This window comes from Anser cygnoides, chromosome Z, assembly GCF_040182565.1.
Source record: "Anser cygnoides isolate HZ-2024a breed goose chromosome Z, Taihu_goose_T2T_genome, whole genome shotgun sequence".
Classification (NCBI taxonomy): Eukaryota; Metazoa; Chordata; class Aves; order Anseriformes; family Anatidae; genus Anser; species Anser cygnoides.
In genome coordinates, this window is record NC_089912.1 from 41,020,534 (window position 1) to 41,164,712 (window position 144,179).

Below are 144,179 nucleotides of genomic sequence, written 5' to 3' on the forward strand. Positions count from 1 at the left end.
GGAAGTACATTTTCTTCTAACCAGCATGCTGATCTAATGCTTTCATTTAGAGTGGGTTTTACTTAAAGGCTTGTTCTTGCAGCCCTCACACAGCCACATTCCCACAGAAGTTTGCTTGAGGAAGGCCTTGAGATTCAGCTTTGTATGTTTTGTCTTGGTGCCAGGAAATATTATCCTCTTAATTAGCAGGTCCATTTCTTTGATAAGTGTTCAAGTGGCTTCGCTGCAATTTCATCTCTTCAGTTGTCATCCAGCACCTGGGAGGTAAGGAAAAAGGAAGTAAGCACTGAATTTTTCCATCGTTTCTAAAAAGTGATATTTCTGGGACACTGTTCTTGGGTGGGTGGGCGGATGGATGGATGGATAGACAGACGGAAAAGGGAGTTTCCTTTATGGGATTCCAATAATTGGTATGTGGTTTACATTCCATTCATCTGAAGGTCTCTGATTTTAATCAGAAACAGGCTTGGGCTACTAAACTACCTCTAGTGTTCAAAACATGCCCTGCTTTCAGCTAGTGACTTTTCTCACATGCATCTTTTCTTTGACACCCACAGGCCCCAAAGAGTAATGTGGTCATTTACCACCAAGAACTCAGTGTCAGGTCGCATAATAGGAGCCAGTTCAGAGCCCTCTTCCAGGCAGAGGTTTTCTGATTGCTAGCTTCACAAGTAGAAGCACTTTATAGTGTGGTATTTGAAATTGGCATTGATTTCATTAAGAGTTGGGTTTTTTTCTTTGCTTTTCCTAGGCTCATCCAACTCTGGGAAAGCCTTGTCTGGACAGTGTCATGGAGGTCTGGCAGCAGAGCTTGGTCTTAGTAGCCAGACACTAATGCAGACAACTGCCGAGAAAAGTCCCATATTCGGCAGCTGGACTTGCTGTGCATTAAGCACAAATGAATGAGGGGCTAACACCTTGTCCAGAACTAGTCAGACTAAATAAACAACAACAGAAGATGAATTTCAGCTTTGGGGCTGGTGAAAATGTGGAGAACTTCAACATAACTGCTGTTATCCAAGGCCAGGGAAAACACGTAATGACTTTTATACCACACTGGTGTACTATTATTCAGAACTCTCTTTGGAGCATTTGTGATTGGCCTGCAGAAAAACCTAAAACTTTCTTCCAATCCCACCTTTCCCCATCAGCTAAGTTGTCAATTTCTCCAGACTCACTTACCCTTAAATTTTAATTAGATATGCCCCAACATGTCTTTTCTGTGCCTACATTGACTAACCTCTCTAGATTGTAACTGCACGCACTGTAAAGATTTCCATACCATCCTTGACTGTACAAAGTGCTTCATGTCTCCTGTGCTCGCTGTTTGGGCAGTCAGCCAGTGCAGTGGAAGATCTGCCACAGGGTGCTAAACAGTCTAAGAAAAGAAGAAAAAGAAGAAAAGTTCAGGCCTGTGGCAACCTGGCTCCATCACAGGCTTTTTGTGTGTGCTGTTTACACACCTTTTGCCTCAGTTTCCCCTTGGGGTGGAGACAACTAGGGACAGATGCAAATCAGACATCAAATGGAAGGCTAAGCCCACCCTCTCCATCCCACATTGCAAGATATGATGAGGGAGGTCAGCAGCACTGGGCTACGGCCACAGATAAGAACTGCACAGCATTGCCAGTGTTTTTCTGGCTCCCTGTATCCTGTGAAGACAACATGCAACATGGCTTTGGCAATTCACCAGTTTTTGGCATGCAAGTAAGAACTGCTAATGTACTGAAGGAAGCAAAAGCATCAAGAACCTTTTTCTTCAGCACTGTGCTTCAACAACCTCTTAACATTCATTTGTCCACTGTTTATTCAGAAAGTGAGCCCCCTGGGACAGTCTTGTTCAATGAATAATACAGTGAGACTCTGACATAGGTTACTAGCAGCCACTTAGCAAACCCTATCAGGCCAAGGTTTAACATTGGCAGGTAAAAAGTATTCAAAGTTGCCCTTTGGGTTGCAAAGGTCTCAGTAAAATCCTCCAATTATAACCCAACTATTTCCCCTCTCATGCCACGCTGAAACAGAACCTCCCTCCCTGGGCAAAGGCCTTTAGCCCCGCACTCTGCTTTGAGAGGTGTGGGTCTGTCCTGTGCTAATAAGGGCAAGATCATGCTACACACCTGTCAGAGGATGCCTTGATCAAATTACATTACCATGCTTTACCCTGCATGGTGTTTCACGGATCCTGATCTCTCAGGCTCCAAGATCACTTTGAAAGAGATTCTTCCAACTTGACTTAGCTCAGACAGATAATGAAGTCAATCCTGTAAATACATGGGTCAGACAGTTGGGGCATTATCTACACTGTTAATTTAGAGTAAATTTATCAAGATCAGTGTTAGTTACTGGCCTGAAAACAATCTGCAGTACGCAGCCCTGTTCTGGTTAAATAATTTCCATTTAGAGGAATAACAATGTTTTGTAAGGCTCCCTGGTGTTGTCTTGTCATTTAGGTTTTTCCCACCCATGATTGCTCATTTGCTTCATTAGCATCCTGATTGCATTCTGGGTTTATTTTTTTTTTCTGCCATTAAATAAACCAAAAGTTATTTTGGATGCTGAGATTTAGCACTGAAGTAATATTTGCTGCAATAACTCTTTGCTGCTGGACATCCATTGTTTTCCTGGTAGCATCGTTTACTTTTGTAGGACACCAAAACAGCTTGATACAAGGTGTCTTTGGATTCATCTTTTCAAGCATGACTGTATTGGGTGCACACCACATTTGATTAAGGGAAGGTGAAATCCTGAATAAATCATGGCCAGCACACCCCATGGGTCTCCTAGCAGTACAGCCGGTTCATTTAATCTTCCCCCTGTGCTCTCCCTGGACTGATCAGACAGCACCTTTACACATCAAGAACTATAATCCAGCCTTTAATGTTAATTAAGGTGTGACTGCTTAAACTTCTGCATTTTTTCCCCTTCTCTTCCCTTGGCTGGCCACAACTGTTCAAGTGTTGCTGAAGGTTATTATGTTTAAGTATTAAAAAATGCTTAGCTAAATAAGTTAGCTTATTTGCTTTTGCTGATAGTAGCAGTCCACCCACAGAGCCCTTTCAAATCTCTTCAGTGTTTTGGAAAGTGGATAAGGGACTTATTCAGTGACGTGCAAGTTTTGCCTGAGCCAGGAATGAAGCGTGCATTTCATGAAATGAGAAATAACCTCAGACCACACACACAGTGTAATTTCTGAACTCCAACTCATGCTCTCTTCCCCTCGTCCCCACACACACATACACACACACTGCTGCTAAAAAACAAGATGATGACTGACATCCCTAAATCCTTTAAGCATTCTTCTACAGCTAACGGCAGAGGGAGGTTTTCAGAGCTTAGGTGGCTCATTATTAGCAACAAGCTGATGAAAAAATGGATTACTACAGTATGTGCATACCATGCCAAAAAGAAATAGTGAAAAGCCTATGCCATCTAAACACAGCTTTCAAGAGGAGAAACTGCTGATGCAAACATCTTAAAGCTATTTTTACTGCACAGGGAGATGACAAGGAGCCCTCCCCACAATTTTGTTAAAGAATAATGTTGGTTCTGTCACTCCTTGTTTAGTTAAGCTAAAATCAGTGAGTGTTTCAAATATTATTTTCCATTATAATCCAGTGAAGTAAAACAGATAAAGTTTATTGCATATAAGAAAACCTCACATCCTTTCCTCTCCCGAGCACAGGAATTATGTTGTATGGTGAGAACAAACTACATGCAGAATAGGCAAAGGGCAAACTTTTCCACAGCTGTTACTCTACTGCTAAAATATTATCTCCAGAGTTTAATTCCCCAGGGTCCTGAAGCAAGAGAGTGCGCTTAACCGCTGACACATTGGCCAAACCCTGCTCAGGTCTCCTTAAATATGTCCTATACGCTGATCCAAAAGTAGCAGCTTCATTGTGTTCGGCAGGTGAGGAGTTCTCATGCATGACAATTGCAGCATGTCTGCTAAGCTGCCCCCGTAGAGCTCAAAGAAGGTAAAAGTGTTTACAGACTGACTGCTGCTTCTCATTGCTTTATACCTGATCAGTAATACCAGGAACCGTCTCACCCACTGATACCTGCTCTATCATGGTGACACTGCATAGCGGCTTATGCATACAAATGTATATCTGTACATGTATTTTAAGCACGGCTGTTACTCCCACCAACAGCTAAACTTGCTTAACACTTTCCATTATAGGACCTTGCTTTCAGTTGTTTATAACTTCGCCAAACTCTCAGTGCTCCAGCTGAAATTTTCCATGCTGGGTGTCTGCATCAGGCTGATTTTTTTTTCTGTTAAGTTTCAAGTAAAATAGTACAGCTGTTCTGAATATGGGGTTAAAAGAGAGCAATCTCCTTTTTTTCCTCATTCCCTCCCTACCCCTGAAAGCTATTGAGAAGCTATTTTGTCTGTATGTTTTTTAGAGATATGGAGGGTGGGAAAATGGGTTTCTCTTCAGTAAGGCATCAAATTGTCAGGGTCACGCCTGGTACTAGCCTTCTGAAAATGTCCCAAACTTTGGCCAAGTTATAAAGTTCTAAAAATTGTGCTTTGCCCATGCTCCATATAGGTTTCATAGAGAGCAGCACCATTATTTTCTGTATATTCCTCTTCGACAGAAGGAGAACTTGACCTCATGCATCTCCTCCATGTCCATCCTCAGACCATGTGTGCATCCTTCCCACAGGCCAACTAAGCATCCTCCCAGGTAGAAAAGGATATACAGGGCAGTTTGGGACTTTTTATGCAGTTTCTAGTTCTGGCCCCCAGGAGTTGCTGTGGCACCAGAACTGAAAGCATAGAAATTCTGTTTATTACACCATCAATATCCATTGATGGTACTCATGCAGTACACTTAAAGAAGCTGCTTACCTTGAAAACAAGCAAGAAATAAATGAAAAAGCAGAGGAGACACAGAAGGATAGATGCAGTGAGAAAGTAGAATAGCCAATGCCAATACTGTAGAATAGAAACAGTAATTCACAAATCCCAGCACTCCTTTGTTTTCAGTTAGTATCTGTGACATCTACTAGCATCTATATCCTTTCTTCCTCTAAGTGTTTGGTCCGTAGAAGAGACTGCAACCTACTAGTTACTGCTATGAGCCATTCCAACTGGACAAATGTCAGAAATTGTGATTCTAAATGTTAATGATGATCCATGTGGGAATCACTCATGTTTGAATTGCTTTTCTTTTTGCTTTTTTTTCCTGAAAGTTTTCCAAAATCACAGCGTCAAAACCATGCTAGAAATATTAAGGCTATAAAAACAGCCAAAAGTGAGAAAACGCCAATGTTAAAACTGTTCATGCAAACTTCTGTATATGTACTACAGTACAATCTTTAACAGTATTCTCATTGATACTTTTTTTTTTCCCCAGGCCATCGCCCTTTTTCTTTGCGCAGAACAACATGATCCTAGAAATATGCCTTTATTTCTTTCCCTTTCAGATTTGCAGTTCTTCTGTATAAACAGTCCCAGAAGAAAGCCAAGAATGAAGAAATTCCAGTTTGCACCTCCAGTTCAGCTGCAGCCTCTCTGCGGCTGTGAAGAGGCCACAGCTGCACAGCGGCTTCCATCTCAACTCATCCAAATTAAGCTACTGGTGACTGTAATCTTTTCTAGCCCTCAGTTAATTCCTGGTTCCTACATGAACAAAACCAAAAGGTGAAGCCAGACACATATCACAGACTTCATGTCTGTCATCCTGTGATCCTGCAAGGCTAAAAATGTTCAAGTCTAAAAAGTTCTCCGCACTGGGTGGAAGAGGTTCATTCCAGCTTCCCAGCAATTCTGAACACTCACTTCTTGCCTCTGAAAGACTGAAGCATCAGAAGGCAAACTGGTGACGTGCTTAAAACATAGTAACTAAACTAAAGAGGACTTTGTGTGTTTAGAACCCAGATATCCTGAGTTTAAGAAGAATAATGGTGCTACTCTCTAGGAAATGTACATGGAACATGGACAAAACAGATTTTAGAGCTTGGCCAGAATTAGGCAGGCTTTCAGAAGGCTGGTTCCAGGCACGGCCCTGACAGTCTGATCTCTTATAGTAGGGAGACCCCTTTCCCAACCCTCAATATCCCTCTCAAAGCATGCAGACAAAATATTCCTCAATATTCCCTCCAGGTATAAAAGCGTTAAATCACGAGTAGTGTATTGTAATCCAGTAATTTGTAAAGTGCAACTACAAAACTGTGGGGGGCAGGCAGAGGCAAGAGGAGCCTGAACAGTTCTGTGCTCATACAATTTCTGCATGTAGAAGGACCAAGGCAAGTTCAAATCTGCATCTACTGTGGGGGCGATGAGACCACAGCACAAAAGAGATGTTCTAAGAAAGAAGCTTTCTCAGAGGTACGTAAATTATAGTCCCAATTAGACCACAGTATGGATTTATTTTCTTTGTCATCGAATTATGAACCAGGACAACTCGGAACTGCGCTGTAACTTCCACCAGAGCCTTAATCACAGAGAGGCCAGCACTGCCTACAGTTGTGAGCATTTACTTCAAACAACATAAATATACATCTGGTATTTGTTTTTAAAGCAATTGGCATAGAATGATTTTCAGGGTGATACAGGAGATCATGTTTACATGAGCGTCCACTTGATGGAAACAACTTAGTATCAAACCATAGAGGAAGAAAATCCCTTTAGTATAAACAGTTCTAGTGAAGTAAAACACAGATTCATTCTGAGTTGAGCTGGTATTCATTTAACATCTGAACTATCCATGCTGCTTTGCCATTGTCTTTAATGAGAGCAAAGTTAGGGATTGCTAATGTTAATATCAAACATATTACCGATACTTAGCCATCGGTACATGTTACTTTAGACGGATGCAAATTCTAACGCAATTTTGCTCTGTGTATACGCTTTCAGAAAACAGTGCTTTTGTGCAGCAGGCCTGCTCATGTTCCAGTTTGTATAGATTACTATGTATGCAATCTCAGTTGAACACAAGGTCAGAATCTGACCACTTGATTCCATCCTCTCAGCTCAAGCAAATACAAATAACTCTAAAGTATCATGCATATAGGGAATACCTACATCAAATTACTTCTTTCATTTTGGAATACAGTCTTCACTTGGTCTTTGGAAAAAAGGCAATTTAGTCTTTTAGGTGCCAATTCAACAAAGGTTAGGATGTCAGCTGAACAACTGTGAAGCCCACCAATCAGTTTGTTCAGACCCATTTTCCTCTTTTAGAATTAGTGTCTTCTGTGCAGAATCATACACAAGATACAGGTCCAATTACTATCACAAGGATGATCCTGTGGTCCACACATTTTCTGTAGCAAAAAGGGCATAACATCTTAAATGTTCTGAATCTCTGTGTACCTCTCACTTGCACAATCTAGGAGTACAATTTATATCTCAGAAATTGAATTGTCTGAGTTACGTTGAGCCAGTTACCTATTTTTTAGGCGCATTATTCAGCAAGGTAGATGCTGGCATGAAGTCTACTGAGATGGTCATTACTTTTTTCCATGGGATGCACTGAATCAAGATGTATGGAATCATGGAATGTACAAATGCAAGGAGAGAAAGTTTTCATAAGAATATTACCTCATTTGTTGCATAAGCTTGAAGGTATGCAGTGAATAAAATATGCAGGGCACTGCTGGAACAGGAAAAGACCTAATAGCAAAGGCAGTTAAATGCTTCCTTGGAAGAACAGAATCTTCTCCTTCTGCTGCAAAGATTCTTAAGCAAGTAACTTAAATCATCTTTTTCATACACGGTAACTGTATTCTCATCTTTGAAGTATCTAGTGATAATTTTTAAATTGTGATTATACTGTTAGCCATTTCCCTTCCCTAAGAATGAATTATTATTAATTAATTATTTCCCTTTCCTATTAATGCTGCTTTCACTCACTGTGCTCAGGCTATGGTGCTGGCGTTGGTCTGCCTTTCAGTGCTCGAAGTCATGACCCGCTAAAGCTGAGCAAATACATCCTTTCAAACTGCCTTTTTGTGTTCATGAAATGTTTGTATGCACACCCGGACTTTTTTAAACACATTCATTATTGGAAATTATTCATCCTCCCTCCCCCAGACTGAAAAATGAAATGTGTGGACCACATGGCTATTCCCAAATCCAGTTATAAGCATAGCTCTAATTTGTAAAACATGCTTAAGATCCGAACTGCACTTACAAAACAGACCCAGGACACACACACTGTTTTTAAGTGGGTCTGGTGACAGTTTTGTAAACAGGTTGCTGACAGAGCTGCATTTGTTACTGCAGGCAGGGTCAGATTTCTTACCATTTCACTGGCATCCTATTCCCCCCACCCCCCGTCAAAGAATTCCCACCGAAGCCAAGGGGAACTATTGGAACCTTCTGTCGGGTCAGGGACCCAGAACCAGAACCATCAGAACCCCATCAGCTACAAGAGCAAGGAAACTGCAATAAGGAACAGGAAAAAACAAACAAACAAACAAACAAACAAACAACCAAACTTGCAAGCCGTTTCCAGCTGGAAGCAAGGACAAAAAAAAAAAAAAAAAAGAGATCCTTCTCCTCTGGGCTGATTTAATCAGGTGATTTAATCAGGTTAATTGAGATCAGGTGATAACTGCCACGAAGCCATTTCCTTACGATTGGAAGCTGTTACAATTTCCCAGTAGTCTGTGCCTCACTGCAATCAAGCAGGAACCTGTGAGTGGAAGCTGTATGAATCTCACTCCACTGAAATCCTAAACACAGAATTCCCCAAAGCCTCCTTCATTTTCAAATCCAAACAAAATGATAGTCACAGATTTCCATTAAGAAAAAAGCTGTTTATTTTTAACATTTGAAGGATATGCCTTCAAAATGTCATCCTTTTTGAATTAGTTCATCTTTTTAAAATCATACACACATCTTATTCATGACAAAAATATTTTATACACACATCCCTAGGGCACTAAATTGCAGTATTTATGGGTTAAGTGATACTCCCTAGTAAAATAAGTTAAATTTGCACAGGAAGATACAGAGTAACATAAATCTTACTTCAAGACATCACCCTGTGGCTCAGCTTAATTACAGATTAAAATAAAAATGCATTTCCACAAATAAATTAGCAGTACTTGGCATAGATGTGAATAAAACATGCATTTCTGTGGAGGTTTTGACATACACATTTTGTCATCTTACAGATGAGAAGCAATTTCCTCATTACTTCAGAAATATGATGACTTCTTTCTTGGGAATTAGTTCTGCATTTCAGCCTTGTACCTGTACATTTCTACTGCATGAAAACTTCTAAAAGAAAGGAAAGAAGGAAGTGTTGACGTAACTCAATCTGATCTCATCTTCCCCATTATCTATTGATTTAGGCCATGTCTGACAATCTAGTGGTGCTTGAGTGAAATCTCTCCCTAGCACTTTGGTATAAACTAAAATAGACATTATTTAGCCCCTTCTGGCCCTCAGATTATTTGAGAAGCTACCAGCCCTTCCCTCTGCCCTAAAATATGGACAGTTATATCCATATAATTTCTAACAGATATTAGTCTCTCGCATTCTTAACGACCTCCAACATTGGCACTCCTCCCTAAGCAACATATTATACAATATTTACTCTTAGAGACTTGTCCTGTTATCTAACCTGTTATCTTTGGTGTGGCTTAAGCCACTCACCTCTTGTCTTTTCACAGTGGAAGCGAAGGAACTATGCCCTTTCTCTTTGCAGCATTTTTATGCATTTGAAGGCCATATTCTTTGTTCCACCAAATCTTCTCCTCTGTAGGATAAGCAGCAGCAGTTTGCCTCACTAAGCAGAAGAATGCTGATCTGTAAATAAAAATCAGTATTAATGCCATCAATCAAAGGCCTTAATTTATGTCCTACTTAGTAATATCAACAAGAAGGGTCCAGATATTCCCTATCTTACATTGACTTCTTTTAACTGTACATAATTCAAAAGCACCAATAACTAACAGTTTTATGGTTCCTTTATTTTCTTAGTTGAGACTAAAAAAAAAAAAAAGAAAAACAAAACAAAATAAAAACAATAAGCAGCTGCTCCAATTGACTGTACTGAATTTCATTTTGCATCTTAAATGTCATTGTATAATAAAATGCTAACAGCATAGATTCAGGGTTAAAGAAAGAGAAACAACTAGGGAACACATTTATTTTACACACATTAGTTGTCTATAAGCCTCTTACTACTTCATCATGTACATTCAGAACTGATCTCCTTTGTTCCAGGTAACTAAGTCAGATTTCCCAGTTCAGTTTTTAGATGGCTCCCACTTACAACAAGCGCATAACAGTTAACAGACAGAGCAAAGCCTACAACAGCTTCCCATGACCTAAAGTAGAAGCTGCTCCAGATCAAATTTAAGCTTATTTTCCAATGGGCAGTCATCCAGACCACAAAAACCACCACCATTCACAGACTGCTGCTGTGCAGCTTCAGTGTCCAAGGTTTTAAAATTTCATAACATTTACCCTTCACATAAAACAATTTATACAGTATACTCAATGTAAAACCCTATGCTAATACAGCATTAAATTTAAGATGTCAAAGCTTACAGAAATCAAAGATTATGGTTAAGGTTTCCAGAGCAACATGAAGTTGAAGTCTTGGCCTCTTTTGGTTGTGTGTTATGATAAGGTACTCCTTCATACGATATCGTAGTATTGAGAAACGTGACAGACTATGAGGCATACGAGACATGACATTGCTTATCTTATAACCACTTCTCTTTATCTGTGAAAAACTTTTCATTTGGAGATTTTATTACAGCCAGTGTTTCAGGAGTAAGATGACAAGTTGTGCGTATGTAGAAGTCTTCTTACTCCACATATACTGTATTGCATGTTCTCAAAAACTGACAACATAACCTCTGACTTTCTGAATTATGTGTATTATATCACCTACAGAAACAAAAGAAAGATCCAATAGGTGTTTTCCTTTAAAGTACACCTCCAAGAGTATTACTTTTACACAGATGTATGGAATTATTTTTAGCATTTTGGATGCAGAATATAAAGAACTCTTAGGGTCGTGTTCCTTAGCATCCTGGTAGAATAAATTAGTGTTCTATTGCAGAATTAGTTGGGTAGTGTACAGCCCATGTACCTCACCTTGCAATCATGACTAGATTAAAAACAAACAAACAAAAAAAACATTATTATGCATCCTTCTATTGGATAATGCATGTGTTTAATGCATGCATCAGAGAAAGGACTTATGGCTGAACCTTCAATCCTCATTTTTAAGTGCCTGAATCTGCAACCCTACATACCACTAGTGAACTGTTGTTCAAAAAGGAGGTTTAAAAAGTTCAACATAAAAATTATCTTCCCTGAAAGCTGTGAGTGAAAAGTAATAGTATATAAATTTGATGTTCTGAGAAGTGCTAATGTTAGATACTATGATCATATACAGGCACATTTCAATTCCTGTGTAGGAGGGTGAAGTCAAATGCAGAAAACGCACGTAAATATTTGCCTTGGCTGAAAAAGAGCAACCAGATCAAAACGAGCACACAGCAGCTGTCATGCCAAAACTAGAGGAACACAAAACACTCTACATTTAAGGACAGAAATCTGCAGAGAAATCTACATAGCAGAGGTTGAAATGCATTTGGTGCAAAGCTGGGAATGGCGTAAGTGCTTTCCTCAAGCATTCACAGCCGTACCAGCCTCTCCTTCAGCAGCCCTTGCAGTAGAGCCAACAGACACTGATGTGTCCACATCGAGGCCCATCACATGCCACAATGCCTACTTAGGAAACATACCCACAGCTGCCCCCCTCCTGCCCTCTTGAAAATAGGCTCAAAGGTTAAATAATGGGATATGACCACGTTACGCACAAATTCTCCTATGCTTTCAGTGGTGACAGGATTCACGGTGTGCACACACCTACTGTACTCAGTCATTTATTCCTTGGAATTGCTGACCGTCCACATAGATGAGATAATGGACCATCTTGAGAGAAAGGTCTGACTTGAAAGTGGGTGACTGAACCTTCACAATGGAGTGTGACCGATTGTTTCAGGAGCTCTCCAGGTGGCAGTTTTGGAGAGTTCTTCAAATTCCCTAAGGGAGCTCCTGCTGTCTAGTTTAATTTGTGTACTTAAAATGTATTAAGTAACATTCTTGGTGGAGCGTCCCCAGGTTCCTGCTGCAGAAACAGCTGAAGTATCGTAGTAGAGTAAACTGATGTAGTGCAGCAAGAATTACAATTACGTAATTGTATTCACTGTATTAAGCATAACACGACTGACAAAACTTCCAACTATCAGCAGAAGCTGAATTTAGGCTGCAGTGCACTTTACAGTAATATTTAGTGTCAACAGCAAAACTAACTCAACAGATTACAGTTAATTTCCTCAAAGTTATTTCATTGTTTTTTTTTAAGACTACGCAAGCCTGAGTTTAGAAAAAAAACCTGACAGTCCACATACACAGTAGCATGGTATTTTTTTAAGTGCACATAAAATACCATATCACAGTTTTAAAAAATAAAATAAAAAATTAATAAAACATTTTTATTAAAATTTTTAAATAAAATCAGGATACAGTACTTATAAAAGGAAACTTGTTTCATTTGTTAAGCTGAGCAAGAAATGACAGTTTTCAAGTATAGGCTATATTTGTTTTGCATTATTGTACTACCCGTATCTTTTCATACCAAATACATGTATGAAATGAAGAGACAACGAGTCTCAATTACTGAATGGCAATACATTCTTCTTGAAATTTGCTAGAAATCAGAATATATTTTATTCCACTTGAAAATAGAAACCTTTTTCCTTACAGTTACCAACATCAAAGTATTGTTCAGACTACATAATCTGACAAAGGCATCAGAGAAGTCTATAAAAATAAAAAAAGGGAGAAGTGTAGTGACAGATGAAATTTGAAACCTCACATCATTTAACATGCAGTAGATCTCACACTGAAGATGACAGTGAACAAACTAAAATTGGTGCTCCTTCACATCAACTAAGCTGAGGAACTCACTGCCACAGGATACTGAAGTTAATTAGAAGCTCCACAGCTTTGAAGAGAGACTGAGCAAAATCAAAGAAAAAAATCCATTGCAGTCTAGAAATCACCCATCTCTGGAAGCCCCTGAGTCCTCAGTAGCTCAGAAAATATGAAGAGTTGCTTTGTCAAATCCTGTTACCATACTCAGATGCTGCCAAGATGTCTGAGGGTAGCAAATGTGCACACAGGGAAAACTGCTTAGCACTGCTACCGACTCTAGGAATATAATCAGGATTCAAGAAAGCAAAGTGCACTCAAAACATTCAAAAAGAATTTAATCTAAAATTGTTATGTCAGCTTACGATAATATACAATTTAGTCAATGTAAAATGTACATTGGTATCATCATAAATATGATTTCATCACTTTACATTTCATTTCATGGAGGTATCATGTTTTGCTGAAGTTCTACACATTTTAATGTTAATTTAACTAAAACAATTATAGTCCAACTCATGTAGAAAATCTTCATTTTGCTACATCACAAGATGTAGCAGTGGATGGTTCATCTGGATCATCTATATTGTGTTTTTTCCATAGAAAGTTCTCATTTTTTTTCCAAAGAGAACTTTCACATACACCTCTCTTTTCTGTCACTGGTGGATGAGGTGCTCTTTCACACAGCTCCTCTATGACCGCCAGGTCCGTGAGCTTTCTGAGGCTCTCCTCATTCTGCTCATTCAGCATGTCCCAGAAGTCTTTCGGTCTCTCCTTTGATTTTTCTACTTGCCCTGAAGGGATTCTCCTTGGTGATTCCGTAGGCTCATTTCCACCATTTCCGAAGAGGTCATCAAGAATAGAGGTATCTCCAAGCAAGTCCACAAAAGGCTTCTTATAAGTCTTAGCTTTTCTCTCCTTGTTTTCTGACTGAGACAGGGATCTTTTTCTTGGCAGCTCTGTTACTTCTGAATCCTGCTGTTCTTCACAACTTTTTACAGACAGCACCTCAATTATTTCTGATTTACTGCTTAATGAACCAGATGCCATAAAATCCTTGAATGCCTGACTGTTTCTCCTTTCAATATATTGAGTAGCATCAGTGAGTGATTGTTTGTATTTTGTATTTTTAACACACACATTATCTTGCAAACAGGAGTCATTGTGAAGCTGCTCTACTTCTTCACAGCTTTGCTGTTTCTGCATTCCTGTAGTTCCACTCAGAAGTTCTTTAGCTGATGAAAGTCTAGACTTGCGTCTTCCAAAATTAACAACAGATTTTCTTTTTCTGGAGTTTCTTGCATCCGCTTCTTTTTCCACATAGTCGTGAGAAACTTGTGCTGGTATTTCAACTGGAAATAAAGATGCCATCTCTGGATGCTTTGAAATGTAAAATTCTTTCAACATCTTCTGCCGTGTTTCTGATGTAACTTTTGTAATATGTTCTGCAAGTTCTTCCACTGATCCCATATTGAAGTGGGATACCATTTCCTCAAATTGTCTCCTGTAATTATCAAGAAGAAAAAATGTTTTATAACCGACAACTTTAATTAGGAACAAAAGAAGTAATTTTCAAAATTGCTTATATACCAACTACCATAGTGATTTCCTTGTCACAAGGCCAAATTAAAAATATATACCAAATCCCAATTCCAGGTTTGCCCACTTAGCAATAGCTTTCCACTTTCTTTTCCACATACCACCTGGCTATCTATGCACCAATGGAATTTAATTATCAACATTAACAGCAACAATTTGGGGAAAAAGCAAAAATGAGACAGAAAAACTCTTATCTTTCCAAAGATGAAGGGGAAAAAAATTAAAAGAAATATTAAAAAAATACTGAGTTTCATGATAAAAAGTATATATAACGTCCAATGTTTTTACAGTCTATGAAAGTGATGAAATCTAGACAAAACCAGTAGGCAGTCAGAAGCTCACATTGTAACATTTCTTGTTTCTAAACAGCTAAAACATTAGCTTGCAATACTGCATGGTGCACATACCATGAACACTGTGGTGATGACATCTGCACAGTGTCATATAACGTATGACAGACTGAACCAACACATTAAACTGATTTGTGGGTTCCATTTGTTTTATTAATCAATTATGCTACTCCGTAAAGTTTGAGTGGAAGTGTCCCATTAGTTCTGCTCTTGCCACAGAAAATCATCAGTATTCCCTGAGTAGGGTTGAAACGAAGACAACAGTAACATTAAGTTTAGAATTTTACTTTGTTCTCACCAAAACAGACTCACCTGCGGATTTCTTTGGGTGTCTTTCCAACCAAGAAGGTGGTTGAACCCACTCTGTGTACTTTTTTGTTTTTCTGGATCACAGGATGCACAACATAGAGGTGTTGCTTACTGTTCAACATCATTTCTTTCCCTCTTTTCATAATGTTCGTCCCCACCATCTCTTCTTCAAGGGTTTCTTCATCTTTCTACCAAAACAAGACATGGAAATTGTCAAAACAGCTGTGTCTCTGAAACAACGTTGTTGTGACTGCTTCTGAAGCTCAAGAATTTGTGTGCTAGGACTGGGATTCAGAGCTGCATTGTAAACTCTCCAGTATGCCACAAGCTTCCTGGTACAGCGAAGGGAAGTCTTAGTTCTCTAAGAGTAAACTGGGATACTGTACCAAACATGTTAGTTAGGATAACTGAAAGATCACAAAGTTCTCTAATGCATTAACAGGTGTTATACAAATACTTAATCTCAGGCCACGGAACCCAAACCTCACTTAGAACCTCCAAATATAATTGGGAAAAAAAAAAAAGATTTATTTGTATGTTATAGTCTTAATAGATATATATCTTACTTGATTTATTTAGTACAATATTATTTAGATTCTCTGCTTCCTAATAATTCCTGATAATATGTATTATTATATATAGTGATACAAATAGAGATACCAAAATTAAGGTAAGAACATTTTTGTCAATATCAAAATATCTAACACACAAACAATTTATAAAACATGTAAGGTTACTTTTGAAAGTATCACTATGCTTGCCTGAAAATGTGGAGAAAACAACTATACATTCTACTTACATTATAATACATTTAAGAGCAAAACACACTGTAGACATGATGACTCTTACATGGAGATTGCGAATTTTAATTTTAATGGACATCAATTGAATTCAAGAAGACTGGTACAGGTCAACTCATCATGCATTGACAGTCAACTTCTTGCACAAAAATATTATACCTTTTTTTTTTTTTCCCCTCCCAGAAATTCACCTAAGTTCTTGTGCACTTTTCTCCTCTCCCAAAAGGCAAGCCAACAGGAATATGAAAAGTAAAGAATGCATTTGAACAGGGCGGGGGGGAACAACAAAAACAGAAAAGCTACACCATCTTTTCCCCAAAACGAGGTCAGGGAAAAAAAAAAATGCTTAATGATGTCCTCAGTCCCCCTACTGATACTATCTGAAAGATGAAAGCACAAACTGTGTTCACACCTTGTCATCTGCAGTTCAAAATTTGGTTTTGGATCTACAGTGTTTCTTCCCAATGTGTTTCTATTTGATCCATGTCCACTTCCTTTATTTCCATGGGCTGTTCACAATGTTCTTGAGCTTTAGGATTGCACATCTGTTCCCAATCCATTACTTTGGCAAGTAACCTCAAACTAGCATACAAAGAGAGTTTATACAGGTATAGATTTTCACTCTTTAAGCTACATGCACAATTCCAAACATCAGAATTTCAATACATTATTACAGTAAACAAAACTGAAACCAAGGCTCCAATTAAAATTAAGATTAAAAAACCTGTCTATATCTCAATATTACGATAACAACAAAATTAACATTGAATTAGCAGATGTCATCTGCAGCATAAATATTCTATTGTTATCTTGCTAATTCTGTATATATTTAAAATATTTACAGGTTTATTTCCTTTTTTTTTTAAAAAAAAGATTTGCACGGATGATAGAGAACTTACTTGGGAAAACATATTGGAAAAAAATAAACCAATGCCAGTTTTAAAGTATATCTGTTTTGATGTAATTTTGGCATGACTAAATAGTTATAGCATTCAGACTTTACTGTGACAATACATAGAGTATTTGTCACTCTGTCAGGAAATTGGGATTGCGTAATCTAATAATAATTGTAGAATACAAGCCCGACCATGTTAATGCCTGTCTTAAAAGCATTTAAAGCCTCCAGAAAAGTACATTCAACTACCACTTAATAAACTAGACCAAAGTATAAAAGGCAGCAACACTTTGCTTACATATCTGTTCACGCTCAGATTAAAAACTCTTTGGAGGACAAAAAGGCAAATTTTGTAGACATACTGGAAGTCGTATAATTCTGCAAAGACAGGCAATTTCTGTGAAAAACTGCTAACTGTAAATAACTTCAGAGATGGCATATTTACTTCTGGAAGTACAAAACTTAACTACACTGACTAGCAGCGCCAACCAGAAAGAAACAGCAAGGTATCACTGTATACACACAGATGGTTCCTCCTTTTCTACCCAAATTAGCAGCTCAAAGATTTTTCCTGACTCTACAAAGAGTTTGTGGAAACAAGTTACCCCAAAAGTTGTGAGAGCTAATGGCCACTGTGAGTTACTCTTGAAAATCTTATCACAGCTCTCTGGAGCAAGGCCAGTTAGTTACATGGCACCCAGTTAGGCTGAAATAAAACTGGCTCTCTTGAACTTCAGAATGTTTCTGAGAGTTTGCCAACTTAAATCCAGCCCCAAATTCATATTCATATATACACACATATATATGCATAATAAGCCTAAGCATTTTGTGCCTAAGCGTTTTATCAGTAAAACTAAAACACTTGTTTCAGTAGTTTTTCTCAAGATGGGTCAGGGCTGTCTAACGGTCCAATCTGAAGTTTGTTACTCTGAATGACACATGGCTGCTGATGTTCAAGCTACTGATAACATTTCCACATGTATAGATGAAAATATTCCCTGTATTTTTCTACTTGCATTACCATTAAAAAAGCGAAAACTTCAACCAACACTCCAGCACTGTATTTCTTAGCTTTCTTTTGAATCTGATGTCATCTGTTAATCATTAATTCTACTGTTTCCTCCCTCTCAAAAATGTTTTTTTTTGATTCCCTTTAAATGCTTGCCTTCTAACTTAACTATTCAAATCTATTTTATGATGCAAAATTCGTTTTGACAGCTATTTTCTTTTCCTCAAGTGCTTTCTCTACCATCACACCGTCATGTGTCCCTCCCGTTATCTGTTCCTACATCCAATTCCACTTTGACTTTAGAAACCTGGTCTCGTGAATCTGAATTAGCACATGTCATATGCCTCAGGCAATCCCGCAGAGTAAGACAAATCGATTGAATCTCATTCAGCTAGGAACCTCTGACTGTTGTTCTTACATTACTGACACTAGCACATTCAACAACGTATTCATACAAAGGGTCTCCCATCCAAAAATTTATGATCTGAAGAAGGGAATAATACAGGAAAAAAAATCCTTCACCCCAAGGACTCTGTGCATTGGAAGTGCACTTTACCTTTGCTTAACTTATAGTATTGTATATTAATTAATTTACTTAGATAACCACAAGCGTTGTTGAACTTCTCAAAAGAACATGCTGATGAAAAAGAATTCTTGCCAAACATTATGCCATCACACACATTACTGTGTTAATTTTTTTGTGCACTGCAGTGCACATCTTCTAATTAGCCTTCTGAAATATATGATGTAAAGCTAAAGCAATAATTAGTGTATCCCAAATGTATTTTAGAAGATTTTTTTTAAAAAGGATTGAAAGCAATTACAAAAGGAATCTTTATTAAATACTTAACTATGTTAAAGTACACACAGAAATTTCCACTGCTCGAAGTGGAAGTTTCCCTTTAAACTTCACCACATACTCACTGGTCATCTGATAAATTAAGTGCACATATACTGAATTACCTGTAACACACCTTTATATGTTACTGCATTCTTCACATTTTCTCCTTTCTCAAACCATTGTACATTGGCATGGGAAACAAGTAACACCTAAATTCCTTTTATCAAAGACAAAAAGTACTAATGTATTATTGAATTACTGAATGTGATATTTTTACCAGTGTCTTCAAACTTATGCCATTCCTCTTTGCCAAGAAAATCTCAGCACAAAGTTTAGGATAAATAGAAAATTTATCTTCAAACACAGGCATGTATATAACACACCCAAAGAGCTATAGATACAAGTTGATCAGTAGAAGCAACATTTTTTGGATTCAAAAAAGTTACACGAGAAAAGGTTACACTGCAGAAAACATCCCAGGAAATGGGGGGGTGGGGGTGTGTGTGGAATGTAAAAGAAGAACAGTAAAATGAAATTCGGAAGTGTCACTGTCAATGATGGAAAGTAACATGTAAATGAGCAGTCATTTCTTCCCGTTTTACACTTATTTTCTTATTCTGCCCCATCTTCATTTATTGCATTGGCTCTAAAGAGCCTAGGAAAGAAGAGTGGTCATTACATAACTTTGCAGAAAACAGTTTTAGAAGTATTCAGAAAACCTTGGGACTCTTACCACTCACGAAAAAATGTCAGAGAAACCATTCATTTTCACCTTTCACGTTCCGTTTAAACTCTGGGATTTTCAACTTAAACACGGTATGTACACCCTTCCTATCTTTCTGCCACAGAAGGTATTTTCCTCTATTCCTTCTTCGTTTGTTAGGTATGCTTCTTACTCATAAAACTATACCTAAGGTTCTGGATACTAATAATGAGTTTCAATTTCTTTGAGTTACATATTACATACAGGCTGTAACCATGAGTCCAGCACCTGCACCTTTGAGTCCCACATCAGTACACACTTAAAGACTCATGCTCTTCAAGGACATGCAGCTGAGAATCAAGCAAAAAATGTAAGTGCTACAGTACAGCAGTCACTTCTGCTTAGAGATTCCAACAGCTCTTGGATCTGATTGCTCCGTGCGCCTCCCACCACACAGTTACATGAGTTTTTAAAACAGCATACACATACCCAAGCCAATTCATGCCTATTTTTGATGGTATAAAACTTCTGCCTATGTCCTTCCTGCTACAGGCTGTGCTCTGTGGCAGTGACTGCAAATGCATGAGCATCCTCACATGTGACCGATCATCTTAGGCCTGTGACCTCCCCCTTTTTCTCTGTAGCCCCTTCAAGCAAAGCAATAGAGAACAATGTTCATCTTTTTAAGTACAGCAAGATGAAAACGTGTGATAGAGCAGATGAGCAGAGTCTAGGAGTGAGATGAGTAGAGAAAAAGACACAGGTGCAGGGATGATACTTATTTTTTTTAGGCTGTCTCTTCTTGCCTATGGCATTTTCTTGAGTAACCGGACTTTGAGGATAATGAAGTTCCTACAGAGGCCTGAAGATGAAAACACGTTTGCACAATTACTCCTCAGCCATAGCTGTACGACATCTGAGTATCCTCCGCTCTGCTATTGCTTAACTGAAGAATCATTATGGTAGGTACCTTGCCAGATACTGCTTTCCAGCAGCAATTCCCATCTCTGACTTCCCCACTCACATCTGGAGCAGTGTTACTAGCTTTTCTCTACACATGAAACCACTGCTGCCTGATATCCAGGATACCATCCCTTGAAGAGTTTTGTTGTCTGTTTTTGTTTCTGAAGTGAACAAGAATGGCCTTCTCAAATATCTTGTTACCTCAACCAGAAAAAAGCATGAAAACTGAGTTCAGTATGACCATCCCCTTAAAACTTGGCATGCAAGCAAATAACAGAACTGTATGCCATATTTTACCTTGCATTTTCCCACTATCCTCGAAACCTGACAAAACAGATGATTTCTCAGGTATATTACAAGTTGCAGCAGATATTGGGCAATTGTTATTATTCTGACCAAGTGATACTCATTGTATTTCACTGACTTTATCTACCCAAATTACAATTCTATATTATTTCAGTTAATCTTTTTTTCCCCATTAGTTTTCCCTTTTTTTGGTTCCCCCCACACCCACTCCCCAGTAGCCTTTTGGATAATATATATCCAAAAGTAGGACTTTCCTATATTCTGTTCTTGAATATATGCTATTCTTAGATAGTTTTTTACTTTGTCTACATTTTACATACTTGTCAGGACATTTCAGAAATAAACAGACTAAAATATTTGTTACCTGTTTGTCCTTGGTCTCATTTTCTCTCTTCTACACATACTCATGTCCAACAAGAATTTCTTCCTAAATCATTTTGCATGCCAAGGAAAACTGAGTATAATAGTGTCCTTTGAAAATTTCACGTAGTTTATCTAAAATTAAGGTCCCTCCACTCAAGATCACAGAAAAGCTACTTTCTTTGAATAATCCGAATGCTTCCACCTAATTTTTAAAAGAAAGCAGAATTGCTTTTCTACTTACAGATGATGTAATACTGAACAAATTACGTACTTCAAAGCGTTACAGTGACTTACACATCCTAGTTTGAAATATGCCTGAATCTTATCGTATATTAAATCAATTTCTAACATGTACGTTAATTTTCCTTCTAAATTTAACTTTCCTAACTGAAAGGCAGTCTTACACAGATTGAACTGGTCTATTGTTCTAGCAGAATAGGATTATAGAATGAGAATTAGAAGTAATTGTATTGCTAATGTTGAGTAGCTCAACTGTCTAGAAAATAAAGCTAACCTACTTTGGAATTTTAAAATACTCTTGAACAATTGCATTTATATTATTTCTGAATTAAAATGAATTCTATGACACCTAATATTTGATAATATCCTAGCAGACCAATAGCTGAAATACCATCCAAGCTACAAGAAAGAAGTTAGACTTAGACTTATCCAGTGTTCCAATTACTCCTCCAAAATATTCAGCCAACACACAGAGCAGGACTTGCACTTTTATATTTACCAGAGAATGGAGCTACACCTGCTGATAAAAGAAAATTTATCAGAGCACTATACAGTTATTTTCCCATTTGTCATCTCCACTTTTTTTTTCCTCACACAAACAGAGACTAGGGACTACACAGACTCTAGTATTTTGCTTGGCAGTGGAAAATAGCCTACTAAGTCAAATGAGGACAGATTGCTTTCTTTCTGTTTTGCATTTACTTCCCAGTTCCACTGTTTCTTCTCCAATACAGTACCAGCAAATTTTCTCATTAGGAGCAGTTTCTTTTAATTTGTTGATTTTTTTTTTTAAATAAAAAATTCCTATAAACCATATTACCTTTTCGCAATGAACACAATGCCATAAATCAACATACTTATTGTTAGTGTTTGGATGAGAGGAGATAATCAGCCTATCTCAAAATTCAAAGCTAAGGTTAACTTTATTCCAGCAGAAGTCTGTGGATTTTCATCTACCTTCTTTTGCACTCCCACCCCTCCATTAAACAGCAGCAAAACAGAAAGCCAGGCACGTACACCATAAAGAAAATGCAACTACTTGCATCGCAGAATGTCACTTACTTGCTCACCAAATTTAAAAATACCTACACCATACTGAAATAGTTAATTCCATTGTAAACTGAAACAGTAATCTCAATAAAGCAGCATTACAGGCCAATCATTTGGGAACAATTACTTTAAAGCTGAATGGCATTCCCCATCCCAGAAGAGCAAGCATAATGGAATGTTATCTCCCAAAAGCCTACTCATTGTAAACAACTATCTAAACTTGTTCGACCTGAAAGCTGTGCAAACACACTGCAATCAGAGTTACTATAACTGATAGAAAGTCTTTGTTTAAATAATCTACAAAATGTCAATGCAATACAAATACAATAAAGAGAAGTTCTTAATAACACAACTTTTTTATTTACAGTATTCTCAACAGCACTTAAATCTGCACTGGAAATACAAAGGGCACGTTTTTTCTCAGGCTGACAGCATGCTTAGTTCTCTCATTTACACCACATTGCAATAACATAAAGAGGGGTTTACCATTAATCCAGGTTTTACTACAAAGCATCCCGTTATTTCTCTGTCCAACACTGGCAAGACTGCCAAATGTCTGTCATCCAATTCAGAGGATTAAGTCTTCTTTTATAGTGTGATTCTTGTACCAATTTATAAAAATACAGATATAGTTTCTTAGAGCTGGTCACAGTCTATATTTTGGCCTGAATTCATGCCACAGAGGTTGAATATGACAGCTGGCAGGAAGCATAGGGGAGAATACATCCTCCCCCTTTCCAGGCACCACATTTCTGTTGCCATAGTGATTAATCCTCAACTGAATGGCTGTCTTTGTACATTTCTTTTCAGTAAAACTAAGTAAACTTAAGTTGAAAACATACAGTTGGATGAAAAAAAAAAAGACTCCACATATTCAACAGGTACAGTAGAAGTTCTATGCGACTAATTCTTTTCCACATATTAAAAGGGGCAAGTTAGCTCTAATGTGGGACATCATTTTTTCAATTTATTTAGTATGGCCTGTTCCTATTTTTGACTTTCTTATGACACATCCATGCCTTCTGTAAAGTCTTCCCCATGCTTCAGCCCCCCCTCCTCACCCTCCCTTCCCAGGATCCCTATTGAAGAAATACTTCACAAGTTCAGCTTTACAAGAAGTAAAGAAAGCCTACTTCAGACTTCTGTACTTGCGTAAAATATTTCACACGGGTTGTTTTTGCCAATTAATTAGGGAATTAATTAAGGAATGCAGTCATTTAATTCAGAATAGACTAGAAACATTAGAAGATATTTAATCTTGACTCTGGGAGGCTTCTATTCCTTATTGTACCTAAGAAAAAGCTTCACAAAAAAACAGTGCAAGTTACCCAAAAAAAACCAAAGTAAGTAACAAGCTCCTACACTGCAGGTTGCTTTGGAACCTGGAACCCACCAGGAAAAAAACCTCTAAAACACTTAGGAGATGATTAAGATTTTAGAGAAAATGTTAACACTTCCATTTTTACCTAAAATTCACAATGCCAAAAGAATTTTGAACAAAGTATCACATGAATGAATCTCAAGACTGTTTGTTTCCTGAAAGGCTGAAATAACTGTACATCTAGTCTGAGAATTACACTCTGGCTTTAGAAGGCCACCATGTCTGGTCTACAGGTTTCTTTCACAGTTTTTGATTTTAGAAGTTTTTGTTTTCAATATCCTTTTTTTCTGCAGTTACACAAGATAGCTGAAAAACCAAATAAAGAACTATTTTTTTAATAGTGATGAAGCAAGAGACAATTTTTCACTCATTTGACGAAAAGAGAATTTCTAACCAAGTCTATTTCCACAGATGCATAAACAGAAGATTTGAATTGAAAATAAAATGCAGAACAAAGATGACTCAAAGGCATTAGAGCAGCCTAAAAACAACAAAGAAAATGCAGGCAAAACAAGATCACTCTAGTATCTTTTTTTTTAAAAACATAATCTTTTTCCTTCATACTTCTATATGAAAGACCAGAAAACCCTTCTTAGAAATAATCTACTGTGAAACAGCAGATGAAGTCTCTTCTGTGTTTGTTTGAGTAAGGAGGCTGCAAAGAACAGTTCTCAGTAATTTTTACCGTGGTAGATATGTCACACTAAATGACATGCATTTTCCACTCCGGAGTTTAGAACACTGAAGTCTGGTGTGATACTCTCTGCATCATGGTATCAGACAGCTGACCATAATTTCTGTCTTGCTATGACATAATTTATGTCTTGCTATTTATGACTTGCTATGAAAGACTGCAAACTGCAATCTGAGAGACACACTTGACTGGTCTCTGAAACACTTAGTTCTAAAAATACATTGCATATCCCAGAACTTGCAGAGGATGGACTTAGTGGAAATTGAGATATAACCTGTATCTCCAAAATTTGTTCAGAACAGCTGTTTGCCACGTCTCAGCATGGAACAAGAAACTTAAACACCTCTTATTATTGACACTTCAGTGCCTTTCACATAAAGAGCACTATCAGAATCACCAGCTCTTTGGGAGACATTATCATATAACAGTATGTTCTACTCTTCTGTCCTTTCTTCTCTAAATCTACATTGATCTGACATTGCCAGTTGTGGTCAATGGGCAGAATTTGGACAATTTTCAGACACTAGGTAATGTGTATGATTCAGAAACTGTTGTTAGGAGGCTAAAATATTGTTACCATAATTCTAGATTTCTGCCTTTAAGGGATATCTAAGCGTATAAATACCATGTCTATCTAAAGTAAAAAGATTACAAATTTTAATTTATTAAGTACCTTATTATATTTGAAAACTAAATTTAAAGCAGATATACACTGCTACAGATGTCTATTTATGATAGCTCCTTCCATCAGATGACAACAGCTTCTCTCTTCACTGAAAACCACTTCTTCATCTTACCTACAGCTACAGAATCTTCTTCCATTTTTATGCATTCTGATGACCTCATCAGACAAAGGGTAGATATTCCCCAAATACAGTATCTCTTAGTTTCTTCAAGAGCATGTGATAAAGACTGCCACATTTGCTTGCTTCTTCCGTTGTCATTTACAAACTATCTTCAAATAGTTATCTTTCTTTAATTCAAATACTGGACAGGACTCAGTTTGGCTAGTACTATTCATCCAAGATGTGGTTTACTCTCTCGTTTGTCTACTTAATGCATATTTCATCTTGTTACTTTTACTAGTTTTAGATTTTATCTAATTTTTCACAGCTGAGAATTTGAGACAGCTCTCACATGTTTTACTCTTATTTCATGATGGCACACTTCATATTCTGATTTGTGTTACCCAACCCAACTGAATTTTCAGCCATCACATAGGATCTGTGGACATCCACACTAAACAAGAATACTGTATTGTACGAGTGGACATTCTAGCTAAACTAGTCAGTTTGTACAATTTATTTAAAAACAAACAAGAATTGAGAGTATGACTGTGCTCCCTAATACCTCTGCAGAAAGAAGAGTCAAAAGCTCTGCAACAGACTTAAAGGTGTATATCAGCACAGTTCCGGAACCTGGAGCACAAAGCAAACAAGAAGATAAATAGTAGCAAGAGCTGTTTCTTGTGAAAAAGAACCAAGATTTTGTTACCCTATGCCTTTAGAGGTACAGAATAATAGCAGGTTAACAGACTATGTTTCATTAATCAGACAAAAGGCAGATGATACATGAATCATAGCACAAGTAACATTAAGGACAGACTGACTATTCATTACTGGATAGAAAACACGCTCAATTGAAACCTACACTTCAAAAAACATACATTAATACCCACTGCCCAGATCTCACAGACTTTCTGAAGTCAAATTAAGAAACTATCATCAAGACACCTTTTCCTATCTTTAAGTTCAAATCTTACACTTCTTATAATCAATTCAAATCCAAGCTTATTTATTCATTAGTTACTCATGTTCTTAAGTAAGATTTTCTAAATTCCTGCAAAGCTTTCTTTGACAAACAAAAACTTCGTGTCCCCCAACCCTTCTACCTTGACTCCCAAGGACCTTCTTCCCATGGAACTTTTCCCACTTTGAAGAAAGCATCCGCATGGATGCTTGTAGGCAACTTCAGTGCCTACATTAGTCTTCATGCTTCAGCAATAAAGGACTAATAAACCTAGTTTATCCACTGTGGATAGGAAACAAGATGAATTCAACAAAATATCAATATTCTCATGAGGCTGTCTTAGTTGCTTATTACTTATTATTTTTGCTTATTACTTAATGTTTATTATGTTGTTGCTTTCTACTCCTGTTGTTCTAGATTCGTACATAAGTAGAAAGAAAAATGCTTCAGTCAGTCTGAGATCTGCAGAAAAAACAGTATTTCCAAACAGAAAACACATCCACTTCAATGGAATGCTCTGTTAGTTTTCAGTGTTCTAGCATTCCTTTCCCAAAGAGTCATTTCTTAAAAAAAATTAAAAAAATTAAAAGACAGATACACCTTATTATAGACAGATTGCAGATCAAAGCAGAAAGACAGAGTTGGCATAGATAAACTGAACAGCACAAAAAGTATTTTACGATTGTCCAAAAGAGACTTATGAATTGAAAATATCAATTTTTGTTCGGTCTTACATAGAAAATCAGAAAATTTGATTAAATGTGTTTAAAAAAAGGACATATTCATAGGGCTTCATGATGCTATCAAATAAAGCTTCAATATAAAATAACTATAAAAAAACTATTTAAAAAACTGATCATTCAAAGTGAACAGAAACAGCTACACAATAATTTTAGACCCCCCTGTTAGAATAAAGATGCTAGAAAGCAAAATCAATGAGAAATTTCAGTTGTCAAAAATTTTGTTTTTCTTTCAAGAACTATCAGCTTACAGTTAAAATCCCAGGATTTAAGACTATCACTATTTCCTTAAAATTGTGATGGAAACTTAAACTGTTAGTTGTATTTTTAATATTAGATGTAATGCTATTTTAATCTTTTGAAATCTTTTTGTGTAAGCTTCACTTGAAATCAGCCCTTTAATTATGATAAATTAGTTGCTCTGACAATGAAACCAAACTTCAGCTAATGCAAATTAAATGAAAAATGGTCTGATGGTCAGAAGAGCAAAAATGATCACGTTTTTCACAGAAACGTTTTGAAACTAAAATAATGAATAAATGAACACAATAACAGTTGCATTCTAAGTAGATACTCTTTTCAGATGGTTTTATGAGGCTTTGGAAGCTTTTTTTTTTTTTTAAGGATAGAAGAAAAAATTCCAAGCTCTGCGTTTAAGAATAGGCAGCCATAGGGGGATTATTTCTAGATTAATGTTCCTATGTCAAAGCAAGAACGGGAACTGAAATCAAGAGGCAGCCTTCTCCATAATTACTGATACCTTCCTGCCTCATTCAATCTCCAAAGGAATTGATGCTACCATTGCTTCTGAGTCAAAAAATAGACAGCTTAAACTGACTGACAAGTTAAACAAGAGAAATTAATTTACAATATTTGTAGTCACACAAACTCTAGGTAATAAAAGGTAAATTACACTAACAATACAATTGAACTCTCACAAAATAAATGTTGAGAGAGGTGGATTAACACCCATTTGCTCAAAGTTGTCTCTTCAACATCTTCTTTCTCTTATATTTTATTTTATTAATGTTACAAGCAACTGCCATTAAGAAAGCATCTTTCTACAGTATTCCTGAGTATTTTTGACCTACTTTTCTGTTAAGAAGGGACATTCTAATGCAAATGTGTTGGAATTGAAAGGCCTCACTTTACAACAGTTGGCCTGGTTTGATCTTCCCAGTGTAAAAATTCTTTGGCGTCCCTGCTAATGGCTCTATTAGTTACAGTACATCAACAACACTGGAAGAAACTCTTTTAGCCACTGTGGATGTTCAACATCCTAGAACGACAAAATCTTATATCTACAATTCCTACAATGATTGCTAATATGTTTGTAAAGACTAAACTGCTTATTCACCAATTACTTATTATATGCTTGTCGTTCATCTTAAGAATCAGTCTAGGAAAATGCAAATGTTTATAACAATGCAAACAACATCAAAGCGTCGAGATAATCAGAGTAGATTAAAACCACTACGTAATAAGAATAAAAATACACAAACTGTACCTGAATTTATTCCAGATTGTATGTATTCCAAATGTAATTAAAAAAGACGCATGACCAACAAAAAGCATAGAACGTATCTGTTGCTGCAAAGGAGCTCTCCCAGTAAACTCTAGTTTTATGTTTCAGACATTAAGCGCAGACTCTAATGACCATTAATTTAACCCATTATAGCAACTGCATGTTTCCACCCTCAAAAAAAAAAATCTTCAAACTGATTAATGTTTGACTTTCCATGCCACAGAGATTCTAGCATGTGCTGTGGAAACTGGATTTTTGTTAACTGAATCCAGGTCAAACTGAAGATTTTTCAAGCCTCAAATCAGAACAACATGGCACAGAATTTGATTTCAAACACCTAATCTTTACTCCAACTGTTTCTCTCAGAGAAAGATCACGCAGAGGGGTGCTCTGTTGCTCAATTCCCAACTCTTTCAGAGCTGACCAACATGAAAAAAAAAACTGAGGTAATTTATTAGACCACCATTTGAACCTCCTCCTCCTCCTCCCATCCTCGGTGACTTTGATCATTCATGGTGGCCATTAACAAAAAAAAACACCAAGTTTGTTAGAGCTTTTGAAGATGAAAAATGAGGATAAAAATAGACTAAAACCAGCATTTCCCAAACACTTCTCTTTACCTTGGCACTACAGACTGCTACATTAGCAGGGAGCTGGGAAAATTGCTTCAACTCAAATACATCTCGCACTGCCCACCGGCTCAAGTGATTCTCAGCCTTGCTGGATCCAACCACATTCTGATTCGAATGTATATAAGCCACTTCCTGAACACCATCTGAAATATTAGGAGAAAGATATCAAAGATCTTGGTTATTCCAAAACTCTCAAGGTACACAGTTACCCTCAAGAAGGATATGGTATCTTAAAAAAAAGTTTTACTTGAAAGTTGTAACTTTTGTTATAATTTCACTCAGCCCTAGGTTTCCCAGCTCTATGAAATTAACAACAATCATTAGATTTATCCAGTTTAATGCTGCTGCCATTTCAGTGTGGGACTTTTTCAGATTGAAAAAGGAGAAGTTTCAAAGTGTCTATGATTTAATGGCTGCAATACTAATTTTTAAAGTTCAGTCACTAACAGAATCAAATCTTCTACATGGTGTTTCAAACTCTTAAGTCACATAAATAAAAACTAAGGCACATGAGGAAAAACTACCACCCCTGTCAAGACTTTCAAGGTTTTACTGTTTAAACAGTTCAATTTGTGAATTCTTAGTAAATCTTTAATCCTAGCATTTTTCAATGGACAGTAAATGTTCAAGAAAATACTGCAGAGCAGCCCATTTCCCCAGAAGACAGGAAAGTAAGTCTAGCAGGTAGAAAGAGTAACAGAAAGACATTACTAGATAACTTAGTACATTGTAACAATATAATGAATAAAAGAACTTAAAACCTGCCAACAGTGATATATTAAACATGTTACTACTCTAGATTAAAGAAAAGCAAGGTAATTAAATGACTAGTCACCTAAATATTTGTCCATTGATTCCACTTTGTGATCCTGATGGTCAAATTCTGCTTTGTGTGCATAGGTTTTATGCCCAGCATAATTGCTGGACTTCTTTTCTGCAACAGAACACATTGTATCTTGAATAGGATGGAGGATTTTGGACCCAAACCGAACTGTCCGTCTCTGGCTTTTACACTTATAGCTTTGCTTTCTGGCATGAATCTTCTGAACCGGTAAGTTATCTTCAGAGGATGAAAATTCATCTATATTCTGAGATTCACTTTCCTTTTCTTTTCTACTGGGCTTTGATTGCAGCCGTGATTTGGAGAAGTTACCTAGTTCATTGCTATGGGCATGCCTTTGTTTCCGTCTTGGAAAGCTGAAAGTTCTCAACTTTCCCGATTCAGAATTACAGGGAATTTCAATATCATCAGACTCATCACTCACGTCACTTGCACCTTTCAAATCTCTTGCACTGTTCTTAACATCTTCAGAAGACCTGATTTTGCTGAAATTCGACTCAGTACTACAGAATCCAAGTTGCTTACCATCTCTCTTAAATACAAACCTATCTTTTGCTGACTCTACAGAATGTTCAGTTGTTGAGCTACGTATTTCAGCTCTTTTAGTAAGCACTGCTTGGTGGCATGCTGGAACTTGGGTTGGAAAGATGATATTATCATTCTCTTCAGAACTGCTTTCAGTTTCCATGACTACATCATTTTGCTTTGAAATGCACTGATCCTCATCTTCTCTGTCCTCTTCCTCCTCAGAGTTTGATAAAACAAGCCAATCTGCACTACACATTTCTTGTTTGTCAGTTCCATTTGGTGACTGAGCAGCTTTGTTGTGCTCTAAAACATGCGCATGGCTTTGACGTTTCTGAACCCCAGTGCCTTTGCTATTTACGTTTGTTCTTGTAGTCTGACCATCAGAACTTGAATGATAAGAATTGTCATTACCATCATTTTTTTTGGTAGTTTCAATTTCTCTCTGCAACAATTTAGAAAAACCACACTGCATTAAGGAAAGCTGTCCTTTTGTTACCGTTGAATTATTTACACTGCAAGGCTTCTTTCTGTCACTTCTTTTCATGGAAATTTCCAGCATTTCATCATCACTAAAATCATCATGAAAATCTATTTCTTCTCTCTCTAACTGTGCCTTAGAGCTTGGGGGATCTCCATCTCCTTCAAAGTCTGGTTGTCCATACTAAAAAAAAAAGAAAAATAAATTACAGCAGTTAGATATTGCAAACAAAATGTGGCAGAACAAAATCTTTAGCAGAACAATAATAAAGATAACACTAAAAAATCATTATGCATCTCAGCAGTGGGCAGCGTATGTTGTCTAAATCAACATTCATTTTCCTAATTCACACCCATATTTTTTCAGTTTATACTAATCTTGTTGCAACTTTCCATCTTTCAAAGGTATAGTTTGAAAAGTGACTTCATGGTTCAAGCCATAAAAAAGCCTTTTTATGAATGGTATTCATAAAAAATCTCATTGCACTATGGTCAACCTCCTTGTATAAGGCAGCTAAAAGTTTAAAGGAGCTGTAAGTATTTAAGATTCTGCTCTAAAATTAGTTGAAGCCTACTGCAATCCAACAAAAATTACCTCCAGGCAACCCTAAAACACTTAAAACCTATAGGAGTCCAGAATACAGCTCCAAAATTGTATATTACTGAGACAAGAACTATGACAATATGTAAATGGCAAATCAGAGGGTAAATACTCAACTTTTTTCCATGCAGAGAAGTTTTACAAGTTCAGTTTAATATACTAATCTTGATACAATCCTGCCTATAAAAGTATTTAACATAACACCAAAAAGTTACTGTTTGTCACCAGGTCCAATTTGAGGTCATGACCACTGTGAGGTCACACTGATTTAAATTAATATTGATAATTACCTGCAGAACCTCCCTTCCAAAGCATAATAGATAGTGGCTAATTTTCAGTATAATTCACTGTGAATATTTTCACCCTTAGAGGCCATATTCTAGACTCCATTGCTTATTTCCCAAATCAACTCAATACAGTGTTCAGTCGAAAAAAAAATTAAAAATTAAAATGTTTCCATTTAAGCCTAGCCTTTACAGAAAATCTTTTCTTGTTCCAGAAGCAAACCTTTAGATTCATTGTTTAAATTAAAAAGCCATGACTGAACAAATCACTGATGCAGTGGTAATCACTGTTTTACTCCATCAACTAAATAGCCCATGTCTTCCACAGAGGGCCAAAAAAGCCTGAAACAAGTTTTCAATCCTCTAAAACAACTCTATTCCTTTCCACAATTACCTAACCATAATCTTCCAAACAGCAGTAGGTGCCAGACTGCTAAATGACTGGTTGTTATATCAGGTCATATCATAGCATAAGGCTATCACTCTTAAGACAGTACAGAGCAATCCATCAGTAAAGAATGTTGCTGTATAGTAACAACATGTTAGTAAAACCTTCATTGCGCCTGACAACACCGAAGTATTGTAAAGGTCATAGAATACTCTAACACCAGATGTTCAAAATATTCTATTGTAAATCCAGACAGCAGAACATTACCTAATGATTTACAGTATGTACAACAAAAGGCAAGCAGCCAATGAAACACAGCAAGTGCAATCGCATGTAAAAGCATTACCAGCCTAACAACATACTGACAACATTTGCTACTGTAGCATCAGGAATTAGAGAGACTTTCACACTCTGCCCTGTATCCCCCAGAGATAACTCACCTTTTCTGAGCTGTGTAGAGGAGACTCTTCCTTTAGCCAAGTAGTTGCTGTCATAACTCCCGCTTCTACTTGCCCTTCCCTCTAAAACAATCAAAAATATATATATAACAAAAATTGTATCCTCTCAAATTAATAAAGGCAAACCTAGCAATACATTTTTTCTCCCCTTACTATAGAGGTATAAGCATCAAAAGTGTAATAAGCAAACCCCAGACTAAGACCTGCATTTTAGCAATAAACTTACTTCTCTTTTGATCCAACATGTAACCTGCAGGAGCACACAATCCACAGGAAAACTAACCTATTGCATAAATTGTATCTTACACTGTTTCAGTATTTTTTACACCTTTTTTCCCCCCCACAGCAGAATACTTGCTACAATGTTCATATTACATGCCATATTTAAATTTACATTTAATTTAGAGAAGTTTTGAGCTAAATATCCCCAAAGTACACGTATTTACATCTTTGTGTTACTCTTTTGGCTATGGTACATTTATACTGCTATAGCACATTACAAATATCCCAGCTTCTCCCCAGTCTGCTCTTAGGCAAAATGACAACATAAAGGGAAGGATAGAAAGAAGCCTGGAATAAAATTCTAAGATGCAAAATAGTTGCAACGAACATGCACAGTAGAAAAGGAATATGTACTGCATATACTTAACAATTTGCACTACACTTTTTGGAACTGGGACAATAGCCTACAGAATATGAAACCTCAGTTGTACAACTCTATCCTGTAACACTGAGAAAAAACAGCCTTAAGCAAATTTTATTAAACAGTTTTTGCCATCTCCACACGTACTATACAAAGACTACTATGATCATCAAAATATTTCACAAAAGGAATTGTAGCTTAAAATGTCACTGTGAGCTACTGATACATAAAACTTAACTGTTTGTGAAGTTGAAAGCATGCGAAAGTATCACAAAATTAAGTTAACTGCATTTTTATTAAGAAGAGAAATATATTAGCAAACTTTTGCAAATTAAAATCCAATTTTTCCCCTTTTTTTTTGATTTAAGGAAATTTTTCTAGCTTATATTCTGCTGAGAAATTGGCAGGCCTGTTTCATTTAAGGTACTACCAAGACACATGGTTAAGTTTCACCATTCTGTTTTTTAAAGTGCTTCCATTCAAAATTATGACAAAATATCTCATGAGAAAGGAAAAATATAAAACTAATAACCAAAAGTGAAAGGGAAAGACCTTCACACCTCCAGGATTTCTTTAGTAAGACAAGACCCATGAGTCCTAAGCTTGAAAAGGTTATGGATCCCAAAAAGCTCTCCCTGATGTTCCTTTGATCCTTGCACTGCCTCGAAATACCGCTTGGCATTTTCACTTCCAACCACTGCGCAGTGTAGTTGCTAAAACAGAACAACACAAGAGATTTCAGAAGTGTTTGCTCCAACAACATGTCAGAATTTCCTGGCATCTATGTTATATACACAGCTTTAGTTAGAGAAGGCAGAAATTCCTAAAGAAGGATATTTTGCTTTAATTTCCCTGGCAGATGGTGGTATAATAGACTGTGGTATAGCATGAACCTGCTTGGTTTTACTGAATAAATGAATACACATATATTTCAAATCTTTTACTTCATTGTTATCTAGTATCAGATACCTACTATAAGAACTACTGACACCCCTCTGTATCTTGACTACTTATTTTTTACATAGCCTTTGGCATTGTATACTTACTTAGTAAACACTAAATACAGCCATAAGATTAATTCTATTGATCTCTGAATATTTTAATTACTATGTACTCTTCCAAAGTAGCTTAAACAGAAGAGACTAAAAAGCCTTCCACATGGAACAAAAACTTGTAAGTAAATAGTTTCTCAGGCAGAATTCAAGAATTCTTGAAGTCAGGGAGATTTAGTTTCATACAAATATTGAAAAATTTGCAGTCCTTGGAATAATCAGTGTATTTGACTTTAAGAAAAAATGTCAAAACTATGGTTTTATGGATACCAAAGATGTTATACTTTTTTGTATCTGTCTCTAAGCTGTTGGTAGTACTCGAGCTCTACTCACTTCTAGTTCTAGCACTGAATGGGCATTTTCCTAGACAGCATGTCTCAAATTATGTAGGCCAGTAATTATACAATCAAATTACAGTTTAACTTTAGCAATCAAAGGCACAGTTTACATCATTCTTGAATTATGCATGGTATTTACAAAAGTACACTTTAGGATACATATATAATTTGAGTTTCTGTACATTAGATTTCAATTTTATTTGCATCAGACACATGGCTAGGTCAGACAACTAAATGAAAACTGAAACACCTATAAAACCCTCTTGATTTAAAATACTTTGTGAACATTACCTGCTTATAAACTTGACGTAAGTACATCATCTCCTCCACAGTTCCCAAGGATATCAGCCTAAACACTTTAACATCCTTGCATTGACCAATCCTGTAAGCTCTGCAAAGAAAGTGACTTATTAAAAAACATTTTTTTAAATCATTAAAGAATAAAGCAAGCTGGTAGGGCAGTGAAATAAAAATCACCATTCCAACAAAATGGGAATACTCTAAATCATTTATGAGTTACTTTTCAATTTTTCCAAACTCTCTCAGTATTTAATTCCCTTTTCATTTATACTTAGTTTTCCACATTTCTTCTCAGGCCTACCCAGCTGCAAAAACTTTCATCTCTTTGTATCATAAGGCTTGTCTCCCATTTCTCTAAAAAACACTTCCACTATGTTTTTTCAGGGTCTTTTTCCTCTCCCTCTGCATCTGCTCTTGCACAAGATATTCTTGTATTTGCATTATACATGAGTTAGATCATGGATTACTTGGGGCAGTCTGTTCTTTCTTAACTTTATAAAGCACTTTGCAAGTTACATCATCATAAAAACAACCAACGAACAGGCAGTAGACTATCTAAATGGCAAATTCTGAGATTTCTAACAGATTATATTCAGAAAATTCAATGTATAAAGTTCATGAGACGCTGAACCAATTTATAGAAATGCGATCTTATGAAGACTCTTTTAAAGACGGTCCCTTTCAACAACACTTATTTCTGATACATGTATTTCTGTAGGACAGGTGCACATAAACACCTCTTAGATATCAGAAAGACTCTGAAAGCAGAATTACATAATTGGATGAGACAACAAAAAGAAGTTTGTTTCTCCTCATGAAAATACATGTATCTACTGAATTTTTAAGGCTTCCAGTGTTCTTTACTTCCACTATTCAAATGTTTGTCCTGAACTCCTAGGAAACATCCTGTGGTCAAAGAGCCTGGAAAGACAAACCAAGATTCCTAGAAATATTCCACAAATGAATACTATCATGGAAGCGAGTGCTGGTAAAAGACTAATCTCCACAAGGGTGTGGTAGAAAAGAACATAAATGTTTTTCTTAAAGGATTCTGGAATTCAAAACATCACTTGAACTAGGGTCAATGACAATGTACTTTGGCCTGACAAACACAGGAAAAATGCCATCCGGCTCTACCCAAGCACTTGTTTTTAGAGATAACAACAAGTTAGAATAACTATGACATTTTTTTTATGAGCCAACTGTAACAGTGCCACAAAAATAAAATGGAAAATAAAATACAAGATTAAGATATTAAATAAGATACAAAATAAGGATTAAAAACAAGAACGTCAAACCTAAAAAAATAATTTAACCAGACATTTCTTACTGTCTTACAGATAAGCCAGACTATGTAAAAAATTTCTCCCCTTAGGAAAACTATAGTTGGACAGTTAGATTACACAACCAAAACAAAAGAGTACAACATAGATCAAGTTATGCATTTTGAGAATATACCTGTCAATAGCCTGAAGATCATTTGCTGGGTTCCATGTCGGATCAAACAGTATAACAACATTTGCACCCACAAAATTAAGACCCAGTCCACCAGCCCTAAAAACATAAAACAAAACAAACAAAACCAGCAGAATTATGTGATAGCAAGAACACCACTTTTTTTTCCCCCCAATGTATTAGGTCCATATAAGCATGAATCTTCCTTGACTCATTAAAACAGCACAACAGAGATACTGGAAATTGGGGTATGGCTTTGTGTTAATGCTGAGTTGACAGCTTTGTGTTAATGTCGAACTGATTGCCACCAAGCACTTAAATAACCACTGCTGTGAGACACGGTCTCCTCACCTAAGTAGCAAGATGACTACGAACTGTATGACCCATTCAGTCACAACCAACTGCTGTGACCTTCACTACAGCAGAAGTCCTGAATTCTTCATGCATGCTGAGAGCTATGCAACCCAGTTCCCCCAAGGAGTATACTGTAATTCATAACCATATTTTTGACAATTAATATTATAGAACCATGACAGAAACAGGAGAAGAATAGCTTAAGTAAATAGGGACTCAAGTGTCTGCATTGAATTTTATTTCCTCTAGTCCCAGTACATGGTCTTGACAATAGTGCTATGCCTCTTGCATTGAAACGGTCAAAATCTAGGGTAAGTTGCATCTAGAAGAATGAACAACTGTCATCAGACTATTTGTACAGTATTTAAGACAACTGCTAAAAATACAGCTAGCCACACATCTGTGTATGAGCAGTACTCATAGGGGTCATTACATGGAAAAAAAGTCCTTGTAAAAAAATTTTCTACTGTTGGGGAAAAGAGTAGCAGGGGTAACAGTTAAATCACCATCATTATTTAATAGCTGTGGCACGATTACAGGTAAAGCCTACAGTCCAGCAGAGAATTAGAATATACATTTAACCTGAGGTAACTACTTAATGCCCTGGCTGAATCCAACAAAACCGCTCAGTTACTTGAATGTGAAATGTGCATAGCTGCATCAATTGATAGGAACCACAGTGAGGAAAATACAACTTCTCATCCAAATGCAAAATAAGCATATACTGAAAATTCTTTTTCACTGTCTCAACTAATGTTCCTACAAAAAAAGACAAAAACTTCTCTATATAACTACATGCTAAATAATAGCATTTAAGTACTAGAACAATTGTTTACATAGTCATAGGCAGCACTAATTTGAAAATGGGATTTTCTCAAAGACTTACTGCAAAACTTAAGAGAGTCTACTCAATTTAATTTACCAAACAACTGTTTAACAGATTACTTTATATTCTGCTTGTTCAAAGCAGTGGGAAAGATAAAGTTTAGAGGGAAGTGAACAAATGGAAACAGAAACCAAAAGCTTACAGAACCCGACCACCTTCTGGTTTACATGGAATATGCTTCTAACGTAAATACAGTTGTGGTCTCTTCCTACCAGGTGTAGTGTGGTGTAGTGTGTGTTAATAAAACCTGGAAAGGTTGAGGATGTAAAAATCTGCCAATATTAACGAAGTTTTCTGGAAGATGAGCAGTCTCAACGTTTGAAATGTTGAATAAAAACCTTTGTGTTTTTCAGAATAACTTACTGTATTTTTGAATTTTGGTGTATTTCTTTTTACTGAGGGCAGAATTCATACTCTCCTCTTACCAAGACAACCATGCAGTCAGACTGATGCATAAGTCAACACATTTTTCCAAATGCTTTCTCGTAAAAAAAATGCAGTAGTTGGAACTGAAATATTAATTCCCAGTGAAAAGCCTCAGTGCAAGTAAAATGGACTAACTGCAAAAAAATAACTAAACAGGATACTTAGCTTTATAAAGATTTTACCTTTCAGTAATTTTAGGCATGTCACAAAAATTCAGATACTCCAGAACAGAAAAACAATGTCTCCTATATCCTTCATAGACAGAATGAATGCAGTAGTTAGTTGTGCATTGTAAGAAATATCCTCCATTTTAAGTATCATTTTGATCAGCTGTTTAAGTCATACTACTGCAAGATGGTCAATGCAAATTAGTATAATATGACTTGAATGAAAAGCCCTTTATTAAGGGCCTTATAACACTTCTACTGCAAACAACTGTTTTCAAAAGATCATTTTATTTAAGACTGCACACTGCTTGTTTTTTTTTTAATATCCTGTCACTGACAACTTAATACCACAATGTTCAAAAGTTACAAAACACTATTGCATTAGGAAAGTTTCCATGAAAGCTGTGACTACTTAGTTCTATTTACTGAGGTATGCCTTTTCTAGCTTACAAGTTCTGTTTCAGTGAAATCTTGTGGCTGAGAGTTCTTTCAGTGTAATTAAATGCACACAAAATTATTTGCAATAGTTGTGAAGTTAAATGAAGCCCTGTAATCAGGTCTAAAGCAATGAATAGTCCAGTAACGGGCAGTAATTCTGAACACTGCAGGCAAAATGGAAATGTATACTGTACCTATTCACGGTAGAAACAATCTACAAATTTCTGTACCCATCATCATCATCTAAGCAAATCTCTCTCTATGATAAAAGAGAGAAGGAGGAATAGATTATCATTAAATTAATTCCTTCAGAGTAATTATAAGGCCTAGTATGGAAAACCCAGATAAAGGTGACTTAGCTGTTAAGGTGCAAATACTTGGTGTTCTTATTTCTTCCAGAAAATTGTGATAGAGCCTCACCACATAGAATTCGGTATTGTCTGTAGGCAGTTTCCCCTCTTCAGGCTAAGCAGCATCAATGGAGTTCTAAGCTCTCACTCTATCAAGTCAGAAACTCCAGCAAGTATTTAAATATTTCTAAACACTCAGGTGGCCAAGAAGGCCAACAGCATCCTGGCTTGTATAAGTAGCAGTGTGGCCAGCAGGTCTAGGGAGGTGATTGGCCCCCTGTACCCAACTCTGGTGAGGCTGCACCTTGAGTACTGTGTTCAGTTTTGGCCCCCCCGCTACAAGAAGGACATCGAGGTGCTCGAGCAAGTCCAGAGAAGGGCTACGAAGCTGGTGAGGGGTCTGGAGAACAAGTCTTATGAGGAGCGGCTGAGGGAGCTGGAGCCTGGAGAAGAGGAGGCTCAGGGGCGACCTTATCGCACTCTACAGGTACCTTAAAGGAGGCTGTAGAGAGGTGGGGGTTGGTCTGTTCTCCCACGTGCCTGGTGACAGGACAAGGGGGAATGGGCTAAAGTTGCACCAGGGGAGCTTTAGGTTGGATATTAGGAAGAACTTCTTTACTGAAAGGGTTGTTAGGCATTGGAATGGGCTGCCCAGGGAAGTCGTTCTGTCACCATCCCTGGAGGTCTTTAAAAGACTTTTAGATGTAGAGCTTAGCGATACGGTTTAGTGGAGGACTTGTTAGTGTTAGGTCAGCGGTTGGGCTAGATGATCTTGGAGGTCTCTTCCAACCTAGATGATTCGGTAATTCTGTGAAAAATACCATTCTCTTCTTCCAAATAATCATGTGATCTCCCAGCAACACCAGTGCAGAACTGAAGTACTCCAAAACAAATTTTACTTCATGAACCCTAAAAGTTCCAACAGATCTGCACCTATTTTTCCATAAAGATCAAGGATGGAATTCATGATCTGTATCTACTGGCCTGATGGAATTTACAAGCTCTGATGAACTCAACCGTATTTTCTTTCAACATACAGAGTTTACAAACATTATGAATAGTTATGTGACTGTGTTTGGTACTAACATTAAATGCAAGACCTGAGGTCAAACTATAGGGATACAACTTCAGTTTTTAACTTTACTGTTTAAGGCTCCATTTCTCAAAAACACACAAACCAATTAAAATTTGAATTTTCAAACATCTATGGGCTATACAGAGACAACTCCTGGCAAAAAGACCATTTTGCTTGAATGAAAAATGGAATACTAATGAAAAACAGGAACACCGTATGTTTAACAGTGAAGTCACCACCACTGTCTGCACTGTAACTCACTAATTTATTGATTGGTACTTCCCGTTTAAAGTTGTTAATTGTGTCAGTCAAACAAAATGGCAGACTCAAAATCACTATGCTGGGAATTCATCCTTTGCAGAACACATTTTTACAGCCAAAAGAATGCATAAGTATTTTTGGTGAAAAACAACATTTGTCTCTTTGAGCAATGGGACAGAACACATACAAATTGACTACAGAGAACAGTCAGCCAAAAAATTTGCAATACAGTATCAACAGAAGAGCATGACCCAATTCTGTCAACTTGTGTCAACTTACTATGTAGTTAGAAATAAGACAATAATATAAAGCCCTAATGCTTGAAAAATCTGAGTAAAAGGAAAATCTCTTGTATGGTAGAACGGAGATAAATAATTTTCTGATTTCCAAAGGACTACAGAACTTAGGCTGCTTCCAGTACTATATATCAATCAAGCAAAAAGATCACTTTTTGTCTTCTGTGGTGATTTACACTAAGAATTGCACCTCCTGTTTAACTTAGTAAAGATAGGTTATATTGACTGCAATTCCATCCTTGATTGTTCCTTCCATTTACTCACTAAGTTGAGAAACGCGAAAACCAGTATTATCCAGATGTGACTCTCAATCACCACTAGTAGGCATACATAGCTCACCTACCTCGGTATTCACAAGCTCAATAAGAGAAGAGAAGGTCCACCTCTATTCACCTAACCTTCAGAATTGTTTCTGTGTAAATTAATAGAAGAGGACTGAAAAGGTTATAGCTACAAAACTACACTACTTATAAGCACAGACCAGTGAGTCTTCTTATGATACGGATACAGTAACACCCTACTGTCTTTAGGGACAAAGAGCAGGGACTCCTGAAGGTCTTAGGGAAACTGATGGCCAAAATCTGCAGTTACAAGCAAAGGCACATGACCAGCACCACAAATCTCCTCAGAAGCCCCCACACATGCACCAGAAGGTATCCAAAGACAGTTCTGACACGTGTTTGCAATGTTTTTTAAGATGATATCTGACTTCTAATTAAACAGAGTTAGTATGGACCCTTCTATTTAACTCCAACACGTATGCTTTTAGCAAAGGGCCAAAGTGACTGTACAGACAAAAGCACGTTTGCACGTTTCATGGAGTTTCACTTGTTTTCTCTCTGGGCAGGGAAATTTAAGTTCCTCTTTGTTCCTTTTATATCCTTGCCTGGTAAGAAATTTCAAGTAAGATGAAACACAGAGGTAACCAGAAAAATAAATGAATCAAATAATCCTCACCATATTTTCATTGATTTTAGTTGAACAAAGTATTCTATGTCCAAAACAAACAAACAAAAAAACAAACGAAAAAACAAACAAAGACACACACACACACACACAAAAATATTCTGGCTGGGATGGGGAGTTAACCTTCCCTGCAGCAGCCCATACAGTGCTGTGCTCTGCACGAGTAGCTAGAACAGCACTGGTATCACACCAGTGTTGTTTCTACTGCTGAGCAATGCTGGCACAGCATCAGGACTTCCTCTAACCCCCCCCAGAGCCAGCAGGCTGGGGGTGGGCAAAAAGTGAGGAGGGGACATCACCAGGGCAGCTGACCTAAACCAACGAAAGGGATATTCCATACCGTATGACGTCACGCTCAGCAATAAAAGGTGGGAAGGGGGAAAGAGAACAGGGAGGCTTTCATTATATAAGCAAGTGCCTTCTTGTGCAACTGTTATGCATATTGAGGCCTTGCTTCCCAAGGCATGGCCAAACTTTGCTTGCTGATGGGAACTAGAGAATAATTTTCTCCTTTTGCATGTGTGCAACCTTTACTACTTTTTTTTCCCCTACTATTATTAGTCCTTTAATTAATTAAACTGTCTTTATCTCAACCCATGAGCCTTTTCTCAGCAAATTTTTCCCCCTTGCTGTTCTGAGGAGGGGGAATGAGAGTATTGTAGTGTTTAGCTAGCCTTCAGTGTGAAAGCATCGCATGTGTTTATACCCACTTGCTAGTTCTATTACTCATGTCCAAGAAATGGAGTCCGCCTACAATACATAGAAAGCTTTTGGTAAATAATGATATTGTGTCAATAACTGTTTCCTCACTCCTACAGGAACTGGAAATTTGAAACTGTAATTCAGAGGATCTCCTTTCTTCAGATCTTAGAAGCCCTCAAAAACAGAAGAGATGGGGAGGGCAGAAGCCTCTAGAAATTTTATAAAGCCTGAGTCCACAGCAGTTAGTCCATGTTTGCCAACAAACATACTTCGCTCTCTCCAAAAAGTTATCCCTCACAAGATCATACAGCAAAATCTAGAACAATCTATTTTTTACACAGTAGAACATCTGAGTGAAACAAAACCACAAGAAGTTAAATTCTCTTACATTGTAGATACAAGGCATATGTTAATTTCTTGAGTTTTGTTGAACTCTCTTACAATTCTCATCCTATCTTCTGATTTTGTATTTCCATCAAGTCTTCGGTAATCTAGCCCAGACGCCATACAGTACTGCTCCAGCACATCTAGCAACTGGGGAGGGGGGGGGGAGAACGGGAAGAGAGGGGAAGAAAAAAAATCAAATACTCATTGGTATCTTTTCAATTACATGTAATCACTACTGCCATCTTTCTTGAATATTTCTTATAGGCAAAGAACCAAAAATTGGAGCAAATCCTCCCCATTTTGATATCAAAGCCCTTGAACTTCTATAGCTGTGATTCTACAGCACTCTAAGGTGATTAATATTGGCCTGCTAGGGTCTCGTACTCCAACCCTGTCTGCCCATCCCACCTCTACATGATGCTGAGTCAGTTCACCTCAATAAGCTGATATGCAACTTAAAACAGTTTCCTACCATCTTAGCAAGTAAATGTGACTTTAGGTATGGTAAATGAGCACCAGAGCCAACACAGAGAAACAGGCTGGTATGCAGTCAGAGTTTAGAGGCATGGAGTAACAGAAATTGCAGTAACCAGCAGACTGGTCCTGAGCACTGAACCACAGCATAAACACCTAAATGTTAACCTGCAATCTTCCTTACAGCCACAAAGTGATAAAATATTTAAGACTCTGAATTGTCATTCACAGTATTATAATGCCTTTTTTAGTGCTATCATTACAAATGTTTAAAGAAACCAATGTTATAGATTGCACCACTTCAAGAAACTCACTATTTCCTGACAAGAAAATTATAGAGCAAGTCTCTAAAAGCAAAGTGCAAATACCACTCTAGCTCCAATTAAACAGCCTTAAGCTTAAAACAACTGGTTTGGTGTTTCAGTCTCAAAGCTGAAATTTGAGTACTGCTGATGGTCAAAAGCCAGCAAAAGAGGAAATTTAAATACTTTGCAGTGCTAACACAACAGTTGTATGATACTTCAGTCATATTTTGCAGTGATGCTGCTCTAACTCAAGATGCACCAACTGAATTCAGTATGAGCCAAACATACCTCAAGTACTAAAACAAATCTAAAAAGCTGTAAGGAAGTAAACAGAGTCTTACATCTATTTTGCAATCACCATTTTTATCATGAGATAACATAAGATTTCAACATGCTTCTGGAGTACTGTCTGCTGCCCTTCTCTATCATCATTTAGCACAGCAGAGAGAGAAAAAACAGGTGGTTGACTGCTGTTTATGTCCTTACTACTTTACACATCAGAACTTACTGCTGTGGTTAATCGATAAAAATCATAAGGAGCTCACCTTTGTGGAAAAGGAGAAAAGAAGAACTTTGTCCTTGTTTTTTCTAAAGTGATTTAAAAGCTGCTGAAGAACCTACAAATGAACCACAGAACACAAGTGAAGAGATTTCATCTACAGGTCATCTCACACGCACTTACTTGTGTTTTCAGACTTTAAACATGCTATACTAATTGTTTGCAAAGCCAAACAGAGGCATAACAAAATATTTTTTTTAAGCTAACATAACAAAGATTTCAAAGGTAACAGAGATACTGAATGTATTCATTTTCCAGTGATCTCCAAAGTAATCATACCATTAACAGGTAAATTCAGAAGCTATTTGTATCAGTGCATAGGCTGCAACAAAACGTTACTTATCTCCATGCATGCTAGGTCAGGTCGCGAATTCTTGCTTTTAACAAATGTGCAGAATTCCCCTGAAAACAGGAAGGCCTGTTTAAGTTTTCTGTACTACATCTGAGTTCAGAACTTCTTGGAACTTGTCTTCTTAAAATAAGCAGTGAGACATATGCCCCTCCCCGCTCCCACTCTTGTCTGTTGCTCTGTTTACAGTAGGATCCAGCTTCCCAGACTATGCACAGACCTTGAAATGCCAATAATCCGCCCACACACAATGTTCTTCTGGTGGGGAAGCAAATAATCTAGAGCCGTGTGTATAATAGTGATACTGTTATTTTCAAAAGAAGCATGTCCACATCTGGCAGTGGCAGCTCCAGAGTACTGCGTAGAAGCAATACACAAAGGGGAAAGAGGAATTTTCTACACCATGTCTGTAGTTTTCTCCCACTGGGCAATAAATATTTAAAAACTTGTGTTTTGTTTTCTTCTCCCAGTGATAAATACTTAAACTTTTAATTGACTCTAATTTCACTAAAAGCCTAACAAATCTTTGACAAGCAAATAATGAGGAGTGTTTATATTAATTTCACAGTTCTGGACAATATCTAAAATATAAAACAGCCATTCTACACCATTTATAAACCCATTTGTATATATTAGCCAGCAAGTTACAAGTGAAAACAACGTAGAACAAGATGTTTTACAGTTAAACCAGGCAAAAATACAAACATAAAACTGGATTTATTTTATTGGGGAAAAAAAATTGCATCAGGTAATTTAGCAAGAGTTAAATACATTCTGTTTAGCTAAATTAAAAAAAAAAGAATACAGTGACATGCTTTTAAAGCAGAAGGAATTTGGTTACTGTACTTCTGTTATTATCAGAGTAAAGTATAGGTCAAATAATTTCCTATGGGAGAACATAAAAACAAATCCGCCCAGTTTGTTTAAATAAATTGGATCAATGTCATGTCCATTGGGATTTTAGCTATTCTAGATCATAAAGAACACTGAAAAGTAATGAATGATTTTGCACCAAAGAGAAATAAATTCTATGCTTGCACATCACAGTATTATTCTGAAATCTGGTAGCTTGAAAAAGCAAATATTTGTTCATGAAAAATAATAATTGATCATTCCAAAACAAAAGTAAAGCATTTTTGTAAGAGTTCATGTGAATTTACATCACTACACATTGTGAGTTGTTTGACTATGATGAAATTTTGCCTATCGCATCTGAGAATTCTTACATATATGTGTCCATACTAGATTATAGGATTTTTAAGCCTTCAAAACAATGTGTATTTGGGTTACGTTTATATTCAGTAGTGGAAGTCACTGTTATTTGCAAGGTACTCCCCACAGACTTCCATATTCCTACTAAAATAATGACAATACGTTAAATAGAAATAACTACATAGGATTAATTTAAGGGTTTTATATTAAGAACAGTATTCCAAAACTCTGCAAATGGATGCCTGTGGAAATATATACGTGTATCTTTAAAAAAGTGCCATTTCAACTGCTCAGACATTTAATAGCCCTTCGCACTTCAAAAGCATATAGTCTTAGACAGAATTTTAGCAAAACTATAGAAATTATCAGACAAGATAGCCTTGAGGATTACTGCAGGCTTTAAAACTACTTCTCCTTTCATTTACCGTACTTCTTTTTCCAAACAGTTCCTGATGCTTTTGTATGGAGGGAGAAACTGCAATTTGTAATCTGCAATCTTTGCTTTTCAGAAGTAAAAGTGTAATTTGTCCTTATGGTCTGTAGTTCCCACTTTTTTTTTTTTTTTTTTTTTACTTCATGATGGAAAAATAGTGGTTTCCAAACAAGGCAGCACACCCCTTTTACTTCCATTCTCACATATTCAACTATTTCAGCTTAAATATCTAGGCAAGAAATTCACCTCTGCAAAACAGCTACAATTACTTTGCTATCAGTTGTAACTGTTTTGCGCTTCATTGAAGAATCCATGCCTTTTTCCCTTCCTCTCTGGAATGAATTTAAAGTAAGTGCCACAAACTTTTCCTGTGCAAATATGCTCAACTGCAGAAGATGAATCACCTGTGCCAAAATTTCTGGGAAGTACATATTAAATTTTTAATTAAAAGAACTAAATAATACCTACTATGTCTATGCTACCAGATGAAAGTTATGATAGCATTTCAATTAATTTCTAGAATGTATCTATAGAACAGAAAATTAAAGCTACTACAGTGGCACAAGGCTATTAAAGATGTTTTACTGTAATTAGTAAATATTCTATTTCTCAATAAGCATGTTAAAAATACATAAAGTAGTTTTCAAGCTCTAATATCTGATGACTCTCCTCTCTGCACTTTCTGACAGTAAGAGGTCCTTCTACTTGAAATATCCTCAAAATGACTCTGCTCAGAGAATCTAAAATAAAAATCGCAAACAGCTTCTGCTTTAAAAAAAAAAATCAGAATAGATAGACAGTCTTGTCTCAGAAAACAAACCTCCAGTACCATCAGCAGCAGTATTTGGGCCCCTCACTACAAGAAGGACATTGAGGCCCTGGAACGTATCCAGAGAAGGGCTATGAAGCTGGTGAAGGGCCTGGAACACAAGTCCTGTGAGGAGCGGCTGAGGGAGCTGGGGTTGTTTAGTCTGGAGAAGAGGAGGCTCAGGGAAGACCTCATTGCTCTCTACAACTTCCTGAAAGGAAGGTGTGGGGAGCTGGGGTTGAGCCTCTTCTCGCAGATAACTAGTGATAGGACTAGAGGGAATGGCCTCAAGTTGGGCCAGGGGAGGTTCAGGTTGGAAATGAGGAGACATTTCTTCTCAGGAAGAGCAGTCAGGCATTGGGACGGGTTGCCCAGGGAGGTGGTGGAGTCACCATCCCTGGGGTGTTCACACCCAGTACCAGATACCATGGACCATGGTACATGGACCAATTTTTGGCAGTACAATTATTCTGAAGTAAAATTCAATGGTCTCAAAAAAACCTTGTTTTTCAAAAATGGCTACTTGGCCCACAACATAAAACTTCTCTTTCCAGGCACAGAGGTACCATCATATTCTTCAGAATATTCAGACATATTTCCTGAAGTAACACATAGTAATTCTAAGATAAATTCTATACAGTTTGCAATACACCAAAACAGGTGCTACAGATTTCCAAATGAAGCATCATAAACATGAAACCAGAGGTCATCAACAATGCAAAGCCATACTATAAATCTACTTGGCTGTCATAAATGCAGCACTTGAAAATGTCTCCATTTTATAATTCATAAAGTAAAAAACAAAATAAACATGCAAGAACCCCTTGCAATAATAGATCAAAAGATCTTACGTCAGTGTCACTTCAGTGCCTGGTAAAATTATGGAGAAGATTGTTCTGGGAGTTATTGAAAAACACCTAAAGGACAACACAGTCGTTCGTCAGAGCCAACATGGGTTCACTAGGGGAAGTTATGTCTAACAAACTTCATTTCTTTCTATGACAAGATCACTCAGCTAGTTGACCAAAGGAAGTCAGTCAATGTAATCTTTCTGGATTTCTGTTTGGCTTTCAACATTGTCTGTCCTCTGAGAGACAAAACAGACATCCTTCTGGACAAAATGACCAGAATGCAGTTAGATAAAAGCATAATAGAATGGGTGAACAATTGGCTCACGGGTTGGGCCCAGAGAGTTCTTGTAAATAGGGTCACATCAGGCTGACAACCGGTCACTAGTGGGGTTCTCCAGGGCTCCATTTTAGGACCAGTGCCTTCAATGTTTTCATAATGATTTGGATTAAGGACCTGAAGGTTTTTTGAGCAAGTTTACAGACAATATCAAACTGGGTGGAGCTGTTGACTCTGTCAAGGGTGTGAGGCCTTGGAGAGAGATCTGGACAAATTAGAGAGCTGGGCTATCACCAATATGAAGTTTAACAAGAGCAAATGCTGGATGTGTTTGCTGGAAGTGCTTGCACCTGGCAAGGGGCAACCTTGGGTGTACGTACAGGCTGGGGGATGAGAGGCTGGAGAGCAGCCCCACAGAAAGGGATCTGGGGGTTTTGGTTGACAGCAAGCTGAACATGAGCCAGCAGTGTGCCCTGGCATGCAGGAGGGCCAACCATACCCTGGGGTGCATCAGGCATGGCACTGTTAGCTGGTCAGGGACATGATTGTCCTGCTCTACTCTGTGCTGGTGCGGCCTCACCTTGAGGTACTGTGTGCAGTTTTGGGTGCCACAATTCAAGACAGACATAGAAACAGGCTCTTCACTGAGAGGGTAGTTGGGCACTCGAACAGGCTCCCCAGGTCACTGGTCACAGCACCGAGCCTGCCAGAGTTCAAGAAACATTTGGACAATGCTCTCAGACACATGGTCTGATTTTTTTTGGGGGGTGATCCTTTGGGGACCCAGGAACTGGACTTGACAATCTTAGTAGGTCTCACCAAACTCAGATAATTCTATGATTCTATAATTATAGTTTCTTATGTTGGAGGAAAGAAAGGTCCACACTGCTTTGCACTTTTGCCTACTACTAAAACAATGTCTACAACTAGTACAAAAAGTCTAAGCTGACTTTTTTTGAAAGGTCATAGGGTAATAAAACGATCTGTGAAAAACACTTCAAAACTTATTACTTTTCTACAGCATTTTATATTGCACTTACCTCTCATCTACCAAAAACACTGAAAAAACACTTTTCAAAATAAATGTTTCAAAAGCAAAAGACAGCTTTAAAAATCTAGTTTTCCATAAACACTTAATATACACTGCATTTTTAAAAAATTGAAGTTCTCCATACCAATGCCCTCCTTGTGAACGTGCCTTTTTTTTTTTTTTTTTTGCATTTACCCACAGTCTGTTTACCTCGAAATATATGAAGATTGATCTGTATGGACTGATTACATGCTAAAAGGTCAAAAATGAAATAAAAAGCATAATATGGTAGGGAGGAAAGTCTCTAGCGAGACAGAGTGAAGATCAGCATTAGACTACTCACTAAATCGCCATACCCACTATTTTTAATCATTGTTTTTCCTCATTTCATACTTATGTTGGGGGTGATCTATCCAAAAAAGTAAATCAAATCTTCACTTCTGTACTGATGGCATAGAGAACAATTTTTCTAACCAAGTGGACCTCCTAGATCTCAAAGTAAACATTCAGCCTGACATCTCAACAGTATCAAGCTAACAATAAAGTTAACTTTCACGAGATAATTAACTTTATATTGCCTGTCAGATACAGGCCTCTCTCATGTATGCAATAACAGAAAAAGATGTTGCTTGCATAACAACAAATCAATATAGTGATAGCAATCATCACTGCTAAAAAAATGTGACCTTGCTTCTGCCTCCCTCCGGCCCCAGCCAGCAGTTATAAACATCCTGGTTTACAGAGAAAGCAAATATACAGCATACCTCACTCTGAATGGCTTATTCTCCAGTTACCGTCATCTCAGAAATACTCCTAAACCAGGTATAGTTTTCTTTTTAATTAACTACATTAAACATCTTTTTCAGTTATTCATCCTGTTGCTCTCTATAACCAACCAGGAAAACTCACAGTTCCTGAAATGAGGAGTTTTACAGGTTTACACTTAAGATGTTTATATTGATCACCTTTAGGCTGGCTCCTATGAGCTTCATTTGATGCCCCAAGGATTAGAAAAGACAGTAAGTGCTCAGTACATCTTCACTAACTCCATACCACTCATGATTGTGTAGAACTCTATCATTTGAAATTTTTTCTAGGTTGGAGAGTCCCAGCCCACTTGGTTCCTTCCACCCATTAGCACTGACCGCTTTTGCAACTCTCCTCTGAACCTTTTCAAGGTCTAATACACTTTTTTTGAGAGAAGGGATAGCCAAAATACTAAAGGAGGCACAAGTCATTCAATTCACAATAATTTACTTTTGCTCTATTTCTCTTTCCTAAGTATTCCTGACTGGCACCAAGTTCCTGGTTTCATAGAACCACCTGTCATAACCCCAGATTCTCATTCTTGAGTGTCAGAGTCATTTCAGTGCCCATCACCAAATATGCGAAGCAAGTATTTTAAGATATCAGTCTTAGCATCACAAATTACTCTTTTCCAGTCTTTGTATGATGCAACCCTGATCCAAGACAAGTGATCTCTGCAGTGGCACCACCACCATAAACAGAATAAGTAAGATAAAAAACATTAAGTGTACATTTTCTTACACCCATACACTATGACAGATCTATTATTACCAATACTTATTTTTCCTCTAAAGAGTAGGTTTACCTTCATTTTTCCACTGTACTTTGGATCAGAAATTGTTTCAAAGGCTGCATCTTTGCTTAACTGCACGAAATCTGGAAAACTGGAAAAGACCTCGCTGCACACCCGTTTGATATGTGCTTCCTGAAAGAAAAGCAAGAAGTCTGAATAGGCATTAAAAGTCACAGCTGCACTAGCTAACAGTAAGCCATGAAAGGAGTCAAAGAGGCTGAAACAATCTGCTGAAGCAACTCTACCAGAAAGAGTTATGTATTTTTATTCAGTTTGGTATAGAAGTATTGAATCACTCATCTCCTGTGTGTTTTGGTTTGCTTCATTTAAAAAAGACAGAAGATCCTAATGTGAAAGGAAGCAATCCAGTTGCTAGAGTAAGAGATGGTGAAGATTTCTTCTCTGGGGCAGAGACCGCAACAGGACACAGTTTAAAAGAGCTCTTCACTTGGTGTTTGTATGACCCGATAGTTGTGTACCAGAACTTCTCCTGTCTCTGTTACTGTAATTGCATTTCTACAGTCCCATTGATATAAAAGAAAACAGTATGGGAATTGCAATTGAACTGCTCAAAAGCCAAATAAAACTCTACTGCTAAAATCTGGATAGATCACACGTGTTACGTCTCTTTTTCCAGAGGACCAGAAAATATCTCATCTGTCAACTAAGAATCACTATGAAATGTTTTTACAGCAAAAACTACAAATACAACACAAAAAAACCACGTGCGTATTAACTATATATGGCCCTGGGCACTAACAGTAACACTTCCTAAAAACCAAAACTTTTTTGATAGAACAAACTTGCCAAAATTTGCTAGGACTTTCTCATTTCCTTTCCTTAGTGGTTTCTGAGAGGAAGTGATAACGTCCCTGATACCTTTGATCGTTTTGGGATATTAAGGTGCACCAGAAGTATTTTTTAAAAACCTCTGCCTTTTGTGGTTACTTGCCATAGTAACAAGAGAAACTGATACTGTTCTCCCCTTGGTCTGCCAAAACATTTCTCATTATTTACAGAAGCTCATCTCTGAAAATAAAATTCTAGAGAAAAACATAAATAAGCAATTAGAATGTGTTATTTGCACAAAGATAAGTAAACACTTATAATAGTAAACACTTTGTAAACATTTCTAATAATGCTGTTTCTGTTGCATTTATGAGAAATCACTAAAATGACTCTTTCTCCAAGAGTTCTTCAATTTTAATATAGACCCTGCTTCCAGATAATCATCAACTAAATAAACATTCCACTGTGTGCCATCTCTATCTACTAAATAATGGCTGCTTTCTAAGTTACTGAATGGAAAGAGAATTTTGCAAAATATCTGAATTACAGTTAGTTAAGACGGAGAAAGAAGACAGCAGAAATTTTTATTCAAAAGTTTTCACCCCATTTTCCACAAGTTCACCTGTTTAAAACTTCTGAAACTAACCTGCTGCTTGCTAGTGTTGTCTGTCTGCAGCAGTGCAGCATGATTTGCAACTTTCTGTAGGATTGTCAGGTAGCTGAAGCGCAGTGACTTAATTGTTTCACCATAAGCATTGGCCTACAAGAAACAAACAAACAAGAAACAACGATTGATGCAAACAAATACTCCTGAAAATAAGAAAAGCTAAAATACCATTCTAACAAGGCTCAATGCGTTAGCAATTCCGCATAGCACTAAAATTAATTCCAAACTGATGCATGCTGTATTTCTAAGAAAAATGCAGCATGTTTTTCTTCCTAGCTTCGTGGTCCTTTTAGTAGAAAACATCGTCTCAAAAAGAAAAAACAACTATGTTCATTCTTTGCTAAATACTTCAGATAGCATGATATCTGCAGAAATCAATATAACCAAGAATTCCATGGTAGGCAAAACAACAGTAACCTTACAACTGATGTAAATGTAAATCAAAGAGTTGTCTGAATTACTTCTTACCCTACAACTGCTAATTTTACTGCAAAAATTTATAAGGTTTCACAAACAACTCACGTAACATAATTCAAACAACTTGAAACGTTCTACAATGCAGCAGCAACAGCAGCAGGTATTTTTCTGATTATGGTTGGCTGTTTTGACCAATACTAGTTTTCCTTTCCCTGCTCAGGTTACTAAATTTCATTGTTAACTTTGGAATAAGACAGTCTGTAAGACCTCTCAAGTATCCCCAGACCCGTCTAATGCCCTCTGTCAATCACATTCTACTGCATTTTACTTTTTCCTATAAAACATCACAATAAACAAGAGCTTGCAAAGAGCTAATGGCAGTATTCATGGCATACTTCCAACGGGCTGACATTGTTTTTAAATAAAGATGCAGAAGACTAAATAAACTACATTACTAGGATGGGAAACAAACAAAAAACAAAAACCCAATACACGAGAACCTAAATAGGCCAGAAGTAAAACAGGGAAAAGCAAGTGTGAGATATATACTTCTAGGTGTTTAAAATACTTCTTTAACCTGAGTCTACTAAGAGATACAGAGAAAACAAACACAAAGCTGGATTAATCAACATTAAAGAAGAAGGAAGGAACCTGCAGAGCTGTTCCTAGTGAACAACATTCTGCTTGCATTGTAAGATGGCTGTTGTCACAGTTTTCCCTTCAGTAAGATAAATCAAAGCACACGTATAGTGGCAAAGAAAGACATGACCTAACTGTAGTCATGACACAGTCAAAGCCCAGACAATCTGCTGGGTCCAGGTTGCCTCTAACTTGCATCTTCTGCACTGACCAGTTAAGGTCCATGGTAGCAGCATACTTGACACACATTGAACATCCCAATGTATTACTCTTTCCAATGTCAACTGTATCACAGACGTACTTAATACAACACATCCCAAATTTACTGTATTAATAATGACTACCTGCAGAGCAGCTAACTGCTTATTAAGGCAGTTAGCAAAGCCCTAACTTTACCATGATGAAATCTCCAGTGTTTCTAGTCGGATTTCCCAAACTGACAGCCACTTCAATCTGCTCGCCTTCAGCAGGGAACCTATTGAGAAAATTCATCTACTGCTCAAATCTGAAAGTCTTATGTTCTAAAATTCAGACAGTGCAAATTCTTACTTTGTAACAACAGTGCTTCCTTTTACGGCCACTGTTGCAGTTACAGGGCTCTCCTGCTCTTAATACTAAGCTTACATCCTCTGTCTCCAGCACAGCCTGGTATATTGCTTTCTGGAATTCTGTCAGGGAACAGTACACCATCTGCCAAAGAGAAAACCCCAAAAATACAATTACATGCAGCAAACAATAACAGCAAAGAGCATTGCATCAAAAGACATAAAGCACAGAACACTGCAAGTAAAGTAGAAAAGAGTAATATATTTGCTCAAATAGTTACAGGAATTTATTCTACCCCAAATGAAAAAAAAAATCTGCATTTTGACACAAAAGTAGTATGAAACAGTATTCAAAATGTACATAAAATTGTTTTATCCTCTCCCAAAATTCTACAAAGAATATTAATGTCAAGCTATAATAACTTGCAGTTAGGTTTCTATAAACCTTTCAGTAAGGCTTTTGTGGAAGGATAAGAGGAGGGAAGAGTGAGAGAGAAAAATGTGTAATCATAATTAAGGATTCCCCTGTGCTTTGCCAGTTGCTTAATTTGCCCTTTCCTCTTCTTAGGCACTAGCTGTTTGTAGGGCAACACCACAGGCAGCACAAACAGAATAAGCACTGAGAAGGCAAGGATCTACACAGTGCTATGGCCAAAATTCTTATCCCTCCTCTCAGAGACCATGGGTGGCATCTCCATGACATCTTTAGTCTTAACCAGCAGGAGACAGAAATCCCAAGATCATTCCTTAACCCAGGCCACCCACAAAGCAACAGCAACATGCTGAGCTATAATAATACAGCAGTAACTTGAACATATACTCACATTAACAAGAGAATGAAAAGAATAAAACCTGCTAGATTTAGAAAGGCAACTGACTGACATTTGTGTTAATCTTTCCTTTAGAAGACAGTTTAGACAACATTATTATAATCTAAGGATGAAGAATAAATACCAAATTTTGAAAACAAAAATATTTTCAAATTAATGCATTCATCTACTTAGAAGGAAATATATCTAATAAGAATTAATTAGAACTCTCAGCTATAAAGTATTATTATTGTTTATATGATGTTTGCAACAGCACTAGATGAACAGGATTACAGACCTATTAATCATTTAGTTTGGGATTTTTTCTTCTACTTAATGATTGACAATGAGAGTTAAAAAAGATTAAAAGCAAGCTGTTCTACATACAATGTATCAAGTTGCAAATTCAAAAGTCCTACATAAAATTTCAAGAGATTTACACACATTGCATTGGGTTTGCAAAGGTAAGCACAGAAGTGCACATAAAATAGATGTGTAAATCACTAGTCAGAAGTCTAGCTGAGCATTTTCATGCTTGATTAACTCCATTTCAACATGCAATCATAGTAATTATGTGAACAAAGCACACTACTGCATGTGCATTTTTTTCAAGGCTCTGGATTCTTCTTAAATTCATAACTCCAAAAGAAAACCATGAACTATTAGAGGCATGACAAAAGAGGGAACAATAGTAAAGAAGAGAGATATTCATTAGCATTGTATTTGAAATGTACAGGCACTCTTACTCTGTCTTCCTTTTTTGGCAATTGATCACTGATAAGCGCTTTAGTACGTCTCAGAAACCAGCCAGACATTTTTCTTGCTAGCTTCGCCATGGCCTTACGACCTGTTGCTAGCTCTCTTTTAGTTGCAGTGTGCCTCTGACCATGCTCCACTGGATCAGAAAATTTCTTCTTGAAATGCATTCTACTACCCAAAAGTCCTGGTACAGCCCTGTTAAAAAAAAAAAAAAAGAGGAAAAAAGTAGGGAAAAAAAGAGTGGGGCAGGGGGTTGGTCTTGAAGGAATAGCAGCATTTTCTTTACACCAAGACTGCCTACCCCTTTCCACTGATTAAAAAAGCATACCATAAATTGTTTTTGGCTAACAGCAAGAGATGTTAAATTAGCAACCATTAAGGAAATGAATAAAAGTGGTGTATATAAATAGCAATATACACTACTTCCAGACATTCAATTTTTTTCGTTTACTTATTGTGATCCTCAAATTTTAAAGACGTTCCCCTTAGGAAAAGGCATGCCGTCTCCAGAAATCTACAGCGCAGCAGACCAAGTCACAAGCATACAGAAACTCCAAACTCCAAGGCTGCTCCTGTTTAAGAGCTTAAATAGGAAGCTAGACTGTCACATTTTCAATTTTTACTGTTTTTATTAAAAACAGACTACACAGATACTACAATTTACTGAATAAAATTTCAAGAAACCCAACAGGAACATGAGTTTAGTAATCACTGGCAGCACTATATATCGGAACAACCCATCAACAACATCAGCATAGTTTTAATGGACCAGATGTAACACTAAGCTTAGCACTAAAGAATTTCTTTCCTGACATTTCACTTCAGCCTGGATTTCCTTAAACTTGAAGAACGTTTCCTTTGTTCTTCCTTTGTAAAGTATCCCCAGTAAAGCTTCTATGTTTGGATTTATATTTAGGATTTCCACCTCTCCCTCAGAAGTTTCCTTGGACAAGACCGCTGCATTGTAAAATTTGCGCCTGTTCATTTTGAAAAGCAGCAAAATATTATTACTTCCAACTTCCAAGTATGTCAGATTGACCTGCACATATTGGACAAAACAAACGCATGATGTCATTCAAAGCTGTGTAATCTTTCTCAACCTAGTGTGTGGAAGGGACAAGAGCAAAAAAAATAGTGTCCTTAGAAAAGAAAGATAAATGAAGGGGAAAAAAAAACACTAAATGCTTCCCAAATTCCTCAAAGAAGGAATCATAGAATAGAATGAATCATAGAATGACTTGGAAGGGACCTCAAAGATCATCTAGTTCCAACCTTCTTGCCATAGGCAGGGATGCCACCCACTAGATCAGGTTGCTCAGGGCCTCATCTAAGCTGACCTTGAACACCTCCAGGGATGGGGCATCCACAACCTCTCTGGGCAACCTGTGCCAGTGCCTCATCACCCACTAAACTAAGGAAGGTTAAGAGGAACTCCAAATCTATTAAATTCATGCAAAATACATATTACAAGCAGTTCTAGCAAGAGTTTACTTCAAATTCATATATGGAAAAATATTTACATTCTCACAAATATGCTGTATTTTCTTGTCTTGTCAGAGACAAGTCCAAATCCAGCTCTATCCCAATCCCACTGCATAATTAAGATATACAGATGTTTTACCATAAAAAAAAAAAAGATATTTACCAGTCCATAACACACCAAAGTTCCTTCATATTGTTTTGAAGAATGGTTCCAGTAAGGCCTATGCGAACACTGCATTTTAAGGACTTCATGGTTTGAGTTATTTGAGCTTTTGGATTCTTGATTCTATGCGCTTCATCCACTATGACAGCAGACCACTCTACACTATAGAAGAGCAGAAGAAATACTGTCTTAACTGAAACTACGTATCCCATCAGTCCACATACACATAAAAATTTACATCAATCACACACATACCCCTGATAATTATAGCCTAAAAATATGTATTTTTTTTTTGTATTTTACACTGTGTTATACAAAGCAGTTTCCTCATATTCTATTTGTTTACTAAATTCAATTGCCATAGTTAAGTATAACAGCTAAAATACTTCGACAAACAGATGAACTAATGTCAACTCTATCAACGTTTTCTGTGAAGAAAGCTTTCCATCTCCGGAGCAGTCGACTACAGCACACCTCACCAGCACTATCAATCAGCACATCTTACCAGCACTAATTCCACTCATTAAGAAGATTTATAAAAACTGAATAAATCTCTTACTGTGAACGTCTGAACCATGATTAACATAGGTATGCCTCATTTCTTCCTCCCCAAAAAACTATCCACTGTAACTAGAAATACACTCAAAGCATTTCTAACTGCAGTTTCCTAAGTGAAAGCATCACACAACTTCTTCAATATCTATATAAAACCAACATGGCAGAGGTGTCTTAGAATTTCAAGATTTTGAGACCAAGGGGCATATAACTGCAGAAGCAGGGACTGAATGATAGTTTGCAACCAGTTCAAGTATAAAATTTGGAGGCAAAATGAACTGTATACTGTGATATAAATTTCAAATCATCAAGTCCCTAGGAAGAAATTTAATAATTTTGTAAGATTGCTTTACATATATGAATGAATATTTCAAACAAATTCTTTGTTATTTGAAGCAGCAAAAAGATGAAGCAGACACATTTATATAAAACCTTTTTCCTGAGCAGGTCTTAACGCATTTTACGTGACTACTGTGGAAATTATCTTGTAACATTTTTGATGCCCACTAAATACTCATATCCAAGTTTCTTACATTCCTAAAGTCTGCTAATAATTTACATGAAGAACAGAGTCTATGTATTCTTTCTTTCTCTTTACAGAACTTCTACACACCCAATCTAAAGCTTGGCTAACTTCAAGGATATGAAATTAGCTATGAAGAGCTTTCACAGCTGACCTATTTATTACAAAAGCCTGGAAGCCAACTAGAGCATTTGAGAACAAAATCTTGTCAAGCCTTCCTTAGTAATAATTACTTAAAACCAGTCTGAGGCCAATCCATCATTCTAGCTAAGCATGACACCTCTCAGTGTCAAAAGAATATCAAGCCCATCTACTCACATGCTCTGCAGAAATGGTTTGGTAAATCCATACACTAAAGCAATGTATTTATTCACACGTGGGAACTGCTGTGCTGACATGGGCTGTGCACATGCACCTACTTCCTGGCCATTGGCTATTCAATCTCCACGTGTGAAGAATTCCTCAGAAAGACAAGAGGAAGAAGAGAGGGTACTGCTAGCATAACTCCTTTAGTCTTCTCCTATCTGCGCTTCTTTTTCAGCCCTGCACACAGACAGATCTGGAGATAGATTGTTTTGGTGATGGCTGTCCAGAACAGCAGGACACTGGGGCCCTGCGCCTTTCCCATCACCTGGCACGAGAAGGTCTGCAAAGCCACTGACAAACCACACTAGCTGCTAAGGGCAGGCTGCTACTACTAACAGAGAGCTGTTCATGCAGCTTGTACGCTACTTCCAAGATGAAACAGGGAAAGAGGACCACTAGGATCAGGTGAAAAGCAAAGTACTCCCAAAGATAACAAAGGGAAAGGCAAAACTCCTCATTTTAAAACACTGGCAGCCATGAGGCAATTAAAGTAGGACTTCTAATATGATCTAATCTCGTAAAGACTTTGATTCAGCTAAGTCGATTGTGTATTTAAAACTGGACACCCATATACCCCCTCTCGTATATCTAAGTTTTTAGGACTCAGACATTTCATCAAGCAGGTGAAAAATACAAATAAGAAGGAAAACTCCTTGTGAACATTTGCTAAAAAAATTCCACAACTCTTTTTCCTTAAACTGTATTGAAACATAGAAATATCTTCTGCGTATCTTTATCTACCCCTGTTTCAGGAAGGCAATTCCTGCAGTTGTTAGAGAACACTTTGTGAATGGGTTAAACAGCAAAGACTAGTTTTATGAAAACTATTCAAACACTTCTCCCAAGCATCCTATTACAAAGATAGTACAGGGTAAACTCTCTGAAGACATTTAAATGGGATTCACTTCTTCCATGCAATGAGTCATTGGATTTAACAGTAAATACATCACACAGAAAAAATATGTACTTTGAAGGAGTAACACAGAATAAAACACACATTTAAAGCTGCACGTGTAGAAAAATGCATTAAAATCATTACCTGTTAAGTTCATCTAAATACAAGCGAAGTGTCTCGTATGTTGTAAGGGCAACTTCACATTTCCCCTGCTTGATGCGGCTCAAGTCATCATCCTTTTTACTGCCATGTAAGATGGAGACTTTGAAGTACCCCCACGTGTCTAACTCATCCTTCCAGTTGTACAGCACTGAAAGAGGGGCCACTATGAGGAAAGGCTGAAAACAAATAGCCGTTATAGTATTACTGAAAATCTTCAACACAGAACTTTCTTAATAAGGAATGTCAAAATCTTGAGATTTATTTTACTACTTTGTAGTTTGAACTGTTTAATTCTGTCACTTCAAGGAACAGCATAGAAAATATCTGAAGTCAATATAAATTAAAAAGTAATAAGTTTACTGATTGTGTAAATACTACAGGAAAAAAATCACTGTAATGCTACAAAAAATAGCCAAAGTAGTACTGGTATTTATTCAAATTATACTCAATCAACTGCAGTAAGACATGATATACTATCACACTGCTTTGTTATAGCATCTGTATCCATATACCATTTAATGTTTAACAGATGCTAAAAACAGAAGAATGAAGAAGTTAAGCAGCTTCCTCCAATCCATAATTCTGGTCAATACATGACTAAAACAGAAAGCATAAAAAAATAAAAATTAAAGACAATCTGTATAATTCATTTGTTATCACAGAAAAATAACATCAGTGAGATGGGAAGGGACCTCATGAAGTTTCTAATCCAACTTTCTGGTCAAAGCAGAGGCAACACTGAATCCAGACAAGGTCATTTACAGCTTTTCCCACTCAGGTCTTGAAAACACTCAAGGGATGGACCTGTCTCTGTGACCTGTTCCAATACTTAATTGCCTCTGGAGTAGAATTCTTCCTGTCCTGTAGCCAGTCAGAAGCACCCCTGTTATCTCACATTACATGCTATCCCTTCACCTCTTCCTGCTTGCCTGAATTTCTCAATGAACCCATAACCATTGTTCACAAAGCTATTGTCATACAGGTCGTTCTGCTAGTCAAATATTCCAATCATTCCAATAGCATAAGCACTGAACAACAGAAATTGCATGGGTCCTCTGACGCGTAAGATTACAAACGTCCTATTTCTCTCATTCACACAGAATAGTTACATATATCCCTATTTGCTGTAACAGTATTTGATTACGTAGATGATCAATCAACCTTATTTATGACATTACAATAGTCATTCAAGACAACAGGCAGGGTCACAAGAATATTAGCAATAACTTTTCCAAATACATGCATTAGTCTTAAATATTTAAATACTATTAACATATTCACTCATATACATACAACATTTGTTGTAGTTTAGGAACACAATCACACAAAACTATTATGTTCTGCTTACTGACACAGACTTTTTAAAGTACTTTAGCCACAAATCTCAGCCAGATACTTCCAAATGTTTTGCACTACTACATACTGAGAGCATTAACAGACTAGGTAACTGTTAGACAATGTGCTGTGACAATCTGGAAAACTGAAGGCTTCCCTGACACATCCAGAAAGGCCACGAACCCCTAACATACCAAATTAACTAAACACTGAAAATGAACATACGAGAACTCCTAAAGCAAACAAACAACAACAAAAAACAACTATTGCCTTTTATCAAAATCCTTAAAAGTTTATCCTTAAAAGATGTACCTTCTTAGGACTATACTTTGATTCTTTTTTCATTGTCCTCCGTAAAAATTCTGGCATATTATTTTCAATATCTTCACGTGTTCCCTTCTTGTGCAACACTGCAGCCAGAAACGAAATGACCTTGAGAAAGAAAACAATTCTCAGCAATTACGTAAAAAAAAATACAAACAGAAAATGAACAAGTTCTTCTGAAAATAAACATTTCAGACAAAATCCTGCATGGGATTTAGTATTTTTATATATACTATAATATTTATATATTTATTTTATTTTAAATCAATCTCAGTTTTTAAAATGGAAACTACTCCCTTTGGAGAATCCTGAATTTACAAGGGCATTTATAAATTTATTAATTGCTCTGTTTTGCTCTTTAATCTTTTGAGTAGAAATGCCTCAAAATTACAGAAGAAATGATAAAGAAGACAGGAAGGGATAAGGCACATCTTGCAGTCTTCCTGAACATGAAGGGCACATGAATGTTGGATGAGGAGAGAAGGAAAAGATGCTTGCTAACCGTACTCCAACCCCACTTCTGCAAAAGGAAGAGGTTTCTGGTATCTGGCCAGAACATTTAAATCTGTAACACCCACTTGGGACAAATGACATCCATGCAGCTAAGCAGCAGCAAGAACCAATGCATCATCAGAGAGGTGCCCTTCTTTTCAAAGTTCACCGGGCTCCCTTTACTCAGAACAGCCAGGACTTTTGCAGCTGCTTCACAGCTGCTCATAGCAAGGCAGAGGTAAAGCTGTCAGCTGTTGATTTCAAAAAAGAAAAAAAAATAGCCAAAGCTTTCTCTCTCCAGTGATGGGGGGGAACAGCCAGCCAAGAGCACAATAGTTGGTTGAAAAATATCTGAAAAGAATAGAGTTAGATGAGAAGAACACAGGGAAACCCATCATATATAGGACTAGATGGGAAAAAGATATATGGAAAAAGTAATTGAATGCATAATATTTCATATATCCTGAGCCTAAGAGGCAAGCTTGCACATGTTGTTTGACTTTACTATCTTTTTAAATCCTATCAAGAATAAGAATAAAATTCTACCAAACAAAATCTGCATGTGCCTTCCAGATCCTCCAGTTTCAGAAGAATTATGCATCACACATTTGTAACGATAGCAAAGGCTATAAAAGAGCAACTCTGCCGAGAAACCTTTGGCTCTTTCAGATAATGCAGGAAGCAATCTAAAGGCTTTGATAGAAAACTTTAAATTACTGCAGTCATATTAAAAACATTATTGCACTTGTTTCCACTTCAACTTGAAAAGAGAGAGCCATGCGCTCAAGCCAATTTAAGCAAAAAACGGAAGTAGAAAGAACACTGCAATGCAAAAATCTTACAGAAAAGTCTAGCTCAGATATTATCCTATAATTTAGAAATGGTAAGACTCAGACAATTGATAAACAAAAGCAAAACTTTCTGTAACACTAAGTAAGTTATCTGGTACTCGATCAAGTCTAAGTAGTATTTATTCTTTCATACATCGTAATCTGTACTGAACAAGTGAACTCATCTTTTAATTCTTATCTTACTTATCAACTTACTTCTTATCAAACTGCTTTCCCACACTCCATTAGAAGAACATAGATACTGTGTTTTAATAAGGTAGATTTTTTGAAGAATATCTTACGTATTACTTCCTTATGTAAACTTGACACTGTGATTAGAAGGCATAACATCACATCCAAATTCTACAAAGGAACACAGTCGCTGTATGCTCAGTATGACCTGGTCATCACAGTATCAGCTATGACACTCAAGAAATACAAGAGATAGAAGCAAGATAACTCAACTTTATTTTTTTTCTGTTTTAATACTGTCTTATGTGGATGCTTCAACAATATTAAATCAGATATTTGCAATTCTTGCATAACTACTTAGTTCTTAGGCTGCCATTGACAAGGGATGGGGCCAAGACTAGGTGAAGCACAAAGTAAATGGATCCAGTTTAGTTTTAATAACTGCTTTAACAGATCAGTAGCACCTCTGCTCATCCATGATACACCTCTAAATGCCCTATCCAGACAGGTTTTGCCAATTTAGTTTACTCATTTCTCTAAACGCTTCGCTACAGAACAAGCTTCTGCACACTGAAGCATCAGCTGACATTCTCCTAAATGGAAGCGCAACAGACAGCACTTGCCAGCAAGGGAATGAGCTGGCATTTCACATGTGGAAGGAGAGCAATGAGACAGGGATAAAGACTAGTCACTACTGCATTGTGTGCTAAATTAAAACCAGACAGATTAAAGAGAATTGTTTCAAACAAAACCACCGTAATTAAAAAAAAAAAATGAATAATTTGAATCACTATTCACAGCATAAGGGAAAAATCCAGCTATACTTTGTCCTTTCATCAACAAAAGTTGTACTTCCAACAGAGTGATAAAAGTAACATGGAACATCTAAGCACTTTTTCCCAGATAGGGGAGTAAACATGGCTGCTTCTTCCAGTTCCCAGTGCAAATTATTCATTTCCAGGAAAAAAGGGAAAAAGACATTTTAAGACCTACAGTCAGTTAAAAGGTGTATGTACTTTTAGCATTTGCCTGTGCAAATTACTTTCATTATGTGCAGGTATCAAGCCTTAAAATACATTCAACATGAAACAAATACTAACATTTTAACTACTGTAATTACCCAGCCTTACACTAAAAGTGGTCACATGCCAGTTCTGTGGCCTGTTAGGGGCTGATTTAAATTAGCAAAGGTTTCTGCCTCTAAGTACTGTTCTGAATGGTCACATCCTGCCTCCTCCAATTTCACACCAAGAAAGGAAGGTTAAACTCCACTGAGGTGGCTTTTCTTAAATAAGTCAATTTAAAAATAAAAAAAAATGATTTACCTCTCATAGATAACACGCTGCAAAAAAAAAAACAAACACCTTTTGTCTCAATGTAGTCACAAAGAATAAAATAAATACCTGTATTGTCTTTCCAAGGCCCATATCATCTCCAAGAATACATCCCCTTTTATTAGCATAGTGTCCATACAGAAACTGGGCTCCTTCCCTTTGATAATCACGTAGGTATCTGTTAATTGTATATGGGATAGAGTCGCCATTGTCAGATAACTTAAAAGCCACTGCTGAAGACAGAAGATTTCGGTAAGGAAAAAAAGGCTTTTCCAGATCACCATCATCAAATATCACGCTTTTCCAGGGACCTCTACCAGCTTCAACTCTACAGAGTTTAGATACTAGTATTTTCTTTTCTTCAGACTCCAGGAATGATACAGTAGCAAATGATTTTCCATTCTTGTCCTTTTCAATAGATGATATTGTTCCTTCACGAAGTTTCCCATTTTCAGTACCAGGTGCAAGGCATTTATCTCCAATGTGCCACCTACCTATGGAGGGAAAAAAAAGCAGAACAAAAACATAATGAAAAACTAGCCAAAAGCACAAAGTATTGCATTTGTCATACTAATCTAAATATTAGATACAAATTTGTTTGAAAAATGCATATAACTTAAGATGTAAGATTTTATTGATGGCAGCACTAGAATTAGTGTTTAGAAACCGCTTAGTGCTTAGAACAAAACCCTGAGCTAGGTATATTATAGTTTGCTGAAGCATTGCTGTTTTATAAATGCCTGAAAATCTATATGAAAAATATCCTTTGTAAAAGCCAAACTCTGATAGATTACATTGTTCTGTGATGGCTTCACTCAGCCCACACAAACACTAAAAGGCCGATACCTGCAGATTTAGCATCCAATTAACAGTCCATGTAATCTGGTTAAAAGGATCTTACATACATTTCTTATCCACCTGAATCTAGCATTGCACCTTCAGTAAGTTGTTTTACAAATATAATCATGTATGAAAACATCACCTTTCTCCTTACAAAGTCTAGCATTAGGTTAAAAAAACAAACATGTTTAGAAACAACACTAAGTGTATTGTAAGAACATATAGTATCTTAGCATATGCCTATGTTGGTCACTGAAACAGCTAATTATTTACCAAATTCCTTATGCAGCCGTCAGGTCTTAAACTGTTAAAATCTGTTCCTCTGTATGGTCTCTGTAAAATCGTACAGCCTTCATACAGCATATCAAATACTAACAACAGAGAAGATTGATCTGCTTTATTTACAGCTATCTCATATATTTCATATACAAAGACAATTTAAAAATGGTATATATATATGCTGCTAACAGAAAAAGCTAAGAACAGCAGTGTATCAGTTGAAAGAATCCACATCATGTTGACAAGGAAACATCCAACAAAATATCTTCATTAGAAAAAATAGGGCATTCACTTTTTATAGTCAAAAGAGAAAGTCCTAGTAAATTAATGATTGCATGAAAAGGTTTTCAAATCTGAACTGAGGAAGCAGGCCTCCGAGTTTGTGGAAACAACTTCTAGCCTTGCCCTGCTCAGCTTTCCAAAAACTAAGTGACAAATACAATTCATTTCAGAACTTTTGTTTCTTATTTATTTGTTGGAATAAGTTTGTTGCATCTGGGAAAGTCATTACCAGAAGCAGGCAGTGAGTTTTTTTGCCAAGGAGCAAGACAGAATCCTGCAACAATTTGTACTTCATATCCGCTATCAGTGGCAATACATACACCCTTCCACACTCCAATTCTTTGCAAATGTAGAGGAAAAAAAAAGTGATCTGAGTGCTGAGTAAATGAAAGAAACAGAAATACAACCAAGTTTATTTTCTAAAGTAAGGAATAGAAAAGAGGAAGTGCTGAAGGCAAGAAACTCCACCTTCCCCCACTTTTATGTCTCAGTGCAAAAAGCTGATGGAGGAGACAGGTTGTTCTCACCAGTCCCCGAGCTCCTGAAGTGTATACTCACAAGATTATTCTCTACACCTTATTAGTTAGTAATAAGTATACTTCATTCAATTAATTAAATTGCATATAGTAAAAGAAAACAGAAACATCCACGTAGCCTTCTATTCTGTAACTAGCAGTGGCCAAAAATTGACTTTCAGGTCACAATAAAAAAATCACAAGTGTACAGAATGCCTCTCTTGGAACATTCTTTAGCCTTAAAGATTTTTTTTGAACTATGGAGATTTCTTGGGCCAGGCGTCTGTTTAGTAAACCACAGTGGACCTCTCTTCCAAGTAGCTTAATTCCCCTTTCAACGCATGCAAATTTCTTGCATTTGGTGTCTTCTGACTAGGAGGTTCACAGGTCTGGTCTCTCTCACCTGAGAGAGACTTGCATCCTAAACCCGTGGCCCACTAGTTCTTACACTATTGAGATCATAAACTGGGATCACTCCATTAGATTCATGATTCTGCAGATCTCTCATGCTGCCCCTGCATCATCCTTGCTTGGGATGAGAAGTTCCACCCCACACCCTGTGCCCTGTACATAAGGCTCTACATACCTTCAGTCATGCCCGAAGATCCTCCCCGAAATTTGAAGCTCAAGTATATCTTTCTGAGGCAAAGGCTGATGTACAGACAGCACATTCAACAAATCACATACAATCTCTTAAACTTTAAGGTATTTGTACTGTCTTACACACATGCCTAAATCCATGAAAAAAAAAAAAAAGAGGGAGAGAGCATATGACTTTCTCCCCTTAGCATTTGAATCTTTGGGCAATTTCTCAAAACTGAGAAGCAAGACTGAAATATGAAACTAGTGATACCCAGCTCAGTACTAAATATGCAAAATAGAATTTAAAATACATGAGTATTTCCGATTTTACTTTCTTTTTCAGTAATATCTGTGACATGTAGCATTTGAAGACACTCAGGTTAAAGCTATGATAAGATGACAGTGCCTTAGTTGCTAAGTCATTTACTTCAGTTTTACGAGTCACTTCTGACTTGACAGAATTAGAGTTCCAGGTGCAAAGCAGAATAGAGAGTATTGGACAGTAACTTCAGAAATACAAAACTCCAGACCTAGTAAGCAAGAAGAAAAATGGGAAAAATGGCAAAATAATGGTATTAAGAATACCACCGCTACAAGATTCCAGAAAATAACGCTGTACAAGCTGAAGTAAGAACTGCTACTTCAACTAGCCTGATTCACTACCTTCTTTTTTTGGAACCAGAAAACAATCATTTATGTAGGGTAAAACCTTTACAGATGACAAAAATTATCCAGTATGGCTTCCAAGTATAGATGCAGCACACTTGCCATCCATGGAAAAAGAGAACATTTAAGATGCTTGCCTATATCTATCCCATCACCACTTATGAGAAAATGCAAAGCGTAACGGCCTACTGTCACTCACGAGCCCACTTTAACAACTATTATTGTAGAAAACAGGCAAAATCACTGCGAATCCTCTGTAAATACTGAGGTTGAACCACTTAATGTAAAGCGCGAAGTTTTTACACTCCGACAACCTACCTTCAGAGCACACTCAACACACTACGAAGCAAAGCCACGACTTTTCCTAAAAGTCCTAAAAATTGCTAAACGTTGGAGGCTAATATAAACGTTGTCTTCCAAAAAGATGACGAAGCAGGGAGCTTCGGGTTCACTTAAACACACACTACCCCTTATCCAAAGGAAAAATAATAAACAATAAGTCCAGGACAAGGCCGTTCGTCTCAAAAATAACCGTCTCTCAGAGCCTCCCCCGTCACCCCCGACACCCCCCCCCCACCCTCAGCGACCCCCGGCCCCGGGACGCCCCGGCCGCCAGCCCTCACCTGCGGTCGCCTCGCACATCCCGGCCGCGGGGCCGCGCCTCAAGCTCCCCGGGGGCGGCCGCGGGGACGACACCGCCCGCTTCGCCCCGGGCAGGACGGGCCCGGCGGAGCGCTCCGGAGCCCGGCGGGACGCCCGGAGGGACGCCCAGGAGGGCCCGGAGCCGCGGCGGCCATCTTGGGGCCCGGCACCACCCCGCGGGGCACGGCCAGGCCGCGGGAAGGGTGTGGGGGGGGAACCGGGAGGGGGAGAGGGGGTGACGGGAGGGGGAGATCTCGCGAGAAGTGCGGGGCTGGCGGGGCCGCGGCGCTAAGCATCGCGAGGTTTGGGGGTTGTGTCGCGAAAGGAGGGGCGGAGAGGGGACGGTGGGGCGGTGTGTTAGGCTCGTGGTCCTCTGAGGCATGAGCGTGGGAGGTATCCCTGAGACAATAAAGTGCGTATCAGGCACCGCATATATTGGGGGAGATTGTTCGAAAATACACCACTAATAAAAGACATTGTCTTAAAAATACCCATGTAGTCTTGTAGTTACCTGCATTGGTTCTAAAGGAATGTGACAAGAACCATCACAAAACCAAGGCTGAGAACAGCACCACGTTTCAGATTTTGGAGCTTTGGCAAAATAATTACACTAACCCCACTGCGACCTCACATACTTAACAAACCTCAGCCCTCAGAACGTCTTAGATCAGCAAGAATATAAGCTGTGATTCTAAGGCAAACTTTTAAAGGGGATCATGCTTGAAGATAAAGGTTTGTTTATACCACAAGGTGTTTATTTAATTAATATTATGTTGCATTTGATTCTTCTACAGAGATATTTGTACTTAATAAGGATTCTTCCCAGCAGAGTACATCTGTTATTTTACTGTAATAAATACAGTATCATAGTTCCCCAATAGGAGGAAATAAGAAATAGGTTAAAATCCTTAAACACTTTAAATCTTAAACACTTTAATTCTTCTAACAGCGACTAACATTCTGACTACACTCCAATGGTCCCATTCAGTGGTAAGACTTCAGTGGCTTATCTGGAGCCAGAATTGCACGTGAAAACCCAACTGATGTTACTCGGATGAGTCTCTATTACACTTAGGTATGCTCTTGTAACTTTTCTTAAGATGGCCAACAAAGGGAGGAAAGCATCCTTACTTAGCTTTTTAGTTGGTTAGCTTTTATCTCATCAGATAGCTTTCCTCTGCTGTTAAAATTCCTCTCACAAATTACAAGCAGTTTCTGTAACTTTACAACACTTCAGGGAAAAAAATATTAAATAAATAAACATAAAAAATGGAAGCTGGACAGAGAGAGAGAACTTCTTTCACCAGGACATTCCTTCCTTGTAGGACCAGGCCCATCATGAAAATGTTTTCAGAAGTCAGTGAATTAATTACTTATGTAATCTATCTGTTACAGCTTTTAGAATATAGAAGTCCTTCCAGGAAATCATTCTAGCTCAAGTTAGAAGCTAGGATATTAAAAATATCTCACACCATGTTTCTGCAGGAAAAGATTTGTAAGATTTTATTTTGAAAAGCAGTTGATATTACTGAAAAGTTCAATATATCCAAACTCCATATGACAATTGGAACTTTGCTCATATTTAATTTTAGATCTCATAAGACTAAGTGTTAGACTCAGGTAATAACCAAAATGAATAGGATAATGGGGATAAGCACTTGGAAAAGATGTGCTGTATCCCTGAAAGCATTTCACATGTAACTTTTGGCTTTCCTGTTCAGTCTTCTTTGACACAGAGAGGAAATAAACTAATTGATGTGTATCTAAAAAGGGCAGCTTAGTTACTTTTTACAGCATCCTCCATGTCAGCATGTCTGAAAACAAAACAGGTTAGTGGTTCTCAGATGCACTGTTTGCAAATTGAGCTGAAATCCATAGAAAGCACAAGCACCTAGAATTTTTGGAAATATAAGACAATTGTCTAATTCTGTACCAGAACAAAAAAGGGGTCATTCAATTCAGTGATATTAATTAAGCATGATAGCATTAAAAGTGCTAGTAAGAGGAACTTGGTTATGTGATATGTGCTGAATTAACATTTTGGAATGCCTTTTGTCTCTGCCTAAAGCTTGTTTGTCACACTGTTTTACACATCCCCCATTAATAATATTCAAGAAGCTCCTGCAGTTCTTGTTGGATATTGGTCTGCTGGGGCACTATGAAGTGTCTGTGCACTAATACACACTTCTTAGGAAACATAAAAGAAAAATTAGAGCTCTTGTGTGCAGCTGTTGGGCTACACAGTCTGGTTGTGATCAGTGTGGTGAAATAGCTCACACAAATGGAGTGCTGGTGTGGACATACAGGGGCCGTTCAGGATGGATGGACCAGGACAGGGCGGAGTGGGACTGTCTGTTTCCTTGAGAGAGCTCTGCCTGGGGACAGATCCCAAGCCAGCTGAGAGTTTATAGGTTAGGAGTAGAGAGCAGACCAAAGGGGGCAACATTTTAGTGGATGTCTGCTGCAGACTGCCAGATCAGAAAGAAATAGGAGAGGTGTTTTTCTGGATAATTGGAGGAACCCCCTTGTTTGCAGGCCATTTTCCTCATGGGGACTTTAGCCACCCCAGTAATGTTCAAAAGACAAGTGCTGTAGCATAGAAGCAATCCAGAAGGGTTTTTTTTTTTCCACAAGTGCAATCCAGGAGTGCACTGATGACACCTTTCTGACACATGTGATCTCCACAGATAGAGCTGCTCTGTTGAGTCTCATACCTACAAGGAAGATCTGGCTGGTAATGTGAAGGTTGGGGGCAGCATCGGTGGTAGCAGCCGTGAGATGGTGGAGTCCAGGATCTGGAGAGAAGGGAAGGTAAATAGCAGGATCATAATTTTGTACTTCAGGAGATCAGGCTCATGCTTGACCAGCCTTCTGAAATGACTGGCCTAGTGGACTAAGGGAGAGCAGTGTATGTTATTTATCTTGACGTCAGCAAGGATTTCAGAACTTTCTCCCATAACATCTTTTATAGACGGAGTAATGAACTATGGATTAGATAAAGGAGTAGTGAGGTGGATTGAAAACTAGATGAACTTCAGAGCTCAAAGGATTGTGAGCAGCTCAATGTCCAGCTGCAGTCCCATTACTAGTGGTATGTGTTGGGGTCAATACTGGGGCCAGTACTGGCCAGAACATTTTCATGCAGATGGTGGGACAGTGTACATCCTCAGCAAATTTACACGTGATACACAATTGGAAGGAGTGTTTGACAGACCGGATAATTGTGCTGCCATCCAGGAGGGACTTCAATAGGCTGGAAAGCAACTTTGCAGAGAAGAACCTATGGTTCTTAGTGGACAGCAAGTTGGCCATGAGGTAGCAGGGGAGGCTCACAGCACAGAAGGCCAACATGCTGGGCTGCACAGGGAAGGGCATCTCCAAATGGTCAAAAGGTGGTGATTCTCCTACAGCATAGTTTGCTCAGGGATACCAATGTTTGGAGATACTCAAATCCCAGCTGGGCATATGCATAAGCAACCTGCTTAAGGTGACTCACTCTGAGCAGGTGAGGTTGGACTAGATGATCTCTGTAGCCTTCCAACCTTAACCATGCTGTGAAGTATGTAGGACAAACTGAATTCTGGCTAACTGCTTGTGCTACTACTTAAAAATGAAGAGCTTTAGATACCAGGCAGATTGCTTAGCCAGAGACCAGTTTGTCCCGTGTAGCCCAGTGTCAGAACACAGGACAATAATTCTAACCTAACTACATGCATACTTCCAATCTCATTTTCCTGTTAATAACTCACAAGATCTTCAAGTCATTCTTCTCTTACTTGCCCTCAGTCATAAAACAAAATCCTGAAAATGCTAACTAAGTGTGTCTGGAAATGCTGCACAACATGTAAAACGTATGCATAACACATAAAACTAGATAACACCTTGAGAGTTTAACTCAATAAATCAGATATAACTTGTATTGCTAACTCATTCTTTCTCAAAAACAGACTAGACAGTCTTAAATCTTCTGAGCTCTTAGAAGCCAGGGCAGTATAATTCTTATAACATGCTGCAAAATTGTCCTTTAAAGTTTGTCTGCCAGATGATGTGTTATTCAGCTAGAATAAACCTGAGAGACTGATTCCACAAGTGTTACAAAGTATTGATTCATTTCCTTCAAGTGTCTGGTTAAAGGGTAACTTGAGGAAAATGTAAAGTTTTGTCCTTAAATAAATATTGTATATAAATGGATCATGTCAGCAACACTCAGATTTCATGATTGCCTGGAGTGGGAACTGGCTAATGAGACTTGTCAGCTCCATTGGATTTGTAGCAGATATTTGTGTAGAGCAGTTTTGAATGTTTCAGAAAAATATGTGAACATTTGAAAGGCTTGTGGAACAGTCTCAGTTTTGCCCTGGGCCTGGTTAAACCGAATCAGCATAATTGTTCTTCAGAGGATCTTTTATTATGTGTTACACGTTTCACTTTACAAATATAAATTATTTCAGAAATGGAACAGAGCTTTCCATTAGGAGCAGTAGTCATAGAAATGTTTTATGGAGATTACGGTTGAGTTTGGTTCCCGTAATCCCTTTTTTTCCTTCAGGAAAAAATAAAAAACATTTGCTTCCTCATGCTTGATTTTACTTTTTTGAATTTTGATTGACACCAAATCATGAAGGGAAAGACTTTAAAGTAGTGCACATGCAAAAAGAGAGTGAAAAAGGCTAGAAGTGGAAAGACACATTTTTTTTTCCTTTTTTGGGGGGGTGGGTGGGGTGGAGTCAGGAGGTACATAGCGAGTTGTCCTCAAGCAACAAGAAAGTCATGATTTAAACCTTCCTAACCAGGTAACATGCAAATGCAGTGTGATATATGAGACTGGACATACAGCTTTCATAGCTACAATCAGAAAACCTGGAATGCACAACTCTTGTAAACAGGCCATCTGACTTAATCATCAGGTCAAACCTAGCCAAAGTATTGCTCATCAAATAAAACTGTAGGGTTGCCTTGGAATTGTGATGCCAGCTGTGAATTGTTAGGCTCCTATGATGTTCAAAAACGAAGAAAAATCTGCATATAGCTGTAAGCATAAAGAAAAATTTTTATTCTTTCTGACTTGTTTTAAGCAATTTGCCTCAATTGTGTGAAACATAACATGATGTGTTACACTTTTAAGGAAACATGCAGAGACATACTCTCACGTCACTCCCTCCCCAGCCCCCCCCCAAAAACCCTACAACATGTTGGAAAGCAACTCTGAAGCTCCATTAAAAGATACAACTCCTGTTTAAACAAACAAACAAAAAAATCTATTCTAACAATGTGAGTAGAATGTAGTGTTTTATACAAGTTATTTCCTGTGTTTCTTTGCATTATTCATACACCACATCTAGCAAAATGGGGTAGCTTGATGAAGTGGCAGGTTTTAGAAGAACATTATAGCTGTGTACAAATATGTTGAAGATGCAAATTGAGCTAAACAAGCTAAATTGGAGGCTTGTCGAACAACTCACTAGTCAGGTCCCCTGAAGCATGTAAGAATGCTATATGTTCGTGTAGAAGGCAGGGATATTTTTGTTCATGGGGTATTTTTCCCCAATACCGAAGTCTGTTAACCTCCTTTACTATGAGGATCAGCCTGCCACTGCTGCCAGAAACCACAAACGTCTGAGCCAGTATGTCAGAGATTATTTCTGCAGAATCAGCTCTTAATGTAACAAATATATTAAACCAGTAACCCAAGCACAGAGACATTTCATAACATGATGTGAACTGCACTGCAAACTGTATCTTCGATTCAGATGAATTCTGAGCCCCTTTCCAATAGTTACAGTTACATATAAAGATGAAACTTCTTGTGACATCAGCAACAGAAAACAGTACTAGTAAAACTACTGGTGGATATTTTCAAGTCTTTGGTTATGGGTGAAATTGCAAATGGAACTATGATTGGAGAAATTCTGTGATATGATTTCATAGCATCAAAAAAATCATTACGCCAGTTAAATTAATTTAATGAAATAATCAAAAACCTTTTGTGTTTTATATGAGAAAACTAAGTTGTCATGTATGCCTTTTCTTGGGTTAATATCATTTACAGCTGTTGTCAGGTACCTGATCGCTGTAGTATGTCACATTTCTGTTTCAAAGCAATATGTAACCTGCAAGTTTGTGCACATACAGGTACATGCATATACTGTGGCACTGACCTCCAAACAAACTGAAACCCATTCCTAGTTTATAATTAAGCATGTCCAAATGCAAGTATCAATAATTAAAACTTTGTAAAACCACAAAATAGTAAACTTAATTCAAATGCCATAAAAGTCTTGCTGTCCAAAGCAAACATATGTCTTCCTGAGCCATGAACAAATTGTCCGTAACTTTGAGCTGTACCATTCTAACAGTTTCTGTGGATCACTTTAACCAGTAAACTCCATGTTGGTACCATTTTTTTCAGGTTGTAGCATATAGAATAAGCTATCTATAAACCACAAAATAATCCATGACTTGCAAAAGTAATTGCTGTTACTGTTAAAAGCACACTTTTTTTTTTTTTTAACCTTTAATTTACCTCAAGAAGATGTAATAGGCTTCCTTATTAAATAAATAAATAAATAAATGAAATCAGTCTTATTTAGGGATTGGATCCCAACCTTAATATTTTTTTCTTATTTTTAAATAGAATAGACTTTTCTTTATGTGTTCATGTGTAGTATTTGATATTAAATTAGTTTAAAATGATTGGTTTTGCTAGCACATTTTGCTAGCATAAATCAGTGCCAAAGAGTAGGAGAATTTACTGCATTTGGAAGAATATTTTTCTTTCTGAGCGTGATGGCTTGCTGACCTGAAATAGACTTTCAATCAAGTTGGTCGCACTGCATGGTGGACCTGCCTGCCCCTGCACAGTGCTCTCTTGCACTGAAAGCTACATTCCCCGCTCTGTAAACAAAAATGCTTAAAGTATGGTAAGTAAAGCAAGCCAAAAAGAAAAGAACAGCCACAGATAAAGACAAAAATAAAGATAAAGATGCTGAGTTTCTTCTGCTTGCTGTACAGACCAGAGTATTCCCACAACATGAAAGGTTACAGCCAGCCCAAAGCTTTCCAGCCCTGTTTCAAATTCTTGTGTTCCTCTCTGTCTGTCCTAGAGGCTGGTTCTGCCAGCATGACACAGACTGTAAGTGTAAGGCAGAAGTCCCTGTCTACCTTGGCCAACTGTCAAGTGTTTTCCATTGACCTCAACCCAGATGAAAAGAACATGGAGAAAATACAGTCTTAGGTATAACAAAATGGAAAAAAATAGCAGAAAAAAGAGCTCCCAAGAGCATTCTTATCACAGTCACTGCTCATACATACCATTTTTTTATCTTAAAGAAGAGATTAACTCATCACTTGTACAAGCTCCATGTGTGTAGATGGGAGGGAAAAATTGTGTGTTTGAGAGATATGCAGTTGTTATGCCTTCAATGATGCTTATCACCCAACTGCTACAGCTACGGAAGCCATAAAAATAAATGGAGTGGCTGCAGCCATCATAGAAAATGAAGCAGAGGAGAGAACTTCCTGGCCAAAAGTGTTTCAAAGTTCTCCACCTTCTGTGTGGTATGAATAGCTTTTGCACCAGTGTGATGTTTTCTTAGAACCCCTTAGAACCCCTTAGGCAAAATAAAGACAGATTACAAAATCACTGTAAGTGGCTGTATCTATCTATCTATCTATATATATATGTATATTAAGTTAATATAACCAGTACAAAGAAGCACAGTTAAGTTGGTTTTCTACAGAATCTGTTTTGTATTAAAAAAAAAGGCAAAAAAAAGCTGTATAGATATACAGAACAAAAAACCTAAGTGCCTAAGCAGTTAATGCAAATTTTCTGATCAGTACCATCCTTTCTCAACAAGACATTTAAATTCTTTCAGCTGAATGAGACTTATGTGATTTTCTAAAACAGAATGAGATTAGTAAGTACTTCGTGCTGGGACAAATTAGAGCCTAAATTATTACATCATCTCAGAAAGACCACAAAAGGGAGAGAGACTCTACTTTGTTTCTAGAAAGACACACAGTCTTGATTCCTTAAAAGAAAAAAAAAAAAAAAAAAGAAAAAAAAGGAAAAAGAAAAAAGTAAAACTATTAACCCTTATGTGGTAATAGATTGTTTTGACAATGTCATTACCTAGATTTATGTATGTATCTTTCAGCTTCACTCAAGATCTAATTCTCCTCAGTCACTCCGAAGGCTTGAGGACTAGTAATTGTTAGAGTCCTCCATGGATTACTCCTGATCCTCAAAGATGTGAGAGCAATTCCAAATTAACTTCCAAATACATTTATGTAAACTGTGTATCCCGTCTCAGAAAGAATAATCCACTACATTCACATATAAACAGAACCTTTAAATATGCAACAGATGTTCCATTTTTTGTAAAGCTCTTGAATTCATTGACAGGCCTTTGGCTAAACTGATGAATTAATTTGTTCAGGGCGGATTTCATAAATCCTCTAATAATTCTTACCCTTACACATCTTGACTTGATTTCTGAGATCTACAGCATGTGTTTTAAATGTTTTAACCTTTACTACTTTAATCAGGTAACATTTATTTCAGGACTGGATGATGATCGGTCATTGAAAGATATAGTTGACTGGGAAATAAAATCCAATTTGTCAGTTAAACAAATGTCCTCTATATCCGAAATAAGAAGAAATCAGTCTGTATTACTGGATCCCTGAAATGATTAGCTGTTTTGATGTCACTCTCCCTTTCAAGAACATACAGTGCTGGATTGCCAAGTATTGCTGAATGCAGTGCTGGTATGCAGAAAACCACAGTTACCATGCTTATGTGTAGTGGATTTTTAGGGGTGGTTTGAATGTAAGCCTTTGCCTCTATGCTGAGATTTAGTTGTATCTTTTAAAGATATTTTTTCTTTAATACTCAGAGGTTAGGTATCAATTTAAACAGCAATGAAATTAGTCTGAAAAGCAATTTCTGTTTAAGAGGCTTGCTTTGGAGAGGTCTTTTGCTATGGTAATGCATCTGATGCAATTATATCAAACAACTTAAGGGGGGTTATTGACAGATGTGCAATAAAATGTGCATGTAGAAAAATTTTTGTATTTCATTGCTAGGTAACTGGCATGCCAGCAGCCCACTGAATAAACCTGTATATGTTTTCTTACTATAATGGACATTCAGAGGCCCACAAGTTTACAGTCTTTCAGAAATTATAGGAATGTCTTATAGTATTTTTATTTCTGGCGAAAACCTTTAACAGAGCAAGAGGTCTTTTTTTGACTTTTCTATAATGTTTGTCAGCATTTGGAATATATATTACGTGGACTTTTCTGAACCACCATGAAAAAATATGAACATAAATTTCCATATTAGCAGTGCTTAATTTTTATTCTACTGATCTTATCAGTCATTTGGTACATTCCCAAAAATCTCAGGTGCTTCTGTGTGTTCTCACATGCCTTAGTTATATGCCCTAGTTCCACCTCTATAATGACTTTTATAATTTTATTCTTTTACCAAAAATAAAATAGTTGTGGACACGTGTAAACATTAAAATTCAACAGTAGTACCAAACACATTTGGTAGTGTTCCATATTTAAATTAGGAAAATATTGTTCTCATCCTAAATGTAGTAACATCTAATATTATCTGAAGAAGTCAGAAAATTTCTGTAAGACTTTAAATTGAACTTGTAATTGGTGTATTCTTGAATATGATGCTGTCTTGTAATCCTAATTCTAGCTCTTAAATCTATGTTTATCTATGTTTAGAAAGGTCTGAATACATCAGCGCTGGGTGTTAGTAGTCCCAACCTGTATGAATCCACAGAATTACTCATGTGTTACAACCTAACTGGGGAAGCTAAAATCCACTCTATAGCAGTTGATGCTTTCTTGCTCTGGAGCATTTCTAAATGAACTCTGTTGTATCAAGCACAATTAGGAACTTGTAAGAATTGTAGGATTAAACAATATATAATGAAAACAAACCAGCACGTCTGCATTCTGCCTTCAGAAATAAACTGAATCCTAGTTAAAATCAACCTAGGTGGTTTAAGTTTATTTGAAGGATGTCGGCAAATAAGAGTTTTTAATCTGGGCCAATTACGTATCTTGTATCTTGCTTCCTGTATCTCCACTGTGAAGATGTTTTTCATGAAGGGGAACTCCATTTCACTGGAGAATAAATAGTTGAAAATGAAACTTCTGCTTATGATGTTTTATTCATTTTATAGGTCAAAATGAACAAACAAACAAAACCAAAACAACAACAGCAACAGTAAGAGTAAGCAAGCAAACAAGCAAGCAACCAACTAACCAAAAAAAAAAAAAAAAAAAATTCCAAACTATTTGGGAAACAGGAGACCTAAAAAGTTTTATTTATTTATTTATTTGTTTGTATGTTTGTTTCTTCGTTTATTTTCCTTTTGATATTGTCCATCAGGTTCTTGCCAGTTCCTCCACAGGGCACAATATTAATCTCAGCTATGATCTGACTGGCTAACTAATAGAAGTGAAACAAAATGTTTATTAACTGCCTCCTGTCTGCCTTGCCTTTGACAAAGCCACTCATACTGGCCTACCTACCCAGGTGATAAATTTCATTAGACCTTAGATATGTAGTTTTCACAGAGATTTTTTAGGAGGTAAAGAATCCATTCTTAGTGATTCTTAAAACTTGACTGGATGAAGAACTGAGCAACATAATCTTGGATGAAGACCTGAGCAACATAATCTAACTTGAAATTAGTCCTGCTTTCAGCAAGAGGTTGGATGTAGAACCTCTTGCAACTAAGCTTGACAAAGATTTTGTGGTTCTGTCTCCATTTTGGGTGAAATTGGTCCAAAGATTTGAATATTATTAGGGAAGACTGGTAGCTGGTGTAATCACATCTCATCACTTCGCAGTTATATAGAAGATTACAATACATAAAATTCAACATAAAGTGCAGTTTGCACATAACTAAGTATTATTTGTCCTCTTAACTGCTGTACTGCTCACTCTGGAACAATCAGAATTCATTGTAATCAAAGATCCTTTAAAAGCTATGATCTGGAGAAGTCAGTCAAAATCTCCCGGAGTATAATTTGATTCATAGGTCATATTTACCACACTGGTTCTATTCTATAAATGGCAAGAAATGATAATATCTGCGAAATGAACTGCCTTTGTCTCATGCACCAGAGGGAATGTCCTGTGGGGTAAATCTAGGCTATTTTTTTTCAGGGATCAGGACTATTGCTAATGTGCCATCTAATTATCAATTAGAAGGCAAACAGGTCTTGTGCCTTTAAATTGCTCACCAAAACCAAACCTAGCCACTAGAGAAAATGCCTAGAGGAATTTTCAAAGTGTTGTCAGACACCATAGTTTCTAAATACAAAATGAACTGCAGTATGCTGTAGAAACAACTCTGTGATTGAACAATTGCTGTATTACCAACTTTGGCATATATTTGTGCAAAATAGGTGATAGGATAAACCTGTAATTGAAAACCAAATGCACCATAAGCTGCAGGAAGTTGTTAACTAATTTTCATCAAATACTTTACTTCATATTAACAATATTTCCTGTCACGGCATCTCTGACACCCAACAAGTAACATATTGCAGCATACGCTGACAGCAGCAATACATTTTACAACTAGACAACCAAATAAAGGGAGGCTGAATGAAAGAATTGCCCCAGAGAACACAGAACACTTACAGCAACCAGGAAAAAAAAATCCTTTGTTTCTTAGTTTCTTATTTCAAAGCTTCAGATTCACATCGCTAAACTCAAGTTCCAAGATCAGCTTTTATTGTTATGTATTGTTTTTTACCAAAAATTAGAGTTCCATACAGAGTCAATATATAAATCTGCAATGAAATAGAATCATTCATGCCAAGACTGGTTAAAGTAATTTTGTATAAACACAGAAATCATTTTACTGCATCAGCTAAAGTGGATGCAGTCATTTGCATAAGATAATCAGAGAAGACTGTACTGCTCAGTCATTGACTCTGTGCTTTTTGTTTTGGAATGAATGTGCCTCTAAGCTGAGAAAATAGAGCACTGTTTCAGTCTGCATACCACTTTCAGTGAAAACACATTACCAAAAGTAGCTACCATCATTTAGGAAAGGCTGTTTCAACTGGCAAAAACAGCTGGTTTACATGTATACTGAAAACTTATGCTAGTATTGCAATATAAGTAGTATGATATCTAACAATATATTTAGACTAAAAATTACTGAAATAATTTGTTTAGGTAAATATGGTAAGTTATTCTAAACAAGACCGCTCGTGCCAGCATAGCTCATATCTAAATTAGAAGAATCCCCAGGTATAGCCATAAAAATAACTGCATCAAAAAGTGTGCCCTTCTGCTTGCCTACAGTGACATGGCTTTATATTAGCTGACCGGGATATCAAGTAGTAGTTTAACCACATCGACGCAGCAAGTGTGGGCTTTTGTATTATTTCAGGTAGGCTTTGCAGTCTGCACTGTGCTCTGTCTTATTGAAATAAAGCCAATAACTGCCTGCAAGAAAGTCAGTTTAAATATAGCTTAGCTTATTTAGTATCCAATGATAGCTAAAACTCTTAGATGTGTATGGTAATACCTACCTAGTTTATGATGTGTACTTTCTGATGCATCACAGCTGTGGCCTCTTAGGATGAGCAGTAGCACAGGCATTTAGACAGGGAGAAAAGACTTGTCCATGTAGCTAGTTCCTACAGAATTCCTATCATTTTCTGAGGAAAACAAATACAAAAATGAAAACAAATGAACAAAAAAAAACAACACACATTTATTCTAACAACAATTATAGCAGTCTATCACTTTAAAATATTGTCTATCATTGGAGTTGACAAAGAAGAAGTCTTAAGGTGCAGAAACCAAACCTTGAAAAGCGTTCCAGGCACACCATAAACCTGAATTTTATAAAAAGCCTTAATCTAAATTCTGATACATATATATGTAAAATATATGTAAGACAGTTCAGATAACTGGGATGAAGACATGGAACATGATCTTACTTTTATTTCCATCTCATCTTCCCTTTGCCCTGTTTTCCTTCTGACTTCAGAAAGGAATTCTAGGGCCAGAGGAGAGCTAGAATTAGAGACCTAATTTGTAAACTCCAGGCTTTCAAAAAGAGATACAAGAAATGCCAGAGCTGAGAGACATATCCATATGTATATTTGCTGACTCACAAAATTATTTATGTCCAAGCTTCCTACAGATGGAGCTATAATGCAGTCTGTAAGGGCCTGTTTTCTTTCACAGCAGATAAAGGGATGACATCTCCACAAATGGGATCCTTGTTTAGATGCCTTATGTCATATTTTCAATTTACTTGTTTTACTTGAATTAACTTCTTCAGAAAAGGTTAGTTTTAAAGGCATAGCTTTTGCTAGGTCAACTTTTATGCAGAAAAGTGGCTTTTGAGGTTGCTGATATTCATTTTGTTGCCATTTAATACTAATGCATTTAGCTTATTAATTCCTTCAATCCTTTCTTCAATATGGCAGCTAATACTGAAGGATAAAAACAAACACACAAACAAACAACAAATGTATTTGTAGAAAAAAGGCAAAGACACAAGCTCAGTGTCATTGCTATAACATCCTACTATTGTTGCATGACTTCTGCTATTTTATCTTTTATCTGTCTATATTATAGGCTTTCTGGATCAAAACCATTTTCTGCACATGTGGAGTTTTATGAATAGTATTTTAAAGCCTTTATTTTAGGAAAAAAAAAAAAGGCAAATGTCTGTAATTTGATGGGTTTGTATTCCTGCAGAAGACTAAAGAAACATATTACATGGTGTCTTTCAGATTCTTCAGACACTATATCCTAAGTATTCATCCTTTCTAGTCTTCTGTTGTGCCACTTACCTAACAGCAAATAAGAAAATGCCTCAGCTGGCACCATGGACAGAGCCCCCTGTGAGGTGTCTGGAGTTGTAGATAGTACACTCCTGACAATGCTTACTTGTGTATAAATAGCAGACCTAAATTATTTTGTTAGATTCACTGAATTATCTGCATTGGGAGACTTTGAAGGTGAATAATTCTTCACCAAGAATTGGACAAAAAGAACAATTCCTCCTATTATGAAATATCTTTAGTTTGGGGGATGAGGGGGAGAGGAGGTTCAAATTATCAAATGATAACTGGAAGAATCTCTGGTCATACCCCCTACCACATGATAGGAGAATAATTGAAAACACCGTTATGAAACTATAGTCCAAACTTTTAACATGACACTGGCAGACTTCATTTTTTGGTAGTCGTTCCTCTGCCTTCCAAAATATACTTTCAGCTCACTGCAATGTCCTCCATTGCTACATCTAATAACAACATACAGTTCTAACTCCATGATTCACACAATCCACAGAACCATAGAGTGACTGAGGTTGTAAGAAACCTCTGGATGTCATCTGGTCCAAACCACTGCTCAAGCAGAACCACCTGAAGCTGTTTGTCCAGGACTGTGTCCAGGCAGCTTTTGAAGATCTCTGGGGGGGGAGAGTCCACAACTAGAGAGGGAGCCTCTCTGTGCCAGTGTTCAGTCACCCACAGAGTAAAGTAAAGAAGTGTTTCCTGAGGTTCAGGGAGTATTTCCTGTGTTTCAGTTTGTGTCCTTTGCCTCTTGTTCTTCAACTGGCCACCTCTGGTTTCCAACTAGCTGCATCCTCTTTGCAACCTCCCTTAAATCCAGACCCACTTCATGAGGCGAGCAGGGACTTCCATTTTTATTTCCTTCATGAAAAATGGAGCAGTGATGGAAGATATTTGCTATCCCCAAATGACACCATAATTCAAACACAGCTTCTGGAATTTCAGCTCTGCACTGTAACTCACCATTGCCACTGACATGAAAAAATAGAACATCTGTTTGTGTGTGTGTTGGGGGCCAAGGATTGTATTTGTCCTACAAATATTATCATTCATTTCCTGTTCAGCATTTTATCACACTGTCTATAGATGTAGATGCCTTGTTGATACAAAGGGGTTAAAGAATTCACTCCTTTATACGGGAACTTTTTGGTCATAGACAGCTTTACATCTGCCACACCTGCAGGACTTGTGCAGGCAGGTTCTCAAGACTGGATAGAGATGATGTACCACTCAGCCCTGAGACAAAGCATTGTGTCCTAACTCAGTGCCAATCATCAAACCTTTTTGCATATGAAGTTAGGCTCCCTTTTCTTAGTGTAGTCTTCCATAAGATTGTATTTTGTTCATCATATGCAAGATACAAGCAAAAAAAATCCTCTGCTAGGGGCCCTAGGATTCCGTTTTGGGTGGGCTGCTAATTTTGCCTAAATCCTAAGGGCTGAGGAGAGATTCTAGAATGAACAGGAGATTCTTGCTTGGCAGAATATAGGCCTGAGGCCTGCAGAATAGCAAGAGAGAATAATTTCTAGTTGAATTTATGATCCATAGTGGTGGTAATGTAAGGCTGCAGTCCTGCACAGTGTTTATAGCAAATACTTCTTACTGAACACGATGATCTATTGGCAGCCAAATTTTACTCATCTGACATGCTCCAAACAATGGAAATGTTTTTGTGTAGAGAGACGAGCCCCAAAAGTGCCCACTGTGGCTATAAGTAGCAAAAAAATGCCTTCCAAGTGTCTATATACGAACCAATTAGAGCTATGGGCCTACTAGTCTTGTGTTCGTGAGTACACAGTGACTCTGAGAAATATTACAGAACATGGAAATTATTTTCTACTGAAAACAAACACTTCAAGATGTGAATCACAGAAGATCTGAATATTTGAATCATAAGTAGTCCTTGAGTGAGTGATTCAGTTGATATTGAAACAGTATGGTGCTGACTTTAGGAAAATTGAGGCTCTGAGGCTCTGAGAAGGCAAATCCTCTTTCACATATTCTATCCTGTGTATCTTGATTTAAGACAATTCTTCCTTTTGAACATACATTAAAGTTTGCACCTACAGACAGCACCACTGAACCTTCTCTGACAGGTATTATTGAGAATATGAACTAAAGATAACTCTATGGTAAAATAAAGTACTTCTTGAAAAGCAGCTTGTGTTGATAACTCATCGTTTTCAATATAAAATTTTATATTTTTTTTTTATTATTTTTTATTATTAAAATTTTATCTCCCTGGGATATGCTCCTCATATAGATCTGAGGACATTTTCAGAAAAGAAAAATTGATAATATCTCCCATATAACTGAGTACAGTATCTCCCATAGTATCTCCCATATAACTGAGAGCTGCTTAGAAAAGAAGGTTTGCAATTCAGCTGAGGCGTTGGCTTTAGAGATCTTTGTATTTTATTTAAGGAATACTTTTTCTGTGTTACAGTAATGCCTGAACATGATGAACGAAACACTCTCTCTTTCCTTCTACTTTCTGCCTGAGGCACTGTTATTTACCATTTCAGCATTGTGCCTTCTGAGTTCATAGGAGGGCCATTGAAACTTAATCTTGTGAGGGTTAGTGAATGAGGCTTAGCAGTGAGGCAGTAAGCCCTGTCTTGACATTGGAATATGCATTGAAATATGCAGTGGAATATGCATCATATCTCATAGAATCACAGAATATCACGAGTTGGAAGGGACCCACAATGATCATCGAGTCCAACTTCTCGCTCCACACAGGTCTACCCAAAAATTCAGAGCATATGACTAAAAGCACAGTCCAAACGCTTCTTAAACTCCGACAGGCTTGGTGCAGTGACTACATCCCCGGGGAGCCTGTTCCACCACGCGACAACCCTCTCAGTGAAGAAGTTCTTCGTGATATCCAGCCTGAACCTCCCCTATCACAGCTTGACGTCATTCCCTCAGGTCCTATCACTGGTCACCAGAGAGAATAGATCAGCACCTGTCCCTCCTCTCCCCCTCGTGTTGAAGCTGTAAACCACAATGAGGTCAGCCCTCAGCCTCCTCTTTTCCAGGCTGAACAGGCCAAGTGACCTCAGCTGCTCCTCGTATGTCTTTCCCTCTAGGCCCTTCACCATCTTTGTAGCCCTTCTGTGGACACTTTCCAATAGTTTCACATCCTTTCTGTACTGTGGTGCTCAGAACTGCACACAGTACTTGAGCTGAGGCCACACCAGTGCAGAGTAGAGCAGGACTTTCCTTGACCAACTAGCAATGCCGTGCTTGATGCACCCCAGGATACGGTTGGCCCTCCTGGCTGCCAGGGCGCACTGCTGGCTCATATTCAGCTCGCTATCAACCACAACCCCCAGATCCCTCTCTGCGGGGCTGCTCTCCAGCATCTTATCCCCCAGTCTGTATGTATAACCATTGTTGCCCCGTCACAGGTGTAGGACCCAGCACTTGCTCTTGTTAAACTTCATGCGGTTGGTGATCGCCCAGCTCTCCAATCTGTCCAGATCTCTCTGCAAGGCCTTTCCAACCTCAACAGAGTCAACAGCTCCTCCAAGTTTAGTATCATCAGCAAACTTACTCAAAACACCTTCTAGTCTTACATCCAAATCATTTATGAAAACACTGAAAAGAACTGGCCCTAAAATGGAGCCCTGGAGGACCTCACTGGTGACTGGCCACCAGCCTGATGTAGCCCCGTTTACAATAACCCTTTGGGCCCTACTTGTCAGCCAATTGTTCACCCAGCATGTTATGTTTTTATCTAGCTGTATGCTGGACATTTTGTCCAGTAGGATCCTACAGGAAACTGTATCAAAAGCTTTACTGAAATCCAAAAAGATTACATCAACTGGCTTCCCTTTATCAACTAGATGGATTATTTTATCATGAAAGGAAATTAAGTTTGTTAAGCAGCACCTACCCCTTGTGAACCCATGTTGGCTGGGACCAATGACTGCATTGTCCCTCAGGTGCGCTTCAATAACTCCCAGGATAATCTTCTCCATAATTTTACCAGGTCCTGATGTGAGACTAACAGGCCTGTAGTTACCATGGTCTTCTTTCTTGCCCTTCTTGAAAATTGGCACATTTGCCAGCTTCCAGTCTACTGGGACATCTCCAGATTCCCAAGACTGTTGAAAAATAATTGAGAGAGGTCCCTCAATGATGTCAGCCAGCTCTCTGCGCACCCTGGGATGAATCCCACCCAGACCAATGGACTTGTATGGATCCAGGTGGAGCAGCAAATCCCACACACGTTCAAGGTTGGTTGGGGTTTATCATTCCCACTGTCACGGTCCTCCAGCTCAGTGCACCGGGGTCCTGAAGCCCATCATTGGCGTTGAAGACAGATGCAAAGAAGGCATTAAATGTCTCTGCTTTGCCTATGTCCTTGTTTGTGAGGTGACCATCCCCATCAAGTAGCAGACCTATGTTTTCTCTGGTCCTCCTTTTTATGTTCATATATCTAAAAAAATATGTTTTTATTGTCTTCCACAGACCTGGCCAGCTTCAACTCTAATTGGGCTTTGGCCACAAAAATTTTCTCCCTACAAAGGCGAACAGTGTCCCTGTATTCCTTCCATGTTGCCTGACCCTGCTTCCAGCAGCCATACACTTTCTTTTTGTCCCTAAGCTCTAGAAGAATATCCCTGGTCAGCCAAGCTGGCCTTCTGCCCCACCTGCTAGGCTTCCAATATTTTGGAATTGCCTGATCCTGTGCTTTTAGGAGGCAGTGCTTAAAGACTGACCAGCACTGATGGATGCTGACACCTTCAAAAGCAGTTTCCCAGGGGACCTTGCTAACTAGTTCCCTGAGCAGCCTGAAGTCTGCTCTCCCCATATCCAGGGTTGATGTTTTGGGGGCAGTTTTTCTCCTGCCACTAAAAACTTTGAACTCAATGCTTCATGGTCACTATGACCATGGTTGCTATGACCAAGACAGCTGCCAATTGGTGCATCACCCACGTCACCCACATCTCCATCAACCAGAGAAGTAGGTTATCCAAAGAGAGGATACTAAACTGGACAATGAAAGAGTTGAAGCAAGACATTGCAACACTGAAACATTGCAGGTTGCATGCAGCTTCTACTTTCTAATCTTCTCTTACTTTTGTTGGGCAAAAGAGCTGCAGCCTTCATCAGGACTCTGACACTCCTGTGTGAGCCTCTCATTGGTACTACTTGCAAAGTTTATACTGTATAGACTAGCAAGAAGGCTGAGTGCTCTGACAAGGTAGACTGCCACCAAACTAAAGTAGCCATCATAAGAAACATGAGATGCCAGACTCAGCCTCATGGATTAATTATTCTGTACTGTATTTGTCTCTTAAAAATATAGCATATCTGTGGTACCTGCCATCTACTGAAGAGTTTGCTTTTTTAATAGAGACTAATATGCTGTCTATTGTTATTTATTCAACTTACCACAGTCTATTAACTTTTTCAGTTTACTCCACAGGCTTTTGTCTCTCAGTTCACATTTTGTTCCCTAAATTATTTGGTCTAACATCTAGCTCTTAGCTCAGTGTCAAGTACAGAAGCCTTGATGCCACTCTGTAGTATTAAAATAAAAAATTAAAAGCACCCTGAGAAGACCTGATAATTATTAAACATTTGGTGCCAGCATTGTCTCAGTTCTTCATGGAATAGTAGCTGAGGAGAATTCTTATCTAAAGTTTATTGGAAGTCATAGAGCCAGCTCCTACTGATATCAATTAGATGCATTTCATTAGAAAACTTATGAGGCCCTGGAGCTGAACTTTATGTATACTGTCAAAATCCTTTTGGCTCTACAAGTTTATAAAGATGTGCATTCAGGTGTTACAGATAAAGATTTGGTTTCAGATTAGAAAGTTAAGCTATGGAGTTTATTTCTGCATCAAATAACTCATCTTTCATTCTCTGTGCCACATAGCCTCCAGAAGAATCCTGCTAAGCAGCCAAAAGAAATCACTCTGCACTTGCCTGATATTTAACACCATCAAGTGGGAGGGCAACCTAGGTGTCGAGTGAGAGGAAATGGCAACACCCCATTTAGCTAGAGTGCACCATCCAATCTTACGTCTCTTTTCTGCTTCTTGTCAAGCAAGTTCTCAATTTTGGTTTGAAATGTCTGTTCCTTTTCCTTAATAAACAACTCCCACTTGGAAGGTGGAGTGCTAAAGCACAAGCCTATGCTCAGGAAGAAAGCCTTCCTATCCTCAGTAAGTTAGCATGGAGAGCATCCAAGTACAGGAAGATAAGGAGAAAAGGCTTGAAAGCAATCTTCCAATGGATCCGTGCCACCCTAGTCTTGTGAAAGATACTGAATGATAAACAGATGATGAAAATGGGTGGAAAGGAAGAGAGAAGTGGGAGCGGAAACTGAAAGCTTTATCAGGAATAGAAGCTACATGCAATGGAAGATGTAGAGATCACTCAGGTATAAACATTCCTCCAGTCTTACTTTCATTGTAGTCTAATATGGAAATAAAATGATTGATTTTTATATTAATCATATTTTAAACTGTGAACCAAGCAGAAGAAAATTGCACATCAATAGATCATTAATTGCATAACTGAATTTTGTTTTCCTTTTTTCTTTCTCTGGATAAGACCCCTACCTTTGTCATAGGCATAGTTTACATTTCAGTGTATTCTTCTGTTATTTCCTATTCTCACCTCCTTCTTGGAAGGAGGGAACTTCCACAATTGAAATGTTTGTTGATTTCAGACCCCACAAACTTTAGTGTTGCTTGGAGTAGCGTGCTGTCTGTCTCTTCTTGTTTGGATTTATGACCATTACTTCTATTGAAGAAAAGAGTTTGAGTCATTTGGTACAGTATATTGAATTGCAGGATCACATATGTATCACATATGTATTGCAAAGATTGCATTGTTAATCATGGAAAGAATGGAAGGCTGAATGCAGGATCTGCTTCCAGGAAGGGTGCAGAACTGATGAGAGGAGAGCACAAATCAGGATTATTTTGATGACCAATTCCAAAGATGTCTCTTGGGACCACAGACTAGAAGTAAACATAAACTGAGAAATGCACTCAGTACACTGCATGAGTACCAGATCATAGAAAGCAAAGGCTTCATATATATGTCTTTCCTCAACAGTGATTACAACTTCCTTGCTGCAAATGAGTATGTAGGTCAGGAAGTCCATATTGCATCCAGCTAATTAAATTGAATGAAATATTCAGTAATATCAAATAATTCGATACTCTGGATAGGATAGGATTTTGGTCAGAAGGCAGTAGCAGCTATCCCAACTCCTGGAAAAAAAAAAAAAAGAGTCCTTTAATTATTATAATTATTATATCTGGACATAATGTATGTTTTAGACTTGGTTGAAAAGTGGAGTCTGTTATGTCACAATATTTGCAATATATATGCAGGATGTTGTAAATATTAATTACAGTAGGGGTTTACCCTCCAAGAGCTGGTGAGGACCTACTTTGATCTGTACAAAATCATTCCTTGGCTAAGAATACCCCAAACTGTAGAAGTTTGGCTTACATTTCTTTTTTCTATACAGATTAACAAAATGTGTGAAAAAAAAGCTGTTCTATTACTAAGACTGAGTAACTTCATGATATGTTATGATTCACAATTACATCACATATAGGAAGCAGCCAACCAGCACTGGAGGGCCATTAGTTAAAGCTCTGGCTGTGTTCTGTTATTTGAAAGATGCATGTGTCATGAGTGGAGCTAGGACAGCTTGGCAAAAAATTTTAATAGTAATGTTTCTGGCTTCTCAGAACTTGCTTGCTATTGCAATACTTCCAGCTTCCATACCTGTCGTTACCAAGTTGTCCACCAATATGAACAAGCATATGGGGCATTCAAGTGCATTTAAGAATCAACAGTGATATAATCCTGTGATCTGCAATGGAGCTGGCACAGCCAATATATAGTACATCTTTCAGTAAAGAGCAAACCAAGAAAAAAAAAGGGGATAAACAATGGAGATTTTTATTTGCAATATACAGAGTAAGTTGGCCACGGAAGGTACCAATAGCCTGAAGAACTATTTTACATGATAAACCCTGATACTAAAACTTGAGTTGTTAGGGATGTCAACAGATCCCAGTATAGGTGTATCTTACTGTGAGGTGGAACTGCCGTGCTGAATTCTATGCTGCCAGAGTTTTAGCATATAGTTAGAGCTTCCCAAACTGTGTTTATGTATCAGTTCTACTTTGGGATGAGATTGGAACAGCAAGCAACAATTGCAGAATCAGAAAATCTTATCAGATTGTCCCCTTTGCACACTTTTCATTGTGAACCCGTACCCTTACCTGTTAGGGCATTCCTATTTATACCTCAGCTAACACAAGGATGTAAGCTGTTTGGTTTGATACTTTCACATGTGTATCTTTTAAATTTCCTTAGTTCAATGAAGTATTTGGAACATTTATTCCCCCATCCCTCCCTGCACCTTCCCCCGGTATGTTTGCATATGTGATATAAATGCAATTTTTACACTTTAAAACATTTCTTGAAATTATTTGCATCAAAATTTGTGGTGCAAGTCATGCACAATGATGTGGTCTTCATTTCACCACTGGTAGAAACATCTTTTTCTAAAAAAATAAAAATAAAAATAAAAAATGCAATCTATCTTTATTTTTCTTGAATCAGGCATTCCAAGATTAAGAAAACTCCATCCTGTAAGGCTGATTTGTCAGGTACTTTCTGTGCCCTGTTTTACTTAAGAAACATACAGTGAGCCACTAAAGGTCCTAATTAGCTCTGGAGCTGCTGAGACCAATATTAAATTTTTTCTTGGGAGATTCCAAGGGAGAAGCCTAACACTGATTTTTTTTCCACTTTGAGAATGGGAAGAGGTTTTTGTTTTCTTTTCTTTTATTTTCTTTTAAATCTGTTACCGTGGGAGTAAAAACACTGGCTGAGTGCCAGGACCTAAAGAAGATTGCTCCCTGTGGAAAGGTAGAGCTTGATAGGAGATGATTGCTTATTTAGCTGCCAAAGAAACAACTTAGGCTTGCCTGAACCTGGGCAGGATAGAAATGTTTGTAGAGTCTTGCAGTGGTGAAGAGTCTAATGAAAGTCTGGTCCCAAAAGTGGTGAAAGAAGTGGGGGGTTTTTATTTTGTTTTGGTTTTCTGTGTGTGTGTGTTTGTTCTGGACTCAGAGTATCCAAGAGTTTTTTATGACCCTGTAAGAGAGCTGCTTTGGAGGCCTGATGTATCAGATGAAAGTGCAAGAATGGAAAAAAAATGGTACTTACTGTGCCCTGTCAATAGTGAGAGTACAGACAAAAACTTTGTGCTGTTCTTCAGTGTTATTTTAGAGTGCTGAGCATACCTATTGCAGCTGCATGAGTGACGTGTAATGAAATTGATCATCACGATGATGATTTCTTTTTTCTTTTCATTATGCAGATCTGATAAACACAGAAGACATCTAAACTCTTGTGTCCAGAAATATGCCATGAAGAATTTGTCTGTTATGTATCCTGTGTATGTGTCCATATGCTAAAACACACATTCCCAAATTCATTATTCTTTATAAACTATATGGTTATTTGATTATATGCTTATTTATTCTTTCAACAAGATGGGCAAAATAGTCTTCTGTGACTATTCACATTAATATCTTTCCTACCTATTGAGAACCATAAAATGGGAAATAAAAAGAGCTTAAAAAATTTTTGCAGAAATAAAATTTGCCAGTGTTAATACGCAGCAGAAATATTTTGCCTTATACCGACAAAGGATGGTGACTTGTCTTATGCTTTCAAGTTTAATTTCTAATTTTTAAATCATTATTAAGCCTGGTGCCTCAGTAATATTCCTGGTATTCCTGCCTAATAATGTAATGGTGTCCCCGTCCTTATTTCAAATCTCCTGAGATTTGGAGTAGGAAACTGATATGAATTCTGTTTTCAGTTACATTGGTGAGTAGTATTATAGCATTGAATTACCACCGTTGCCCTTGTTAAGCTTGTTCTGCCTTGCTCAAGCCATGCTGTCACACAAAATCTGAAAGGTTTTATTAACAGTAGTGTAATTTTCCTGAGATGGGAGAATTGGACAACTGACCTTAATCTTTAGCAACTGTCAAATGCTCCAGGAAAGGTATGTTTCCTAACCATAAAAAATAATAAAACAAACAAGCAAAACCCAAAACAGGAACAACAATAACAGTTTACCTCTCCATGCCAGAAGAACTAAGGTTTCAAGAAAGATGTTGGTCTTTCAGGGAGGACGACTGCAAGTGGGTTCAGTTTGCATACAAAAATAGCAAGCAAGTTAAGCTTAATTGTGAATTGAAAACAAAGCCAAAAGCATATCTAAAAAATGTAAATGTTTGAGTAATGAAATCTAAAAATAAGATACACATTGGGTGGTAATTCAGACTCCCAATGTGATGTCTTGTGATTTTTTTTACTATTTACACAAAAATTAGTTGGCAATCTTGAACAAGTTTCAATACTGTCAGAAACGCAAACGTTGTGGAAACAATTTTCTTAAGGAAAAATACAAAAGACACGGGCTATACAAATACTAAAATTTGGTAATAAGCAAAGTTTATCATGTACTTTTTATACAATCTAAAATTATTTAAACAGTAATGAACATATAAATTATATTCTTTCTTTAATGTGAGTTAGAGTTACACATTGTTTTCCCATGACTGGTATCTCTTGAGTCAATCTGAAAGAGAAAAGAAAGGAAAGCAATAACATTCAGTTATAATGACAATGTATCATGAAGTATGTGATTCTAAAAGCTGAAACTTTAGTTGTAAAAAGTTTAGTCTATATTTTTAAAAGAGAAAGGATAAAACTCTTTATATCTCATTTCTCTGCTCAGTGGTGAGAAGAGTGTACTGAAATGAATATTCACATAAGTCTGCTGGAGACAATATGAACTATATGGTACAGCAAGAAATTGTGTAAATAATGGTTTTCTCAACTCACTAGCTACAAATTCTTGAGAAGATAAAAGAGGCATAACGTGGACAGAGACTAAATTAGTATTAGAAATTCAAATAATTACACTAGATAGGAATTGAAGTGTCCATGAATACTCACACGAAACATTGAGGGCCTCTTTTTCTGATCCACTAAGCATTTTTAATTGTAAAATGAATGCTTACCAAAAAAAAATAAATAAAAATGACATCAAGATCCAGGATAGTCTCTTAGAACATAGCATCATAGCTTCATTCGATTTATCTGTCTGCAAAGGAAGACAATCATACTGATCTATATTAGTGTGAGAAATTAAATCGTTGCCATCTGAAGATTTTTTTCTCCTAAAATGGTCTGAAGTCTTTCAACCTGAGTTATTATTATGTTACTGAAATCTTGCTTAGTCATTTTCAGTTTATACAACCAAAATTTTAACCTGGAAATAAACATTCAACTTGTTTTCATTAATACAAAATGTTTTCACACTTTTTCAAAGGAGTGGACACATTTTCCCCAGTTGCTGATGGGAAAAAAAGTCACCATTATGACAGATAATATTGCAAGGATTTTAATTAAATCTGACACTGCTTTCTGTTATGGTGTGAAGTTTTTGTATCACAGACAATATAAAGGTCACAATAGACTTTCTTTATTAGCAAAATAACTCCCTATGTGTTAAACATTGCCCAGAGTCAAAAAGAGGAAGTCAAAGTTAGCCTTAATAGCATAGAAAAGAAACTCTTGGACATGCTTAAAAATCCCTAATGTCAAATATATAATTTCTGTGATTTTCTTTTGAAAAGATTTTCCACATTACAAAGCTTGATGAAGTTACAATTATTTCATCAAAACTAAACACAAAGATTTCATAGAACTATAGAACCATAGAATGGGTTGGGTTGGAAGGGACCTTAAAGATCATATAGTTCCAACCACCCTGCCATTGGTAAGGACATCTTTCACTAGATCAGATTACTCAAAGCCCCATCCAGCCTAGCGTTAAACACTGTCAGGAATGGAGCATTCACAATGTCTATGGGCAACACATTCCACTGCCTCACCACACTCACAGTAAAGAATGTCTTCCTTATATTTAATCTAAACCTAACCTTCTTATTTTAAAGCCTTTATCCATTGTCCTATCACTCCACTCCCTGACAAAGAGTGCCTTCACATCTTTTCTGTAGTCACCCTCCAGGTATTGGAAAGATGCTATAAGGTCTCCCTGGAGCCTTCTCTTCTCCAGGCTGAACAACCTCAACTCTTAGCCTTCCTTTGTAAGAAAGGTGCTCCAGCCATCTGATCATTTTCATGGCCCTCCTCTGGACTTGCTCCAACAGGTCCATGTCTTTCTTATGCTGGGAGCTCTAGAGTTGAACACAGTACTCCAGGTGGGGTCTCACAAGAGCAGAGTAGAGGGAGAGAATCACCTCCCTCACCCTACTGGCCATGTAGCTTTTGATGCAGCCTAGGATATGGTTGGCTTTCTAGGCTGCAAGCGCACATTGCTGGCTCATGTTGAGCTTCTTGTCAACCAGCACCCCCAGGTCCTTCTCCTCAGGGCTGCTCTCAATCCATTCTCTGCCCGGCCTGTATTTGTGCTTGGGATTGCCTCAACCCAGGTGCAGGACCTTGCACTTGCCCTTGTTGAACTTCATGAGGTTTGCATAGGGTCACCTCTGAAGCCTGTCCCTCCGAAAGGCATCCCTTCCCTTGAGCATGTTGACCGCACAACACAGCTTGATGTCATCTTCAAGTTTGCTGAGGGTGCACTCAATTGCACTGTCCATGTCACTGACAAAGATGTTAAACAGTGCCAGTCCCAATACTGGTCCCTGAGGAACACCATTTGTTACTGATCTCCACTGGGACATTGATCCATTGGCTACAACTCTTTGAGTATGACCATACAGCCAATTCCTAATCCAACAAATGGTTCGTTTGTCAAGTTCATATCTCTCCAATTTAGAGACCACTCTCATAGGAAAAGGGGAAGAAAATACGATAGAAAGAAGCTCAAGAGTTGAGATAAGAACAGGGAGATTCCTGACCGATTACCGTCATGGACAAGACAGCATAGGGAGTTTAATGTAATTTATTGCCTATCACTAGCAAACTACAACAGTGAGAAACTAAAAGAAAACTAAAAACATCTTCTCCCCATACACCCTCTTCCACCTCCGCCCCCCCCCCCCCCCCCCCCCCCCGAGCGGCCCAGGGGAATGGGGAAGTGGGGGTTGCAGTCACTCTATAGCACTTTGTCTCTGCCGCTCCTTCACGGTCCCTCTCTGCCCCTGCTCCCCGTGGGGTCCCTCCCACGGGATGCCGTCCTTCCCGAACTGAGCCTGCGGGGGCTGCCCACAGGCAGCAGCTCTTCAAGCACTGCTCCCACACGGCTCCGTACCACGGGGTCCATCCATCCCCCAGGAGCAAACTGCTCCAGCACGGGTCCCCCACGGGTGGGCGGCAGCTCCCCCCAGACCCCCTGCTCCTGCGTGGGCTCCTCTCCACGGGCTGCAGCTCCGGCCCGGGGCCTGCTCCTGCGGGGGCTCTCCATGGGCCGCAGCCTCCTCCAGGCCACATCCACCTGCTCCACCGGGGGCTCCTCCACGGGGGGGCTGCAGCGTGGAGATCTGCTCCGTGTGGGACCCATGGGCTGCAGGGGGACAGCCTGCTCCACCAGGGGCCTCTCCCTGCACAGGCTTCAGGGGAACTGCTGCTGCCTGCCTGGAGCACCTCCTGCCCTCCTGCTGCACTCACCTTGGGGGCTGCAGGGCTGCTTCTCTCTCATTTCTCACTTCTCCCTCCCAGCTGCTTCTGTTGCACAGTTTTTGCCTTTCTTCAGTCTGCTCTCCCAGAGGCCCAACCAGCACCACTCCCTGGCTCAGCTCTGGCCAGCAGCAGGTCCCTTTCAGGGCCAGCTGGAGCTGGCTCTGCTCTGACATGGGGCAGCTGCTGGGCTCTGCTCACAGAGGCAACCCCTGCAGCCCCCTTGCTACCAAAACCTTGCCATGTAAACACAATATAAACCCCATCATAGAAGGTCATGAAACTTGTCAGGCACGATCTGCCCTTAGTGAAGCCAGGTTGGCCGTCACCAATCACCTCCTTATCTTCCATGTGCCTTGGCATAGTTTCCAGGAGGATCTGCTCCATGATCTTGCCAGGCACAGAAGTGAGATTGACTGGCCTGTAGTTCTCCAGGTCTTCATTTTTTTCCTTTTTAAAAATAGGGGTTATGTTTCCCCTCTTCCTTTCAGTGGGAACTTTACCAGACTGCCATGAGTTCTCAAATATGATGGACAGTGGCTTAGCAACTACAGCCGCCAGTTCACTCAGAACCTCAGGATGTTACTCATCAGCTCCCAAGGGCTTGTTCACCTTTGGGTTCCTTACATGATCTTGAACATGATCTTCTCCTCCCATTGGCAGTTCTTCATTCTCCCAGTCCCTGCCTTATGGGGCTTGGGCTATATAGCTATACGTTTTGCCAGTGAAGACTGAGGCAAAAAAGCCATTGAGTGCCTCAGTCTTCTCTGTATCCCAGGTAACCAGGTCTCCCATTTCCTTCTGGAGAAGGCCCACAATTTCCCTAGTTTTCTTTTATCACTGAGGTACCTATGGAAGCTTTTCCTGTTGCTGACTTCCCTGGCCAAATTTAACTCTAAAAGGGCTTGCTTTAACTTTCCTAACCTGATCCCTGCCTGCTCAGACAATGTCTCTGTATTCCTCCCTATCTGTCCTTACTTCCACCCTCTGTAGACCTTTTTCTGTTAAAGTTTCTCCAGGAACTCCTTGTTCGTCCATGCAGGCCTCCCGGTGTTTTTGCATGGTTTTGTCTTTGTTGGGGTGCATCCCGTCTGAGCTTGGAGGAGGTGAGCCTTGAATATTAACCAGCCTTCTTGGCCTCCCCACCTGCAAGGCTTTGTCCCATAGTGGTCTACCAAGCAGATCCCTGAAAAGGCCAAAATCTGCTCTCCTGAACTCTTGAGTAGAGAGCTCTTTTCCAAGCTTGCTGTGCTGTTTTTTTCACATAAGCCATCAAAATAGTCAAGAACTGGGTGAGAAATACACCAAATATCAAACTTTGTTTAACTGACTAACTGAAGCCTGAATTAATGTTACAGAATGGGGGCCTATACATAATAGATTTTTAAAATCATTTACTTTTTACTTAATACAAAAGGGAAGTGGAAAGAAGGAATCCGTAGTAAACACCATGGAAATATAACATAAGGTGATTTGAAAAGTACATCTGAGACCATTCCAACTCCAAGTTTAATTTTAGCCTTTTCTTCATGTCCAGTTTGTCATTAAGAACCTTTCTTTCTTGTCCTCATGTATGCAGAGAGATAGGATTAAAAAAAAAAAAAAAGTATGTGAGTGTATGTAATCTTTTATTTATGGCCTGAAAATTTGTTTCTAATGCTGAGGCATTTTCTTCTGCCCACCTTGTGATGTGTCGGGAAGTTGCAGCAGCAAGCTGCTGGTTCAGTGTAAGTAATGTCACTTTTGGGTCCTGCCTGCTGACGGAGGAGCTAAAGGAGTGGGTAGCGTCGTCCAGAAGGGGGCATAACTAGGATGATTAACAAAGGTGTCGACTCGGAGCCTACTGCCGGCAGCACTCCCGTCAACCACCACATACCCCCAACCCCCCCCCCCCCCATGATGAATTGCCCCCTCTGGCATAGGAGGGTTGGCTGATGTTAGGAAGTGTAAATTACATATCCCTGTGGCAGCTTGTCTAAAACTGAACCTTTAATTTTAATTAAGTGATGAATACATTCCCTTCATTTTTGTTTTGTTTTGGTGAATTCAGCTCTGATAAAGGTGACAGATTAATTGCACTGGGGAATGAAGTAATTGAAGCTGGTTGAGAAATGGCTCAAAAAAATATTTCATTAACTTTTTTTCCCCCCCTTGAATTATCTAAAAAATGTTTCAGCTAGATCTAAACAATCACAGTTTATTAACAGCAGGATCGTCCTTCCTGTCTACCTACATCCAGATATCTGTACCACACCTTGAAATGCTATTTGTATAGTGCAGCCAGGCAAAAGCCACATGTTTTGGCTGTCTCATCAGAAGGACATGCATCTTAAAAATATTTCAGAATGGCCAGGCACATATTCACATGGAAATCTCTCCTCCTGAGGATTCACAGGATTTTCCTGTTCTTTGTTAAAAGAGATAAAAATCTCAGAATGTTTATGAAAGCACACTGAAATGAATAGACAATATATACCCATGTTTGTAAGGCTTTACTTGAACGAACAGCTGTGAGAGGTGTTTGGCAGAAAACTCTGTGGTCACTGATAGTTTAAATTGCTTTCCCCTAAGGGCTTGAGAGCAAGAGAGTCTAGGAAAGACCTGGCAGCCTCCTCCAGGGCCCTCATTGGAACAAAAAGATGGCATTGCAGGCAAGGTGCCACTGCCTTTTTTTCACCCGTGCCAGAAGAGGTGCAGCTTTCCCTCTGATTCCAAATGAGGAGGGAATGTTGGGGATCATTTAAAGAAATTGCTATATCCTAAATTGCTATATCCTAATTGCTACACTTCAGCTTATTTTTCTTTTAGCGACTACTCCGTGGCATAAACAAAGCATAGAATGAGAGTAAGCATGTGTGAATTAATACATCATGCTTTAGAAATTATTGTGGAACATTTCCTGGTCATCTAGTATTACTCCGTAGAGCAATACTACTGATTCACTACTACTTCTCATGCCTTATTTTAATAACGATAGTAGGGAATTGTACTTAAGATGATAAAGTGACAGCAGTTATGTGTGTTCTATTTATTCCATGCAAGTAACACAAAGAGGTAGCTTTGTGCAATGTAGTCACTTTTTTTTAGTTCTTTTTTTTTTCCCCAAATAATTGTCATTTTCAGACCAAGTTAATATTTTCTGTTATACAGAATTTTACATACAAAGTTTAGATAAGTGACAAAGGATTCAATATTTTATGACCAAACGTTTCTGCATGTGTATTCTCTGTCTTATCTAATCCATTTCTTTTTCTTTTTTTTTTTTCTTTCTTCCTTTCTTTCTTTTTTTTTTTTTTCTTTTTTCCAGGCAAGTTGTTTTTATTGGCCTACGAGTAGCAAATTCCTACAATTTTATAGCCATGTGACATTGTTGTCATTGCTTTTAGCACAGGAAATGGTACATCTGTTAGTAAAGAGACCAAAAGAACTCTCCCATGAGTCACCAAAAAGCATTTGCCAAAACTAATTAAACTAATGCCAAATATGACAAGTCAGTTTAAGAGCTGTAACAATTTACAGTACACTGGGTTTGCGGGAAAGGAGTAGTATATGGGGATGAAGGTAATGGAGGGATAAGGATCTCAAGTATAATTTAGTAGGAGAGGGAAAGCTCTCTTGTCTGCTTTTTTTTTTTTTCTCAATAATTCATCTACTATTGTTGAGCTAACCCAACCATCATGTTTAGAGCCTTTGTTTTCCAGTTTTATTAATTTACCACTAAATTGTAAATAAGAACAGGAAAATTGTTGGTTAGATTTGAAGTCACATTTAATATTTTCCCAAGAACAAAATTTTAAATATTATTCTAAGACAAGAACTGTTCTAAGACAAAATTGCTTTTATACCTGGATGTTAATATAGTAGCATAAATAAATCATTAAGTTTGGAAAAGACCTCCAAATCATCTGGTCCAACCATCGCCTTCCAGGAGTTTTAAAATATTAATTTGTTAATTAATAATATTTACTAGTTTAATTAAAAATTCCTGTGACTATCATGAGAATCAGCTAAACTTATGCTTTAATCTTGATTTTCTTCAGGAAATGCAGAATGAAATATAGAGTTTCTAAGAAGAGAAATATACATTTTGCTGACAAAGACTGGAGAAATATATATTTTTTTCTATTATACAAGCAAAATTGAAATATTACATATTAAAAGCTAGTAAAGTACTGTGGTCTGATTTTAACTTGAAAAACATGTAAACAATACATCAACAAAGTTGAAATATCATTAATAATCAACCTGATTTCCACAAGCAGTTGGAAGTAATACTTAAAAAATGACTCCTTTTGTAGTCTATTTTTTCTACTCTTACAGTTTATGAGATGAAAATTTATTTTCTGTTTTTATAATAACTTACAGCAGTGTAAGTAAAACTACGATGTTATATAAATATATTTAAAATATATATATATAGGTACTTTTAAAATAAAATCTGTGGAATAAAATACACAGAAAACTGCATAGCAACAAAAGGAATATATGAGACAGATATTCAGGTTTTACTGCTTGGAAAAATAAAAAAAAGGGGGGAGGGGTGTCCAGTCTATATTTGTGTTGCATGTTACTAATGGAAATATCATGTGATTATATATGTCTTATATTAGTCACAGCAGTCCGCTACAGTGTTACACACATGGGAGAGATGGTTATTCACCCTCAATCATTTACTTAAAAAAAAATTTGTGTGGTTGACAGTACAAGTACAGGGTAGCCAAATTTGACACTGTATGTCTTAGCATTTCTCAAACTCCTTTGACATGAAGTTTTTAATACTTAAACCTTTACATACACATATACCGGAAATCTAGCCCAAATATTGCAGTGTTGTTAATGTTACAAAACACAAAGTTATTATAATACAGCTATAAGAGTGTTGTAGAATAACTTCATCTAGTTGAGTCATTACCTTTATTTTTGTATCCCTAAGAGCATTATTGTCTCGTTGCAATTTTTTTGGACCAGAATGCATTGTAGAACCTATGAGGACACAAGAAGAGATGGGTTGATGTTGAGATAAGAACAAGACTCTATCACATCTGACTTTTTAGATAACAAATGTTCCTCCAATAACTCCACCTTGTATCACCTGCCATCTTTCATTTTTCTTTCCAAGTCTTGTATCAAAAGCTCCTGGAGAGCTGAGACCCTGTTTTTCTTTTACCTTGTATTTGTCTCCAATGTCTACCTGAACTGACAAGCTTTGTGCTGTCAGTGCTATAAGATCTTTCATTTCTTACTTTTGTGCATCAAAAGTATTACTTTTAGTGATATTTTAGTTGGGAATTAACCCAACTGGCTAACACTCACCGTCAGAAATCCTTTCACTAGTAAATGTTCTGTGCTGTTCTTGTATTATTCTATTTTTCTATTATTCTAAATATTTCTATTTTTCTATTATTCTAAATATTTCTATTTTTCTATTATTCTAAATCACCTCAGTAATTTATCGCTCTCCATCTTTTTTTCTGATTACCTTTGTGTCCTCAGCCTTCCTGTTCATGTTGATATATCTGCTAAATTAACTTCAAGGAGACCAAGCAATTATTATGAATCCGTTTTCCAACTTCATTTAAAACCAGTGTCTCATATGTTTAAATTTGGCAGTTTGTACTTTTTTCACTCAAGTAAGGATTTTGTGATATCCAAAAATGTTGTTTTCCTAAAAATATTCCAAACTCCCACCACCATTGCTACAAGCCATTGATCCACCTTCAACACTAATCATGTGAAAAATCTCTGGCACAAAGGAGTTGTCATTTTCAGGTGTCTCTAAAGCACTCTGTAAAAATGTTTACTTATACTCAGTTTTCCATGATGGTGTAACTTCTTACTCTGCTGCAGCTCTGTCCTGCACACAGATTTCCTGTTTATAAAGGGAATATCTTCTGATCATTTAGAGTACTTAATATTCTTAAATTAATGTCTAATCCCATTATGTGGGAGGAAGTTTGTCATGCTACTTTCATTAACTAAATTGAAACATCTGTGGCTCAAACATCCCTGGCATGGACTCAGTGATCAAGATCTCCTTAATCATTTTAGTGGTTCATGATTATTTTTCTATGATAAGAACTTTTGGCCCTAACACCTCCTGTCTGGATTACTACTGTCTTCTTAACCAGGTCTAAATGATGACATTCCTTTAAAAATATAGCTAACTCAAAATATAAAACCTTTTTTATGACATGAAAAACACTTAGAAATCTACAGTAATATTGCTGTAGACATAATTATATATGTCCAGACTAAGCTTACTATCTGGAGGTTAGAAATCCTGCAGTTTCTGAGCATTAGATTTTGAAATGGTTGCTTTTTCTAACCGCATTGCTTGAAAATGCAGTCATTCTTCAGGCTTCTGTTTCCCTGAAACAAAAGTTTCACAGAAATTCCAAACTCACTGATTATTCACTGAGTACTCCAAACTCATTGATTTTAGGAACTTTGCATACAGAACATTCATTCTCTCAATTTCTACTGAAAGGTGTGATAAATAACTTGCATTGTTATAAAATGGAAACTCCCAGTCTTAAGGAAAGCATAATCCTGACTCCCAGATTTTGTTTTTTAAATAAAAACAACTTTAGGGAGAGAAGATGTCCCTTTGTAAACAGCACTGGTGAGACTGCACTTCAACTACTGTGTTCAGTTTTGGGCTCCTCACTACAAGACGGAAAATGAGTTTCTCAAGCATGTGCAGAGCAACCAAGCTAGTGAAGGATCTAGAAAACAAGACATATAAGGGGGAGTTGGGGCTGTTTGGAGTTTCTTCACAGAAAGGGTGATCAAGCATTGGAATGGGCTGCCCAGCGAAGCGGTGGAGTCACCACCCCGTGGATGTATTCAAGAGATGTGTGGACATGGCACTGAGGTACCCATTTTAGAGGTAGGACACAGTAGGTCAGGTTGGTGGTTGAACTTGATGATCTTCAATGTCTTTTCCAGCCTAGATGATTCTATGATTATTCTGTGATTCTAAGGTAAGGGAGGTAATTACAAGAGTTAAAGCTATAATATGAATTAATTCTCTACCTAGTTGCAAACATAGTAATTTTTTGGTCAATGTGAAAGATAAAAATCTATTGTGGTAAGGGCTAGAAAATTTTTTAGGTAATCAAATGCAAATTTCATGCAGCAATAAAAGCATCTATACTCTAAAACTGAGACTTAAATGTAACTCTTCTATGTCATAGACAGCTTTAAGGGTGTTTATATAGGTAACAATAACACTACAAATTTCCTTAGAATTCTGTTTAAGGTATAGATGGCAGGATCACTTCAGAAGAATATTTTATAAGTCACACCAGAATTGCAGCTTTTACATAGTAGTACAATAGTATAGCAAGCCATATACATATCCACATACTTTTTAAGGCATTGGTTAAGTAATTAATGCCTTCCTAGTAACTTCATACAATGTTACCCAGAAATATATTTGTTAGTTCAAAAATCAGTGTATAATTTGATATTTGATGACTTTTATTAGTGAGATTTTTCTTGAGAGTAAAACAGCACATTGTGGAATGAAGGAGAGCCTAGATGATTTGGACGTAGATGAAAAGCCTTTTAAGCAGTTTTGGCAGAAATGTAATAGTCTCAAAGGCAAGTATAAAATAAGGACTCAGTATTAAATAAGGACTAAAGTCAGAGCAAAACAAGCAAACAACAAACAAGCAGTTCCTTTGAAGAGTGAGACAACATTTCTATTTATTTGTAAGTCTTTGTTATTCATCATTTAAGATGTACTGATTATATCCAGATAAAGCTGCTCATATAGTGTAAGTTAAAACTTCAAGGGAACACTACTTGTTGCAAAACATAAATACCCATAGATAAAGCCTAGCCTGTTATACCTGTAAATCCAGAGGAAGTCCACTGACTTCACTAGAGATTTTTGGTACTGAACCTTACAACTAAAAGTAGGATTTGGCCTAATGTATTTTTCAAAGGAAAAAAAAATATACATCTGTGTTAGAAGCCATGCAAGTTTATGTATCACTCCTTTCTCTTTCTCCTTCCCCTATACAAAAGCACACTAAATAAAATGCAGTAGAAATTCACAGAATTAAAGGAAAAGTTTAAGTTATAATAAAAAGGAGAGGATGTTTTCTTACTATCAGCTTCCAAAAAACTCCCCAAAGTGTATGTTAAAGTGAATTAAATCTCCAAGGAATGTTTTTCTTTGTCAAAACAAGAAAACAAAAAAATTACAAAACACATACCAATTTTCAAAATAAGGTTATGATTTAGTAGGACAAAAACAAAGCCTTTCGTATTGTGTTTGTTTATTTGCTTTGGCACACTCATAACCTTCTGATTGTGCTTGAAATACTTGTTTTTGCCCATCTATATTTCTTGCTAGCTATTTTTTGGTCTGTAAAGTAAGAAACCTCTTGAAAATAGGCTCTGGATAAACTTGAATAATAAGCATAATTGTATGTCAAAAGAAACTGTCAGACAATCTAGTCTATTTGCACCCCAATATTCTTCATGAAATAAATAAATTTATATAAAGCAGTTTAGAGCTCTTTTGCTCCAGTTATGTTGTTTTCTCTGTTTCAGCCACATTAGGAAACAAGCAATACTCAAAAGAAATAGAAAAGGTGTAAGACTTCTACATCTGTGGTATTGCTGTATCCTGAGGAGAGAGATTGAATTATATGTCTTGTTCCAAAAAAGATGTTTTTTTATTCAGTGAATGAAAAGACTCAAGTTCATGAGCCCCTCGTAAACAGACCCTTTAGACTGGATAAGCCATAGTTCTTCCTTAATATTTCTTCAATTATTCTTAAATATTAAAGACTTTGTGTTTTCTTTGGCAGGGATAATGAAAGGGTATATATTCATAAATGGAAACGAGATGCTTGGTGGAGTTTTCCACGCAGTAGAAAGGGACTGGAGAAATCAACTATACATCTAACGTGCTTCTAACATTTTGCAGTGTATCATGATGAATCATCCTGACAAATCTCTGAAATCCTTTAATATGACCTTGTCTTTGTTGCTTTTTTAGAATCTTTTACACTGAAGGAGACATCCAGGCTCCAACTCCCCCTCCAAGAAATGCATTTTCAAAGTACAATCATGTAGGCTGTGTCACCAGCAAGAGAGGAGAAACAAAAACCACACCCATGTTCTTTTAAAAGCTTTTTTTCCTCACAGAATCTATTTGTTCTTAACAATAGTCAAACAAAATACAATTGCAATTGAAAACAGAAGTCAGAAACTTCCCAGCTTTGACTAACCAAGGAAAGAAGGAAGGAAGGAAGGAAGACCTTTTCTCTAAATCTCCCCACCTCCATTTTCTAATACAAGTACAATTTTAGAAGAGCCAGACTGCAGTCTTTTTCAAGCAACTTTTTTTTTTCTTTTACATCATGCTGGTTGATAAGCTTTTGCATAACTAGAAGAAGCTCTAGTCAGTCAGAAATCACCAGTTCAGAAGAAGCAGAAGTGGGGAACAACTACACTTGATGGATTTGTAAGGAGTGAGCAGGGCTGGAGGTTAGTGAGTTGTTTACTCAGGGAATATTTGACATTCTGCCTCATTTGGTGACACATTTTTGAGGTAGCCCCTTGTGAAAGGCTTGAAACCATACCATTACGCCTGGGTCAAAGCAGTGTATTACAAATGCAGGTCTGTCTTAAAAGGAAGAATATTCTAATTAATTCCAAAGAAACTAGTCATCAGGCATTAGGAATTTCACACCAGAGGTGGAAAAGAGTTTGGATCATCACAGCCATGGGAAGATGCAGACATGTTCTGGAAGTCCAGGAAAAGAGTAATTGAAAGTATGCAAAACACTCAGAACAGAGAAAGTATGAGGGTTATACTGAAAGGTATTGGTGTTCCTAAAACTAAACATTTTGCACAGTAACCTTGCCCTATATTGCTATAAAGTACCTTGTTAATGTGCTGTTATGTTAGTGTAAGAATTTGCCAAGAAAATCTGTCTGTATGCTTCCTTACTTAGGAACTAGTACGGTATATTTTCCAAGTGCCCTATTTAGCAGTGTAGTTGCAAAGACTAAGCTGACACTGGAAAGGTGGCACCCGAAAACAATTTTTGCTTCTACTCCATGCTTAGACGATGCATCATATAAAGCATTCAGTAATCATTTTCAGGAATAAAATAAACAAATCTAAAAAATTCTGGAATGCTTACTGCCATCTCTAATCACTGGCCCCTGTGCATCTACATGTAAACTTGAGGAGCAATGTAGCTGTGTTCACAAAAACACAGGGTAGCAAAGACAAAACTGTGCAAAGGCAGAAGAAATGTGCCAAAAGATGGGATTTATCCAGAAAGAAGAAACTGCCAAAGGTTTTGAATTAATATTTTTTAATGCAAGAGGATTCTTTAGATCTGATCATGCTGAAAAAATATTAAAGACTGGTTAATTTTAAATAAAAAGGTCAACTTTGCTTTATCTGTAAGTTACAGTGGAACAGATGTAAATTTATTTAGCTGTTTTTTTTTTTCCCCATGCTAATTCACAACTGTAATTACATGATTAGTAGGAAATCTCCTATAATCTTCGGTTCAAAAGAATAAGTGTCTTTCTTTTTTTCCTTTTTTTTTTTTGGTTGGTTGGTTTGTTTTTTTTTTGCTTGTGTGTGTGTGTGTTGTTTTTGAAAGAAGATCTGATTTTGTAATTCTGAAGTATTCTTTAGTATTTAATAATACTATCTGAGTATATTACATTTATCCTCAAAAATCTAAAAAATTTGATAATGCTTTAACTTTTGGTTAGCCCTGAATTGGTCAGGCAGTTGGACTAGGTGATGTTAAAGTTAGTGTGAAATAGTCCAAGTCCTAAAATTTAACCCAAAAATTAGAGTGAATACAGAATTTTGAGTCAGTTTCAGATCCAAAATATAAAGTCCACAGTGAAATATCAGTGTTATGAGTCTGCAGACCTGGAAGTTGGCTTTGCATTCTGGAGAGGAACTGAAATACATGAAAAAATTTGAAAAATTATCTTCTGGAAAAGCAAACCAACCAACCTTCCATTTCCTAGTCCAGCTCATCTTTTGTTGGTGCTTTGCACCTCAAATTTTATTTATTTGCAGGCACCCGAGGAAAGAAAGTCTTTGAAAACCAAAGTAGTGTAGTTTTGAAGGATGAACAAAACAGGATTCATTCACATAATATTGGGTGTGCAGAAATGCTACAAAGCTCAAAGCAGAGATCACTAATTAAGATTAAAGAGGGCAATGGCAAACATTTGACATCGCAGCCAGTATCAAATGCATCAGGAAGCCTGCTTCCCATGAAATGGGGATGCTTACAAACTGATGACAAAAATTATTTTTCTCCTCAAATGATGATGTTGCGAAGTGTTGACCTGAATTGGGACAATCCTCTTTGTTCTGCACTGGGACGGAAACATCGAAAATGTATTTACAACTGAACTGCAGCTCATTATACAGTGACCTCGTACAGAGACCTTTTGTTTAGCAGCAGAGACAAAGTTAGCATGCCAGCCAGACAGTATAACTGCCTGTTTCATCTGTCTGTACATGAAAGGCTTTTGAGTCTCCTTTGGCTGCAACCACGACAGAACAGCAGCTGAAGCCGGGTAGAATGCCATGGATGGGAGTGAAGATCCCACACAGGAGTCTGCTGGACTCAGACACGCTATGTTCAGCTTATTCCAGAGGTCATGCTGATATAAAACCACCCATGAATTGCTTATTTCAAAATGTAACTTTCCTTTTTTTTTTTTTTTTTTTTTTGTCGTCCTCTTTCCCATTTTCTCTTCACTCATCCTAATGTTTTGGTATCATCTACTGGGAAGCATGGGGGGAGAGGAGCTGCAGTGAGTACTGTACTTGGTTTGTATTCACAAACACAGGGTTACTTCTTAAAATGTAAGTTCTTAATGTCTTACTGCACAACAGATAATAGACGTCCTTTCTGTTCTTTTTCCAAGTGGTAATCACTCAGGAGAGTGAAAATTCGTATTCACAAATGCTAAATGGTTGAATTTATTTCTTTTGATACTGAGTTCTTCCCATGACTCTTGTCCTCAAAGTTCACTAACTCTTGAATAACTTTTGGGTTCTTTTCTGGATCATTGGCATCCCAAAACTTGGACAACAGCAACCTATGTTGCCTTTACACTAATTACTGATCTTGTAATTAATTAAAAAATAATAATAATAATTTATCCTCAAAATGTGTTTCCAGAAAGAATAGTTTCTTTTTAACTTTTCAGGATAACTCAAGGCATTCTCCTATTTAGTGAGTTAATGTTTTCCATCTCTGACCATTCCTAGGTTAATCAAACTCCACATAACTTCTAATATACCATCATACCAAATGTCTTACTGAACCCATTTGAATTTTATCTACCTGTTTTATCTATCTAAAGATTTATTCTTTAGAAATGACAATTTCCTCATTAAAAGATAAAAACTGAGTTAATGTCACATGGCCTAACATCTCCTTAGCTGCAAACTGATGTTAGTTAAGCTAGACACTACTAAACACAAGCCCCTGGCTCTCTTTGATAGTGTTAAAGGACCCTGCTTCTCCAGGTGCTTACATACACGTTGAACTGCAAAAATGGTCTCACTGACAGCAGTGTTATTCATAGAGGAATACATTTCATGGAAGTTTAGCATGTGTGTAAATTCTTACCAGCGTCAGGACCAAAATCATTTTGTTGAAGCTTCAAGAAATGTGGCCACTGAGCCTGACAAAGAACCTAAAGTAAATAGACATAGCTGTTAGAGTAAACAGAGATGGGTCTGTTGAAAACAAATATGAGAACAGAAGAGGCCTATAGAATAGTTCTAAGGTGTCAAAATACAAGTTTTTAGGCTGTCTAGGCTTTTAAAATCCAGATTTTGATGTGTAGCATGCTGAACAGGATGTTCTTTGCAGCCCCTCTCCTGTTACCTCCCCCTGAAAGCCGAACCAGGATGCTTGCTTTGAATCGGAATTCCTTCCTGCTTGATACTAAAACGAATTTAGCTCACTTGTGCCCATTTTTAAGTCTCCTCTATGTTCTGCTTCCTTAACTTGTCCTAACTGAAGTCTGCACAGAGCTACACTTGCAACCTTTAAAAGAAAATACGTACGCTCTTTGCTACTGAAAAACAGGTATTTCTGGCATAGTAGTATTTCCAGCTTTTACCTGAATAAATGTGTTCCAGAGAGATAATATTAAAAAGAACTAATCTGGTTTTAAAACATTTTTGAAGAGTTCTATATAAAAAAATATATATTTTTGCTTGTCCAAAGTTACAAGAAGTATAACTTTATATAAATCTATTATTAAATGGTGTTTTTTGTTTTGTTTTGTTTTTTTACTGACACTGTTGTACTAACTGCTAAGGGTTATTAAGTCAGGTGATTACTCCTGTTGCATTGACTTTCATGATGCAGAAATGCCATTGATGACTTAGAGGTGTAACACATATTTCTGGAAGGAAAATTCACTACCTACACTTCTATTCAGCAGTTATGAGTACCCTGTTGTACTAAGAAGTTGTTTCCCATGACTGAGTTTTCTTGTCTTTTTAGCAACATCTGACATCCATTTGAATAAATAAGCCAATTTCCTATGTCATTTATGCAGAAATTGCAGCAAGAAATACAACCTTTTGTTGAATCTGCTCCTGACTACTTAGAAATTAACTGCAGTAAAATTTGGACCTTATTAAATGAGACAATTACTTCATCATTTCTGCCACTAGTGCTGTTACAAGTATGCTTCAAGAGAACTTGTGGGCTTTACCAAAGTGTTTTATGATCTTAAGATTTATGAAGGAGGAAGGGCATGCTTCTGAACCATGAGCGCCTTCCTGTTCTCAAAAAAAAAGGTAAAGCTGAGTACAACGCAAAATTTTCATTATCCAATATCCATCTAGCTCTGAGTTTGTCTTTTTTTGGATTTCCAACCAGCAATGCGAATTTATCTTTAAGCTGTCCACCATTCATTAATAATTGAGCTAAAAGTACTAGTGGACTTCTAATTTAACACACTTTCATCTAGTTACTTTTCTTAGTCTTTCTGTTAAAAATGTCTTTATATTTTTGACGTAAGAGCATCTCTGAAGTAGCATTTTGCTCAATGCCAGATTTCTGGTATTAAAATCTTCTATCTATTTTTATTTTCTAAATAATGTATAACGCCCGTTTACCAGGTTAAAAAAATTAAAACATTAAAGGTATGTGATAAAACTCAAAATATTTATGAGCAATAACCTAGCTGATATCTACCTTACTCTGCTAGATTAAATGATGCATTGATTTCTTCTATGAAATAGGCACTGCCATGTTTATGTCAGCAACCACATCCAGATTCATCAAAACCAGAACCTGCTATTCTAAATCTCTGCCAGTTTGAAGAGTTAAGTTCTCCTTTAAGTAATTGCCCTCTGGGGTGAGTTGTCCCTGGCCATCAGCTAAGCTAAGTGTTATTCAGCAATGGTCAGTGCTGCAGATTGTGCCCCTTCCCCTGGCATGTGTGCTGGGAGAGCAGAGCGACAAAAAGAGAAATCCTTGACTCTGTACAAGCACTGCTCAGCACCAGCCAAAACCCTAGTGTGCTATTGACACCACTTTGGACACAAATCCAAAATGGAGCACCATATGGCCACTGTGAAGGAAGTTATCTCCATCCTGGCCAGACCCAGCAAACATTCCTAGCCGCATCTCACCTGTGCTGAGTGAGTGCAGTAAGAACACTGACAGGTGAGGAAGATGACCGCACGGGAAGAAGTTCAGGGCTCCAAGTGGTGCTTAATTTCACTATGTGCTTTCCAGATATTCTTTGTCTCACTCCCTTAGCAGCGCCTAACGTAAGTCATTGCCAATATTTCATACAATCCCTTTCCAAAAAATAGAGTTAAGGAACTTAGGCCCCTTATATCCAAAAGCAGGATGTCCTAGGCTTACTGCAGTGTGCTACAGCACAAACACAACCCAGTGTAGGCATAATCCAGTGCACATACAATTCTATGCTGCCTGTGAGCTCCTGGGGGACCACAGCAAGGCAGCAGTGCAGCCCGTGGGGACATGCCTCAAGCTAGGCGAGCAGAGCAGCGTAGGTAGTGTCACAGTCAGAGATGTAGAGACTCCTAACCCAAGTATCCGCAAGTCTGAAAAGCAAGTAGATTGCTTGCTGCTTTTTATAAAGCAAAAGCTGATGCAGTTTTAACTTCATGCTAGAATTCGTTGCCTGTCAGAAAACACTACATGCCGGTTATGTCTCTGTTGTTAGAAAACTAAGTGTGGTTTTCAATGAAGAATCCATACATATTTCTTCTTCCTTGTTAATGCCATGTAACTACTTTTGGATAAACAATCAAGACCACCAGCACAAGAATTTACTTCTTATATCCATACCAAAAGCATACTAGATTGAGAATAGTTTCATAGTTCATATAACCAACCACTACTTTTGTCAACCTCTGTATTTTTTCATATTTATGAGGAAGGAATGTCTGGGAATTAATTACTTGGGTGCTTTTCTTTCACAAATTCACCTATAGTAAGACACATTCAATAGCTAGAAACAAGTTAAAAAATATTCAGTCCTGGTCTGTAGCTTCATGCAGAGGCCTCTCTTCTCACAGGGACTGATGCCCTCTGGTTAAATGTTCTCCTTCTTCGTAAACTGGAAAGAAGCATCTGAAATAAAAGTGTCATCAGGCTAAATTTACAGACACAGACCATTTTATAGGTACATCCTCAAAAAAAAAAAAAAATGGAGAGAAAAGGGGAAATTTGGAATCCACTGAGACAAAAGCTAAAAAGACCTAGGATACCACCAGAAACATTGATGAGGTTTCTCCAGCAGGTACTGTGCACCAAGCATTGCACTGGGAGAGGTAAGTACCAGTACCAGTTTTCCAGATGGCTAAGAATCCTTCCCACTTTTGAGCACCTTTTTCCTCACCCACACAAATAAATGCTGTGTGCAGAGTTCAGCTTTGGAAGAGACAAAGAACTTGTGGTTCCCGGCCGTGTGCTTAATCATTTCAGAGCAGCTTTGAGGTGGTAATAGAAATACACTAGAAGAATCTGAGCAATCTGCCTGCCCATACTGGAAGCAGTAATGGCTAACGGAAAGTCATTAGACCAGCAAAACTCTGAAACTGTTGTGAAAGTCTTCCCTCAACTACAGTTTCCCTAGCAGAAAAATGGGTCTAAAACACTTGCCACTTTTTGTGATAAAAAAAATAAATGAAAGACTGCATTCAAACACTGTGTATTGTGCTCTGGAACAACCTCTGGAATAAGGTTTTTGAACTACTCACAATAAAGTAGATATCAATTATCTCAGATTCCAAAGTAGACCAATTTAATTTTCAATGTACTGGCAGTGAAGTGTTTTATGCTTCCTTATTTTTGCTAATGAACTTTATATGCCAGAAACTACTGTAGATTAGAATTGCTTGCACTGATAATTAACTCCACAGATTTCTAGTGGTGAGTATGCACAGTAAGCATGCATGAGGAAGACATTAAACAAATCCATTCCAAGGTTTTATAACAATCATTTCATAAAGGTGTTTGAACTATTGGTTTGTGATGGTTTTACTTGGTGTCTTATTTATTCATGTAGAAGAAATAGTTTAATAGGATAGAGATAGGACCTTGTTTCCATGGTCCATGAAGTAGATGTCCTGTGTAATTCTGTAAAAAGTTCATCCATGCAACCTCTGAGGAATCAGAAACTTAAATCGGTGACATGTGCTGGGAAAGGAGTGCCATGAGTGAAGGAAATACAGCAAATGGACTGGTGGTTGAGTGCATTTGGAGGCAGGAGGCAGAAACATGCATGGAGGAACAGTCCTAGTAGGTGGTCACAGAGTGAAGGAGTTTGAAGCATCTGCTTTGTGAGACAATGAGCAATAGTGTATTTCCAGTGTCCTGACTCTCTCTTCTCATCTCTGCTGTGCCTGTGCTGTAGTGTTAGAGGACTTGTGGCTGCCCCTAAGAAAAACATACAGCAAAATTGGAGAGGAGACTCACTGAGGGCCAAAGTGTGCACATATAAAAGAAATAATGGACAAATAGCTATTCTGCTTAGTTACAGTAGAAAGATGTTTTCTACACAGGCAGAGAGGGTGGTTTAGAGAGCCCTCGGGGTAAATGGCACTTTATATTCACACAGGCCACACACAGGGATGATGCACGCATATGCACACAAATACTTGCAAAAACAAATCCTTCGCACAGCCTGTCTCTCAGCAAACATCTTAAAAATCTCCACTGCACTCACAGTGCCAAAGGACTCCTTAAAACCTTTTTTACTCTTATTCAGGCAGCACAACAGATGTCAAGAAATACAGCATGTAAAACAGAGAAAGAGATCCAACAAAATGAAAAGAACAAACTTTACATTAGAAATAAACATAGCGTGAGCTTGCTGTGTATGCAAGACGTTCATGGGACAGGTGGGCTTCGAGGCATTTCAAGATGAAGAAGCAATATATCTTTGTCAATTTCACTTTTTCCAAGCAGATGTAATAATGTGTAATTATTAACTCTTTCCTGGAAGCCTTAAGCTAGGCATGCTTTGTCTGTGTGTGTGCCCTCTACAACTAATAAACGAAATAAAGCTGAATAGCCCACTGCTATGTCAGTTGCCTACAAGGCAATAAAACAAGCTGCAAGAAGGAAAGTCCCACAACATTTCAAGGTTTTATGTGGGAGCCCAGACACTTTTATTTGTAAAATGAATTCTTCTTTTTGGCTCTTGTGACACAGCACTTTGCCAGATTTGCCTGAAGTAAGAGGCACAAGAAACCATTAACCTGTATTTGTCTTCTCATACAATTTTCAAGTGAGTAACTGGGTAGAGTGGGATCAATGCTTTTTGGGTCTTCTGCATGTATCAGTCCTTTCTATGCATGGTCCCTCTGCCCCCTCATAGACTGGAACCTGTGGCCTCATGATCCATAGCCAGCACTTAGAGAAAACCAGCGAGAACTTGTCAGCGTCTTTTTCTTTCCCAGGACATCCTGCCTGAGAATCCACACCCAGTTCTGGCCCACGTGGGATTTCATGTCTGGAGCAGAGAGCCCTTTGCATCCCAGAGCAGCCTGCAGCCTCACTGGAGACCAGGTCACAGAGTGCTTGACACATGGGTGTCCACCTGAATTTCCCACCTTTCAAGTGCTTTAAACAAGACCTGCTGGTTCTTCAAGGTGAAGATGTTGTAGTTAATAAGCAGGGGGTATTTGTAGCACCAGGACTTTAATTTTCTTTCCACACCTTAGTTTATTGCCACAATTTCTGAGGATGAGGTCTTGTACTGTTTCTCCCTTTTACCACTGTTTATTTTAAATCAAATATATAAAATTCTTTGAACAACAACAGCAGCAAAAAATCAACTGTGTAAATTTTGCTGAAGTAAGCAATTTAAGGGTGTTATCTTTCCAGGGCAATGAATTGTTGTTACTAGTACTGCAGAACCACTGAAACACTATATGGCAAGGTGCTCACTACGTGAGAGTTCAGTGCCTGGTCTCCATGGCCCTGGTGAGCTGTGGGTTGGTGATGTTTCCTGCTCCCCACAGGTATGGAGCCCTCTGATGGCTGAAGGGTGATCAGGAGGATAAAACAAAGCTCAGGAAAGCAGAGAGTTGATTACAAAGCTGTAGCTATTAGGGGAAGTGTTTGAATTCTGGGAAAATCTGCAGGCCAGAGCTTTGTCCACTGATAAAAGACAGGGAAAGACTGTAGTTTGGGTAGCTGCTTGAGATAAGCAAATAAAAAACTACTTCTGCTCAAGCTAAAGAAGCAAAAAGTTGAACAATGCAGAACTTGTGTTTGGCTTACAGGTTCCCTGTGGGTATCAAAGGCCAGGCTTACTTTCTCTATCTCCTCCTTCTGCTCTAGGTACAGGAAGAATTAGTCTTATAAATAAGTCTTATATATTGTCTCTGCAAATAAGGTTGTGGTGTTGTTCAGTTCATATGCATTTCAAAAAGGAAATGAAAGAATATTTGAATTGAAATTCCTGAAAGAAGTGTGACTTTTAGAGGGGTATAGAAGATCATAATTCTTAAAGTTACTGTTCCTTGATTCTATTTTAATGTAACTTATTTTATGAGGTATAGACTCTGAATTTAGAAAGAGCCAGTATTCTATACTTCAAGTTAATATTGATATATTCAAAAATTGGTGGTCACTGCAACACACATGACTCATAACCCAACTATAAATATACGTACTTAGCTTTTTTGCAGACTTTGCTTGCTAAACTATTATCGACAAAGAAATAGAGTTACAGACAAGAACAGACTGTACAAGAAGGTGTCACCAGCAAGCTGGAGTAACTCATAGCAAATGGAGCGTTTCTGAGGTGTGCAGCCAGTTACACAGTGTTAGCACAGCGGTTTGCGATGGCCAGTACAACCAGCTGCAGCGAGCAGTCTGCTGCCCCTCTGCTCTGTCCTGCTGGGTAATGTACTAGCAAAGTGTCAGTTCTGCCTGGTTGCTGAGATGACCAGAGATCTCCATGTCTGACAGTAGTTGGCTGTTCCCACCTGAAGGAAAAGAGAAAAACATGCTTTTCTGTGAAGTTCGTGGTGTCTGTTTTCTTTTTGTGTATGATTAATGCCCCAAGAGTCCATAACGCACTACTCCATTATTTAGTTTCCTTTAGCTTATTATACTCTGACTGAAACCAATGGAGTGTCTCCTTGAATGGAAGCCATGTAACACTTAATTAGAGATTAGAGTGGGATATGAGTAGGGGGTGGATACACTGCCCATATGACTATCCGTTTCCTTTCAACTAGGTTGATGTTAGCCTTTTTGTTTACAGTGATCTGCTGCAGGTAATAGCACAGCTAGTCTCTCATCCTAGCTCTTCCCCTGCTGAGCTGGATTTCAGGAAGGACTGAAAGAGGAATTAAATCATAATATTCCTCCTCCATTTTAATGCCCACATGATTTGGGGTAATGAAAAGCTTTCTGCAAATCTCAACCCATCTTTAACAGACTACACAATTGTTTCCATGACATAATGACTTTCAGCTACTGCTATCCTGGCCTGGATTCAAGCTGATGATCTGCATCTATTTGCAATTCACAGCTATAAAATTTAGTGTTCATTTTCATTTTGTTTCTGCAACTGCATGCTCAAGGACACAGACTTGCATATGAAAAGTTCTAGACATTCCACTAAATTATTCCAGGGGATGTTTATCCTCTTTCAGTTGTTGTTGCTGTATTTCCTTTCTTCGTCTGCTGTATGCATTCATCAGAAATTATTTGATAAATAAGAATTTGATTGATGGCTTAATTTTACTTAGGTTTCAGAAACTTCATTCAGTTTCCAAGCTCCCTGCCACCTGACTCAACCAGGTTATACTGAAATCTGTGTGGGGCCTCATCAGGTCCATTTCTTGCTGTCTGAGTTCTTGCAGCATTGAAGCAAAATTCCAGAGCTTCACCAAAGCCACAGAGGGTATACTCAGCATAAATATTTGATACTAGATACTTAAAAGTTAATCAGCGATACTAAGTAGTAGGAGAAGATTCTTTGCTAGAGGTTGACAGGGAAACAGGTGGTTAGCATTGCCTCAGGGATGAAGCCTCTTGTTTAGTAAAATAAGAGAAAATGTTAAATCTGTTGATTCTTTACAAATGACAAAATGGTGCAATGTATTCTGGTGGTTATGTGATTCATGACCAAATTAGACAATTGCTTTGAAGACACGGTCAGCCATCAGAGAGAGTATAAGATACCCTTCTTAGCAAGGGTCATGGGGTTGAAGCTCAAGGAATTCATGAAGAATCAACAGGAAGAAAGAAGCAATGATTACAAGGAGAGAGACTGCCACTCGAAGTTCAGTTAAGAGTCAACTTAAAAAAAAATTGTTTCCCAAACATTAATTTTCAAAGTTGTGATTTTAAAGTTCTGAAATTTTCAGATGTTTTCTCAGATGATGTTGCCTAGTACACCTGAAACACTGCTGCTAGAAACATATGAAATATTTGCAATAAAAAGTAACACTTTTCAACAATTTTCACACTTCATTTCTAGTCCATAAATGAGCCTGTGTTGCCAAAAACATTGTTTTGTTTTCTGAAAGTTTTAAAAAGGGGTTTTGCTAATGGAAAAATATCTACTTTCCAGGAAAACTGAAGTTCATCTGAACAGAAAGTACTGCTGAAATTAAAAAGGTTAGAATAGTGAGAGAGCTTTAATTGGGAGAAATAGCAAAAGCCTTTTGTGATCTTTGCAGGCACAGAGCCCCAAGCTTTCATTCCTCAGCTAATCAGAGCAAGAAAAATTTTCCACACTAAAAAGCAGTGTTGCCACCATTGCAATACAATTTCACTTACAGAATTGCTGCAACAGATTGGACCTAAGTCCACTTAGCTCTGCAGACAATCCTGAAAAATGTCAGTTGTATTTATGGTGAGGGAGGGGACACTAATCCTACTGTATATTGTGCAGTCTCCTGTAGTCAACATCTGAAACATCATAAAACTCCAAGTTCCACAACTTACAGGTATGTAAGAAGACACTACTTCCTTTGTTAATTAGTCTGTGCATGATAATTTTGCTGGATGTCCCTAATTTCATTAGATTTAGACCTCTTCACTACAGTAATTCTTTCATTGACCCCTGTGATTTCTTTCCTGTTCATTTAGCCTGCCTCAGTCAGACCTTCCCAAACTGAAGAAACATTCTCACTTATCTTTTACCATATGATAACTGTTTCACACCTTCTCTGTTTTTCCCTTATTCTCTGATAGTCTTTCTGAGACAGCAATAACAAAAACACTGCAAAATGTCCAATCAGGACACAGATTTCCATAGCATAAAACTTGCTAGGTCTTCTGGATGATGATCTGAGAGATGAAATTGAGATGTTAATTCCTAACTAAATTTTCAAGAAGTCATCACGAATAAAGGTGTGGTTCAAACACCGCCCACTGCTCCACCAGTGAGTGGCTGTTGGTTAAACATTAATACCAGTACTCATGCTTTGCCTAAGGGATAAGAAACAAACTATCATAGCCAGTAACAGGCAATAGTAAGGAATATTTCCTGTGCTAAATAGCACCAAATCGAACAATTTGTCCCTAGATGTCTGCAGAGTTGTGTAACTACACAATACAGCTTTTACAAGATTTCCAGGTGAGAATAGTTTTATCAAATACAGAAAGGTGACCTTGAAGGGGCTGAATTGCAAAACCAATGTGGTAAGCAATATGTGGAAAATTCTTCAGTATTATTTTTGCCAGTTATAACTGTTAAGGGTTTTTTCTACATGCCTGTATATCACAAAAAAAGATTCTACTAGTATTTTTCTAAATATCAGACTTTCTTGAAAGATAATCTCATTAGTACAAGAGTATTATAGGCAAGAATTCACAACCTTGATAGTTTAAACCAAACCCAATAAGCGGTTAATATATAAGAATACAATTTCAAGGACAAGTTCACTGAAAATACAAACTAAAATTATTATATTTTTTTTTTCCTGAATGGGATGTGCAAAGCTAACAGGGCTAATTGCATGCAGGAAGAGTTGCTTCTCTTTTTTTCTTGTTTTGGAAGCCAATAAGTGCTGATCTTTGGACTTAAGTAACAAATAAGTGAGAATTTAAGCCAAAACATCGAAACATCACATATCATACAAAATATCCAGTTCTAGAAGAGTCTAATTTTCTTTCAGATCTGCCATGACATAGGAGCAACTACGAAACTATTATAAAGTGAATGCCTTTAATGAACAATGTAAGAATTAAACAGCTGTAATTGGATGTGGAGATACCTTCATATTCACCTGATTCTTCTATACAAAATATGTTTTTCCACTCAATGTTAGTCCATTTAAACTAGTAACATGTGTAAGTTTACTTCTTCTTTTTTTTTTTTTTTTTTGGATTCATTATGTCGATGTCACTGGAGGTTGACATATCAGCATTTCCACGATACCTCCGGAGGCTGCAAATTGCCTGAATGTGGTGGCTATCCTTACATTTTTTTTCTGAACTAAACCAAGCTTTCACACCTGGGCAACAGACTATGGCAAAGATGAAGCAGAAAATGCAAGGCAAAGATAAGGCTATCTTTGACATAATCTGTTAAAGAAGAAATATCACCTGCCTGCATTCTTTCTTATCCTACCCCCCACCTTACCCCAACATACATAGCCCCCATCCCAAAACAGTAATTGTGACATCCTGTAACTTGAAACCTATACTTTAAAGCAGTTTAGTGTAGTGTAAATTACAGTCTGCTATACAAATAATTTGCACTGAAATGTTTATCAGCTCTCTGACATAGCTGCTTCCATTTATAGCTTATAAACTGTTTTTTACTGGTTTGTTCACATCTGATAACGTCGCTTCAGGACAGGTGGTGAAAATGTTAGGCAATTATGAGAGCCTCTGTTTGTGTGTGTGTGGTCTCTTGGTTTGTAAGGCCACTGACCACATACGAAGGCATTATAAAAATCTCCAGTTTAGCCTTAGTTGTTGTGTATTGCCCTAGTTATTGCCCTAGTTGCAGCTGGAGTATTTCTGGACTCAAAATAGTTTCATTGAAGGGTTAGAAGTTCAAAATTATGAATACCTGCATTTAAGAACAAAACTTACTCAAAGTAAATCACAAAATATTTTTAAATCCCAGTTGTGTAAATACTGTGGCATTGCATAACTGTACAATATTCTATTGTAATATTGGTTTCTTAGTAAGGGTGGGAAAGTGGTATGTTTGCCAAGGTAGGAGTGGTTATATTTGTCTCACGTACCTTTCCACCTTTAGAAATTTAGCAGCAAACCTTTCTGGAATAAGTTGGTTGTACAGAGATAAATTAGGATCAAGCTTATATTATATTATCTCAGGCTAGGAGAGGAAAGGTTGGTTTTCTATGCAGGGAGGAATAAAGGCCTTCTGCAATTTTATCATGGAAATATACTCCAGGAGATTCTTTGCAAATTCTTTCTCAGTTAGAAATATCCACCTTTAGAGGCAGAAAATAGTTCAAGATGAAAATTCCACAAAACACTCAGAATTTTCTTTTAGTAACAAATAAACAAAGTGCTATGATTCACAATCTCTGATCAAGAAAGGGTCAAACCAATGGTAAAATCTTGTAAAGTATTACTTACTGATATAAAGCTCCTTAGCCAAAGTAAAGACCTACGGCTTTTTGTAATTTAAAATGCTTTCAATTCTTTGTGCTGTTATTGTAATTATCCCTACAGCCACAATAGAGACGTACATCTTAGATTTCAACAGACATTAAAATAGCCTTTATAATAGTAAGGAATAAAGAAGAATTGGTAGAGAAGGTATTTTACAGATAGTGAAGTCTTGCACTACTCCATCCATCTCTGTACTCCCTCCCAACATATCTGCCCAGGTCCCCTTCCCATTTAGTGTGTATTCATCAAAACCTCTAGAAAAAGAACATGCTCTAGTTAGGGTTTTAAATAAAATTCATGTTCTTTTAAGAGGAATTAAACAGGTCTATGCAGTTTATTTTATCAAAATATTTCCAGTACGTTTCCAATATGACTGACTGATTTGGAAAACAGGTAGCAGGTCTGTAAACAAAAAGTACATGAAACATAATTGTCTTGAAAGAAGCATGAATCAAATGGAATAAAGACAGAATTCCTTTGGGAACCATGAAAGTACAATATACCCTGAACTCATTGTACTCATGTCTCTAAGGACAAATTTAGATTGTTACATTTTTTTCTTTATTGCAATTCTGGTTGCAAAAAGTCCTAAGAGTAAGTTAGTGTATGACAATAAAAATCACTTTGTGTTCCTATCAATAATTTCTAAAATTCCAGGCAAGCAAGACATGTCTGCTGCTCTCACTTAGATCAAAATTACTGTGAAGATCAGTTTGCAGCTGTTTGGGCATGAAAGTATTTTTAACAATCTACCACTTTTCTGTAGACTCATTTCTGGTTATATCTATATCCCATTATCCATTCAGTACATTCATTTATATATCTGAGTTTACAAAAAAGGGTGTGTCCAAATAGAGAGAAACTTTGAAATGCCTGTGGTTGTATATTTGAAAAGATTTTTTTCGATGTATACTGTTCTAACAAGCATAAGCATGAGTTTATATTGGAGTTCTAGCTTACCTACCAAATGCATTTTAGAAAAGAAAAAAAATAATTTTCATATTCTCACTGACAAAAAAATGTGTTGTATTTTGTTTCATACCCATGTCAAATAGTGTCTATCAAAAATATTTTAAGGCTGCAAAATCACAAGTCTGGAAATTAGGAAGTACTGGAATTAAAGTCGTCTGTCAACTCAAACTTCTATTCCTTTAGGAATATTTTGAAAAAGTTTTCCAGAAAATGGTCAGTTATTTTTCCACTAGACCCTCAATGTCAGCAAAGCAGACTACAGATATTATTCAGCAAATGCAACATGTGGTGAAAATTTCAGAAGTCCTCCTGCACTTAACTTTAACAAAACCCCTTTTCATTTCCATTCTCCAATATTTGCATATGGGAAAGGGTTTTTTGTTGTTGTTGAAGCTTCTCTTAAGAAATTTCAATCTGCAGTGAACACTAAAGCCGGAACTTTTAGTTCAAGTAATTAGTTTATCAGCATCATGAAATGATTGAAAATAGAGGATAAAAAACAAAAAAGGCTACTTGCACAACTTGTCCTGTCACCACAGCAGTAATTATGTGTTCTTAACTGATCAAATTCATTAATACAATTTAAGATAATTAATATAGTGGACTATGGTGGCTTTGCAGTGCAGGATATAGCTGCAAAGTATTACCTGTTTCTATTTCCACCTATTCCTTTTATTCTCACACTGAGAATTTGTCCCTGTTCAGGAATCTTGAGGAAAACAATGGAGAGATGTATGGCCAACCCTTCCTGCTGCAGATGGACTGTGTGGCCTGAAGGCTCCAAACATTTGAAGAAAACAAGGACAAGGAAAACAGAAATTTTCAAAAGCTTGATGTTAAATGCGTGCGTCTACCTAATGGTCTTGTGAGATAAGACTGGAAGTGACCATGCCACTGATCTTGACAGTAACTTTCCTCAGAACTTTTTGTTGTTGCTCTTCTACTTACCTTGATTCTTAGCTCTGGAGAAGCTGAAATATAAACCGGTACTGGACAAGTACTTCTCTGTTTACTGTGATTTCATTATTCAATTTTTCACAATCTGTCATGCAACAGAAATAGTTAAGTCAATGGTATAAGTTGTAACTGGTTTCTTAATATTAAACAATTTTATTTTTTGGAGCAGAACTAAGCAGAAAATTGTCACATATTTGCAAGGGACTGGGATATGAGACTGAAAAAAGCCAACAAATACTGTGAACCTTGTGGTGCAGTGCAAATGGTGTTTAAGGTCATCTTTCATCCCTTAATGGTAGTATTTCTTGTTGTGGTTACATGATTGTATAAGAATCAATGTACGCACAAGCTCAGTATAACAAATGCAAAGATATATGCTAAAGTCTTAAAGGGTCTAAAAGAACATGTTTAAAAATGTTGCCTAACTCATATGACAATGTTACTTTATGTGACAACCTTATTAATCATTTGTAGTTCAAATGTCAAAAAAGTTTAAATGTGATAACAAATTGTGAAAAATTGTTTCAAGATCTCTGTGTAATTAGGCACTAGGAACTTTTGGAGTACAGGTGGAAAATAGATAAACTGACCTGTATTTGATATGCAACAAATTGTAGGGTTATTAGTGAGGGCATTATAGGTTTAACCTTCCTAAAGGAAGGCTTCTTTTTGGAAAATAAGCAAATAGATTCCTGCAATAAAAAACCCAAGCTCTGCTTTTCGTTTTCCCAACTACAGAACCTCACTCATGGGACAAGTAGTAGGGTTTTTGGTGTATAGCCAATTTGTCCCTAAAAGCTGCATAGATTGTCATCTGTAGAAAATGATGGCGTGGAACTGGTTTCTATGGAGACTTCAGCTTGCATCAGAAGCTCTATATGAAAATGTTGTAGGGTATTCAGAAAATCATAGTGATGTATAGCAGGAAGAAGGGGATTGTTCTTTTTTGTTTTGTTCCTTTTATTTATTCACTAGTTTTATAATATGCTTCAGAACTTCAGCTTGGGAAATGAAGCCTAGCCATAGTTTACATAACTGTATAAATAATGCCAGCTGTAGAAGCATTTACACAACATTGACAGCAATGGATAAAAATACATAAAAAACTCAATTGCTCAAACATTGCCTTTTAAGTACAGTAAATCAATGAGCATAAGTTCTCTGAAACATCAACTGAGTAGAAACATGAATGTTTATAAAATATGGGGCTCCCAAGCAGATGGGTTAAGGGCTTCTTGGCAGTTTGCATGTAAAAGCAAAAATTTCCCAAATGGCCACTGTTCTGGATCCTTTTACATGTAAGCTACAAACTGCAGATACCATGATCCAAGTCTGTAGGACTGCTAACCAACCACAACTTCACCTGAGGTTGGTGGGAACTTCAAGGGTTCACTGTTCTTGAAAAACAAGATAAAATGTCACACATTAGTCGCCCAGAAGTGTATAGCTGGTTGATTCTTTTCCCTTTTGCCTTTTTGTTGTAGAATTTTCATTGATAATCAAGTTAATTAAACTTCATTTTCTGTTCTATTGATATTAAGGGAAAAAAACATCCTTTCTGAAATCTGAACTGCTTGTATGCTGACAGGAAGCAATGACTGGAGAACATTTGCAACCCTGGGCATTCTTGAGTAGTTTTGAATTGTGTGTTAGAATGAAAAATTAGATGTATAAAATGTTTTGTTTTGTTTTTTTTTTAATTTTATTTTATTTTATCTACTGCAGTCCCGTGGACTGTAAGATGTAATAAAGTTAATTCAGGAATTTAAACCGTACGTTCAGCTAGCTGGCAGTTTTGTCTACTCTGCTGCTCCCTTACAGCCCCAGAACCAGTACAGTTCTGATATTTATATTGCTGTCCACTGAAATATTTTGGAGTCAATCAACATGTTAAAAATATATTTTTCCAACAAGCTATATGTAAGGGACTTATACGTGATCAGGCCCCAAAATACACACAGTTTGATTTTGTATAGGAGTTTTGGACTCAAACTCATAAGAACGGAGAATACAAGTGTTACAAAAGGACAGGCAAACACAAAGAATCAGGGCTGCAACACCTCCAACTCCCCACATTGATGAAGAGTGCAGAACAATAGAATTGAATTTCCAAGCAGATATACATGAAAATAAATATCTCATGCCCAATTTTGCAACTCATTCCTTTAGCCTTAGCAAAGTCTTCCATTTCTAACATATTGTTCTAACAGATGGATAAAATTAAACTAAACTCTTACGCATCTTTAAACCTTTATTTAAGCATTTTTTAAAAAAACAGAGAAATTGTTCAATGATTAACAGCTCTCCACAACTACTTTTCAACTATGTACCTATCATCACATACTTTGTGAAACAGGCTAAGAACTTGCCTTTAAGTAATTAAGTTAGATAACTTAAGTTTAAAATTAAGTTAGATAACTTAATTACTTAAAATTGCTTTTCTCAACTACTTATGCTTTACTGGTATCACTGATAGTTACAAATGGGGATGCAGTGATAGAATGAAACCTATTTCAGTATGGGGAGAATTTAAGAGCTATTTTCTATAGTTTTATGAAATAATGTGTATATTTTGTTAACACTTCTCCACATTCTCTGCCTTATCTCAGCCATGCATTCCTGGACATCTAAAAACTCATCAGAAATATGAGTGGACCAGATCTTGTTTCCAATAGATGACATTTTTATTTGCATGAATTTGTAGAGGTTTTCCTTTTAACCTGCTAATGGGTAAAATTATGGAGTTCTTTTTAAATGCTTGGTCATGCCAAAAGGTTACACATGCAGACTGAAGGAGCGTTTCTTTCTGTATTCTGCTAACAGTCTAATATCCTTCATACCTGCATAAAATTTAGTTTGTGGTTCCCTTCCCACCCCCTTTTTATTTTGTTTATATTTCAAGATAAAAACAAACAAACAAAAAAGCAAACAAAAAACAGGACTATTTTGCTCACGTGGTCTCACTGTATAGCTATTACAGACTAGAGCACTTTTTAAATTTTTCCTTCACATTTTATGAAGGCCCATATATATATATATATGTATATATATATATTTAACATAATAAAACTAAGCAACCTGAAAAAACTCATGGGAAGCCTGTAGATTTTATTGGAGGTCAATTTTACCTAAAACACAAGATTCTCTCTACAGCAGACTTTATTTGCTACATTGAACTTGAATTTCAAAAAAAGAGGACTATGCATAGGTATAAAGACTGACACATTTCCCTTAGGGAATCATAAGACACCCTGGCAAAAAAAAAAAGTAAAAAAAAATCATCCTATAAGATAATCAGTTTCTCGCACTCTTATGATTTTAAGTTATATGATTTTTTTTTTAATTCATTTTTGGGGAGGTGTCTACTCTTCCCCCCCCCTCCCCTCCCCCCCCCTTTTTGTGTTTTGGAACTCAAGATTCTACAGGAAAAAGAATGCTATGTCAGTAATGTATATAGTGCAAATCTCAAGAACAGTAGTTTAGCATACGATAATAACAGATCTGAACAAGAAGCTGTGTTCTCCCTTAAAAAAAAAAAAAAAGAAAAAGAAAAAAAAGAAAAATTCTCATCTCACAATAGTACAAACAAAGAGTATGCAGATTTTCCCAGGACCTTTAGGTATTTATTGATAAAGCAGAATGGGGAAAAGGTAATTTACAACAGTATAGTTGCTCAGCCCAAAGCCATGTTTCAAATTCTTCAGTTGAACTAGGTGGAACAGGCTGGTTACTGACATTGTCAGTAAGTTCCTTGAATATTTTCCTTCAGTAGTGTGTTTTTGTATGGCTTATTTGTCAAAAATGCCATATACTTGAAAGTTTCATATTTTGTAATTTTTGATGAAATACCAGTTCACCTGAAAATATCCGACTAGTTCTAGTGAAAGCACATGAAGTTTTTAATTTCTTTATTGATGTCTGTTGGGTCTTAATATAGTTAATGTCCTTTTATTAGGTATCCTGTCCATGGTATAGTATCTAGTAGACTAGTTACAAAAATTGAGCCCCATTCCTTTAGTCATTTCAACTGGCTTTTATCCAAATGAAAACCTCATTTTAGGCAGTAGAAAAATTGCAGTATCTAATCTGGGTTAAGGTTTCATATGAAAAGGTCCTTTTATGCTAAGCAGATAAGTACTATTTCACCAATAATCTGTTTTTCACTGTAATATAAAATTAATTTTAATGCACTTTTTTTGCAGAACTCTGCAAGTACGATCAAGTCATTAGGCATTTGAATAAAAGGCGTATATGGTGAGGCCTAATCATTCAATTCATTAACTTCAGTAGATGGAGACTGTATCTTCTGTTTATATTCAAGGAAATGAATGTCAAAGATTGCCATGTGTGTGGTGTAAATAGGAAAGGCCACCAGTGGAGAGCTTCCATTTTTGTGATGAGAACATAAAAGTCAGTTGCTTCTGTTCCAGAGGTGATATTTTACTTAGACGTCTGCTCTGTTTGCAAAAAGGAGGCAAAATGTCTTTTGTTATTGATTTGCAGGCTGAGAGGGTTTGGACATCAATTAACTTTAAGCCTTTCCAAAGTCCTTCTGTAAACCTTTATGTTTTAATGATAGACTCAACAGTTCTCTGTAAAAATACAGCTCAGACAAGAGACAGAGGGAATAAAGCAAATAAAGGGTGTGGGTTATCATGAGAATAATTCTACTACATCCCTAGAGAATTTTGCTTCTTGTCATTAATTTGCCTAGACTGTAATTCTACTACAAAAATTTTGCCATGGGAAATTATATCATACTGTTCTAAAGTCTTAACCATAGAAGAATGCAATTTTTGTATATGCTTACCAGGAATGAAAAAAAAAAAAAAAAAAAAAAAAAAGGATGAATCTGGCAATTTAAAATGGCAAAAGATGATGACTGGATTTTAATGGAATTAATTCAAGGGATTTTGTATAATGTGCTTTTCTTGATATGTGGAATACAAGTTCCTTATTCTTTGAAATAATTCTTGTATGAATAAAAACAAGACCAGTGATGAATATTAGAATTTTAATTATAATTATATGGCTCAAATAGCTTTGAAAATGCTGCAAAATGAAATATATTGTTACTATGCATTTATCCTACATCCATCATTCATATAATAAATAGAGAAAATAACTTTTCTGTAAAATATATTCAAATTTCTGTACTCATGCTTTATGGTTAAATCACCATGATTTACAAGAAAATGGTAGATGCTGACTTTTGTTTATTTGAACATGTACTTTTCTCTACAGTCAAAGAATGACCAGTCATCCAAGATATGTAAGCAATAGTTAATAAAAACACTTGAATCTCATCTCTTCACTGCATCTTCTTCACTGTAAGAACAAAATCTCTATTTCAGGTTTTTTCTATGTGAGGATAATCTCAGCAGCCACGTTAACTCTGATATCAGTATAAGCACTACCATTAACCTCAGTAACAAATGAGTAAACAATACATTCTCTATGTCTCTGTTACTAACCTTGGAGATGGTTCTTTCATTACTCTGACTTACTTTCATTTTTGCTCAATGATTGTAAGGTACTATGAAAATAAAACTTTTTATTCCATTAACATCATTGCAATTGATAAAGTGCAATATAATGTAGACTCAAGCTCTTTTAACATTTCCCTGTTTGCACATGATACAATTCTTTATGTTGTTATGATACATGAAGAAATCCATTACACTATAGATAATATTCATTGATTGGATTACTGGAAAATTATTATTTAATTCCCGGAAATTTTATTCTGTTAATATTTCCTAATGTAAATAGTTAAGTTAAATAAGAAAACACAAAATACAGAGGGAATGCTGCTTAAAAAAATCTGTGATAAAACATTTGACACTGGGACAATTTGACATTCCATTCTAGCAAAATGGGAGTTTGCTAGAATAAAAAATAATAAATGAGGGACCCAAGACAGTGACTGCCGATGCCTTGATGACTGCTTTCATTTCTAATTTTGTGTGTATAAGGATATGGTTTTCCCCACTTGGTAATTTTGATGAACTCATTATAATTTGAAATCCATATACTTTTATTCTGCAATACACCCATAGTACTGCAATTTTGACAGGTAATTAGTAATACATTCTGCTACAACTGTCTGACCTAAACAAAGACCACTACATCAATAGACAGCCTGCTGTAGTAAACTCACAACCATGTGTTTAACAGAAATGGTTTGTTTGACATCTCTGAAAGTGATAAATGTTACTTCACAAAAACAAAAAACCTCAGTGTTATAGTTAATAAGCATACAGAAAACACTTGCATCTTCTTTTAGAGTTGTTTTGTAAATATTCTTTAATTAAATAGATTTCAGCAGAAAAATAATTTGATTCCTGTACAGGAGAAAATTAAATTCGTTTTCCATTTTGACTACAGTGCTCTCAATCCTGCCTTTACAAAAATCACACATACCCTTCATTTCATCATTATTATGAATCAGATTCTTCCTTCATTTGCAAGTCACCATCCCAATTCAGAAAATAAATACTTTATGTTAATTTTCATTTGAACACAAAATTTTATGAAAATCCTAGACTTATACAATGGTACGTTATTTTGAGGTCGCCTGTGACTACAGTTATTGATAAGCAAAATGGTTATAAATGGTTGCCACTGTAATACCAAATAAACACCCCTAGCTTTGCCATTCATCATCTTATACAGGCTTTTTATAACCCTGAACAGTCATTTCTTAGAACAGTGAATACATCAGTGTATGCTGACATACTTTAACTATTTCATTGACGTGGAAGCCTAAATTTTATGATAAATTTCAACACCTGAAAAACATCCAGTCCTTCTGGATGTATGATTACCAGGTATGCAAAACAATAAATAAACGTTGCATGGATTAATTTAATATTCTTCACTTTATAAATCCACTATACAGACATCCCATTAGAAAATTAATTTCTTAACAAAAAATCAAAGCCAGTTGAATATTCTCAGCATAAGTGCAAAATAAACCAATCAATTATGCAGCAATAATAATATTTTTTCCTGAGGTCTAACTACAAAGAGTTTTATCATTAGTTATGACGCAAATGTCAGAATATTATGCTGTGAAGCTGTCAAGTGGTTTGCAATGTTGAAAGTCACAATAAATACATTTTAATTTAATTTAATTTAAGTTGAATTTAACATGAAAATAATAGAGGCAGAATTAGCAAAGTATGCTTTAGAACACCAGTCATTCTACGTTTCCCTATTTTCTTCTTTTCCGCTTGTCAGTACAGTTGAAAATGTTTAAATCTGGCTCTGCCTTTTAAATGTCAAGTTAGTTTCAAAGTAATTTGTGTAATGTATGGCCAGTTCATGAGCTGGTTTCATAAAGTTTTAACATTGTTTTTTAGTTTTGTGACAAAAATCAAAAGAGATTAAATGTTGCAATTCTATTTCCAGCATTTTAAAGTGGGTTGGTGTCCTTCTACTTTGGAACCATTTATAGTTACTGTCTGTTATTGCTGCAACGTGAATATTGTTAAGGTTTAGGTTTAACTGGCAGTCAAGCTGACAGTCTACGTTGCGGTTACTTGAAACTATTTCTTTCCTTCTTGGATTATTTTTATTTAATTGCTGAAAGCCTGCAAACTAGCCATTTCAGAGTGCGAGGTCTTTCTAATATGGAGCTGCAAAGTTGCTCATAAAAATGGAATAAAAACAATCTCATGTGTCCAGAAGAACCTGTGAACAGCTCAGGATGAGTGTTATTTACAAATATCTCACTGCAATATTTTGCTTTCTTTGTTCAAAGCAAAGGAAAAAGGCAGTATGATGAAGAAATACACAGAATTACTGTGTCTCTGCACACTTACAAAATGCAGGGCAAGGCAATTACCTAGAAAGGCCCAGAAACATCTGGGAAAAAAAGCATGACAGATCCTGGATACGCCTAGTATAATGCAACTGTATTTTGTGTTTTATTCACGAGTAAGCTGTGTCATACTCAGCCACTGAGAAAAATTAAATGCTTAGTACCTTTTGGGGAAAAAAAAAAAAAAAAAAAAAAGCATCACAGACTGTCTTGCAGGCTCAGCATTGCCTACAGAGAAGACAATCCCCGTCTGATCATTTCAAATGCAGACAACAAACTGCTGTTCTACCAGCAAGACCAGCTGACTATGAGCACAAGGACCACCAGCATGCTATCTATTGGGAAATCACCAGCCGTTTGTGTGTTGAAAATCTTTTGGGATATTTTCAAAAAGCTATGAGACCTGTTTTTCTATTCTGGCCTCAGGGAGTCCAGTGACACACTCTGCCTCCTATGCAGAAGTCATCTGTGGAATACGATCAGAGAGTCGTGTTTATGTATGTGGGCTAAAGTAAACATTAATGTCACACAGAAAATTTTCATTTAAATTTAGGTGTGTAGCAACAACAACAAAGAAATCGTTGATGTTTATCGAAGTCTGAATATGGTTGTTATGATCAGCATTTCTAAAATATAATTCAGAAACTGAAACAAAAGGAAAGTTGATTTTCATGTTTGTGTATACACAGGGAAAAGCTTGTATACACATTCCCTAAAAAATCATCATTATCCCTCATAGGTCAGCATTCTTTACTGTTTTGAAACTGTGAAGTATGGCCAGTCATTTTAGTAGTTGTCAGTATGACAAACTTGTGCTTAGCCAGGCAGAGCATTTTAAGCTCTCAAGTTCACAAACTGTCTGAAAGTAATACAGAAGTGGAGGAACTCAAAATTAAAATTTGCAGGCTAGAAGTTTCCATCTGCCATCATACCAAATATACATTGGTCTGAAATACTGGTATCTAAGGTGTTCTTTTTATGTAAAACACACACAAAAAAAATGTTCTCTGAACTGAAAACTGAGGGTTCATAACAGAAATATAACACATCTCTCACTGAACTCCACATCTCATATCTCCATTGAGGACTTCCTGTGTGCTAAGTTGGAGACAGGAAAGAAAATTAACATTGTCTTTGTTGAAATAATTCTCAATAGAAAAAGGTATATCGTTATAGATGATCTTCAACACAGTGATTCTAGCTTGAGTCTCTGTTATTCCTACAAGACGCTGTAGTTGGAGCCTTGCCATTAGGAAATCTCCCTGCAGTTCATATGGCTACTGTTTTACTTTGCTTGGCTCAAAAGAAAGGAAAAAAGCTGTGTGGAAAATCACGGGTCATAGCTGGAATTACAGTGTCTCTGCAAACCCACCAAGTGCATGGCAAGGCAAATACCTAGAAAGGCTCAGAAACATCTAGGAATATAGCCTGGTGGTAACTGCACATGCCCAGCCTAGGAGCTTCATTGTACAGGCAGGCAAGCTATCTGATGGGTGACTGTCAACCAGAGAGTAGGTCACATAGTTTCCAGTCCAAAGGAAGAGGAGGCGGCTTTAACTGTAATGGAGGCAGAGGTGTCACAGCACATACAGTAGTCCACAACACAGTGTGAAGTTACCACATGCAGAATTTTAGTGAGGTAGCTTAGTTGTCGGAGGCAATCTACCTCCAGCTCACAGCACCCATGTCATCTGGTTCTCAAGGCTCACTGCTAAGACTGCACCTATTGCATAGCCTTTGACTCCTGTGTCTCTTGAACAGTTTCAGCCCTGCAGAATACCTTATTCTGTTTTCCTCTGGTTAGATCTCTTCTAGTCTCCAGCCAATATATTTGGTGATGGAGACCAAGTATCCTCCGTGACATTGGAGGAATGAAATGATCTACTGAGTGAATTTTCTGTTTTCTCTCAATTGTCTCGTAAGCACCAGGCTCTAAACAGCGTCAAAGGCCAAGGAAATAGAGTGGTTTGAACATAAAGTTGCTTTTCCATGCCAAAACCAGAAAAAAAAAAAAAAAAGGGTTTCAGTCAGCTCAGTAGCTCAGTTTGTTCCTAGACTGATCTGAAGTCTAACTAGTACGGTAATATTCTACTTATCACTTCCAAATAAATATGGGCTAAAATGGAACCTTGCAATTGAATAGAAGCTGTGAAATTCACTGGTATTTAGTGCAAGATTTTTCAAGGATTCCAGATCTGCAGAGTAGCACAGACCTCATATTATGTGTATGGGTGGGTTTTAGGGTTCTATGTGTTTGTGCTTTAAGTGTTTTCAGATCTGAAGACATCTCAAATAGCTAACTGTCACAAAGTGTATGCATTTTCATTACAAAACTGAAAGGAAAAAAACACCCCAACCTATTTTAATTGCTAAGCTCACATTTGTCTGACACTTTAAGACCATTCTATTTTACTATTCATATCTAGGGAAACATCCATATCTCATAGTTGGAATGAATGACTTTCATATTTCATGTTTATTTCATAGAAAATATTAAAAGTGACTTAATAGTTGTCTAAATTTCAATGGTTGCAGTTTGAATAGGACATCAAAGTCCATCAATAAATTTATGTCTATGTGTTGACAGAAGTTTGAGGAGCCAGTGTACTGTAATCTATAACAAGTTAAATATTGGACTTAAACAGCAACTTTTGTGAACATTTGTAAACTGTGTGGCCAGTTATGGCAGACATGCACATGCACCTCATATGCATATGAGGTGCCTGCAATGCCAATACAACATTTAATTCTCAAGGCAAGACTATAGTTCTGCAAAAATACAGAGGCAGATCAAGGAATATAAAAGCATACAGAGATAAGTTTTTCCAATATCCTTCTTAACGTGCGATGTACATTAATCATACAGTTCAAATAGTTTCTGCTTTTAGTGCAACATGTTGGAAGTGTGTCTCATCCTTTATTGGACGAAAGAGATGGTTCCAGAAAAAGTGCAATTATCAGCTGCCACTCTGAAGCCAAAAGTTAGGCATTGCCCACAAGCACAAATCAACCTGCTTCCCAAATATATGTCAGCAGAATAAGGGAGATTTTCTTTTCCACATTAACACCATGTAACACCTGCTGGACTGATCAGCTTTCTCAAGAGGGAAGTGCTCATTGGTCACCAGCAGCTAAAAGTAGTTAAGAGCCAATGAACATGGTTTTGCCATATGTGTAAAGAAGTGTCCGCAAAAGCCTGTACTGCTGGTGGTCCTTCAAGCTGGAAGAAAACTGTCACACAGAGATTATGTATTTACAAGACACAGTCCTACATCAAAAGACGAAGAAGAGAATTTCTTGTAACTCTTTTCTTTTTCCTTGCCTAAGTATATTTGACTTACAGACAGATCTGATTAGGTGGTGTATTTTCTTTTATGTTTTTCTTTTTTGCCTTTACTGGATTTTTGAAGACTATGAAAAATATTACTCAGGCATATTCAAAGCCTCAAAAAAGAAAATTATAATAATTTTCTCAGCAAAAACCTTTACTGAGAACACCAACAAACAATATTTTTTCCCCTTCAGAATGTTCACATGAAAAAACAAAGCAGAACCCACAAATGGATCCTATTCAGCACTCTTAGAAAACTTCTTAGTCGAGCAAATCTCTCACCAGTCTCAATGGGATGTTGATATGTGGTTTGCTGTGGGCTAAACTAAAAGGGGTAGTGCAGGGGAATCTTAACCAAATGGGAGTTTGAGAGGACGTCTTGCCTGATGCAGTAAAAATTTGGCAGAGCTCTGCATGCTACAAACACACAACAGTTTTGCCAGTCTTTGGAAAAAGTAAGTGTCCTCTCACACTGAGATCTCTAGCAGTGCCAGAGACCCTTAGGTCTACAGTACAGTGACTGCTGTAGTACCTAATTATTAGGTACCATGCCAGCTCTTGGAACTCGTTGTCCTGGTTGTCTGTGTCTGGGTTTCCTATGCCAAAGCCCAAAATTGAGAGAGAGACACTTAAAGACCTGCGGTAGCCATTGTGCTGTTCAGAGAATAGGACTTTCCATTGTTTATGCTTAAGCTGCTCCAGTTTTAGGTAGAATAATCAAACAAGCTTTGAAACCAGAAATAGAACAACAGAATTTGTCTCTCTTTTCTAGCTGCAGGAGGCATGTTTTTATGCCATGCCAAACTGCATTTTCCCTGCACGAAGAACCTACAGTGTTCTTTGCTGAAAGCAGGAAGCCTGCAAGAGATAATGCACAGAGCACACCAGTCCCTTGTGAAAGAGGATTTAGCACACAACCTGTTCACTTCATATTGGTCTTGGCAGGAATGGACATTTCATGTAAGCCAAATATAAAATTATAAGAGAAAAGGTTTATGTAAGGTTACAGAAGACATCCGTTATTTCACAAACAGAAAAATTACTTTTCCCCCTGAGTTTTCTGAATCTTAAGGTATTGGAAAAGGCAGTGGAATTGATAAAGGTGCTGAAGAAGAACAGAATGCATTCTCGTCTTTGTAAAAGAGCTCTGCAGTCAATGAAAATTTTAATATAAAAGAGGAACCTATTTAGTGATGGAATGCTGGCTCAAAAATTATGAAATCCTTGGCTTACCAATGCTCATAGCTGTAACAATATCTCCTTGCATATGAAGAAGGGAGTGAGAAGCTGGCACTACTATCCTCGGATTTAAGTGGGGAGGGAACTCTCTTTAGGACTCAAGAATACCAGAAGTTTTTTCAAACATGTAATAAGAACCTGCAACAGAGACTTGCCCAGCTTTACCAACAGAATTCTGAGTCTTAAGAGTGTTTTAATGGAAGAGAACTCTTCTCTCAGAAAGCTCAAGTACAACCACTGAGAAGTCAATAATCCATTGCAATGGTATAGGATTCAGGTAGGACTTTAAGTAAGGCGTAGAATTTTTGTGTGGCTGTGCAAAGAAGCAAAGTGAAATTAGTTTGTGGTTCACAGAAAGGGTTGAATTCTGCCCTCACTGATTAATTCTTTCAATTCTAAGTAGCTGTAATACCTCATCTATATCTCCTACTAGTAGGCATTTATGAGCCTCAGTCATCACACTATCAGAAAATAGAAGCAATTATTTCCCTCCTTGGGTTTTCTTTCTTCCAGGCAGTTAGTAGAAAGGATTGATTCATTTGCAAGGTGTTTACTTTTGCATTGGCTGACTTGTTGCTGTGATTTCCTTGTATGCCGAGAACCGGTGATGTGCTCTGTACTGTATGATATTAATTAATTATGATATTTAGCAAAAGTCTGTTATCCTTTCCAAGACAACAATGGGCATTAAAGATTTCCAAAATTTTGAAAATTTTGCAGCAGAAAATTTGTTTTCATAGGATTACCAAAATAAAATACTTTAGATTTTCTTTTCTCACATCCCCAGCAAAAGATCTGTAGTTTAAAGACCTCCCTGTTACTGTCAGCCATCAAGTAGAACAAGAGTTTCTAGACATTCTGGGCATGAAGTTGGTTCCTATCAATTTTAGGACTAGGGACCTTAAAAAAGTGGGTTAAGAAATGATTACATTTAAGTCAAAGCAGTAGCTGAGGTGAATAGATTTGAAGAAAATGTGGTTTTCACCATTGATATTTACAACATTGTTAATGAAGAAATGCAAAAGCTTGTTGGTAAAACAAATAATGTTTTCCATATACCTTTACATCACATTACTATCTATCTTTACACATACAGGTCAATCAAAATATTCATATTAAAACAAACAAACAAACAAAAAATACTGAGAAAACTGTAAGAATTTGCTTATAGATAACTTTTTGTAATATAACTCACAGTTATTTGGTCATTCCTGGAGATTTCCAGATTTTTTTCTGCCATTTTCTCTCACATGCAGAAAACTGTTATGTTAAAGCAAAATAAACCAGCTTTTTCCAAGCTGTTGGTCCACCTGTCTACTTCTTAGGTAATCACTTCCCTCCAAAGACACAGCCTTGGAAAAAAATAAAGAACAGCTCCAGAAGCAGTGGTTTAGAGGTTGGGAAGCAACTAGTCTACACAGCAGCCTCCACTCTCTCATGATTCATGGTACCTATCTTGGTGCACATTTCAGGCAACTTCAGGTTATGCATCTTTTTCCCATAATTCTGCTTGCTGTCCATCACCTCCTATGCCTTCAACTGATGAAGTTGTTTGGTGTCTGAATATAATTTCTATGCTGAAAAAAATCATATTTTGACATCACTTATATGTATTCCAGACTGTGGCAAGTCCGTTTACATTGATGTATTTCCATGGAGGCTGAACATTTGTTAATATACTATATTTGTGTAGACTTACAATGTCTGTCACCTGTTTTTCCTGTACTAACAGTACTAAAAACTCATTTGCCCTGTTCATAAATTTGAAGAGAGGGAAAAGAGTGGTTTAATGTTACTTGATAACTCATTTATTTCAGCCTTTCTTAGTCTGCAACATCCAGTCTCTGCTACCAAATTCATATTGTTAATTATGTATCTTTCCTACATTGTTCAATCAATTTTTAACAAGGGTGTGGCAAAAAGTGTAAAATGGTTCATTAAGATAAAAGAATTTATTATTATTATTATTATTATTATTATTATTAATAATAATAATAATAATAATAATTGTTGTTGTTGTTGTTGTTGTCTTTCATTCTTTCCCAGCTCCTCTGGTCTCTCATTATATACAATATATTATGTCACAAGATCTCTCCATAAGAGTAATGCCACATCCACAGCCAGCTCTTGAAGTGTCCATTTTCATGATGATAGGAAACAGGACAGCCAGTGAAGCCCTGATCTTTTATAGTCCTGCTCTTAAAAGTACAGAATGTCTTCATGTCTGCATTGTGTGACAAACATAAAACAGTAATAGGGCTCACTTCTGAAAGCAGTGCTTAATTAAAACAATATTTACATCATTATTTTATTTAATAATAATAAAAATATGGAAAAATCTTAAACTATTTGAAACACTTCTGTTCAAAAATAGACCTCCTGAGAGTAGGTCTAGTCCTTCTCACTAGTATAAAGATTTAACTGATTCCCTTCAAACATTTTTTAATAAGGACCTTGAGGATGTCACATCATCTGGGGAAAAATATCCATGATACTAGAATTTCTCTAGAGAAAATAGAATGGGTCAAAAACATTCTTAATATGAAAATGTTCTTCTAACCTGTGATGTTCTTCATGTAAATACTACAATATAATTCCTTGAAGACAAATGTACCACAATTGTCCTGGAAACATAACAAAAAAAAAAAACACAACCTTCTTAGACCAAGACTGTTTAATTAATCTCCACATGGAGTGGGTGAAGTGTGGTGTAACTAAAGATGGATTTGAACAGCAAACAGTGAAGGTCTAATTCAGAGGGAAGGTGAGGGAAAAGACCAAAAGAGAGAGCCAGGTTACTTATGTACACAAAAATTTTACTCAAGAAACTTTATTTTTCAGAAAAGCTGTGTTCTCATGAGGAAGTGTATTGGCTGGATAAAAAAGGTATACACAAAAATAATATTCTAATACCAGTGTTCTTTACAGTTCTAAAAACTGTCTTTACAGTGCTGATAAACTGTTCATCTTCTTACCTTAAATTTTCTTTTGAGCTTATCTCCTTCCGTTCATTATTTTAACAAGATGGACCCAACTAAAAGCATTACAAAGCCATACCTAATGAGCAAAAAACACTCTGGAGAGCAGTAGGGCTGAGCTTGCCCGTGTGGGAATGCAAGCCCAGAGCTGAGAACGGCAGCAAGGCAGGTGGGAGAGTAGCTTTACTGGCAAGGGGCCCAGTTCCACATTACCAGAAAAAGAAGAGCGGAACAAGTCTGATCAGGATGGTTAAGGTTGGCGGGGACCTCCAGAGCCCACCTGGCCCAACCCCCTGCCCAAGCAGGGCCACCCAGAGCAGGCTGCCCAGGGCCACATCCAGGGGCTTTTGCAGATCTCCAAGGAGGAGCCTGCACTGCTGATCTGGGCAGCCTGTGCCTGTGCTCCGTCACCTGCACGGTAAGGACGTGCCTCCTGATGATCAGATGGTGATAACCAGGGTCAGCCATGAGTTCAACGGTTACAAGGCAAGTTCCCAGATGAGAAAGATCTAAAGTCAAACCATGGAGTCAAGTTCAATCAGAAAAATACGTGGTCAAGGCGATGGATGAGGGCCTGACCTTATCTGCTGCTCCTAAGCAAAGCAAAGAGCACTGCTGATGCGTCTCACTGCTCTTTCATGGCACTATTCACACCAGTTTGACCCCAGGTTATGCAGCTGCACAGTATCACAACTAGCCTTGAGCACAGGCAGTCAAACCCATAGCAGGGGTAAAATACATGGCGCTTCAGGCTCCTGGGTTTGTATGAGGCTCCTCTGGGACAAAGATTCTCCTTTCATTTCATGAACTTCAGAAACTGTATTTTTATATATCTCACTCTAATGACTTCTTCAGACATATTGTCCACTTTGTAATTTTATGGTGATATAGGATAAACATCTCTATGGACAAGGAACTACACAGAAAGCCCTTTGACATCCAGAACGGGAAATGCGATCAAATAGCAGTGCTAGTTCAGTAAATATTTAATGGCTTATTTGGTAAACATCCATGTGAGGTGCAATACATTCTGTTTTAATTTGTCGGAACCAATTGAAAACAACAAAAAATCTATGGTTAGAAGGAATTAGCTCCTGTAATGAGATAGGGAATTTACCTTTGGTACCATCACCTGGACACGAGAGCCAGAATCAAATATTTCTTTTCACGCATTTTTTGATATTCACCACTTTCTCCTTTTCAGTTGAGACCTACTAGGATACAAGAAGAAAAACTGTTAGACACTAAAAAGATTGTGGTATCCAGCTGCTCAAAGGTGGGACAACCATCCCAAAATCTGGAGAAAAACAAATTTTTTCCTTCCCTCATATTTAATCTGTTAGACATAAGAATGAGAAACCCTCAGGCATGTCTTCTCTCTCAGAAGGCCCAACTGAGATTTTGGTTTTCCCTCTGCAGCTGGAGCTTAGATGGACAATTGTGGACAAAAGCCACACAGTTCTGCCCCTTACAGCAGTGTTTAAGAAATCAGTTTTTCAACCCACAACTAGTCCAGCAGACAACATAAGGGCTGGGCATTCTTTCCAAAGCAATCGGAATGGTGTCAAGGGTGTATAACATCTCCCAGGACAGTCATTTTTTAAGAGGTTAGAGTGACAAAGTCAGAAGAGGCCTACCAAAATTTTAAAAATCTATTTTAAATTTATTTCCTGAATTCAACATTATTAAATTAGTGAAAATGTTGAAAGATGACTGTGTATGCTATGCGTATTACAGTAGTGATCGCAGATGTAGGAAACAAGCTAGATACAAATCTCAGAACAACGATGTTTCAGTAATTCTGCTGCCCTGACTGCAGCTACCTGTGTGAGCAAGAAGAAGAAACTAGTCTGCCGTGTGTAATGCTCTTCTTTCAAATATAATTTATTTAAGTCTTTCTTACTTACTTTGTGGTGCATTTCTGTCAGGATAATTTGATGCAGGCTAAAAGATCTGCAATTGATAGAAACAATTAGTAAAGCTTTTGCTTGGCTTTAGTGTAAAAGTTGAATTAATCTGTCCCAACACTGATGACAGAAGTATTTTGAATACCTCATATGTGTGGATAAGTAAAGAGCATGGTGTCTTCCTCTGCCTCTTGTTTTCTACAGCACCGTGAACCTCCACAGACACTCTGCAGAGAAAAATTCAAACAGTTCAGCAAACCAGGTGCTGTCACAGGATGTGACTATTCTTTGTTTGGCACACTGAGAACACAGTCCTTAAACCAGCCAATGAGACTGGAAACAGACCTGGATGCATAAAACAAAAAATCCATAGCTGAGCCTATAAACAGCTCTGTGTTTTTTATTTAGCTAATTTAATTACTTGAACTTAAAACAGACCAAGTGTGTGCAAACAGCAACATTCTTCTATAACTTGATGCATTTTAAATTCTGAGAGTGTTTTCTTGTGGGAGAGAGAAGAGAGACACACTGAGCTCTCTGAAAGCAATTAAATACTAATAACGGGGGGGGGGAGGGAGGGAGGGAAGAAGGGAGGGGGAGGTGGTGACATCATGCTGCATGACTTCTTCAATTAGAACACCAAGTCATTTCTGGCTTAATCATTCCCACTTGTTAATTTGTTCTCTGGAAGACTTAACAGACCTGCTTCTTGCCCTCATTTTAAAAAGGATATCTGATCCTGACACCTTTTAAAAAGAATTCCTCTTGGAAGTGGTCTTGTATTAAAACAGAATCTAGTTTTCTTCTTACAGCAGAACAAGACAGCAGTAGTTCAAAAAAATAAAGAAAAAAAAAAGAAAGAAATTAAATAAATGAGCATGATTGTTTTCATTTGCTATTTAGCAAGAAGAGGAACTGAATCGTCCACCTGCAGAAATTAAAAAGAAGTTTTGACATTTGCAACAGTAGAAAGTAATTGTAGCCCAGTGTATGTAAATTACCATACAGCTCCCCAAGGGCTTACCTTATAATTTGTAACAGAATCATGATTTTATGTCTATTTATGTGTTGAATGTGTTTGGGGTCAATAATGAGAACTTGTAACATTGGGCATTTAAAGAACGTAACCAGAGTAGAAATAAGTAGGGATATTCCTATTAATTAGGAGTCAGTATGTGTTTTGAATCTTGTTTTGCATTATTAATTCTGGTTCTATATTATTTTCACTCCAAAAAGGATATTCTTAAGATGTTTTCCATGTTAGGAGGAAAAAAAAAAAAAAAGCAGTATAAAAACATCTAACTTAAAGTCCGATTAATCCACTAAAATCACATTCTTTAATCTTATTTGTGAATATTCTTGAATGTTGCTGTAGCCTTCAATTATTTTTTTTTGACCTTTTTTACTCCATATATCTTTAGATCTAAATGACTGATGTTGCAGTTACCTCTCTAATGAAATCACCATTTATTTTAAGGTAACTAGAGCAGCTAGTTACTACACTTTTCCTTAAAGTTAAAAGTAGTGAATAAAATAAACCAAATCTCCTTTCCATCCTCAAACCAGGCTTTATTTTTAGAATTCATTTTTGACTGAAGTCATTGCACACTACCAGTTTCAAGATCCTTTCTAATATGCAAGAAGCCTCTCTGACAGTTGTTGCAGCTCCTTATCTTGTGCAAGATTTTGGCTGATTTGTTGGTGTTTGTCAGCATAACTGCTTAGAAAAATATAAGGACAATAATCAGGCCTGTCAGGTGTATTGGGGCTTGCCAGAGCTGAACATATCCTGCACAATTACCATCACCTCCATCCTGAACTAAGTAAAGAATGATACATATGACAATCTTTTGCAGAAAATATAAAAAGAGAGGAGGAAAAATTCTTCTGAGAAGAAAGGAGATTCACAGGAAGGATTTAGGTTGTTGAATAAAGAACAAATGTCAGCAGCAAGAGAAAAAAGAACAGGATCCATGATACATTGGAAGGAAAGAGAACATCATTTTATTGGAAAGGAATTGGACAGACTTTTTAACTTGAATTTTGAATATCCATTTAATAAAATATAATAAGATCAGTAACTTCTAAACGAAATTTAGATAAATGTAGGCAAATCACCAGAATTTCAAGATCTCACATGGACTGAAGAAACTGTTTACATTTTTAAAGGACATCTTCATTTTTTTTGTTTGTGAACTAATTCAGAAACTAAGATAAAAAGCCTTTCATATGGCCCTGCAACATATATATTAGCACCCCCATTTTACAGGTGAAGAAAGGTTAAGTAATTTGGCTTGGGTCAAAGAAAATGATGTATCAGAGCCAAATTAGAAGTTTATAGTTTTTAGATCTGTGCTCACGCCATTAAATCACAACACAGTCCAGCAATCACTATTAGCAAATTATCTTCTAAATTAACAGTGATCATGAAGAACCTTCTGCAGTATCTTTCTCATCCCTTCCTCCTTTTTCACCAGAGTGCTCACAGACTATTGAAAGTTAAAATACTGAGATCTACTTTGAGTATGACATTAATGTTTAAAAGTCCCTGCACAACAGAAGTGATCCAGAGTTTTCTGTAGTGCAGAAGGTCGTGCATCTGGCATCTGCACCTGGTGAAAAAACATTCAAAAGAAAAGAGTAGAGCCATTTTCCAAGGTTACATATGTGCCTCCCACAGAGAGCTGCAGCTTCTGGCTCAAGATAAAGACAGGAACTCTGTTACCTCTCTGTATTCTTTCAACATGAAAAACTATAATACCAATTTAAGTGACTCTTCATTACTAAGTAGATTGGACTGTACATCTGTCTTAAGTCACCTTTCTTTTCACTTAATAAAAGGCAAAATTTTCTAGTAATCATCTTCATTAAGCGTTATTGTATTTCATTTTACAACAGAGTGGAGTAAAATAAATGAATGTATGTTCAAATTAGACAAGCAAGTACCCATATTTTTTCAGGTTACTGAAACCAATAATTCAGTGAACTCCTAAAAATTTCACTAGATTTTTATTTCTAGCATTCTGCTCTTTCTTATCATTCATTTTTGTGTAGCCATTTTATGTCCACTTGAAACGCATGGGAGAAATCCTAATCCAATGGTGAATATGCCCCTTGCTTCAAGGTTTTATCATATGCATGTGCAAGCAGCACAAAGTCCAAATCTGCTTGATATTTTACAGCATTACAAAAACACTCTCTTTCTGTCTGTGAGGCACAGATTTGTTATATACCTTGGAGCAGTAGATCTTCAATTAAAAAGGGAGAAATTGGTCCAGGCATAATTCCAGTGGAGTAAGTAGAGTTATACTGGGACTGCATTTGTCCCACAGCACCTGGCTCAGGAGTTACGAGCCATCTTACCAGGACCTGAAGACAAGAAGAATTTACCACAGGAAGAAGACCAACACTTTTTAATTCCTTCTCCTGGCTTGCCATATCCTTTGAAGAATATCGTTGGTGAGCTGAAAATAAATGTTAATTGTTCAGTAGGTGGTACAGTCTAATTGCATAGAGATATACTAGGTACAACAATATGAAGAAGATACAGATCCCAAGTAGAAAATCTCAGAATATAAGGGAAAGGAGAATGTTGTTGGGTGAATGGGTAGGTAGGTAGGTCTGCAGGGAGACAGACAGAGAGATCAGTTATGATCTGAATTTTTTTTGTTGTTTGGTTGGTTGTTTTTAATTTTTTATTTTATTTCATTTTTATGATCAGTTTCTTTCAAAGACTGCCTTCTTGTAAATGGATAGTTGCTCTGCTAAGGCAGGAGACATCCTTGTGGAAGAGGGAGAAAACCTCACTGAAGAAGTTGGGCAAAATTCCTCATACCTTTGCTTGTTCTGCAGACTGAGGGGAAGTAAGGTCATGTGTTACCTCAAAGCCTTGCGGTCTGGATCCTCTCCCACCCACCACAGCTGTTGCTGGACAGAGGAGGAAGCCAGGTCCAGATATTTAATTCCTGTTTAGTAGCGGGTAAGAGGAATTGCATCCAGCTTTGCTGCCAAGGTGGAAACCACAAGAAGTTTGCCAGTTGTGGCAATTGGTTTCAGCCCCATCCTTCTCGCCCTTCATTAAGTTACTAGACAGCTGGTAAGATCAGGGCAGCGGGCTTGGAAAAGATTTTTCCCAAATGACCAAATGACCCAGAAATTTGTCCATTCTGTCTGTGGATGTGAAGTGTGGGTGCTGCAGTAGTGTCCAATGCAGATGGGGACACAGTCCAGCTGGTTAACCAGGACATGCTGTAGCACTGTCTCTCATTTTAGCAGTGCAGAGTGAAGGAGTGTGTTTGCGTGTCTTATGCACTGTGAGGTTACCCTTCTCTTGCTTATCTTACCTTTTATATGACAAAAAGTCAGGAGGCTAGACAGTATTTAAGCTCCTGAGAGGAGAGTGGGGGCACCGCCTTCAGAGCCACCCAGGTGCTGGGTCTTCTTGACAAGTAGTGTGGGCTGAAGGATCATATAATTTTAAGAAAATTATGATCTCTGAATTTAATCATATGCTTGTGTCTGCGTCTGGTTGCTTCTGTGTTTGCATCAGACATGCTGTGCCAAAACAAAGACCACAAAACACGAAATATTTGAGAGCCTCATGGGTGTGTTAATATTCCAAGATAAATATATCTTTCTTTTACCAAGAGTTCTACCTCAAGCACTGACTGAGAACAGTTTTTAGAGGCATATGTATTAAATTGGTCTAAGGGTAAAAAAGAACCCACAGAAAGGATAGCAAAGTTTACTGTATTTTTTTTTTTTACAGTTAAGATTCTTTTCTAGTATCAAACTATAGCTCCAGTTATAAAAAATCTCAGCCATGATATTGGTTATGGACAGAAGTCGACAAATTCAGCCTAGCATACAAACATTCAGCTTCCACTGAAATCAAAAGGCGTTGTGCCCACTTACACCATTCTTGAATTCGGTCTAATGACTTTCAGAGTTCCAAAGTGGCTTCCACTGCAAATGAAAGAAATATTTATAACAAATTGTTATTATTTCTATTATCCTAGCACTTGGTGGGGCCACTTGAATGTGAAGTTCCCTACAGTACACACCATTGCATGTTATTAAATTTTATGAGTAGACAAGAAAAGTGCTATGGTTTTCCCAAGGCCACTTGGCAAGTTTACGAAGTTTGGAGTAGTTGTGTGCTTGTCTTCTTCAGGCAGGCTGCCTGTGACTGTTTACCCAGCTTCTGCTCAGGTTTTGGCTAAGACAAAACTCACATTAAGGCCTGAGCAGCTCCGTTAACTCAAAGTGATAGCAACAAGTGGGCTGGACATGAAGGCCTGGAAGAGCTAAAGGTCATTACACAGCTGCTGTCACCTACGGGTCACTGTGTTCTTCATCCTTCATCCTTCCATATCAATTATCTGGCAGTTTCTTCAGAATCCAGTGACTCATGGAGCTGATGTAGGCCAAAATTCCAGACTGGAAGGTATAAATACGTCAGCTTACTCAAAAAACTTTTGAAGTGGGTTCAACAGCAGTCGTACTGGTGAGATTTTCGTACTTCCTGGCGTGATGCAGGGAAT

The 144,179-nt window shown here is 37.4% G+C and overlaps 1 protein-coding gene across 8 annotated transcripts; it reads right to left on the reverse strand.

Annotated features, from left to right (window-relative positions):
* Window positions 1-8,772: 8,772 nt before the first annotated feature.
* ERCC6L2 (ERCC excision repair 6 like 2) lies at window positions 8,773-67,963 on the reverse strand. 8 transcript variants are annotated; one of them, XR_007169602.2, is made up of 19 exons: window positions 67,711-67,963; window positions 63,993-64,417; window positions 61,064-61,183; window positions 59,399-59,592; window positions 56,916-57,077; window positions 55,258-55,465; window positions 53,707-53,847; window positions 52,081-52,194; window positions 50,658-50,777; window positions 44,072-44,143; window positions 42,749-42,894; window positions 36,443-36,538; window positions 34,976-35,075; window positions 33,855-34,007; window positions 32,634-32,714; window positions 29,910-31,104; window positions 29,063-29,217; window positions 9,623-9,775; window positions 8,775-9,244 (listed from the first exon to the last, which is right to left on the reverse strand). XR_007169602.2 is itself a non-coding variant. In XM_048080505.2 (19 exons), the coding sequence occupies exons 1-19, from the start codon at window positions 67,727-67,729 to the stop codon at window positions 13,457-13,459; spliced, it is 4,659 nt and encodes a 1,552-aa protein (XP_047936462.2). In that variant the 5' UTR covers window positions 67,730-67,960; the 3' UTR covers window positions 10,008-13,456. The 8 variants fall into 8 exon arrangements, 6 of the variants coding, with proteins under 6 accessions (XP_047936463.2, XP_047936462.2, XP_047936464.2 ...); XM_048080505.2 differs by lacking the exons at window positions 8,775-9,244; window positions 9,623-9,775 and adding exons at window positions 10,008-14,429; window positions 15,187-15,371 and having other exon boundaries at window positions 67,711-67,960; XR_007169603.2 differs by lacking the exons at window positions 8,775-9,244; window positions 9,623-9,775 and adding exons at window positions 15,302-15,371; window positions 16,396-16,565 and having other exon boundaries at window positions 67,711-67,962.
* Between the last annotated feature and the right edge of the window lie 76,216 nt (window positions 67,964-144,179).

What these genes read in the sequence shown, in the direction of transcription:
- ERCC6L2 (XM_048080505.2), bottom strand. An exon ending in TATTTAGATGAACTTAACAG is followed by an intron (nt 57,078 to 59,398) that starts GTAATGATTTTA and finishes GCTCTTCTATAG; the next exon opens with TGTAGAGTGGTCTGCTGTCA. An exon ending in GATCTTCAGGCTATTGACAG is followed by an intron (nt 35,076 to 36,442) that starts GTATATTCTCAA and finishes CTTTCTTTGCAG; the next exon opens with AGCTTACAGGATTGGTCAAT.